At 47.7% G+C, this 121,986-nt stretch overlaps 2 protein-coding genes across 4 annotated transcripts; one reads left to right on the top strand and one right to left on the bottom strand.

The window, feature by feature from the left end:
• The first annotated feature begins 28,028 nt into the window (after nt 1-28,028).
• Nucleotides 28,029-98,921, top strand: FLNB (filamin B). 3 transcript variants are annotated; one of them, XM_057417579.1, is made up of 46 exons: nt 28,030-28,424; nt 51,667-51,915; nt 52,889-52,986; nt 53,901-54,048; nt 57,020-57,138; nt 57,876-57,953; nt 58,698-58,860; nt 60,159-60,356; nt 62,049-62,186; nt 63,340-63,466; nt 64,017-64,153; nt 64,528-64,721; nt 65,081-65,194; nt 65,731-65,874; nt 66,211-66,334; nt 66,592-66,752; nt 67,314-67,404; nt 67,649-67,818; nt 69,976-70,093; nt 70,766-71,028; nt 71,627-72,224; nt 72,442-72,615; nt 72,996-73,158; nt 73,521-73,681; nt 74,262-74,429; nt 75,952-76,075; nt 76,362-76,518; nt 77,902-78,091; nt 79,691-79,938; nt 81,673-81,747; nt 82,469-82,571; nt 83,466-83,606; nt 85,214-85,342; nt 85,809-85,982; nt 86,136-86,294; nt 86,671-86,874; nt 87,403-87,555; nt 87,868-87,990; nt 88,543-88,809; nt 89,247-89,384; nt 89,475-89,590; nt 91,441-91,573; nt 92,572-92,748; nt 95,163-95,381; nt 96,327-96,530; nt 97,224-98,921. In XM_057417579.1, exons 1-46 carry the CDS (start codon nt 28,076-28,078, stop codon nt 97,409-97,411), a joined length of 7,869 nt encoding a protein of 2,622 aa, XP_057273562.1. In that variant the 5' UTR covers nt 28,030-28,075; the 3' UTR covers nt 97,412-98,921. The 3 variants fall into 3 exon arrangements, with proteins under 3 accessions (XP_057273564.1, XP_057273562.1, XP_057273563.1); XM_057417581.1 differs by lacking the exon at nt 95,163-95,381 and having other exon boundaries at nt 28,029-28,424; XM_057417580.1 differs by lacking the exon at nt 81,673-81,747.
• An 8,083-nt stretch (nt 98,922-107,004) lies between these two features.
• Nucleotides 107,005-112,696, bottom strand: DNASE1L3 (deoxyribonuclease 1 like 3). The gene is made up of 8 exons (XM_057417631.1): nt 112,403-112,696; nt 110,682-110,770; nt 110,010-110,102; nt 109,618-109,730; nt 108,973-109,085; nt 108,003-108,160; nt 107,398-107,494; nt 107,005-107,167 (listed from the first exon to the last, which is right to left on the bottom strand). The coding sequence occupies exons 1-8, from the start codon at nt 112,532-112,534 to the stop codon at nt 107,042-107,044; spliced, it is 921 nt and encodes a 306-aa protein (XP_057273614.1). The 5' UTR covers nt 112,535-112,696; the 3' UTR covers nt 107,005-107,041.
• Nucleotides 112,697-121,986: the final 9,290 nt, after the last annotated feature.

Genomic DNA, 121,986 nt, shown 5'->3' with positions numbered 1-121,986 from the left:
AAAGCCCTGCTTAGGCCTTGAATGGTTTTTAAATCATAGTCATAGCCTCCACTGGAGGAGAAGCTTTGTATGGACTAACCAATACTTATTTAATAAAGCCTTTGCTATTGCAATTCCCATCTTCAGCAGTTGTGCATCATGGCCAGGCTTTAAGGAGAGATAAGAGCTCATTCCCCTCCATTGATTAAAAGCAAAATTAGACAGGCAGGACCTGTTCCTATTCCCCAGGTCTCAGTCTGCTCTTGAAAACGTTTTACACTGTAGTTTAAAACCTACCTCTGCCACTGTGGCCACACGTAACCTGGCAATGTGGTTATTTTGCTCACGAGGCCATTGTGTAGCTTTATTAGTGTGTACTCAATGAGCCATGGCTGGTCTGCTCCAGGGGTTATAACTATACAATACACATACACTGTAAAACATGGGGTTATTTTGCTCAGGTTGTTCTGGGGCTCTCTCAGTGCAGTTGTGGGCAGGGCCTGAGATTTTTATATTCCCTGCTGGAATAACCTCACAGTAGCACTTGACCTTACAGTGAAGCCAGGACAGGTTTGTCCTGTGTCTGCTGGGCCCAGAAGAGCTGCAGCAGATGCTCCGGGTCCTGGTCAGGAGGAATTCCTGAAACACGGAACAGCGGCCATGAGGGTCAGCAGAGACCTGTTGTACTTGAAGTGGTTTCGAGGACGACAGGAAGTGTGGTCAGAAATGAAGAGATCATTCAAGAATCATTTAGATGTAAAGAATTGCTCCTGGTTAAGCAAATATCCTGCTGAGTTTCTCCTGGAAAAGAATTCGATGTGTAAGGCTGTCTCTTTTCCAGATTATGAGGGATGGGATGCAAGAGAGAGAAACTTCTCTTTACACAGACTTAGAAAGCGTGTGGGCCTCAGACTGTTTTCCCAGTTGGAAAGTTTGCTGTTACGAAAAGGAAATAGATTTTTATAAGCAATATTTAATTCAAGCATTTGGCTAGTTCTCCCGCTGCAAAGGTTTTAGGTCAAAGTCTGATTCATTGATGTAAAACTGGAATGAAAGGGATTAGGAAAGGAAGTGAACTCTGAAGTTAGGAAAACTCTCTGGTTTCTTGTCCACTAACCATTTTTTCCTACGCATCAAATGTATATTTGACCTATGTTTCTAATTTAAGCACTGTAGGGAAACTTATTCCTACACGCCTTCCTTTGCTCTTTTTCTGCCCATTGTCATCAGTTCTGCCATGGGTGTGTTCAGTTTTGCTCTTTCAGGAAGGGATCCCGATCCTTCCATATTTGGGGAGGTTTCTGGACACAACGTCGTTGTACAGATGCTGCGAATTTATACATTTATTCCATTGGGTTAGAGAATGGAAAATGGGTGGTTTATTATTCTTATTACTCATTAAAAATGTTTGTTAAAATAGCGCCCTGTCCACAATGGGATGTTCTGCAGTAACACAGGCGTTGGGGAAGCCGCAGCTGATACCTTCCTCTTGTTGCTATGTGTCTGTGTATTTGCACAGGTGTGTTTTGTCCAGGATTCCTACAGGGATCTCTTTGGGGATCCACCTGAAAGCTTTCCTTCTGGCAGTAAGGTCTGTTTCCCTCTGTCTGTCCTTGCAATCTCCCCACTGTATGTGTGACCCCCAACTCGTGGCAGCTCCTTCTGTCCACCGCCCTGCTCTCTCCCAGCCTCCAAAACCTTCCCTTTTCCCCTTGTTGGTGTTCTCGTTGCTAGGACTTGGAGACTTTGCAGTCATCAACCTAATGTCACTTAGAATATCCCATAATATCACGAATGGTGGTTATGAGTGCTTTTCCTAGTTGTGTTCAGAAAGCAGATACAAGAAGAGGCTATCAGAGGAGGCAGGTCCTCATCCTGCCCGGCTCTGTTACTGTGGAGCCTGATGGATTTACTGCTTTCATAAACGCAGCAAACAGCTCTGCCAAACCCAGTGGTTTATCTGGGGCCACCCATGTGCTCTGTGTAAAAGATAGCTCATCCTCAGAGAAAAGAATGATGTGGGGTTTTTCCATGAGTTTGCAGTGATTACTTTGGGAATACTTATGTTGCTAAGAAGAAAGGGAGCTGCTTTTTGTTGTGTGAACAAACAGAGATAAGAACGAGGGGAGGTTAAATGCGACAAGTCCCCAGGCTGGCTGCAGGGCAGCAGTGGGGCCTCAGCCCTGCCTGTACTCTGGAAAGGGGGGAGTGCATTGGTGATGGGCCAGGAACTGGATGGGAATTCCCCAGTAGACTGAGGGTGTCCTGGGGGGTCACTGAATAGGGAGAAAACAGGGGCTTGGCAGTGCAGAGGACATCATTGTTTTTCTCCCAGTTTTTACCATGTAATTCATGCTTTGCTCTGTAAAGCATTGTGATATAGTTTGTACACATGATGTAAAATAAGTTGTATTCTATTATATTGAAGAAATACAAATATAAAATAAAGTCAAAGGATGGAGTAAAGTAGCTGTGTGGTAACTGGACCCCCAGTCCCTGGTTGCACTGGTTGTCCCACTCCCTGGTGCTGCAAAGCCTCTGGGGCAAAGGCTGCGGTTGCAGGGCTCTGCTCTCCATGGAATGACTGGGGAGTTTTCCACATGAAGATGTTAAATACAGTCTGTCCTGGGTGAAAAGGGAAGCACAGATCACATTGGCACACACTGTCTCCAAGATCCCGGGTTTTCCTGCTGTTTGTGGTGCTGTGCAGCTCGTGTGTCTCAGGAATTTGAGGAAAATTAAGTGTGCTTCAGATTTTTGAGGCTGAAAAAGCTCCGTTATTGCCCCAGGCACAACAGATACGTGGGCCCTGTCGGGGTAGTACATGTTGGTAATGGGACAGCATGTGGCAATTTGTAATGTAGGGAAAGCAAAACCCCAGATCTCCAGGGTTTGCATGGGGGAGGCTGGGAGGGCAGTGAGTGAGGATGGCATCGAGCTCTTCAGAGAGGCTACTGCAGAAGATGAATCTTTTCTGGGAATAAAGACATCGCCATGAGCTGCCTGACACCAGGGCGAGCCCCTGCTTCTGAGCTTCATCCCCCAGACACGAAGGCAGCCCGAAGCCCCATCACCCGGCATGCGTTGTAGGAGACCCAGCCTCCGAGGGCAGTGGAGCTGGGAGGAAGAGCCGCAAGTCCCAGCGGCCCCCAAGCGCTGCTGCCGGGTCGGAGGAGTCGGACGTTTGTCTCTGCGAGGGCTGCCAAGGAGGTCGGTGCAGGGGAGCTGCCGGCGCAGATCCCTGTGCTCTGTGGGAATTTCCCCCTTGAGCAACCGCTGTGCTTTTAAACCAGAAGATTAATGGAAGGGGCCGTGGAAAGGGCCGGAGTGCCGGGTATGAGTTCATTAGTCTCCAAGCAAGCATGCAGCCGGTGAGTCACCAGCGCTGCTTCCTGCGCGCTGATGCTGTGCTTGGAGCTCTCCCAGCGCCGGGTGAGCCGGCCCAGCCCTGCAAAGGCTGGGAACTCGCAAGACCAGATCACCACATGCTGTGACTGAGGGCTGCTAATGCTATAAAATAAAAACTAATCTAGATTAATTACACTGCACATGTTGTTCATCTATAATCCTGCTCCCTGGCCTCTTTCCCTCCCAGCACAGCTCTCCATTGGTTTCTGTTCCTCTCTTAAGGTATCCTTGATTCCCTTTGAGTTTCTCCGTTTCTTCAAGGGGTGGGAAGAAGGTGCCTGCTGCTAATAGCATTGTGCCTCCTCTGCCCGTTCTGCTGGGGCAAACCCCTCTCTGTGTACGTGCAGGCGCAAATAGCTGGTCAGAGCTGTCAGTTGGTGATGAGGGGTTACCAGCCACAGCTCGTGATGCCAGTGAGATGCACAACCCAGCAGGGCAGGTGGCTGGAAGCGCGCCCGGTGTCTGACACCAGAAGTGATGGTCCTGCGAGGGGATGCGCACGGGATGTGTCTGCTCCCGGGGTTTTACAGAAATTCATTGCTGCATCCTGCAGAAACCTGCTGAAAATTGAATTGAATGTGGAGGCAGCCAGCCTGTAGCTGCCACCGCTTCTTACTTGGAAACAGCGTTGTGTCAGACCGCTCCTCTTCCTTGCATAGAAGTGGTGCTGTGGATCCTAGAACCATAGAATCACAGAACTGTTTGGGTTGAAGGGACCTTAAAGCTCATACAGTTCCAACCCCCTTCCACTAGAGCAGCTTGCTCCAAGCCCCTGTGTCCAACCTGGCCTTGAACACTGCCAGGGATGGGGCAGCCACAGCTTCTCTGGGCATCCTGTGCCAGCGCCTCAGCACCCTCACAGTACATTCACATGCTGTCACAAGCCTAGTCAGTCCTAGCCACAGCACTTTGGTATGAGCCATCCCTTCCCTGCACTGCAGGGGCCAGGAGGAGCAAAATGCCAGCATTTCTCATTCCTACAACACACATCGTGCCTGTGGTGCTGCCCCATGGCCAGGGAAGAGAAACCCCAACCACAGAGCGAGAGCTGAAGGGCTGGGGCATCTCAGATGGCCCCTTCGGCTCAGCCTCCACCACTGGGGCTCCCAGCACAGGGTTTGATTTGCAGTGACTGTGGGGTTTGGACCCACAGCAATCAAGACCAAGCACCCATCACCTGCCTGTGCTGCAGCAGAAAGCTGCTGCCTGTCCCACTCTACTTGTAGCAATGCCCAGCTCTGGAATATTTGTTGTTATGACAGGCACTGGGAAATGAAAAGGTGTCAGCTGGACAGATAAGGGTGTAGGATAAGGTCTGGCTGCCGTCTGGAGCCTGTGGCAACATTCCTGATGACTCGAGTGGGAGAAGCACCAAGATCCCAGTCTCCTGAGATGATGAAGAGCCAAGGCTTGCTAAATCTGGATAAAATAAGCCGTACTTTTGTTTAGCTGTGAGTTGTTTCAGGCAAGAACAGACTTTGAAAGGAACTTTGTGCCTCACTGAGGATTGCTGCACTTTCATGTGATGCCAGTGGGATGAGCGGATGCTCCGGTGGGGTCCTGGGGTGAAGTGTCCCAAGGTCTCCAGCCCCATCAGGAGCAGTGGTGGGTTATGGGCATCATCCATGTATTTTCCAAGATGCTCTGAACTGTTTTCTGCTGCGGTCACTTCCCACAGGTGTTCCTAAATGTGGTGACCATTCGCTCCTTCTCCAGCCCTTGTTTTTCTCTTCACCTGTTTGAATGCTGTTGTCACAGGGGACTGGACCAGCAGGGCCAGACCACTGGGCTGGAATCCTTTTTTCTTCTATTTTTCTAATTTATTTTTTTAACCAACTGCATTTCTAAATGACACTTTTATAAGTGTGGACCTTATTTTCAAAACAAAGCACACTACTAACCTCATAAACAGCTGTTACAAACGAGAGCCCAAACTGGAGACCTTTTACATCCATAACTCTGATGTTGTCCCTGCAACAGCAGTGGTCAGCGGAGAGGACTTTGTTCTCAGGGTATGTACAGGAGAGGCCCATGACCACTGCAGGGCCATGAACAGCAGTGTTTGGACCCCTTGTTTTAGCCTGGTGTCCCCAAGGAAGCTGGGCCATCACTTGAGCAGTCGAAAGAATTGATGAAAATGCTGAACCCCTGGGCAGGGAAGGACCTCCTCAAGAGAAGCCTCCAGGACCCCATAGGCAGGGAAGGGGATCCATGAGAGAGGAGGTGGCAGTGCAGTGCCGGTGGTAGTTGGGCTCACAAGGGCTAACCTAGGGCCGCCACATGGTGCTGGGTATCTTGGCATAACCAAGTGCTGGGGATGTTCCCTGGTACCAGTCACAGAAGAGGTCTCTGCTCCTGGTCCCTGCATGGGATCCAGCTCTTCCACCAACGCAGTCACCCCCAGCACCACTCTTCCTCAAGAGAACATGCAATTTCTTACGTGGTGTAAGCACTGTAATGTGGGGAGTCTGCACGTTGTCGTGGGGAAAGAGACCCTGCCGGCACCCTTCACCCTGCCCAAACGTGTGTGCCAGGAGGTTGTGCATGCGCCTGGTGTTTGCCACCAAACATAACAACACGTTCGCAGGTACGTTTGCAGTGGCCCTTTGTGCGTCTGCTTTAAATTACTTCATATTATAGCAGGGGGTCAGCCCCGTTTAAATGGACTCAGAGGTGAGACCGAAGAAATGAGGCTTAAAATTCAGAGCAGCCCAACCTGCCCCGCCATGGTGTAACTGTCTGAGTAAGTCACTGGCATCGAGCCATCCCCATGACTCCTGGGAGAGATGCTTTAAAAGCTCCTCACATGGGCAGTTCAAATGATGTGCACATGGGGGGAAAGAAAATAGCTTTTAATTGCAGTGCTGCCCATGTATGTATGTTTTTAGGGTAAACAAAACAGATCGGGCAAATATTTATTTCTGCCCCTCTTGCTACAAAGCAAACTTTCCCACAGCTTTTGACAGAGATAATCTGGTTTTTAGCCACCGTGGTGAATTTGTAATGACAAGTTTTCATTTTGAATGTTTCAGGATTTCCTGATCGGTTCTCATGCAATTATTTCGATTAACAATGAGGTTTTCAGGCCAACTTGAAAGGCTGTCGGAGGCTCTGGAAGAACCTGGCTCTCTGTTACTCCTTTCTCACTGGGATTATTTTCCATAGCTTTCTAGCGCCAAATCAAATTCTTTGGAAATCAAAGAAAACTGCACCTTAGAAATGTTTCGTATCTGCGCCCCTTCTGAGAAGGGTTTCTTTAAGATTAGGAAAATGCTTGTTCCCATATATAAAAAGAGAAAAACATACGGCTGTAATAAGAATAAAACCCCAGGGTGTCTATCTTTGCAAAGGTGTGCATTAGCAAAAGGATGAATGCTTGAGATGGTCATTTCTGTGAGAAGGCAACATCTGAAAACAGACTGAGAAGTATTCAGGGTGTTTCTCATTAACAAGGAAATGGGATCTCAAGCTAGGAACCTCTGATGTTTCTCTTTCATTTATAAACATAGGAGGTGGTTTAAGAGGTTACGAAAAACCCCATTAGTGTTGTTTGCTCAGATTTCTTTTTCCTGCTCTCATAATTCGAAATTTTTACTCCTTTTTTAAGATTATGTGGAAACCTCAGGCTAGCTTTAGCGTGTGCATGCCAGCACATCCTCATCGCACTGCCTGTCTCTGTACCCCAGCTGATGGCACCTTTTGCTCATGGGAACAGCCCTCTGGAGTTCCCGTTCCCTGAAGAAAATGCCATCAAGGGCAGGTAACTGTAAGCAAAAGCAACGTATAATGTATAATGTGCTTGGACCTAGCGTACTCCAGGCAGGGTTGGAATCAGCTGCACCTCCTTGAACTGAATGCCCACAGCCCACCTCCTCGTGGTGGAGTGAAACAGAGGAGAGCCCTCTTCTGCTCACAGGAGATGCATGTGGAGATAACCCAACCTCTCCATTTTCAGCTGAGAAGTCACTGGCAGTGTTCAAGACCAGGTTGGACGAGGCCTTGGGTGATATGGTTTAGCGTGAGGTGTCCCTGCCCGTGGCAGGGGGGTTGGAACTGGATGATCTTAAGGTCCTTTCCAACCCTAACTATTCTATGATTCTATGATCTAATGCAACTTCTCCCTTGACATCAGCAGGTACTGAGGCCAGGGTGGTCTGGGCACTGGTGCTGCCAGGCAGAGGGCAGGGTCCTGCAGGATGTCTGATGTGGCTCCAGGCTGCCCACCCCAGCACCTGGCCACTGGCACCTCCATCCCTCACCAAACCACAGGGGGAGATGGAAGGTTGATGTCAACCAGGTGAACCTAAACACATTCTATGTAATGCTGCGAGACAGCCGCTGGCACAGGTCCTGTGTTCACTATTCATTTCCTAGACTAATTTGTCACCTCATAATAACTTAAATATAGCAGCAGATTTAAGCGTCAAGAGTGGCAGAACCCAGTAAGGACTGAGGAGGGTGGGTTTGATACAAGCCGAGAAACCTTTAAATGAAAGAAAACCCTGGTTTTAGCTTTCTGTGAAAATGAAGTTTTCTGAGCTCTAGCAATTACACACCCAAACTATCCGAGTTCAGCAAACTTATTAGCTAAAGGTAAGTGCATTTAGCAGTGTATTTTCTTTCACACCGTGGAAAGTGGAAACATAAACCGTGTGTCTGATGTCATCTCTGTACAGACGGGTTTGAAACGCTGGCTCCGTTCTGAAACGTCGTTACTTTTACAGCGGGCTGTTAAAAAGTGTCTTATTGCTGCTAATATGATGTGTATGTGTTTTAGAAGTAATTTCCCTGGACTCCAATAAAGCGTTCTGACAGAGGTTTGTTCTCTAAACAATTTTAACCCGTGTTTCGCCTTCTGGCCCCCAGGCAACGCAGAAGAAAACTTGCTGGCTAAGTAACACCAGATGCAGGAGGGACTGCTGGCCGCTAGAGAGCTCCCAGATGAGGCGGCCTTTCGGGCTGAAATATAAATAAGTTTTGTAATGAAAGCAGAAATTCTCTTTCATTTCAGCACACGGGGACCAGCCATGAAACGCAGACAGGTTTCTTGCTTGCGCTGCAGCAAGAGGCGTCATTACCTGCAATTCCATTTTTCATACTTGAAATCAAAAGCCCCAGAGCTGCCCTCCCTCCAGAGCGAGGCTTGAAGAATTATCTTCAATACTGCTCTTTAAGTTAAGTCACAGAGGGGGGCTGATCTCGGGGATGAATGAAAAGCTGCTGCAGCCCTTAAGGGCTTAAGACACCTTAAGATAAGGGAGTCTGCACAGGGATTATGTGTTGGCCCTCATCTCATGTGCCATTGATGGTGAAGCCCTGGGGATGCTGTGTTTCACCTGGAATTGTGGTGCTGCACTCAGAGCCTCCTGCACTGGTGAAAAGGGCAGGGGGTGCCTCTGTCCTCCCTCTGCCTTGCTCAGGCTCCTCTTTCATCAAGGTTCCTATTACTGGGACAACAGTCACTTTTTGTGTAACTCAGGGTGCATGGGTGCTGCAGGGGGCTGGCCATGGCATGCAGCAATGGTCTCATGGAATCACCTGGGCAGGAAAAGGTGCCGATGGGCACATCCACCCCAGAGGGGCTGGCTGAGATTTGTGTTAATTATGTGGGGGTAAAAGGTACTGGATTCACTCAAGGGTCTAGGCAAAGCCCTGGGGAGCTCACAAGTGAAGGCCAGATGCAGGGTGCAGTGCCAGAGTTGAAGGAGCCTCTGTCATTTGCTCTGAGCACTTCATTGCCAGCAATGAGGACCCATATGGATTCCTGTGGATGCACGGGCTGAGGCACTGTCAAGGATGCAGAGATTAAGCAGGGGTGGGCAGCAGCTGGGCTCAGCACAGTGAGTGCTGGTGTGCCCAGGCCAGCCTGCATTGTGGCCATGGGCACTGCAACACCCTGGGTCTGTGACAGAACCTCCACCACAGCTGCTGCCTTCCTGCCATGTGAAATGATAAAATGCCTGGTGAGATGCTTCTGTCCCTGCATCCTGCTCACCGGGCACATCCTCCTGTGCAGGAGACTGGTAAGTGTTTGTGCTGTCCCTTTCCTCTTGCTGCCACCAGAGCTGGGAGAGAGGGCAGCCCATGTGTAACACCAGCTCTGAGAGCAAGGTTTCATGTGGAGCCATGATTTCATGCCTAACAAGTGGTGTTTGACAAAGCCTTCACCATGACCAGACTGTTAGGTTCCCTGGGGGCAGGAGCCTAAAAATTCCCATCTGCCAAATCTGAGCAGTGTACATGGGGCACATGTGGTGGTCAAAGGTAAAAACACGCCTACAGCAGGGATGGGAAACAGAAAGCAGTGCCTCAAAACGCAGAAAGCGTTTCCATCCCTCAACAGTTGTACAGCAGGGAAGTACACGGAGGTCAGGGCTGACATCATCACGTAACCATTTTATGCATCTTGCTGGAAACAGCAGTAGTTTTTGTTCCTGGTGGCTGGACCTACCCCATCCTATGCATTACGGTAGTGCCAAGTTCAGGAGCTGGTGCTGGAGCACAGGAAGCTGGAAACTCAGTGGGCTGCAAGGGCCAAGCAGAGGCATCTTCTTCCCTCTGCTCTTGCATGAGCAAACATCCTTTCATCTTGAGCTGGACCACCAATCCCTATCCCTGTCCCCAGGAACCTCGCTCTGATCAAAGCAAGGAGGCCAGGGTAGGTCTGGCTGGGGGTTCCTGGCAGCAAGTCTGGGGCTGGGATGTTTTAGGGCCACGTCCCAGCATGCCCTTGCAGATCTGGGTTTCTCCTCTGCCAGAAGCGATTTCCAACCCCTGCAATTTCCCAGGGGCTTGATGAGAAAGGGATAAAAGTGCTGTCAAAGGTTTTCCCCTTCCCTTCCCAAGTGTAAACCTCCGGGGTCTCCAGCAGGGATTTGGTAGCCACAGGAATGCATGGGAATATGGGAGGCTTCAGGACAGGGCTCAAGGGGTGTAAGTTGTTAAGAGGAAGAGCTCATTGTGGGCTTCTCTGCAGCAAACTCACCCCCAAGTCGCAGAGCAAGCCCCCCTATGTCACCCCCCCCCATGTCCTGGTTTCACTCAGGAGGGTGGGCTTGCTTGGGCAGCCTGGTGCAAGGGTGTGCTCAGCGTCCCCAGGAAGGGACGAGTGCGGCGGCACAGACAGCGCGGTCGGTATTTCTCCTTCCAGGGAGTGAAGGAGTTAAACTGTTCGGGTGGAAAGCGAACTGAAGATCAAACCAGCAGCCTGGTGACCTCCCGCGGCAGTCTCCTCCATCCATCGGCGTGGCGGGGCCGCGGGGAGAAGCAGCCGGTAGGTGCGAGGGGTGGCGCGGTTGGGCATCCTGCGGGGACCTGCTCTCGGCTCCGGCGGGACCCCCGGGCTGGGGATGGAGGCAACGGCAGGGTGCGATGGGATGGAGGGGGCGCCGGGAGGGTTGTCCCTGATCCGCTTTCAGAAAAGGGATTGCTTAAAGCCAGTTTGTCCTAACAGCGCCTGGGAAGAGCAGTTTCTTGCCTTTTGGGATGCCCAGTCAGTGTCCTGAGGCTTTGGGAACAATATGGTTTTGTAATAGAACTCCTTGCATGTGGCAAGGGAGGCTGTTGGGTTGCTGTGGGTTTATTTCTTCCTGACAAGGAAGGAATAATGTCCATATTCTATAGTCCTGTTCTCTGATGATGGGCAGCTACTTACCAATAAATGCAGAAAGCATGGGGTGTTGGTTGACGCTTTCTCAACACTGAAAGATCTTCTCAGTATAAATAGAAATAGGGGTGTATTTTTGCCTTGAGCTGAAATCATTGTGGTCTGATTCTAAGTAATATTAGGCATAGCCTGTTGTGTTAAGTCTGTGTTGTCTCCCTGCTCTTCAGTTTATTAAATGATAGCAAACACTCGCTGGTTCAAAGATGCTGTGTCCGTAACTTGGATGTTTATTTTGCAGTTATAAAGTGGTATATTCTTACCTAAGGACATCCTGTCATTTACATTGTAAAATGCTACCATTTTACATTCTAGTAATAATTCCTCTTATTCAGAAACCAAGGCTGAATCAAAAGTCATGATCATTTCTGGTGAAGAAACAAGAATTGCACTTAGTGCACTTAGTTTTCTAAGTCTGCACTTAGCAAACCACGTAGAACCACATCCCTACAAAATGAAAACTAAAGGAGTATATCATTCCTGTCACCCCAAGATACCCTCAACCTTGTTACATGGTTTTCCTTAGAAAGAAACCAGAAAATGTATTTCCCTGAAATCTGAGGCTGTTTTCTTTTTAATTGAAATGATCAATTAAAAATCTGGTGTCTGACGGAGGTTGCTGGGCAGATGTCTGCTGAGAGGTAGTTTCTGACCAGGGGAATGGAATTGCAATCACTGTGTTTCAGAGTCAGAAAAGCTCAAATTGCTCTTCACTGGCCTCCTAGTCACTACAACCTAACTCCCAGAAAGTACTTTCTGGCCAGAGATGAGGCTCTTGATTACAGAAATGCAGATCCCCTGGTAACTGCGCTTGATTTATTCTTCCATATCACAGAGAGCAAGTCAGTGTTACTCTTTGGAAGCATGAACTCCTCCAAATACTAACGTGTGAGGAGAAAGAAAACAGCAAGTTTTATTATCTTCTTCACAACAGCCTGCAGCAGTGTGCTCTGCAGCACATGCGAGTCCTCCTGTCTCGGCCCCAGCACCTTTCCTGGGGCTGCTGGCACTGCCAGGACCCCTCTGCCACCGGCCAAGTAAGGGAAGCAATAGTCTGAGTTGGGGAAAAGCAGGTGGTGGGATTCAGGAAGAGAGGAGTTCCGAAAAGTCATTAGTAGAAATGCCTTGAGGAGCCCTACAGTGGCTCAGCGAGTCTGATGGGGGCTTGGGGGCATCTCCTGGTGCCAGGCAGCATCTGATGTAGGTGACATCAAGATGGGTCCCTGGTGATTTGTCCCTTAGGACAGCCAGGAAGGGATGCTGGATGCTACAGCTTTTACTGTGTGGCTTATTATCTTGATGCCTTCCCACAGCAGTGGGCTTTGCCCTGCAGACATCTCCATCTGCTCTTCCTTGTCTGGAGTTGCAGGGGAAAATGCCTGTAGGCAGATGGTAACATGTCCAAGGGGAGCAGAACCTGCCTGGGCTTCTGTGGTTTATTCAGCAGGGACTTGCTGCTCCCATCCAAGTGGACTGTAAAACTCCCATTGATGTTTTTCATTTGCTTATGAATTTCTATAGACTCCTGATTACTACTGTAGCCGTGCCCGGAGTGTGTGAGGGTGCAGGGGGGGTGCACAGTGCCGCACTGCAGAGGAGTCTGCTGTATCCTGTTTTTGTAAAGGGCTTTTCCTCTTGGTAGTTGTAGTGAAAACAAACATGTGGGAGAACAATGGGATTCTTTTTTTCTGTTTTCCTCCACATTTTAAAATACAATAAAAAAGCCTGTTAAGGTGAAATAAAGCATGTTAACAAAAAAAGCAATACCTATATGGTAATGAGGAGAATAAACGTAGCTATGTGGACACGCAACCAGAAGCACAAAGGTCATTTGCCTTCCTGATCTCAGCCTGTACTTTTGCAGTTGAAAGCCCATTCATTAAATACCTTGTGAAAACAGGGCACTGGTAAAGCTGAACAATGCCTGTGCCACAGAGCTGTTATCTGTATTGAAGGAGGGTCAGCTTCACACCCCAGAGAAACACCCTTGCGTGCTGCAGCGGGACTTTGCCGTCTTCTGAGTTGTCATCTCAGCAGGGAGCAAGGGGAATCTGCAGAAGGATTTCATTTCTTTGGGAAAAAAACTGAAGGTATTTTATTTGTTGTGTCTAAAATATTTTGTAATAAGCAAATAGGAATAATTCTACTTGCTGTGAAAATTGAAGTAAGATATTAGTTCTTTCTAGGAGTAAAACATGGGATGACTATTCATAGGACAAATTCCCCCCCATGAAATCAGTGCTGAGGTACAATACAAGGGCTGGAACAACCACCTTAAATTGTTCCTACTGAAATTATGTGTGTTTTAGAGAAACATCTGACATTAATTTTTCTATATGAGAGGAAAAGAATCTACCATAATATGTGGATAAGAGCACGGTTACTTGTTGACATGGTCAAGTTGCTCCTGTTTGGAAATATATATCCCTTGTGCATGGCTGCAGCTTTCTGCCACGGAGTCCTTTTGCCTCTGGAGAGGGAGGATCCCTCTCTGACATTGCTCATCCCCGTGCAGGTGCTGCAGCCTGTGACCACGTCTGACCTGAGCCTCCAGCAGCAGATCAGGCTCACGAAGCCCTTCACTACAAGGTGGGTTTCCCGTGCCGTAGCCACCCTCCTCCCCGCTCTTCCTTTTCTCGTTGTCTTTTCTGAGCAGCAAATACCACACCAGGTTGCAGCGTTCCAGCATGTTTGTATGGGATAAGAGTATTCATATCGCTAACAAAGTCCAGTATTCTCCTGACAGAAAAACTTGCACTGGACCCATTAAAATAAGAGATGAGTTTTGCTTTTCAAAGAGACCACATCCAGGCCCTCTGGACGGTACAGACCTAGGTTTGCTTTGTGTTTGGGAGTCACCAGTTTATTAAATAATGGTTGCTTGTCACTGCTCCCTCGAGTCCCTGCCCATTGCAGGGGGGTGGACGAGATGACCTTTAGAGGTCCCTTCCAGCCCACACTCTCCCGTGATTCTGTGAGCGTGGCTGTGTGTGGATACCAAGGTGGGGACAGCTTCCTGGCCCCATCCATCCACGAGCAGCTGAGAAAGCCTGAGGCCCTATCGGTGAGGTCAGATTCTACCCCAGTATGTTTCATTTCTGCTGAGATTCAAGTGCTGTGTGAAATCAGTATGAGTTTGAAGGGATTGTTTTAAGGGTGAGAGAAAGGAGCAAGGTGCAATAACGTTGAAGTACTGGTATTTGGGGCGTAACATTTCAGATTTATTTTTAAATACTGTATCCTGTCAAGAATTGGTTTGTTTTCATTCTGTTCCAACACATAACACAAAGTCTAAGGGAATGATTGTGCCTGAAGTGCCTGAAACTGAGAGGAGCAGCTTTTTACCATCCTCCTCCTGAGAACCGCACACATCAGGGGTTTGGCTCTGCCTCATAGCGATGCTGATTTTAAAAACCCTTTCAAAACAGGGCTCAACCTCTCTCACAGCTCTCTTCATAAAGAGCTGAATGTTGAAGTGATAATGTTCAGAAAAAAAGAACACTTAGTATAAACATTTAGTTTGTACCAAATAAATTACGTTTGGTCTTACAGTCACGTTGTTGGTGACAGCTCATACAGCCTGCACCCTTCCCCTGTAACACATCACAACTAAGCAAATATACATTGTTGGGAAAAATGCCTTGTCTCTTGTCAAAGAGCCCAACTGCTGTCAGCAAACATATTGTGGGAATATGAACCTGGAAACAAACAGATCATTAGAGGGTGAGTTAAGGTTTTGCGATTTAATTCTAAACATGTTGACTGAGGGACCAGAGATGTGCAATGCCAGGAAAACTGCGCACCAGAATGGTTTTTTTTCTCTAATGAAAGCTGGTATTTTCATTGAATGCAAAGTGCTCTGGGTGACAAAGATGGTTACATATGGAAAATATGAAGTTCTGTTTGTTCTAGAGAATTATGAAGATCGCTTGATAAGGAGGAAGGTTGTACCGATGCAGGTTTTACGTTCTTTTCTTTGTGGAAATCTTTCATCTATTTGCAGAACTTTATTAGCAAGGTACAATCATTTTCTGATGTTAAAAAGAGAGTGTATACAGAGGGTGCCTGCTTGCACAGAAAATAGCGACTAGGGCTTGTGCAGGCACATCCCTGGTTAGATTACATCTGTAATATAACGGGCTTGAGACAACAAAACAGCTTCCCTGTTTGGAGCATCCTTGGTGTGAAGAGCCTGCACTGTGGGCTTGGTGCTGCCCAGCCTGCTCTGACTGCTGGAGCCACTGGGGCTGAGGACCGTCGGGAAGCCAGGGAACCAAAGGAGATCTTTGGAGAGGATTGGAAATCATCTGTGGAGTCCCAAGAGGGCCCTGCTGTTCCCAGCGCTCTAGAGAAATGCAGTCAGAGGTGGCGGGAGTGCCCCAGGGGGAGGGAGGGAGGGAGGGAGGGCAGGATCCAGGCTCCACCTCTGGCACAAGATGCTGCATCCCCTGGGGTGGAAGGAGCGCCTGTGACCAGGCTTGTGCCTCTTCTGGGCTTCCATTCTTCTGCCGCATCCCAAAGGTCCCCGCCTCGTGTCTGGACACGTCACTGTAGAACAGATAACCCGACCTGCCCCAACCCCTGCTCTGCAGGGACAGTCACAAGGCAGTCTGTGTCCTTGTGTATTTTGGCAGAGCTTTGCTCTCTCAGGGGAAAGCTGCTTTGGTCTCTCCCCTTCCTATAGCCAGACAGCTACTGTCTTGGCCCTATAGCTGTTCTAATGGCAGCCTGAGCTGCTCTGTTGTACTGAAGAGGAGAAGGTTAGGGTGAGGGAGCAGCAGGACATCTCCACCTCAGTGTGCATCACCAAGACCTGGGAGTCTTCAAAGGCTGCTCCTCTAGCCAGCTCTTATCCCCAGAATGCTTCCTTCAGACCATAGATGCTCAGCCTTGTCTACCTGCTGCTTCCCCTCCAGTACTGCCCAAGGACATCCTGGTTTTCCCTAAAATCCAAGGATCTGCTTCCTGCAATGCGCTGAGAATGAGTATCCCACTTGCACCATGAACCCGAACCCAAACCCAAACCCAAGCAGGGTTTGAGAAGAGGGGGGAGAAAAACGTTAGTTTCCCAAAGTCTTTGACAAGATAGCAAACCACTTCTCCTCCTCAGGAGCAGAAGGATACATTCATTGGAGTAAATGCCCCCACAAAACTGGCCACAGCCTCACAAGCTGCTTGTGGCCAAGGGAGACCCTCCCTGCAGGGATGATGGAGCTTGAACTTGGAGGTGGCTTCAGCTGCTGCCACTGCTCATGGTCCCTTCAGAGCCACGTGACAGAGTCTTTCCCCGTGGCAAGAGCACATCATCTCTCACCCATCTGTGGTGCGGTCAGGCTCCCAGTTATTTCAAATACTAAGTTTTATATAGTGTTAATTTTATAGCGAGGCAGAGGTTGATCAATACTTTCTGCTATTTCCTGCCCTTTCTCACAGTGTTGGCTCAAACTGTTATTAACAAACCACTCCCCCTCCAAAAAACCCCAGCCAGCTTTGTGAGCCCAGTCCAGCTCTCAGGGTAGCGGTTATGGGGGATGCGCTGATGCTCATCTTGGGGTGAAGGAGCAGCTTTTTGCTGCCCTTTTCCACCTAGGAAAGAGCACCAAAGCAGGAGCGGGCTGTGCAAGCGTGCGAGCACTGCCTGGAGATGCTGGGCTGTAATGAGAAGATACCAGATGGTAGTTACAGAAAATCTGCCCGTTGGGATCTGAGGCTGCGTTCGGAAGTGGTAATGGCCAGGATAATGTGTTGTTTATTGCAAACAGGTATCTGCAGTGGCCCCGAAGGTCTGGAGGTCTGACTGCCCTGCTGCATGCATTAAACCCCCTGAAACTGTTAAGAGTTTCAGCCCCACATTCAGCCTCCCAAGCCAAATGGTGATGGTATCACATTCGCTTTTCATTTCTGTGTAGGCACCATGCCCATGCAGTTATAACACAGCTGATTCTGATTTTCATATAGTTCATTGTTTACTTATGACTTACTATAAAGTTGAGCTTGTCTTATTTATGAGCAGCCATGAAGATATGGGATTTCATCCACTGGGTGATGACTCATTCATTGGGTTGGACTTTTTAGCTCCTAATACGTGACATACTTTGGACTATTGGATGAACAGCATTTCTGCATGAGCCCAAATTAAGTGTGGTGAATGGAAATAATTAGTTATTTGTTTTTAAAATCATGTTTGTAGCTGGGCTTGTGCTGGTTCAGCTCCCGGCTCGTTCCGCCAGTGTGCACAAGGGCAGGTTGAGTGCCTGTATGGCTACATGGAGAAGTGATGAACCGTGTTTCGGGGTCAGACATCCAAACATGTCAGGGGCGACTTTGCTTTGTTTCTGTTGCACAAGGAAAAGCTTTGCAGTGCTGGAGCCTTTGATACTTTCTATGAACTTTAATGACTGCAACATTTCTTGTGCTGCTGCAAACAATTTGAGGAACTAATTTGTGAAATCACTCATTAAAAAAGAAAAAAAATCTCGTGCTCGTTCTGTAATAATAGAGCTCCTTGGCTGGAGAAAGGAACACAAAACTGCAGCAAGAGCAGCTCAGCGGGACAGTACTTTAGCTGCTCTTGTCTCGGGCATGCTTTCCCCTCCCGTGGGTGTGTCATGCCCAGTGAGTTCAGCAGGAAGGATTCATGCACCGCCAGAAATATTGCCCCCAGTAACGCTCCACTACATCAGGAAAAGGAAAAGGGTTTTCAGACCTTCCCCCCCTCCTCCTGCCTCACCGATGGGACAGGTACCATGGGAAACATCAGAGTAGCGTTGTTGCACTGAGCGGCTGTTACGGCTTGCAAGTTCTCGCAGCCAGGAGCCCTGCCAGCAGAGATTTATGCCTCCATTTCAGCAGTAACGATGCTTCCCAGAGCTTTCGGCTGGCGGATGGCTGGGAGGCAGTGGCAGGGCGTGTGGGGGACTCGCCATGACATAACCGCATTCCTGCGGCATTAGGAGATATTCCCAGGCCTCGGCAGGGGCTGCAATCCCTTTCCCTGCTCCCACCCGGCCGCTGCGGGTCTCCAGGCTCAGGCAGAGCGAGAGAGCCCTTCGTCTGTGCTGGGTTTGGTGATTTCCTCACTGTGGGTTTGCGGGTTTTTATCGGATTTAACTAGTACAGCGTTTCACTGGGGTTTGTCCTGTGCAGGGCCCCGAGGGAGCATCCCAATGTGCCAGCATGGCGACAGCATTGTGAAATGTATGTGTGGAGGGTTCATCCTCTCCCGGTGTGAGACACAGGGAGCCCATGGGCTGTCCCTTCCCTCTGCTGGCCTTGCTTGGGGGCATCCACTGAGCACCGGCAACCTGCCAGCCCCCTGCACAGCTCTGCACCCTCAGGCTGGGTCCTGCATGAGGCACCCACTCCGGGAAGCTGTTGCCTCGCTGTATCGGTGTGTCCTGTCTGGCTGTGGAATCACAGCAGAACTGCGGCATTTTGAGCCCTCAGAACCCTCAGACACCTGCCCTTTGCAGAGCCCTCTGGGGCAACAACTGCCTTTACCCCATCTTTTCATCCTCCAAGGCCAGAAGCTCAATGGACTTTGTGCTAATTAGCGTTTCTAAGCTGCCAGAGGGGCTGGGATTTGCTGGGAAGAGAAACTGAACTGCACCAGTCGCTGCTCTCCTGCCTTGAGCTTTCCAGGCTGGAAAAGCCTGGAAGCAACCGCTGAAGCCATTTTCCAGTTGCACTTCACCAGTTTGCAACCACGCCGTCACGCACCCCTCTTTGCTACTGGAAACTTGCTGCTGTCAAGCAGCCAGGGAGAGGATTTTTGCTTTGCAGAAGGAAAACTGGCTGCTGTGTGGGGACTACAGGAAGCACAGTGGGCCAGTGCCAACCCAGGTTGGCGTGTGGCTGAGAGCACCACTGCTGGGGCTGGTGAAGGAGCAGGAGGAAGGCTCCTGTGGTGCTGAACCAGTCTGTCATGGGGTAGCACAGCTCATCTGCCTGCACAGAACTTCTGGGCTCAGGGATGCAGCTGTACCACCATACCCACCAGAGTGTTAAGAGCCAGGGCTGTGCTTTCCTTACAGGAGCAGAGGCTCTCCCTGCGGAATCTTCCCAGCTCCTGCTCCCACAGCAAGGAGATAACGCAGGTGTGCTGGTATGCACCCTGCTCTGCCCAACACTGTCATCCAGGAGCCTGCCAGCCAGTGATGGTGGTGCGGGTGCCAAAAGGACCAAAGTCCATGCAGAACAGAGGAAGAGTTACGTACAAATACAGCAGGAAGGAGGTACATCCTGAAGACTATTGCCATGCGGAAAGCAGGACGAGGGGGCTTCTTGTGGGTGTGCCTGGCCCTGCCAGTGTGTGTTGCAACCTGAAGGCAGGGAGGGTCTGGTCCACAGAAAGGCTGCTGTCACCTCCCCTCCAGGCTCAAGCCTCAAAGAGGCCAAAAGCAAACAAGGGCTGTCAGAGGTGCTGGGTGGCCACTGTACTGTGCCCATGCCAGCAGCCAGTGCCTCTGAGAGAGCAGTGGTGGTAACCCAGAGCTGTGCAAGCCCCTGCAGCCCTGCCCGGGCACTGGAGAGGTCTTGCTGCAGGACCCCATGGGGCTCCCACGTGGCACGACCGGCCCCCGCTGGATCGCTTCCATCCTGCTGCAACCCCTCTTATCCCCATGTCTGTAAGGATAAACCCACCTCCCTGGGGCTGCTGTATCTATATCTCATTCTCCCTCTCTCTCCCGGATGCCATCCTGGCAGCAATGGGGTAACTGGGACTAGGGTTCACTCACTGACCACCCTCAAAAAAGGGTCTCAGGCCATTCTCCAACTCTGTTCCCTGTTAGATTTTGCTCTTGCTCACTCTGATTAGCAGGACTGGGCTTGGTAGGGCTCCCTTTTTCCCCTCTGTGCCATACCAGCCTATCTGTTGGTGTTTTAACCTTTAGGGAAGCCCCAGTGTGTACAGCTTACAAAGACAAGGTTCCTTGCTGGGAGCACTATAGCAGATGGCAAATGTGAAGCGCAGTGCCAACACTGTGGTGTGGCCCAACTGCCCTTTGAAATACACTGTTCTTTGACTGAAAAGGATCTATTTTTACTCTTTGGTCCTTTTTCAATCAGGCAGCATGTGACTTGGTATTATCTCCTGTTCCAGGCCTCTGTCAGGCACACAAGAAGCAAGAGGTGCCAGCTGCCCAGCTAGCTCCACCAGTAACACCTTTCCATGCCGGTTATCCCAGTAGCATACCTTTTATTGCCGGGTTTGTGTTTATTTTAGGTGGTGATTTTGGAGCTGCTTCACAAAATCCAGGAATCACAGTTAGGAGACAAGCAGGAATATGGGTATCACAGGTTTTGCCCCACAAGACCAGGGCAGAGCCAGAGCAGAGAGAGGGTCCCCAGAGGGGAATCTCACAGCTCTTAGGAAAAGCTTACACCTAGGAAAGCTCCCAGGGACGAGGGATGTGCTCGGCTCTCTTCCTGCCCTGTTCTCTCCTGTTTGGGAGCCCCCTTTCTTCTGTGTGAACCCTGAGGAGCCGTCCCGGGACACCCAGCCCCACAGCTCCTGCTGGGCTGTGCCAGGCCTGGGCTCCCCGCACTGCCGCCTTCCTCCCACCCATCCCTGTGGTGGCGTCTCCCACTATTTTCTGGGACAGCAGCAACACCCTGCCCTTTCCCCCCGGCTGGTGCTTCTCGCACCCGCCTTTCCTCCTCGCAGGGTGTTGCTGGGCAGAGCTCAGCCGCGGGACATCGTTGGGCTGCAATATACTAACAGCAGGACTGACGAAGAGCTATGCGGGGGGAACGGTGGCTTGGGACTGCTGGCTGCTGGCAGGGACCAAGTGCTTTTCTTCCATCCTTTATTCTTCCTGATTCTCACCCAAATCAATGTGATGCTGTCCTCGGAGGCCTCTGTCATTCCTCCTGGTTCTGCAACATGTTTAAAAGGTTAGCTCTCTTTCGAGCAGAGAAATATCCCAAATATATGGCCTCACGCATACAAGCATTTAGGAAGGAAGTTAAATTCTCTAATTGCTTGGCTGGATCAAGACCAGGCTGCCAGCACTGCGCTGGGCTGAGCAGCAGAACAATGCACAGCCCTTGTGTCCTTGTGCTCCAGTCAAAGCTTATCAGCCCATGTAGGGGCTAATAAAACAGCTCTCAAAATGAGTCAGTAGATTTAAGGCTTCTTAGGCAGGATTTGTGTCTGGGAGTACATTTGTGAGCAATGTTTAAAGGAAAGGAGAGTGACTTCAGTCCTTGTTTGTGTCACGTGGAAGGGCTTTGGTTTGCTTAAAAAAATATATACTGTTCCCCTAGAAAGCATTCCTTCCTGCACTTCGTCCAGCTGTCCCGGGGAGGAGCTTGGCTGTTCCTCTGCAGTCAAACACAACTGTACCCCAGGTTAAAACAGCTCCTGAAGAGTAGCCAGGGACACCTGGAATTAAATGTGATCCACAAGCTCTGCCCAATGTAAGATGTTTTACTCTGAGTCCGCACCATCACTCCAGCAAACTCCAACTCATGCAGTAAAAGCACAAGGAAAGAAGCTCAAACCCTGAGAGAAATGGGCGTACCATTTTAGGAAGAGAGCCCCGGCTGCTCTGGATGCAAACACAAGTAGGTAAAGCTGGAAGTAAGCACAGAAAATGTCTGATGAGGACCGTGCCTGCGGTATCAGATACGGGCAGGAAGCTGTGATTAGCTGCACACTGGAGCATTGTGTGGTTTTGTATAGGCTCTGACTTCCCAGGTCATGAAATCAGATCCTGAGTTATTTTAAAAATGAGTTGCTATTTCAAATTACTTTTCAGCTTCGTGTTTGATATGTCAGGTCACATTTATTTGGGTAAGCATGTTTCACTCGGACACCCACAGCGCGCCATTGCTGCATTCCTGGGGCTCAGTGGGGGTTCTGGCTGAGAGCAGGCGCTGCCTTGGGGATGTTCACACTGCCAGGCATTGTCCTCAGGTACTAACACAACTGGTATTTGGAGTTTGCAAACAGGGAGATGCTTATCCCTGGCTGTGAGTACACATTTTTTCACTCAAAACCATCTTCACAAATTAGAAGTAAAATAAAACACCCTGCAGCAGTTTATCAATAAGAAAAAGAAATGAACCTAGAAAAATAGATGAACTTTGGAGCATTCCTAGGAACAAAGAGGGAGGGTATTTTGGACAAAGAAGGGAGGTGAATTCCTGCATGAGACACAATCCCAGGGAATGCCCTGTCCCTGCTCTTCCAGTATGTGCTAAATGTATTCCAGTTTCCTTGTCTCCCCTGATTTCAGCTGCCATGGAATAGCACAAAGCATGAGCAGCCTTGCTCTTGGGCCATTTACAGCCTGTGTCAAACCCAGGGCTTTAAATTCCAGCTGTGAGTCTCCCTGGGATCCAAAGCAAGAACAGCACTGTAAGTTCTGGCAAAGCACTGTGTTTGCCAGATGGATGGCTGCTTTTGGCACCAGTTTCAGCTTCTGGATACATATATAATGCAGCAAGACATATATATATACACATATATAATGCAGCAAGACCCTCTATAAACAGAAGAAAAATCGTATTCTTCCGGGCACAGAGAGATGAAAAAAGTGCCCCAGACACAACTGCTACTACAAGCAACTGTTGCCTAAATATACTTTCGAATGATAAATTTCAATACAAATTCCAGGACAAGTCTTGTATTTTTCAGCATATTTCTAGAGATTTCTCTGCCTAAAGACATTTCTCTGTCTAACTTGGACTGAACTGCTGCTGCATGCTCTCGTATTGCTGTCTTCCCTGAATAACAGAAGTAGGAGGAAAACCAAGATGGAAAAACTCAGAACAAGTTGTATCAAATGTCCTAGCCAATATTTAGATAATGCAGAATTTCTGTGCCTTCCATAGAGCTGCTGAATAAGGAAAACACAATCCATGACGCAATCCATTTGATTCATGCTTTGACTTGAACGACTTGTCTCGGTTTTGCTTCGCTTGGTAGAGATCATGGTAATGAAAGGAGAGGCTTAATGACTACTTCATCAATGGAGAAGAAACACTTCTATTGTCTTTTAAAGCCCAGTGAATAGTGTAGGGTGAGAAGAAGATGTGCGGTGTGTTTGAAATTGTTCTCTGGGTGCTGCTCCAGGGAGCTGTGATTGCTGAGCCAGGATCAGGGCTGCCAGCTCCGTGGCAGTGCCATTAATGGTCCCTGAGTCATGACATCCCATCAAGTTACAGTTTCTGTGGCTGCTTGAAAAACCAACCCTCTAACTGGTTTGAGCCTCAGCTTCTCTATCTTTACCGTTACTGGATTAGCAGATGAGTCCTCCCATGGTGCTGTGAGGATTAGCAGCTGCACAGTTTTGAATGTGCTATAATGTATTTTATGGCATTTGTAGTGCATGGCTTTTGTTGCAATGCACAATGCTGTCCTATGTTTGGATAAGGCTATTATGGGCCAAGAGTTATAAATATTTTAAATCTCATGATAAATTTTTAAAGCTACCCGGGTGCTATAGCCCATGGCCCAGTTACTCTTTTTCCAAGCCATTGCCCTGACAACTTCCAAGCTTACGAACCATCAGGGTGCTGTGGCTTTGACAGAAAGCTTTAGAAAGGATGGAAGCATCATGCAGGCTTTTCACCACACATTTCTGTTGAGGTGGTTTGCATCTTCAAAGTTATTTGTGTGGGGTTAGCTGTGTTAGTGTGGGAAGAATCAGTGCTCCTTGTGTTTGAGCAGCACCACTGAAATCTTTAAAAGGTGACATTTCTACTTGCACAGATCTTCAGAAAGGCAGCAACTGAACCATGATTTGCCAGTGGTAGAGAAAAGCTGTTTCACCTGTGAAGGCTCAGCCCTGAATCCTCAGCCATGGCTGATTCCCGCTTTAAGCAAACTCGGCAGATATTGGATTACCATTTGATATTAATTCTGATTCTTGCCCTCTTACGATCAAAGCAAGCTGTTGCAGAAGAATGCGTCAAGCAGAGAGCATGTAGTGTCCCAAATGGCCAGGATCTCTCATCAATAGCCCATGATCTGGAGGAATCCAAGAACATATCATCACATGAGACTGTGATAAAGTTGATTACCCTGGAGCAGACCTCAGACTTCATTAGTCACCATATCATGCGCTGCCTGTCCACTGATGTCAGCGAGGGCCGCACCACTGCTCCCCCCACCCTTCTGCTTTTGCAAGCCAGGCTGATACAGACCTTTCCCGGAAGAAACAGTCTGTGGTCAGAGCAGCTATTTCCCCTGCTATTTAGGATACTCCAAAAATGGCAAATGTCCACTGTGCAGTCCCACAGTATGCTTCCAGGGTCCCCACAGATGTGATAAATAGTCTTTGCTGAGATTAGATTTCCATTAAGGATTATCACTGATCCCAGCAAGAGCAGCAGCAGACCTATAAAGGCCAACCAACTTTTACTTACCTTTACAGTTTAAACTCTGCTCCTGATTCTGTTATTCCTGCCTACAAAGCAACTCTCTATAAATTCATGGAGCCTAATGCCATATTCTGGTTTGAGGGACATTCTTTAATGTCTTTTTGCTAAAAATAGAGAAACCAAATGCCATTACAATTCATTCCATTTGCCAAGGCTGCATTTTCAGACACAAAAGATTCTGAGCAGTTCTATGATAAAACAGTAAGTACATGGCAGTGGACGATCTCCACCACTGACTGGATGAACAGGATCTTTTTGAAGTCCAGCCTTGCGGTGAATTACCATTAAGAGGGAGGAAGAGTTCTTTTAGTGGAAAAAAATCAATACTGTGTTCCTGCAGCTGCTTAAAGGGAACCAAAAGAAGCAATGACGATGTTCTTCCTTCCTCATATCTGCATCTAGTGAGCAAAGCAAGAGGTGGGATGGAAAGATCCTTGTCATACAGGACAAATGAAAAGGAAAAAGTATTTGCCCCAGAGCACAGTGTTGAAATCTCCCTCCCTCTCTGCGTATACACATATGTCCACACAAATATCTACCCATATAAATACACACATAAGGTATCTCTGCAAGGCATACATTAGTTTATTTGTAATAACACACAGTACCAAGACAGTATTCTGTCAAGTACAAATTCTTGGGTTAGCCTGTTTTTACTTCTCTGCCTCCTGATGAAACTTGAAACACGTGTTCGCTTGTGTTAAAGTGCCCTCCAACTTCATTTCAAATGGATTCCAGTTTTTCAGGCCAAACATGACCCCAAGAAGAATCCAGTCACGGAGCAGCACAGGGGAACTCTCTCATTTGTAGAGGAGGACAAAGCATTGATGCCAGAGGATCTGCCTGGCGCAGTGGTTACTGCTACAGCCAGGTGCTATACTTGTGGCCAGGCAACTCCCAGGCATGGTGCCTCTCCTGGTCTCAACACCCATGCAAGCAAAGGGGTGCATGAAGGAGCTGCCCCCTCCGCTGCCCATCCATCAGAAGCATTGCTCAGATTGCAGCTGGGAGGGTCATCTGTGAATGGGGAGGAAGGAAAGAAGGGAGGAAGGAAGAAAATAAGATCTGTTCCTCTGAGCAGAAATTATTTTTTTCAATGTATTCTTTTCCCATAAAGCAGTCTTTGTTTCCCAATAATCAGGATGCCTTTTGCATCCTGATTGCTTTCATGATTATTGGGAAACAATAATTCTGTTCAAAAGCCCTGTGTTCAAATTCTGTTCAAAAGCCCTGGGATGTGCAGGGAAGGGCAGCTGTGACACGGGCTGCTACATCCAGACCATCATCATCCCAAGGTCCCCGTGTGGTCCCAAGCAGCAGCAGCCCCAGCTGTGCTGCTGCCCTTCTCCTGAGGCTGATGGGGTGAGCTGGGCTTACATCTCCTCACCAGCTGAGGAAAACATCTGTTTTCATGCCTCAGTGCTTCTGGTGGAATGGGTGAGGGAAGGGAAAGAGGAAGGGATGGATGTGGATGGATGGATGGATGGATGGATGGATGGATGGATGGATGGATGAAGTGGTGCAAAACCACTAGAAGAAATCCCTGTCCTGATGTGTGCAGAGCATATTGTTGAACAGTAAGTTGCTAGGATGAAAATTTTCTTTGCTAGGCCTATGGAAAAAATGACCTTTACTGAAAATTTTAGCTAAATATTTAAGTTAAAAATGAAGGTTCTGGTGCTGATTCTGCCTTTTTCCTGTTTAAATTTTATTCATTAATTTTGTTGCAGAAAAAAAAAAGAAAGAAAAGGCTGAGGCTTCAACTTTCAGTGTGGTGTGGGTGCTAAAGAATATTTAAGAGAGTGTGCATTACTAGGTGCAGGAGTGGAAAGGAACTGAAATTAAAGTGTTATAAGCAATCACCTAATCCGGATGTGGAATGGTTGCTAAGGCGTTCCAACACAGGCCAAAGTCAATAAGCAATTAGGATCCATTAAAGATGAAGTATGGGGTGATGGGAGAAAAGCCCTTGAGAAAAGGCTCAGCTTCACGTTTCCAGCCTGCTTTCCCCTGGGGAGCTGCTCGTGGTGGCATGAGCTGGGGCACCTCTGCGGCCTCTCACTGGTTTTGCTCTGTAAATATAATCCCTCAATTAAAGACATTTTTCATTTGAATCCTTCTTGCTGCTTGGCTCAGTGACTGAGGAAAGGATTTTGGCTGCTGTGCCATGAGATACACCTCATCTTTTCAGTAAATTAAATCTGATTTCTTTGATAGTTTTAAAACAGGAGGCAATGCTGCTTGGGGACCAATGGAAGTTTAGGCAAAACTCCCACCTTACCTCACCTCTTTGCTTCTTTCTTATTGTCTTCTGAACAAATGTATCTAATATAGCTTGGTCTGGGGGAAGGAACTGTTGGGTCACTGGAGAGAAACCACACTGCCACCCTTCAGCAAAGGTGTAAGAATAAAACCCTTGAAAGAAAATAATTGGAAAACTGCATTCTAATTTTAGTGGAGAGTGGCTATGGACATTTAATTCAATTAGACCTTATTGATTGTCTTTTAATGGATTTGTTTTCTCTGACAGACTCCCGCATCTTCCAGCGTGACAGCCTTGCTGTGAACCAATCCACACGCATACACCTCGCTTGAAATCGGCGGAGCAGCTCCCGGTAGCAAAGCCAGCACTGTAAGTGTGCGGGATCAGCGAGGTGGGCGAGGGCGAGCGGGTGGGCACCGGCTCCCCGGGCAGGGACACCCCCGCAACTCTCACTGCCCCAGTGTCAGGAGGCATCTAGCAACCTGCGCAGATCAGCTTGTAGCCACGGGAGATGGGACAGTTCAGTTGACTGTTTGCTGTCATCAAATGAGCCAGCGGCAAGTCACAGCCTTGGATGTCAGCAGGAGTGGCACACCAGGAAATCAATCACAAAAGAGGGGGGGGAGAGACCTTCCCCCCCCTCACCGTCCCGAGAATTTAAGCCTTGCTTGAGTGCTTTTTGAAGTTTATGTTTTCTATATATGTCCGGTAAAAGGGTGCGTGCCAGCACCGCGGGGGCTATCCCTGAGCAGCATGCTGTGGCCGGTGCGAACACCACCTCCGACGGCCGCACTGTTCCACCGCCCTGCGCCGGGAGCCCCCCGGCATTCCCTCGCCTCGCTGCAGGGCTCCCCTCCTTCCGTGCGGGGCGCAGCGCAGCGCGGCCCGGCCGTACAAGAGGGGAACGGGGCTGGCCCCGCGGCCCCTTGCCAGAGCCAGGTGAGCTGCACTGGTGCCGCGCTGCCAGTGCACAGGGCTGTGCTTCGGCCCTGCAGCCGTGACACGGCGGCAGCTCCCCTGCCACGGCCACAGTCCCGGCCAGGTGAGGGTCAGTTCAGAGGGGTCCCGTTCCCGCAGGGGCAGGCGGGCGCGCTCCCGGCCCGGCCCCGCGCAGCGCCCCCAGCGGGGCGCGGGAGGTTGATGCGGCCGAGGGCGTGCCGCTCCCGGCGGATAAAGGCCGGGCGGCGGCGCGGGGCTCGCACAGAGCCGGGGAGCGGCGGAGCAGCCCGGAGCGGGCGGGCTGAGGCAGAGCGGGACCAGGCGCAGGAGCTGGGTGGCAGCTGAGCACTGCACTCCCTCACTGCAGGCGGCGGGCGGGGCGCGGGCGGAGCGGAGCGGATCGAATCGAGGAGGCGGAGCGGGGCTGCGCCATGAGCACGCAGGCGCGGGGCCAGGGCGGGCGCAGAGCGGCTGATCCCGACGGCGAGATGCCGGCCACCGAGAAGGACCTGGCGGAGGACGCGCCGTGGAAGCGGATCCAGCAGAACACCTTCACCCGCTGGTGCAACGAGCACCTGCGCTGCGTCAACAAGCGCATCGGTAACCTGCAGCACGACCTGAGCGATGGGCTGCGCCTCATCGCCCTCCTGGAGGTGCTCAGCCAGAAGCGCATGTACCGCAAGTACCACCAGCGGCCCACCTTCCGACAGATGCAGCTGGAGAACGTCTCGGTGGCCCTCGAGTTCCTGGAGCGGGAGAGCATCAAGCTGGTCTCCATCGGTGAGTGCATCTCCAGCGGGTCGGGTTTAGGTTTTTCTCATTGTGTGTTTTTTCCTGCGCTGGATCTTTGCCTCACAGAGCATGGACGGGATCGGGGCATGGGGCAGCCGTGGTATGCTGCTGGTCGGCCCCTCGGGGCTGTGTGGTCGGCAACTGACGGGTTGCTGCTTTTTGTTTCTACAAAGAGCAAGTTCTGGGGGTGAAGCATAGTGTTGGTCTAAAGCTGAGTGTGCGGTGTGTGCTGTGAGACTGTCCCACAGCCCGGCTGCTGGGGCTGGCAATGCTCTCCTCTCTGCCTCGGCTTCTCTCTTAGTCACTAGCTCATAGGTGAGGCTTTCCTTTCAGGTCTCTTTCTGAAAAAGCCCAGTACCAGAGCACGTTCTCTCCCTGTGCAGGCAGTTTCCCTGTGTCTGGCCTGATGTCTCTGGGCCCTGGCAGGGTGCTGGAGCCTGTGTCTCTTGGGGTGGGTGACCTGTGTGTAGGTAGGTGTTACCATACGTGGTATAGGAGAGCAAGATTTACTCGCCAGAGCCCAGTAGATGATGCCAGTGTTCAGATTAGCGTGGACAGTTGCAGTTTTTTAGCAGGCTTGCGCTTTCTCCTGAATCTTTCTGCTGTGGTAGGTCGTGTAGGCAGAAAATGTATAAGGACCTCTGCTCACTCCAGGAGATGGGTGGTTTGAGCTAATGCCCACCCTGGCTGGCACTAGGCTTGGCTATCACTTGGAGGGTGCAATTGCTAGGTAACTGATGCTTTGCTCAGAAAATTAAAGCTGTTGGCATACATGTCAAATTGTAGATGATCCCTCAGGAATGCATGTGGTGACCGTTGGGGGAATAGCTCAGGTGTGGCTGCAGTGCAGTCTGTAAAGCAGTAATTTGAATGCCTGAGAGATCTCTGGGAAGGAATGTGAATGCCTTTTCTAGCTCTTTGCCAGATAACTGTAATTACTGCCTCCTGATGACTCTGGCCTGGATGAACTGCACAGCTGAATTTGGGTGAGTGCAGCGCTGCTCAGTTCTCCAAAACTCTTGGCCAAGGTGATAGCTTTTTCCCTTCAGAGGCTTTAGCTACAGTAACAAGGGAATATAAGCTATTCCAGTCTGGGGGAGACCTGGCTCTCTCTGAAAACCTGTGGCTGGGTGGAGTAAGTCTAGGTCCCTGTTGTTCCTCTCTACTAACTTGTAAGATCAGCTTTGGACAAATAGAGACTGTTGGGTCCCGAAAGGCTGATTATCCTCCTAGGGCAAAACAGCTAGTGTCCTTGCAGCTGGGAATGGAGCTGGTGCTAATTATTTACTTAGCAATGCGTTCCCTTTGCACACAGTAGGGTTCGAGTTGCAGCTGCGGACTCCTGGGCTGAGCTTACTTTTCCTAACATCAGAGCTCACCTTTCTTCTTCAGCTGCTGGAATAGCTCCTTTGCAGCCACAGTGCTAACAACAGCCCAGTGTTCCCTCCTATTGTATTGTTTGCCCTATTAAAATGTAGCTGTTCCAGCTGCCTTCCTATTTGTCTGTGGGACTTCCCGAGGGCTGTGGGCTTGGAAGATCAAGGTTAGTCCGGTCAGGCCTGGCTTCCAGCGACTTCCTTTATAAGAAATGTTGCTGCAGCAGCACAGCTTCCTTGCTGGATTAGACTGAGCTGTAGGGTGGCCATAATCTTTTAAGACATGCCTAACTGTTTTGCAGCTTGCTCGTGTTGTGTTGGCTGTTAAAAAAACAAATTAAACTCCAAGCTCCGAAAAAATCCTTGTAGCTGAAGCTTTGGGAGAATGGAATGGCTGTGGCTGCAAGTGCCTTTGCCATATCCCAGCCTCTGCACGAAAGTGGTACACAGCTCCATCTGTGCTGTGCCACCAGAGCTGGAGCCAAATGGTAGCACAGGAGCTCTACTGTACAGCCCTGGATAAACTGAGCCAATCCTGAAAAAATATCCTCAGTTTGCTTTCCAAAAAAGAGGTTCAAAGCAAGCCTTGTGGTGCTCTTCTTGGTTGAAGGGGCTGAAGCCTGTGCACCTCTCCTGCAGGCGCAGCATCTGCTGGGCTGACTACCTGTCTGTGCTGTGTTTCTCCCTGCAGGTTCTGAAGAACTTGGGGCTTTCTCTTAGTTTTCAGTCTCTTATGTGTTACTGAACAAAACCAAGGCTGTTACAGGGCCTGGAACTGTGTACCAGTAAGGGCTTTTAGGTGGACAACTTTTACGTCCAGGTTGGTCTTTAGGGCCTGGGGTGTTTAGGGCCAGCTCTGAGCTAAATCAGCTGGGAAAACCTGACAGCTGCAGCTGCTGAATTTCTGGCATTAATAATGCCATCAGACCTCTGCTAAGTAGATGTGGTGCCTCTTCCAGTTATTATTTAACTTCCAGGAATTTTTTGGAAGCCATGTATTATGGCTCAGCTAATGCTGCTATACTACAACCACACTTTTAAACTTTTTCAGTAGCAAGCTTTTGGCATTCAGGTTTTGTCCATTTAAAATAATTCTGCCTATACACAGAAATCAGTTAAATTTGTAGTGTTCAACTGTGAGCTTTTCTGATGCACAGTCAGAAGTCCAACCTCTCCTGCTGCTCTTACCCCTTCTTCCCTTCTTTAGCTTCTGCTCAGAGTCTTCTGGTTGTTTTGGATGCTTTCCTTTTAGGCATGAAGTGCCTTCACTTCAGTGCAGATTCAACTGTGTATGTGGTCTACTGAAAAACAGCCATCCCACAAAGATGGGATTGGAAGCTCTGAAAAAACTACTGTGTGGGCAGGTGACTACTACTACATTGAGTTTTCTGCCTGACACAAGGTGGCTGCTGTGCTACTCAAGTGTTAAAGTGTCAAGTCTTGCTTTTTATTTGTCTGCTAGACTGAGATAATTGCAGATTCCTGGGTGCTGAGTGGCATATGCAAGGCACTGGGGAGTAGGATGCCAGGAATGCAGAGCACAAGGGCTTAGCTCTTGGCTGAAGGAGCTGATCAACTTCACAGATTACTTTGTATGAGACCCACATTGTGCCTTGGTAAAAGCCATAGCAAGTGGCAGAGAAAGGGGGATTGAAGCTAATTTGGCTTTGAGCTTGCCCCTGGAAACCCTGATACCAGGCAATAGGAGTTAACTGATTTAACTTGGAAACAGAAGCATTTGGTGTTTGAAGCCTGGCAGGTGGTTTCAGGCTGTGACCTGCCAAGTTGCACCGAAGCTTGCAGCTGGCAGGTCCTAGGTGCATGCTCCTGGGCTGTTCAGTACCTGTTGGCAGTGTCCTCATGGCTGCTTCTCACCCAGCAGCCCTGTATTGCTGGCAAAGGCAGGATGGGTGCTGAGCAGCTGGCTGGCTTGGTTTGTAAAACTGCAGTTTTGGATTGCCAAAGTCAGATTGATTAAACTGAAAAACATGTGGTTTCTCTTTGCTGGGTTGCACTTTCACCAGGTAAGTGCCTTGCAACTGCAGGATGTCAAGTGGTGATGCAGGTAAATGGATGGGCAGGGGCCATCCATTTATCAGGTGGGCTTGGAGTTAATGACCAAGTACTTTATGCATGCACTGTGCTCTGTAGTGCAGACCTCCAGCGTGCTCATAAAGATGAAAGTATCTTGACCTGAGCTGGAGTATCTCATGGAAATCTTATTTTAGAAAAATAATGGAATACCAGCTTTCTTCCCTAGGCTACACTAAAGGGTGACAAAGCAAATCTAGAGGAAAACTTGGCTCTTTTATGACTTGGTGTGTTGTCCTGTGATGCCTAGAGCTAGGTGCTTGAAAACTGGGAAAAGAAAAATGTGTTTTCAGCCTGTGTATACTTTGGGTCTCACTCTGTCCCACTCCAGGTGCTATTAACACATCATAAGGACGTAGTCAAAATACTCTTTGATTTTTTTTTTTTTCTGCTGTTTACCTGTGACTTCCCTGGAGGCTGTTTCCTGGAAAATATCCAGTGTGTCTTGGAAGCAGGTTTCTGCTACTTGGAAATGTGACACTTAATTCTTCCCCTCAAAACCTATTTTTGATAGACTGGCAGTGGGCCTCACAGCTGGAGACTAGAGGTGGCTTCAGTTTCTGAGGGTGTTTGGTCTGCTCAGGATCTTTTGTTTCAATAGTTGGACTGCTGGTCAAAAGTGAAAGGGGCTTTGCATGAGTTACTTGCTCCAAGTGACAGGAAACTTTAAGGTAGCTCACACACACACTGTTCTTGTGTTCTTTTACATATGAGTGGAAACTTGTAAAGTGATCAAACTTAGGTAAAATTACTTGGGACCAGCGAGACTAATGCGCTAAACAGCTTTTTCATTTAAGGCATTGAACACTTTGCCAGCTATTCAAGAAGGACTGAAGTCTTAACTGCTCTATATTCCAATGCCATGTCCTGTATTGATTTACATGGGGATGTTTAAATCTAAATGGGTCAGCATAATTCTTTTTCTAGCCTACAACTGTAATCTAAGAACATGGTTAGCCTTGTGTGTGGCCATGCTCTTGCACTGCCAGTATTGTTCGGTGTCTGCTCCAAGCAATGGGGAATAAAACAATGGTCTCTGAGTCCCCCAGGCTGCAGAGGAATTCTGTTTTCTCTGAACCTCAGAAACAGACTTTGATGTGCAGCTGGTTTAGGACCTGGACAAACCCCTGCCAAGTTTAGCACATATGCTGAGCAAGCACACCAGAGTGAAACAGTGTGTTGCAGGTGGTGCTGGTGTGAATAGATCTACTGTGATATTTGCCATTTCTTCTCTGCCAGCATCAGGTGGACCTGCCTGTGGACCTATCCTCTGCTGCCTGGTGTGCTGCACAGTTAATGAATATAGCACCTGACTTGTAAGCTATTACAATAATGAAGATGCAAAGCTCAGCAACCCAGGTTTGGCTCTGTTAGTGCTTGGTACTGGTGTGCCTGAAGAGCCTGTCCTAGTGGCTGTTGCTTACGAAGTGTCAAGCCTGAGTTTGGCTCTTGGTGAGGTAGCCAGGCTTTTTGTGGAGAAACCTGTAGGTTCCTGTGAGATTTCTTGGTTTGTGTGTATGTACTGTGATAGTACTGTGGGTCCTGTTCCAGAGAACCCACCCATGGGGAAGGGGAATCATCTTCATGCAGGTGCACCAAGGTAGTGATGGGCATGTGTGGTAGATGCTGGTAGGTGAGGATGTGTTGCTGCAGTCTGCTTGGACTCTGCAAGAAAAACAGCATCAGATGTTCCAAGCCTGTCTAAGGAAGGAAATACCGTGTAGCTGTGTGTTAACTGCTGAGGGAAGAAGCCAAAACAAAAGATATATGGAAAAAGGTTAAGGGAAGGCACTGCCCATCCTTGTAGGAATTTCTGAGCAGTCTTTGCTACAGCCTTCATTGGATGCCAGTGCTCATAAACCTGTTTGTTGCAGGCCGACTTCATGCTAATGGTGTGGAGGAAGAGGTATGTGCCTTTACATTGTGTTTGGAGAAGTAAATGTAGCGGTTCTCCTGAAAACACTGTGTCTGTGAAGCCTGTGCTGGATGCTTGGGTATCTTTGCTGGGTTGCTCTAGCAGTATGTGTGGTAGAGGTGAATACTCACCCATCCATCTTGCAACTGCTGCTTGGGTGGGGTGAGCAGAGCAACACTTGCTCTTCCTGAGAGCTTGGCCTTGGGTTCAGAGTTGAGTCAACAGAGATCTGAGGTTCTCAGCTTCTGGGCTCAGCAAGCTCTGCCTGTTGATGTGGATTAATGCAGTGATGGTCAAGCGAGGTCTTTTTCCCCTAGGTCTTGCTTCTGGGGACTTGGTGCAGGCTTTTTCCCCCAAGGCAGAAGTTTCTGTAGCTTGCACTCTTGCCTGTTCGTGTGTCTCCTGAGGAAGGACCCATGCTCTGTAATCTAATTGGGAAGACGCTTTCTTCCAGGTCATCATTAGGAGATAAATCCTAGTTCCTGTACTTGAAAGCCTCATACTGGGTGTGTGTTGCATCATAACCAAATGGTTGTTTGGGGTCTGATGTGGTCACCTGTCTGCGAGCCTCCCTAAGCTTTCTAACCCTCCTGCAACTAGCCTTGAGTGTTGGAGGTGATTACATAGTACCTGGTATATCATCACAGTGAGGACTGACTGCTGTGATGGGCATGGGTTTAGCTAATGAATTGCAATTCTTTGTGTGAACACTATTCTGCTGTAAGCAGTTGAAGTCTAACATCCGTAGTGAGATGTATGCAGTGTCTAGTTCCTACTGTGCTACTGCATGGCAACTCTAATACTCACAACCACTACAAGAATAAACTGGATTTTCTGTTTTTGTTAGTGAAAACAAGCTAGGCCACTTCAAACAATACCCAAATGAAGCCTTGCCCAAGTCCCTGGGGAACCAAGGGTTGCCTTGCATATTCTCCCTTGCGCTGAGTAACACAGCAGACGCTGCCCTGGAGCTGCCTGGGGTGGGCAGAGGATGGAGCAGCTGAATCCTGTCTCTCCTGGTGTGATGGTCTAGGATTGTTTGGACCTCCTGCTGATACTGCCCTTGGAAGAAAGCAGCTGTGGCTCTCTAAGCTGTGTTTCTGTCTGGGAAGAGTGGCCACATGTACAATTGTACTGTCTGACTGCTAATGGGATGCTTCCTCTGAGTCTGTATGTCATGGTCCTCTGCTTGCAACTTGTAGAAGTAGACAGCCAATCTAATGGAAAGTAAGCCAATGTCTAAAGCATAAATTCAGCAGGTATTTCTGAGTTTTCTCAGGGTCACTGAATTATAGCAAGTTTCACTGACCAGTCTGATAAGCTGGAAGTGGTTGAGCTTTGAACATGCAGGCTGGGATCTTTCCTGTGGAAGGGACAAACTGTCCAAACACCTAACAGCAGCAGTAGGTTGCATGAGGGGAGTCCCTGCCAATCTTACCCATAGCACAAAAATGGATGTGGGCTGCAATGACATCATGGACTGCAGCTCTTTCTCCCCGGCTTCAGGGCATGCCGTAAATCATGACGCGTTTGTCGGAGCATTGGATTACTCCAGCATGAGCTGGCCGTGCTGCGTGTCCTCTGAGGGTGAGGTGGGCACAGACAGACTGCCATGCTGACACCCAGCCTGCCTGCTGTGAGGAAGAACTTGGTCAAGGGCTGTCTCGGCAGCATGTCCTGGCATGGCCCAAGCACATGCTAGCAGGCTGTGCATCGCTGCAGATGGGACTAGCATGGCTGGGTGCTGTGCTGAGCACCCAGGCAGAGGCTGTGAGCAGCCCTGTGCTCTGCCCATGCTGTTAGGGAGGTTGTTGCTGTCTTCTGCAATCCTGGGTGGGGTTCAAGTGTTTTCACTACTGGCCGCAGGCTCTGTGCACTGCGGCTCTGCTGCAGAGCAGTAACTGAAAGCTGTGGAGCCACCCTTCCTGCCAGCCCATGCATTTCCACCCTCTTCTTGTGCTGAAATCTGGGGTGTGCTACAAACTGCCTGCCTGTGAGATGGGCTCTGGGTTGAGCTGTTAAATGCTGCTCTGAAATGCCATTGCTGTGTCCTGCATAGGTGCTGTGAGCACATCTGGACCTGGGGGCTGCCCCAGCCTGACCTGGGGTGGGATGCTGGCGGCAGGCTCTCCTCCACCACTCGCAGCTCACAGTGATGTCAGGCTGTGCCGGGCGCCTCTGGCTGCCTACTGGTTTTGATTAGTCTGTGTCTGCTCTTGTGAGGACACAATGTATGTGTCTGTATTTCTGAGCTTATATTAAAGGGCACTGTTGGGATTGGTGGGCCCAAAGTGCGCTGTAGGTGGCAACTGGTGAGTTATGTTGAGTAAACAAGCTTTGAAAGTCTCCTCTGGAGCCCTGCAGCAGAAGACACAGTGTTCAGAGCTGCTCTGAGCAAACACCCATGGTACGTGCATCTGAAGGTTATTCAAACACACAAGAGGAAATACTGTTCCCCTCAGCTAGATACTAACATGCTCTATCTATGCTTCCTTTAATTGATATAATTAACTGTTTTACATTCCCTTTGCTCACAGCAACCTTAGAGCAGTAGGTGCAGCAGGTTTAGTGGCCTTCCCATAGGCAAATACTGGCAAGCAAAGTCTTGGAGCTATTTTAGATTTCAGTGCTAACACATGGATGAGTAGTCTTGGAGGTCTCCTTTACCTTCGTGCAGATTATCCCTTTATTGTAAGGTGGATGGTAGCAGCAGGTTCCTCTGGGCTTGGACTACAGGAGTGAAGAGCCTGAGCTGGTGGGTATGTGCAAGGTCCTGCATTTGTTTGGCACATCTCCCTGGCTGGGAAGTGGCCATATGACAGATGCACCTTGTATTGATCGTGGTGTGAGACACAAATCTTGGATTAATCTGTCTGCTTGTGATCCTTACTACAGAATAGAGAACAATGGCTTGCTAAACAAAGTGCGTGTCTAACTGTCATCTTGATGGCGCAAGATACCAAATGTTACTTCAGCATCATGTCTAGACAGTGAATTTCTTAGGGTTTCCTTTTCTTTGCAAGGCTTGGAGTAATTCTGCTGCTTGTTCTCCCAAACAATCCAAAGCCCAGGCACCTTTGAGCCTGCTCCAGCACTGGAATGCCACTGTGGAGCTGCTGTTTTCTGTGTCAGTGCTTGTTGTGGTGGTTCTCTGAGCAGTTGTCACTTGCTCGGCTTGTTATCAAATTCCGCTGTGGGGGAAGAGTTGGTGTCTGAGCAGACTGGCTGTGGGAAGACTCGGGATGCTAATGGTGTTGTTACAGCTTTGTTCTGGCTGTTGATTAACAGTGTGGCTGCATGTAAATATTTGATACCTTATGTAACTGCTTGAACAAAATCAATGATCTAATTAAAAGTTGAATCAAAACAGCTTTAGTTGTCTCTGAAGATTATTTCTTTTGGTAACTCTTTTAGGCTTGTGGTGAAACTGTAGCTAAGAAGAACTAGAAGAAATAGGCTGGTGACTGCAAGGAAACTTTGTGGTGACTCTTGAAAGGGTAGTGACTTCCAGTGCCACAGTCCAAGCTCAGTTGTGCTGGACCCTGTGGCTGTCAGATGTCAGGACAGACATATGGAGGCTTTTAAACTGGGACCACAGGACCCTCTATAGTGGTGCCATCCTAATGCTCTCTCAGAGCTTTGTGGTTGTATAGCCTCACACTGCGTAGTGCTGGCTGAAGTGAATCTGACCCTGAAGAGAGGATGCATCATGTGTGCTGGGCAGCTGAACAGCTACGTCAGATGTGGGTGGCTAAAGGGAAGAGGGTCACTCTTGTCACAACCCAGTACAGCTGCTGTCAGGGAAGACCCCAGCTGGCAGAGGTTGGCTGCATGTTGATAAATCAGCTCCAACACTATTTCCCTGACCTAGCCTGAGTAGTAATAAGCAAGAGTGAGGATTGTCAGCTCAATCAAGTCATAAACGACCAAGTGAGATGTCTACTTGAGGGGCCACAAATCAGAGACCAAATAGTGCCTTCAGATCCTGATGGCCCTGACCTACAGCATGCCCTGGGGCTTCCCAGACCATTGCCAAAGCAGGCATGGCTCACAGGTAGCCATTATATGTTTTGCATCCCAAAAAACTTAGAAAAGCCTGAGACAGTCTTCCAGTGGTTCAGGTTCTCCTCAAAAATATAAGAGTGAAGAAGCACTTGTTGGATTCAGCTCGCTACTATTGTAAAGTGGGGCAGCCCAGCCCTGCTCTTGGTACTGTCACACCGGATGATTAGCGGGTGCTGAGTGCGCATTAGTGAGGATTCTAATGACTTGCAGACATCTGCAGTTATAGAGATAGGAGCATGTGGGACTCCTGGACAAGGATACTGTGAAGATCTTGTCCCGGAGAATTAACCACATTACTGCCGGGATCCTCACTTGAGTAGATCCCAGTATACTGCTTTCTAGCAGGAAATGGTTTGGAGCTACTCTGCTAGGGTCAGCTGTCAGGATGGTTTGCTCTGCCAGGAAAGCACCAGAACAGCAGACTCGAGTGAGAAGCTTCTAGTTCAGACCCCAGAAATAGTGGAAATGTTTGGTGTTTCCTGGATGGAAAGCCCTGATTCTTGCAGGGAAGCCTCCTGATGTTAGAGTCATAAAGCCCTACTTCAGAGCTTGCTGTGGTTTTGTAACCTAGCTCAGAGTTCCCTGTTTAAAGAAACACCTCTTCTGATATAGATAAATAATTGAAAACTGTAACTTCAACAGTTTTTAAGTGCAAGGAGGAGAATTGCATTGCTTCATCTGAACTGCTGCAACTGTTGGTTGAAAAATCTGCCTAAGGCAGAGGAAGCTTTAATATTTTAATTAACCAGCTTTATTACTTTTAAGCATAGGCTTTAACAAGCTGCAGAATATTCCATGCTCTGTATGTAAAAGAAGTAGCTCAGGCTTCTGAAGCAGTACCTGGACAACAACAGTATTCAAGCTCAAGTGCAGAAGCTGAAAGGAGCAGCCTAGTTTTTGTCTAGGAGTAGCATAAACACCTATGGGGCTCTTGTTCTGCCTGGACTGAGGTAATAGCATGTTACTAACATTAAGTGTTGATAACAAATGAGGTAGCCTAATGCTGTGCGTAGCTGGAAGGGGTATGGGAGGTCAGCAGAGAAGAGTAGCTTACAGTGTTGCTGCAGTTGTTCCAGCTCTAGCAAAACTGCCTCTAGAGCTAATTTTTTTGTGTTGTGCTAAAAATGTGAAATACAATAGGCTTGCAAATGTGAACAATGTGAGACTGCAGATTAAAAATGAGGTCTTGCATCTGGTGAGGATTTGGGTAATTGCCTGTACCCTGCTCAGTCAGCATGTGTGTGGTGGAGGGCTGTCCCTGGAGACTAGGGATAGAGCTGTGAGCTTGTGAAGTCTGGAAAGACTTGTGCGAAGTCTTGAAGTTGGAAGATTTGAAGTTGGAAGATTTGAAGTCCAGGCTCCGGGGAGGAAAGGTGGTATCCTTCTGAGCACTGGATAGCTCAGGAGTTGCTGTTAGCAGCCAGAGCCTGTTATGGCTGAGCAGCTCCTGACAAAGTTGGATTAGACTGAGCAGAGCTGCTCCTGCCCCTTCGGAGGAGGACCCAAGCAGAGCCCATGGCACAGGACACGCATGCTGGAAAGCAGCCCTGGGGGCTGGTGCTGGCCAGCTTGTAGCATCTGGTGTGAGCCATGGGGGTGCCTTGGGCTGCTTGGAGCAATGCAGCACTTGCACATCTGAAGCAAAGCTTTGCTGTGTGGTGAGTTTGGGTGGGAGGAGTGGGTACATGGTCTGCGCAAGCATTGCACAGCTGTGGCTAATATGTGCTCAAGCTGTACCACTAATCCCATATGGTCCTCTTTAAGGTGTTCAGAGACCACCCATGCAGGCTGTGCCTCTGCAGATTCACCACTGCTCTCCTGCTTATGAAAGCTCCACTCAAAAGAGGTCTGTCTGATAGCGGCTGCCATCATTGGATGAATTACCAGGGCCTCAAGCCAAGTGTCTATTCCTTATGTTAGCAGCTTGTAGCTGGAACCGTATAAACGCCGAGCTATCCTGTGTGGGATGCTAAACACACAGGACTTCAGTCTGGACCGTGCAGGGCGAGCCTTGTTCTGTGTGCAGATGGAAGTGTGTTTACTGCTGGGTTGCACAAGTATACAAAAATATGTTCAAATGACTCCACTGCTTTCATCACAAAGAGGGGAAAGCTTCCCCTTTCAAAAAGCAGCTGCCTCTTGAGGTGTTCTTCACTGAATATTTTTTTTTAGTTAAAAATTGAAGGAAAGTGGCCTTCTTCCTTCTTGGACTGGCATAGTCATGGTTTCCAGGAGGGGAGGGTAGGTGTCTGTATGTGAAAGCTCATGAAGAATTTACATCTAGCTGGCTTACACACAAAAGCATTAAGACCTCTTCATAGTGGCCATGGAAAAGCAACAGTGTCTGCCAAGACCGCAGGGGTGCACAGTGGATGCATGTTTATAGTGACTGTGCAACTGCCCTGAGCATCCTCACATCTGTGCAGTGTGTGGTGTGGGGCTGCTTTCCGTGCTGGATACTTATGTCTGGATGTCAAAATGAAGTGTTGAAATGGCTCAAATGTTGGATTTCCAAAGTGACCGTTTCTGTCTGCAGAAGGGTACAGTTGCACGTGTCATGGTTTAACCCCAGCTGGCAACTCAGCCCCACACAGCCCCTCACTCACTTCACTGGTGGGGTGGGGAGAGCTTCAGAAGAGAAAAAGTGAGAAAATTCATGGGTTGAGATAAGGATACTTTAAGTAAAGCAAGGAATTAATTCACCACTTCCCATGGTCAGGTGGGTGTTCAGCCACCTCCAGGAAAGCAGGGCTCTGTCATGTGTAGCAGTGACTAGGGAAGACAACTGCCATCACTCCAATGTCCTCCCCTTCCTTCTTTTTTCCCGAGCTTTATATGGTGAGCATGATGTCCTATGGTGTGGATTATTCCTTGGGTCAGTTGGTGTCAGCTCCCAACTCCTGTGCACCCCCAGCCTCCTCTCTGGTAGGGTGAGGCTCAAGAAGGACCTTGACTGTATAAGTACTGCTCAGCAATCACTGAAACATCCCTGTGTTATTTATCAACACTGTTCTCAGCACGGATCCAAAACAGAGCCCGTACAAGCTACAATGGGAGAAATTAACTCTGTTGCAGCCAAAACTAGCGTAGCATGTTAGAGACTGATTACCTTTCCTATTGCTTCTCAGTGACATGGTAGGGCAGATGGCTTACGTGCTGATAAATTCTGGAATAACTTTGTCTCTAAGCTACTGAGCATCTCTAACAGGCTATTTTGCTTAAATACTTCAAAACAAACCTGCATGAAGCAGTGCTATTAAGTGCTCAGAATCGGAGACTATCAAAACCAAGACAAACCACAAATCTCCTGTGCAGCTGAAGTAACTGGCAGGGTGTTTTCTGATGTCTCACCAATCCCAGACCACACAGGGTGCTCCAATCCCGAGCACTTTGGTGCTGCAGTGTGGAGTGGAGATGGGTTGAGCAGTACAGGGCTGCATGAATGGGGATTTCCTTCAGACAGCCCTTTGCACAGTGAATCACAGTCAGTACAGCAATTCTGGTTGCAGATGGAAAAACTGAATCTTGGTGTCTGTTGTGGCCAGGGATTTCCCCAAACAGTAATCACTTCTGATAATTTCGAATGTGTTGGTTTTGGCCTCAGAAACTCCATCCATTGCAGCTTTCGTGCCTGGTGTCTTACTACACAGAAGATGTTAGACAGCCCTATCTGAATGGGCTCATTTATCTCGGCAGGATTTTACATGCCATTTCTTATAACTATCTTGACCTACACCCAGTGTGAGTAAACATGCTCTTCAGTAACGCAGAGGTCACTCTGGCGTCTGGAAACCTCGGAATTACTCACTGCTCTTCAGCCTCGCCGAGGCGGGGTTTTCTTTGCAGCTTCATCTCTTGCACCTTTTCCATCTCCAATGTATGCTGGTGCCTGAGGGTGGATGTTCTTGTTGGTCCCCTGCCCTGAAGCTCAGTAGCCTTCCTTCAGTAGTATAAAAGACCACACAGTGCCAAGGACTTGTCCCCTAATGCCTCTGCCAGCCCCTCGGAGGTCTTTGTAAGAACTACCCAGGTCTTTAACCTTGAAGCAACCTGAATTGACCTGGTGAGATTTAGGATTACCTTAATCCTGCAGAGGTGGTTACAGCACTCGCATGCTTCAGACACAATTCTTAGTTCTGTTGTCCTACACTTGTAGGGTTCTGCCCCTACAGCTGCTTATATCAGTGCAGCCTTGTTGATCGAGGCTTGGCTTTGCACTTGTGGAAGCACACCATGTGTTGTGAGGCGGTGCCGCTTTCTTTGTGTGTGTGGAGTAGCAACCTCATGACTCCCACACGAGTATTTTGTGCTAAGCTTGGACAGCTTTGCATTTGACTAAAATGTTAATGTCTCTCTTAAAGTGAGACTTGTTTCCTGTGAATTGGGTGGTGGTGGTGGTGTTGCTGACTTGGGTGTAGCTGCCTGCTCCAGTGTGCCGTGGGAATAAATGTACCGACCTCTGGGGAGCAGTGCCAGTCCTGGCACGGTCATTCCCCTTTCACTCCCATGCCCTGCCCAGAGGAAGGAGGTGTAGTTTGTCTCCTGCCCCTTGGTTTCAAACTCCAAGCCAAGTGTTTCTCGGCAGTGTGGCAAAGGCAGGACGCCTCCTTCCCCTGCCCGCCTGCCCTCCCTCCTTTAACAGAAATCCACTTTCCCGCATGTTGACTTCCCTTGACAAGTCATTCCTGAATGATTAATCAGCATGGGGGCAGCTTACGTTGCCCTGTCCCCATTGCTTCGTGGTGTTTCCCTCCTCCGGTGCTTGACCCTGGGGCAGCAGGGTGAGTGGTAGTGCGGGTCCGGGCCTGCAGCCCTTCCCACGGTCTAATCCCACGCTGCCTGGCCCTTTCTGGGAACATTCCCAAGCTGCCTGTTGCCCGTGGGGTCAGTGCACCCACTCTGCGGGGTGCTGCTGTGCACCCCGAGCCATTGGGAAGCAGGAATGTCCTTTGCCTGGTGAGGCATGAAAGGGCTGCAGCCCTGTTCTTGCCTGGCTGCCACTTATTCCTGCCCTGAAGTGCAGAGCTCTGCAGTTGAAGGGGCTTAACATTAGCCAGCACAGCGTGGGGCGCATCCGCCATCCATGGCAGAGGGGAGCAGGAGCCACAGTGTCCCGACTGCTACCGGGGCCAGGACCGGCACCGGCGGGGCGTTGGGATGAGCTCAGCCATAGGGAATGCGCGTTGCTGGGTGCGAGGGGCTGTGCTCACAGAGCCCATTGTCGGGGCGGTTTTGGCAATGAAGTCATGGACGGTGGCGTGCCGTGGCAGGCCCTGCATGCTCGGGACAGCCAGAGCTGCTTTTCCATGGGCATGGGGGTTCCCATAATGGGGAGTGTTTCGGTGCCCCATGGCTGTGCCGGTTAACAGGCCAGGGTTTCGGGGTCGGTGCCGTGGTGGTGGCCGCTGGTGGGCTGCCCTGTGGAGCTGGAGAGGGGCTCGCTCGCTGTGAACAAAGCAGCACTCATGGAAACTTGCTGCGGTACAAAGGCTGAACATTCACACTCCCTTCTGTTTTTCCCTCCCCTGAAAAGGATCTGGAATAATTAACGCAGCATTCCTGTATGTGGCTCAGCTGGGTATCAGCTCCATGGTCCCACAGCTGCGAGCGCGGACCTGCTTGGCAGTGAGCAACCGAGTCTGAAATAGCCAGTGTGAATGCCAGCTCTTATTATCCTGTGTTGCATCCTTACTCGCTGCTAATCCTGTCACAGCAGTGTGCAGGCATCATGGAGCCCTCCTGGTGCTCATGGTGAAGATGCTCCCTAGGGGCACTTGTGGCAAGAGGCGGATGTGCCCTGACACTCCTGCCTCAGGCTGTTCCTGAACACCGTATCAACACTTTTACCCTCTCATATCCATAACTTGGTATATGGCTCTTAAGGCAACAGAAGCCCTAGGTATATTCAGACTGAAAGTATTAAGGAATTTGATCATAAGCCACCCGCAGTTTGACTTTTTTTCCCCTCCCACCCTAACGATTCCTCATTTTGAAATTCTTGACTTCTTCCAGCCCCCCTGGGTGTTTTCAGTTTCTCTTGGAGAAGCTGTGTCGGTTGCTGTCGCTGTTACACTGTGGGCTTTAACTTGCTTTATGTTATGCCTTTCTCTTCTGGATGTGAGATGTAAGTGGTCTCTGGATGCCCATTAAGAAGTCGGGCAGAGCTATTTTAATCTGTGCTTCACTTCTTTGAGCTTCGCTGGCTAGATTCTTTTTATTCTTTTCTGTATTAAAAGTCTATATGTTTTTGTTTTTTCTTGCCAAACCTGCACTGAAAGGACTGGATTTGAACTTAATTTTATGGTTGCCTGATCCACCTCCTAAGAGGTCCTTTCCAGAAGCCCAGCATGCACCAGTAGACAATACAAGGTGGTAGATGCATTAATAGCCTGAAGCTCTCTGGTCTGAATGGCTTCAAATCCAGTTAAAGTAAAAACTGTTGAAAAAGCTCTGAATTGTGATGTTTAATCTTTTGATTCATGAGTCTCACAAAGGAATCTTACTTTATTTTGTTAATAACCAGACACATTGGTAAGCATCGAGGAAAATGGTTGTTGTCCCCTTGCACCAAAATAAAAACCTATCACTTTTTTCCATTCTCCTGCCCGTGCTCAGCACTCAGTTACAGTTCTTACAGCTCTCCTCTGAAATGGCATTCTTCCTTTGAAAAATTCACCTTGGAAGAAGCTTAGTGGATCTGTTATGTACATGGTGTATCACTTACACTTCCTGAAGGTTCGCTTCCTCAGGTGATGAATGCCCTGAGGCTCATTGGTGGAGCTGGCCACTGGCTGAGCCTTGGTGGTGCAGGAGCTAAGCTGGGAGCGGATGAGCTGAAAGCCTGCTGCTATGCAGGTAGGCTGGATGCTGAGAAACAGTTCTCCTGTGGGTCACTGCACCAACTGCAAACAGTGCTGAGAAGCAGGGAAGCAATGGGGCTAGAGCATGTTGCTGTTAGAGGCTGGCAGGTCACAGCCAGGAATCTACGAAACTGGCCTGAGTTCAGCTGCCCTGGTGCCAACTGTGTGCAATAAGCACAGCCTTGTGCTTTTCACAGCCCAAGCTGGCTGCATGGGGCCAGGCAACAGCTATGGGCTGAGCCCCAAGAAGCTGTGAGGTGGACCTGGGCTTAAGGGTCTCTGGAGAAAATGGTTGCCGTATGTTCTTAAAGCACAGAGGAACCCATGTAATTGATTTTAAGACATATTATCCCTACAGAGGATGCCGCTAATGTCTTTAGCAGGCGTGGTAAGCTTGTGAACACATACTGTATGCTTCAGCAAAGGATTTCCTTAGGCAGCTTGCTCAGCTCCATCTCATCTGCATACTTCTGTTTGGCATGCATGAGTGTGGAGCAGGGCTTTCGAAGAGCTCTGTTCAATGTGGAGTTCTCACTGTTGCAGAAGATTAAGCCCTAGTGAGAGCTTATTTTTTCTGTCCTTCAACTGCTATAGCTGATTAACAGTAGACAAGAATAATTAGAGGTGGGGAAATGCTTGGAAACTTCAAGGTACAGGGATTTAAAATTCCTACAGTGTCTACATAAATGATCCACAACTGCGATGAACTTTGTGCTATACCAAGTTCCTTCCATGTCTGGAAATAAGGAGTAAGGGCTGCTGGTGAGACAGCTCCTTTGTGTAGTATTAAAGGAGCATCCATCTCGGGGGGCTCTTCTGTCTAGTGCATAAACCAGAATTTTAAGTAGGGAAGACATCAAGATTGGAGTGAGTGGGCACTTCTTAAAGAAGCTGGATGCAGATGTCACGTGTGAAGAGCAGCAGACTTTGCCCAGACTGTGAATAAGACAGCGTTGACTGCAGCCTCAACCAAGAAACTGCTTTAAAAAAGAAGTTTGCCACTCAGAAGTTGCTTTTTCAGTCCTTCATTTGTTCCACAGCACTTTGAGCAGTCTGTATTACTAGCTCAGTTTAGTAAGGAAGCTGTCTGCTTTGGTAGCTTATCTTGTTTCCCTTAATTGTCCAACAGAAAATGACTTGCAGCTCTGCTCTAGGGCAGGGTTCAAGAAGCATTGCCGCAGTTCTTGTGCTTAATCTGATGCAAAGCAGGCCTGCACATGAGCAAAAGACACTGCTCACAAACTTGTTTGTAACACTGGGGCTTTTTTTGAATTGTAGAATAGTTTTGAAGAGACCTAGGGAAGGTCATGTAATTCAGGCTATGTACTGCAGGTAAAGTTCAAGGTTCTCTACTGGAGTAGATGAACTTGCAACCTTCAAATCAATGCCGGGTTGTAGTTCTGACATTTGCTCCTGGGGCAGCTGCAAGCACAGATACAGAGGACCCGGCTCTGCAGTGCTGGCGGTTTTCCACTTGGGAGGTTAGGTTGGGAAGTATTTTGTGGCCCAGGTCATAAAAATGACACACGTTTGTCTTGATGGTCGTATTGCTGGCTCAGGCTAGTCACGCTGCTGGCTGAAGCCTAGGCACTTTAACATCTTCCTTTGCGCTTTAAGGAGCGTGATATTAACAGTCCAAGTATAACATATCATATTAATTTTTAGTATAGAGCAACAATTATAAATCAGCTTGAGCAGTTACAACTTGGTTCCTTTTCAAGACTGAGACTGGTGGTTTATAATGCTGGCCTATGGAATTGCCATAATCCATTTTTTTGGGGCCAGTTGCCACTTAGTTAATAGGATAATAAAATGGTAAGAATTACAATCTAGACTCAGAGGTGTGATGGGGGAAGCAAACGAGCTCTGGTTCAGTCTGTTTTCCTCTTTACCCTACCAGGCAGGCACTTAAATTCTAATAGCTGACTAAGAAGCAGGATACTCCTACATAAAATTTAATGTTGGAGGCTATATATAGGCTTTTTTTTTTCACAGAAGAGTGAATGCTTGATTGTTCAGTGCTGGTGTTGATTCTGCAGAACAGCTTATGTCTGGTTGGCAGGTTTTCCCTGCAGTCAGCCTTCAGGTCGCGTCGAGCTGCATCCCGACGCCAGGACCTCTCAGCAGCAGGCGGACTGCAGCCTGACCCTGCGGACAGCTTCTGCCTGCGTGCAGCTGGACGAGGGCTGCATCTTGTTTGATGGCAGTTGCTGTTTTGTTGACATTGGATTGCCATCACGTACTGTTAGAGGAGGAAAGCAAGTTGGAGTAACTGAAGCTAAAATGCATGTTGAACAGTGTAGGTGGAAATGCAGATTTGTGTTAAATCCAAATCTGAGTGTTTCTGCTTTTTCTGCTTCTTGCTGGTTTAGGACTGTGTGTCTAGCTGTGATAACTTGCAGACCGTCTGAAAGTGGTCACTAAAAGCATTAAAGAATTTGGAGTCAGCAGCAGAATGTCAGTAGGACTTGCATGTAACAGCCCAGAAAGTCTTTGTTCTAATTAAAAAAACCAAACCAAGCCCTCCAAACCCCTCACCCTTTCCCTGTTCTAGATGGCACCTCTAAAGTTGGTTGGTTGTGTCTCCAATTGAGCCGAAGTCCTCTCAGATACTGGTCTGAGGCAGGTGAGAGATCCTGTGGCATGGATGGATTCCTGCTTTGTGCCTGGGCTCCCCATAAATGCATCCTTTGAAAGTGTAAGTGAGATGGCTGTCAGCAGGTATCCTGCTCTGGTGCATTGATGTGACTCACCTGTGCAGGAGCTTTGATCTTCAAAGCACTCATCTCCTCCTGGGTACAGTGAAACAGTGATCAAGTGCGCTCTGACATGCATGCAAGTGCATCTCGGAGATGTCAATGTAAGCATTGTAACGTGAATAAAGCAAATGATGCAGATTACCACCATTTCTCCAGGAGAAATTACATTAAAGCTGTCTACAGTGGTGCTGTGAAGAGTTTGCTCAGCCCCACTAAATTATCTTGGCGGCTGAGATGCGACAGCTCACTTCCTCCAAGCCACGGGAAGGCAGGGGTCCGGTGGCTGTTGCCTGCCTGGAGAGGATCCTTTAATCTGCGGAAACTCGCCTGGTGCCATGGAGTAAACACACACTCTTCACTTCAGCTGAAAGCAGACAATCTGTTCCCGTCTACCTAATTCATTGATGCTGAAAGCCAAACACTGCTGATGGTGGAGGTGCACCCTCCTCGACTGTGGTTCTGAAGCACTCACCACAAGTGTGCCGTCTCTATATTGTAACTTTACAGTAAACTCCAGAGAAGCAATTGAGAAACATGGCTTGAAAAAGGCACTGTAAAGCTGCACAGTATAGATGGTGTGAGTAAGAAGTATGCCTAAAAGTAACTGTAGTAGGAAAGCAGTGTTTCAAGATCTGCTGTTGATGTAATCCGTTTTCCACCCTGTGATGGCCAGAAAGTGTCTTGAAGCAGACCAGGAAATAGGGAGAATCCAGTGGAAAGCCAGCTGAGCTGGGGTACACAGCAGTGCCTGCAGTAATGGTTGTTGGTGCTTAGTTGTCATTGGAAACACGTTTTTTTTCCACTGCTCTAAAACCTTGGCAGTGCTGCACTGTCAGTGTGCACTCGGAGCCAGTGGGGGATGCTGCAAATCTGGTTGTACTGCAAGGGTTTCAGGGTTCTCTGGGACAGTGCTGTGCTCCCTGTGCAGGACCTGTTCATGGATGCTTCTCTTCCTGGGTGCCACTTGCATCTTAATGCCTGAGAGACCTTGAGGAGAATGCACTGAATGTTTTCAGTCAGTTAAAAAGGCAGCACTAGAGTAGAGAGGCTGAATGCTCCGGTGGAGCTGAGCTTTACACCAGCACTTGGAAGCTATGCCTGCTTTGGAGAGTCCTTTTATATATGGTGGTAGAGATAGTGAGCCAGGGTTGAGCTGCTGGTGGGATCCCCTGTAGCTGGGAGCAGGGTACCTGTGGGAAGGGAGTGCAGGCTGTTCTGCTGAGTGCTGATAAGGTCTCCTGTCCTGCCCAGGAGTTCTTCTCCCACCATCTTCCCCACCCCAATTGAAAGCAGACAAGCCCTCCTACAAGCAGGCTTGGAAAAAATTACATCATGAGATCCCTATGCCTGTCAGGAAGCTGGGAGGCTGCAAGAGCTTGCTAACTGTGCTAACAGAGTGCAGTTGTGGGATGGCACCAGCCCTGCAGAGGAAGAGCTGTCCCATTCCTGTGGTGACCTTTTCCTGTCACTGGGACAGCAGTCTGGGGCTGGCCTCTCTGGACCAGGCTAATGAGATGGGATATTCTTGCTCTCGATCTGAAGCTGTCTTGTGTACAGGCTCTGTTTGACAGGTCAAGAACCACTGCCCAGCCGTGCCTTCAGAGATGATGATGGGGTGCCAGAGGAAGCTCTGAGCACGCGGCTGAGTGCTGCAGTAACCGCAGTGCATCCCCTTATAGACATTATTTATGTGCTGTAAATGTGAAATGAGCCATTCTTTATCTCGATAACGTGCGGGTAGCAGTGTGCTCGAGGTGATTCTGTCCGGTTGGCTTTCCTCCCTGGGAGTGCTGGATGGCTTTCTGAAGCCAGGTTACTTGTAGCATACTAAATCATACTGTGTCCACTCCGGTAAAAATGCCTATGTCAGTGTGAATTCGAAACCAAAACTCAGAGGTGTTCCTGGCGCAGGGATGCGGTGGCTGGCTGTATGCTGCAGTGCTGTGGTGTGAGCGGGTGGTCCTGCCGCGGGGGTGCAGGATGGAGGTGCTGCAGGCACGGGGGCTCACGCTGACAGTCTGGGTTTTACACTCTGCAGCCATTAATTCCAGCTTGCAGATCTCAGGCACTGTGGTGAGCTTGCCAGCATGGCACTGGGTCTCTATCGTTTAAAATGTAGCTCTTCCTCCTGCTCCAGCATGAGTTCTTCCAAGAAAGCTTTCCTTAATAGATTGCAAGGGAGCACCTTCTCTCCACTGACCAGTTTGCAGCTCTACTGGAAAGAGGGGGGAGATGGGTTACAGCAGGAATGTTTAGTTGTTGCTAAGAGACAAACTATTGCATGATGCAGGCTTTTACCTTGAAACCTGTAATTAAAACCCAACGGGGCTTAATCACCTCACAGATATCTATTGTGTATCTCAGACTGGATATGAAATCATCAGTGAGCAGTCAAGTGGCAGACACTTATCATAATCCTGTAAGATTAGTCAAAACTGGGGTGATTTATATTAAAAAGCCCTAGTGCAAATAAAATCTGACTATAAACCAGACTTTAACTATACAGAGAGGCCAAATGCACATCAGGGTCTGAAATTACAGTATTATCTGTTCAGGACATACCTGCCCTATTGTGAAACCATGTAAATATTAACTACTTCACCTTAGCATTGGGTTAAAGGGAACACACCCTGGTGCTTACTGTTCTTGGTGGCTATTCTGTATAATCACTTGTTTTGAAAGTCAGGAGATCTGTCTGTATTGATAAGATGTTACTGGGTTGCTACTGTGGTTTCTGTAGCTGAAGAGGCACAACTAAGGCATGAGTATGGATGCTGGGCATGTTGAGGCTCAGCTTGGAGGACTCTCTACGTGTTAACACTCTGAATTTGAGCTGGAATAGGCAATTGAAATACAAAACGCTTTTCTTTTGCTATCTAGGACTCAGTCAGATCCTTGTGCATTCTGGTGGCATGAAAGTGAATTTATACCACTGAACTTGTCTTTACTCCAGCATCTGCTCCAGGCACTGGAGAGCAGACAAAAGCTCCCAGGTCACTTGTAGCTTCTGTGACTAAAAAGGAGTCTCTGCAGCAGTTTTCACTGAAATGGAGGAAAGAATAGAAAAAAGCTCTACTGTAACCTGCTGCTGTGACTGAAAGAATCAGTCAGTCTGAGGGCATCCCAAAACACTGCAGAAGAACCCTGGTTTGGGTGCGCTTGGACAAACTGGAGCTTTTACGAGTGTAATACAACCTGAGTAGCAGCTACAGTCTCAAAGGCAGTGCATTCAATTTGTGACTCATTAAAACCGAAGTAAATTGCAAGAGTATTCACAAAACTGTAGAGGTCACTTCATAAGGCCAAAGTGATGCCAAGAAATATCCTGCCCGTTCAGACAGCTTCTTACAACAGTCTGATCTTGATACCTTAGTCTTAGCTGCATGGTGTGTCTTAAAGTAGAGCTGCTGTGGTGGTAAACCTTTGCTAGGCTAGAGCATAACATAGAAAAGCCAGAGCTGGCTTTTCCTTCTCTTCTAACTCTGCATTTGTAGCTTGAAGGGATGACTTTTTGTGCAGGCACGACAGTGATGGTGCAAAGGATGCTTAATGGGCCTCCACTCTCCACTTTGCCATTTGTGCACAGGTCATGGTATATCTGGATTTTGTTCTAATTCCAAAGTGTGGCTTTCCTGGACTTCATTATATAGCACTTTTTTCTTGCTATCATTTTTAATGCAAATTATTGCTGTGTGTGAGGAGGCATGTTGCTCTATAAAATTGTGGTTTCCTAAACGGTGCTTTTAGCAGCCCCTGTTGGGATGCTGTTCTTGTGACCTCCATCACATGCTGTTTGGCCTCTTTCATAATATACAAATGCCATTAAATACAACAGGTGGCACTTATCATCCAAATGCAAAATACCAGAGAACTTAAACTGCCAATTCTTCTAAGCTTAATGCTGTAAAGCTTCAAGGGCAAGTCACACGACCCTTGGAGAGCACAGAGCTCTCAAGACAGCTGGAGAGCACTGAGTGCTTGGACTCCTTTCTTCCCTGCTGTCTAATGCAGGGCATGAAGATGTCTTTGCTTAAGAAAGTGTATGCAGTGAGCTGGGCTGCTTTTCTTGTCCTTGATTGCCTGAGCATAAGTGCAGGCACAGTATTTTAAAAACATGTCTCTTTAGGGTGGGAAGTAAACAGTTATGTGTCTTTTGTCTTCCAGATAGTAAAGCCATAGTCGATGGAAACTTGAAGTTGATCCTTGGCCTGATATGGACCCTTATCCTCCACTACTCCATTTCCATGCCAGTGTGGGAGGATGAAGGTGATGATGATGCAAAGAAGCAGACCCCTAAGCAGAGGCTGCTGGGCTGGATCCAGAACAAAATCCCTTACTTGCCAATCACGAACTTCAATCAAAACTGGCAGGATGGCAAAGCACTGGGGGCTCTTGTTGATAGCTGTGCTCCAGGTAAGTCCTTTGCTATGATGGTCAGTGTTTCCTTGCTTAGTGTCCTTGTGGCTGCTCTGCTGTTCTCCTGGAGGAGGTTTTCACTGCTGAGCTGGAGACAGAGTGAGGCTTTCAAGAGACCCAAGTCCAAAGAAGCCGGCTGTGGGAAGCAGCAAGTTGTAAATAAGTTGGCCAAGAGAAATACTGGCCTAAAGCAGAATGTGATTGCATTATTGGAGGCGCCAGGTCTAAGCTTTGTATTGGGTGCAAGGGACAAAGGCGCGAATGCTGGCTTCTAAATGCAAGAAAGACTTGTTCTCACAGTGAGTGCCAACAACCTTTCAACTTCAGGGCGCAGCAGGAGGCTTCATGTGTTCTGCTGAAATAGGATTGCAGAGGGAGCACAGAGCAGCCAGAAGCTGTACACTACCTGATACTTCAGTGTTTAGCAAGCTGAGGCTGTGCTACTTAAGGCGAGTAACGTGATGAAGTGTGAAAAAGGCACAGTTTCCTCACCTTCTTGTAAAACAGCCTTACTAGTGCTCTTGCTGGTGTTCATCTAATACAATCTGGGGTGCTATAGCAAGCACTTGAAATGTTCTTTTCCAAATTTGCTGCAGGAGAGCCAGAGAAACATAAAGAATGGGTGGATGTAGTCATCCTAAATTTAGAGTGGTGTCTTGCACCACTTGCACTTTAAATCAGTGCAGTTGCGTGACAAGCTATATATTATTATTTAGTTGATAGGCAGGGTGGGTCTTTCTGATTTTGCTGTTACGGTCTGTGCTGTAAGGGCCTATGGAGATGCTGGCTGTTGTCTCAGAATCATTTCGGTGAGCAGCACACACTCATCTTGTTTTGGCTACTTCTGCAAAGTTCTGAATGTCTTTCTGTATAGCAGTGTAATACAAGTGGCGGTGGAGCTTGCACTTGGTTTCTTCAGCAAGGGAAGCTCCTTTGCAGATAACACCTAATAACTGAAATGTGCTTGCAGGCCTGTGTCCTGACTGGGAGACCTGGGACCCAAAGAAGCCCGTTGACAATGCCCGTGAAGCCATGCAGCAGGCAGACGACTGGCTGGGTGTGCCGCAGGTGAGGCTGTATGGGCACTGGGATGCAGGCTGCCTGCGGGAGCACAGCGCATAGCTCTGTGCTTGTGACTACCTTCATTTTCAATTGAGCCAAGCAGCTGAAGTTGTTGGATGCTTCCAAAGGTTACAGTTTACTCCTGTGAAGTTGCCTGAGAAAGGGCAAATTGTAATGAAACACACTATTACATTTCAGAGCTCTGGTTGTAAGGTTTTGTGCAGGTGTCTCCACTGAAGGCAGCTGGTGTTGTAGCATGTGGGGTGGGGGAAAAGTGCATGTGGAGTGGTGCCTGCTCTGTTAGCCCTTGGAGTGAGTTTGTTTTGCTGCACTGAATGCCACAGTTAAAAAACCCAGCCCTTACCTGGTTTAGGAAATCACCTGCAAAGATGACTTTCAAGCACAGAGCAGTGTATTTGCAAACAGGGTTGTTTTCATGCTGATAAAGTTGGTTGGAATTGCTGAAGTCTCTGAAACTGTTGGAGCAGCTTATGTCGTGGGAGCAGGAGAGAAGAGCCTGGTCACAAGTTCTACTTTGCAAGCACTGCAGTTCAGAGCTCTAGCACACAGGATTAGGAATTACTTATTCTTTCAGTTTTAATGATCCCCATTTTGCTTTTTGAGGGGAACATAGCTACCACTGTCTTGCCTTGCTGTCATTTAATTTGACACAGTCACCTGAAAACCCCTAATAATCAACACGCAAAAAAGCCCCCAAACCACATTGGGGCCATAATGAGCTTTATTTTCTTGCCATGAGATAATAAACCATGCTGTGTGTATCAAAGGGAAAATAAATGTAAGAAACTGCAATAGCATGTGGGAGTTTTGAAATGTAAGACTGTGTCATAGCTGTGTTTCTGTGTTGACATGCGGTAACTAAGCACTGGTACAATATACTTAATTGTGCTGTCTTTCAGGTTATTACCCCTGAAGAAATTATCCACCCTGATGTGGATGAACACTCTGTAATGACTTACCTGTCCCAGTTCCCCAAAGCCAAGCTGAAACCAGGAGCTCCTTTAAAGCCCAAACTGAATCCAAAGAAAGCAAGGGCTTATGGCAGAGGTAAGGACTTGGTGAGCTTAAGCTGCACAGAGTATTTAACTCTTCAGAAAGCTGGGTGGGGTTTTTTGCTTATGTTGAACTCCAGACCTACAGTAACTGACTTCAAAGTTTCACTTGTATACTCTTGGTGTGGTGCCTAGTTTCAGAAATACGTGGATATAGTCCAAAAGACACTCCTAGTTCTAACATGTAAATTCCCCAAAGTCTCTGAACCTGTTCTGCAAGCTGCCAGCCTTGCAGTCCACAGCTGGAAGAAGTAGCATGATACGGGGCTAAAACAGCCTTGGTGTGAAATTTAAGCTGTAAACAGTATTGCTGCTGACAGTTGTTGATCTAGCAGCGAATGCTTCTTGTGATAAAGTGCTCCTTTAAAGAGGAAAAACCTCTTTACATCTGTGTGTGTCTCTGAGCAGGCTCTCTCTAGAGGCAGAGTCTCCAGTTTCCCAGCCTTGATGGCAGATGTGTATTAGGGTAGACTAATTCTAAATAAGTTATTTGTATCTATCTGGAGGTGTGAGTGTGCAACGGTGGGTTGCAACGCTTCAAACATTAAATAGTGCAGAGCCTTTGTTGTAAAGGCTGTGTTTGCTAATTGGAAGGACTTGTCCATAGATGTTTATGCAACTGTAGATCTACACAGGCATTCTTATTTCTAACTTAGCTTTTAAATGGATAATTTCCTGTAACTTCTGATGTGGTCTACTCCAGATTGGAATACAATCACAGTGAATGAATAACACATTTTTACCTTTAATATGCTAGGTCTGCAGCAAAACATCACTGAAACATTGCTCTTTGCTCTCCATTCCATCTCTTTTTTCTTCTTTAAATTTGATTTTCCACTGAGACTTAACTAATGGAATGAATGGACATGGTCACTATCTGTGCCCTGAAGAGCAGTCATTATAGTCAGAAGTGGGTTTTAGCGCGTACCCTACTTGGGGTTTATGTCCTTCATTGGTGCCTTCCTCAAACCACAATACACAGACACATTTGTCAGACCCTGAATTATAGACCGCCTGTACTCCACTTACTGTGTAAATGACTGATCAACCTGCCTCAGCTGTAAAATATGGCTTTAGTAATTTTCTTATTCTTTCAAAAACTGCAATTACTTTGTCATCTGCTTCCATGCATACAGTCCTCTGGAGCCATTGTAATGTAAATTATGAAGGGGGAACTGCTCTTCTTGAAAAATGGCTGCTTTCTCAATGTTAATTGCCAAAACAGGGTCACTAAATATAATTGACAGTTCTGACAGCTAGCATACGTCAGAACTGAAAGGTGACTCCAGCAGCAAGGGCTCACTACCAAACTGGGCAGGGTCTTTTGGACAAATGAGTAACAGGTCTTCATGCTTCCAGAGAAAGGTGACTGTCAAGTGGGAAGTGGGTCAGTCTTAGCATTGGTTATTGTTGTTTTCCATGTAAGTTGCTCGTAACTTCCTGTCATGAGTCTTAGTGGTAGCACAAGACCATGGACACTGTGGTGGTTTACTCTGAGGGCTGCTGTGTGTAGACCTGATGTGAAGTGAGCTTGCAGAATTCTGCTGTACAGAATCGTGCAGATCCTCTCTGATGCACTATGAGTTTTCATTTAACCACCAAAGCAGATCTCTGATAAAAGAGTAAAACCCAGAAGTTGCAATGTGGGATAAGAAAGTGCTGTGACTAATGCTGTCCTGGCTGAATGTGTCTACTGAGGATAAGCTATTCTTGTTGTGCTTGCAAAAAGAGGGATACTTAACTCAAATATCATATCCTAATGCTTGTGTGGTGGACTGAAGATACACAAAGTGAATTTATAGCTGTTTAAACTAGATGATAATCTAGGGCTTAGTTTGAAAGAATGAATATGCCAATTGTTAACACCTTATCAAAATGCTCAGATTTCCTAGTAAAAACATGATCTTCCTTGCATTGCTCTCAAGTTATTGTTTTCTGAAGATAAACAAGTTCAGGAATTCTGTTGTTCACAACCACTTCCTTTATAATCTATCAGACGTTGTACTTTCCACTAATTGTGTGATGGAGCAGCAGTGCCCACGGTTTTATGAATAAACCAGCAAGAAATTCCCTTGGAAGGAAGGGTATATGTGTTTGGGCTAGTCTGGAACCAGCAACTTTGGGAAGTTCTTCCACCCACTCAGTCTGACACCATCATGACAGGTGTCATAACCTGGGGCTACGTGTAGGGAGATGATGAAATCCTGCTGCTAAATGTTTGCTGTAGCAGGCCCTGTGCTGAGGAATAAGGAAACACTGATTAAAAGTGAAGTGGAAGTGGCACTGAATTGCAGGATTTTCGTGGTTTAAAGAGGTTCCTGTGTGCCATTTGTACAGTGTTCACTCTGGCAAGGTTGTTTGAGCAGCTTTCAAAGAACAATAAATCTGACTAGTGTCTGTACAGCTGAGTTCTGAAAGTGAAGTAAAATGGGACAGTATAGGTAAGAACAGTTTTGCTTTGAAAAATCTTTCACCCTTGACTCTAGGGTAGGACCTTTACCAAAAGGCTTCCCAAAATTTATCTCCTGCCCTCCTTACCTGCCCTTCCAGCAGTGCAGGACCATTGCAGCTTTTAGCTGTGTGAAAGAGAGCAACTCCTACTGTTGTAGGTGTCTCAGTGTCAGTTGGGCACTGACAAGCTGTGGAGTGGACCCTCCATACATTGCTCAGGCAAATGCAGTAACTTGCTTTCACCTGAAACCAGATGCCAGCTGAGTTCTTGACTCATCCAGAGATCCCGAGATGGGTTGAGCCACTGGGATTCAACCAATTTTTACAAATGCTGATACTGTAAGAGTAGGGATGATTGTGAATGTGATGCTCCGGGCAGCTGGTGAAGAGGCCTGGGGAACCTGGTGCTGGGGGCTTGTGTGAGAGAATGGATTGGACGGCTTGCAGGTAGCCTCCAAACTAACTTCTGGGTTTTGTAGCAGCAGCTAATGTACAGCTCTGTGTCTGTCTCACAGGGATTGAGCCTCATGGGAACATGGTGAAGCAGCCTGCCATCTTCACAGTTGACACCATCAGTGCTGGGCAGGGAGACCTGATGGTCTTCATAGAGGATCCAGAAGGAAACAGAGAAGAGGTATGTATGGTAAATATTTTGTGTGGAAAAGTAAAGCTGGTCTGAATGCTGAAGTTTTTTCGGTAACATTCATCTTTCACAATGAGGTCTTAGCAGATAAGTAATCTAAAAGGAAATTGCAAAATGCTATCTATCAAAAGTGCAAGCCTGAAGATTTTACTCGTAATTGCCTTACTGGATGAACTTGAAGAAAATGTCACTATCTGCAATTAAGCAACACAACTCCAATGTCCGGTAGTTGTAGTGCTTTAGCTTGACTAGCCAAGTGTCTATGTTTTTAGATAACATACATCACTAAATCACTCTCTGCCCTTACTCATTCTGCAAGAACGGCTAAAGCAGCTATTTAGATGCCATGAATCATTTTGAGTTAAAATGCTGGTTTTAATGTTTATAGAAACTTCTCATCCAAGTGCTCCACTTGATCATGTTACAGCATTCCAGAAAAATACAGCTGTATGTTGGACTTCACGTCTCCTCAGTTTTGGCTTGCCTTAGTAAAGCAATTAACAGCAAGGAAAAGGGCTGGGGGTGGGGAGAAGGTAGCTTGCTTCATCTCATGAAATAATAAAACCAGTGGGGTTTTTCCATATGAGAAGAGGAGGTAGGAAGGATCCCTGCTCTCACAGCAACAAGTCTGACGCTGGAAATAGTTCACAATATCAAGCGCTACCCAGAGAAGTCTTAGGTTGGTGTGTGTAGGCACAGCTCAATGGTGCATGTGTTTTCTCTCCTAGGCAAAGATAACACCGGCCAGTGACAAAAACAAAACCTATTCAGTTCAGTATGTGCCAAGGGTTACTGGACCTCACAAGGTGGGTTGTGCGTCAATAGCCAGTAATCTTTTGCTAAATGTGCTCCTCTTCTGTTTGTTAACATGAGCCCCTGAGGGCTGCCTGCATGCTGGCAGCATAAGTCACTTGGGGCATCCTGAAGAAACGTAACCTGGTGTGGCCTTAATTCTCCATCTAGGCTATCAGTCTGCCCCCTTCTCAAGGGGAAATGGGGAGTGTTTGGGTATCAGGTGCTGCAGCTGACTCTCCACTCACATGGGGCCACTTCCTGCAGCTCATTAAGCCAGTTCTATGAGTTGTCACAGACACACAGAGGAAAATACCAGGTTGTTTCTGTAAGACATTTCTTTATTCATGATACTGTACTTCACAGGGGCTGTGCAGAGGAGGTTCCCCGCACAGCACTGTCCCAGGATGCCTGCAGAAGCAGGTTTATGGGTGATCCCATTGCTTGGCACTGGCCCAAGTGGCTGGTCCCACAGCCAGCTTGAAAAGATAAATGCAACTTCTGCTGCCACTTCCTCTCTGGATGGTGATCTGCCTCTTACTGGCACATCCAGATTCAAGCATCACCACTTCAAGGAGGTGGCCATCAGTTCTGCTGCATGGACAGGATGAAGGCTGTGGGATGGATGGTCTCCCTTCCCTCGGAGGCATAGACTCTGTGCTAGGAATGCAGATGTTTGAGCCCCTGCTTGGCTATGTGGCAGTGACACAGATTCTGCCTCTGCCCAATGGGTCAGAGCTGACACTGTCTGTCTTTAGGTTTCAGTCCTGTTTGCTGGGCAGCACATCTCCAAGAGCCCGTTTGAAGTGAACGTTGACAAAGCCCAGGGAGATGCGAGCAAAGTAACAGCAAAGGGGCCAGGACTGGAGGCAACAGGGAACATTGCCAACAAGCCTACCTACTTTGACCTCTACACAGCAGGTAAGCAGGATGAACGAATGCTGAAATTGTGCAGCTTCCTCAAATGTGAGGAGAACCTAAGCCTGGGAGGAATAAACAAACTGAAAAATGGATGAGTATTTGCAGCCTCATCAAGTTCAGAGGTGAAATAACAGCCAGGCTGCTCTGGAGACTTCAGCTTTGTCTGAAACATTTGAAGTATTCTATAAGTATGGAGCTGAGCTGGGGCAAGAAGGTGCTAAGCATTACCCAGAAATTTGCCATGCACTTGCTGAACGGCAGCAGGCAAGTTCCTGGCTGGTTTCTTCCCCAAACTCATTTTAAACAGGAATGTGAAATGCCCACCTCAGAAGCATGAACTGTGAGTAAACTGTAAATGCCTCATGCATTCTGTATTTAGCTTTACGAAAGAACCTGCCACAGTGCTACCTCGAGTTCATAGTGCAATGACAAACTGGTATCAACCTCTATTGTAATTATTAGAGGGCTACTATCTTCATTAGGGCATCTCCATCATGTGACTTGATGCCTGTTATTAGGCCAATGCTGTAGCCTAGAGGAACGAGTCAATAAGATGCTACAAATGCTAACTCATTTCGAACAATGTGAAACTATTTAGGGCAGTTACTTGAAGTATTTAAACACCAAAATATGCTGAGTAGCTTATTTTAAATTGCCTTCTGCCTAAGGGTGCTTGGAAATAAAATGAAATGTGGTTACAGTGAGGGGAAGTGTAATGTTCAGCCTCTAATTGGGAGAGGGAGTGGTCTGAATCATGTAAAGACATGTCTGGCCTCTGGAAGTGTCTGGAAAACTGTTTTTGCTGCATGATGGGTTGAATAAGATGTGAGAGAAGCAGGTGCCACAAAAGTGAATATGTATAGTCCAGCAGAGAAGGATCCTTGTCCAGACCATCATGCACATTGCCCAAGCTCTTCACCTAAACCGCTTTAAAGCTTGAAAAGTTGAATTGACTGGTAAAGTTGTGGGCTAGCGTGTGACAGAGGTGCTGCAGGGTGGTAGCGATAGGATAAACCAGGCTGTGTGTGTATTCAGTATTGTAATACTGTTGTGAAACCCTGTGGCTGGAGCAGCAGAGCCCTGTCAGTTTGATGGCTTCATGGAGATGCCTCTATCCTGTCTTTCCCCCTCCCCACTTGAATGTCTGGTTGCTGTCAGCAGAAGCTGAACATTTAGGCTGTGCCTGGAAATGGTAGCAGAGGATGGCTGGCGGAGCACAGAGAGCTGGCTGTGATCCTAGAGGCAGTATGTGTTGCTGTGGGGAAGCCAAGGCTCATCTGGGCTTATTTCCTTTGCAGGTGCTGGTGTGGGTGACGTGAACGTGGAAGTGGAGGATCCTCAGGGGAGAAGCCTTGCTGAAGTTGCAATAGAAGACAAAGGCAACCAAGTCTACCGTTGCACCTACAAACCTGTTCAAGCTGGTCCTCACATTGTCAAAGTGACTTTTGCTGGAGAGGCAATTCCCAAAACTCCTTGCACTGTTCTTGTTGGAGAGGGTATGCTTTTTAAAAATACACCTAAATGTAGATGGTCACTTTTCTCCTAGAGTGTGATCACAGAATATGCTTGGTTTTGCCTGGGGCATTCTCTGTGCTTTTCAACATCTTTGACCTGATTCAGTGGGTCGCCTAGATATTCACAGGGCAAAACAGTGCTAACAGTAATACAGCTTTTGTTGCTAGAGTTTCCTTTCTGCCTAGACCTCCGATTAAGCTGCCCTTATTTTTTTTGAAGTGTTTTATGCAGCTATGCAGTGTCTTGCTATTTTCCACCTTTGTTCCTCAAATGACTGTATTTACTGTTTTCCTCCTTAACTGACACTTAACTTGCTTTCTGTTCCATCCTTGCGTGCTCCTATGCTTTTAGATCTCTGCTCATCTCTCCTGAGCTACCCTCCATTTGTGGAATTTTGGACTTCACTGCTAATGGCTTCATAGTTGGTAAGAGGTGTGCAGGATGCTTTGTCATGTGTGCTTTCTGTAAGCTTCTAGCCTGCAGCTTGTCCTGGCAAAAGGGGCTTTTGTTTTTGTTGGGGTTGGGGAAGAAAGTTGCAAGTGGTGTATGTCCCAGTCAGAGAAACTGGCTTAACCACAAGCTGCTTGATACAGTTGTGCAAGGGCTCTGTGAGCTGTTCACACCCCACATTGGGCACGCTCATGTATGTCCCACTGAGTTTTCAGAGCTAGCAGATAGCATGTGATCTTTGCTTACACCATCCAGTGTAGGATGTGGAGTGATGCTGGTTGCTGCTGCAGGGGTGAGGATGAAACTTGTAAGCTATTGAAATGAGTGAAAACCTAACGAGCAGCTTCGCAGACTTGTGCTCCTGCTGTAAGCACAGCGTATTGTGGGGAAATGCATGTTGGGTTTACACTGCTGGGAAGCTGTCAGTATTTGTAAGTCTCTTCAAACCTTTCAGGTTTCTGGAGTTGAAGACCCCATGATAGCTGGGATTGTGTAACAAAAACTGTTCATAAGTGCACGTTCTTATTTATGTAGCCACTCTGCAAGCCTAGGGAAGCATGTGGAGTAAAGAGGTCAAGCATAAGCTTCAGTTCAGCCATATGTAACCTACTGCCCCTGCCCGAGGCTGCTTTGGTCTGCAGAAGGCTTGATGGCTTTGCTTCTGAAAGTGTGAACTGCAACAAGGAGCGGTTTTGATGTGACGTCACTTGACAAAACACATGTAGAACTCTGCTGTACTGATAGCAGTTATTCCAGGCACGTGCTTCTGAAAGAACAGCACAATAATATGGCTCACGGGGGCTTACCTGCAAAGAGAAGCTTCACCCCATTCTGCAGTGTGCCTCCCAATGCAAAAGGTGTCAAGAAGATTGTGCCTAGTATGGTGAATATCTGTATGTGATAGCCATGTAAGTTTTATATTGATAACTGGCATCAAATTGGAAAACAACAGTGCTTCAGAATTTGTTTTAATTCTAAAAGATGGCCCTCCTAGGGGGTCAGTATTGCCTGGCTGCACTTACTGCCCAAAAGCCATGGGACATAGACAATGGTTGTGCAGACTCCTGACTGTCTGCCTTAAGTATTATAACATTAAAACTTGTGCTGAATGCTAAGCTGTGGTTGGCCTGAATCAACACTAATCTAAAGGTTGTTCCAGGCTGGCTACGCTACGTGTGTGTTGAGAGTGAAAGACAGTATTGATGTCTGAAATTCCCTTGCAGCCTGCAATCCAAACGCATGTCGTGCCACTGGCAGAGGTCTGCAGCCCAAGGGTGTCCGCATGAGGGAAACTGCTGACTTCAAGGTTGATACTAGAGCAGCAGGGAGTGGAGATCTTGCGGTGACTATAAAGGGACCGAGTAAGTGTTGGGGTGAATGTGTGCTGTGGATGTGTTTTGGAGAAGGGGGGGAAGTGGAGATTGCAAAAAGGAAGAGTGGCAAGGCTATAATTACCTGATGGAACTGATGGGATTTGTGTCACCATGAAAAGCCAAATTTCTGATACTTTCTGCTTAATGTGATCTGCAGGGCTGGGTAAGGTTACACCTGGGTTTAGGTCTTAGTGCACATTGGTTAGCAAAACTGAGAAAATCCACACCTTTGCCTGCCGTGGCCTCCAAGCTTTATGCATTCACATTGTTTCTTCATCTGATCCATAGGAGTAAGTCATGTTCCAGGTTTTTGGCAGGGTAAAAATCCTGCTCTCATAAAGCTGGGAGTGTCTCAGGGAAGCACTTCTGGCTGCACTGGATGCCTGGGCTCAGGAGCAGGGTAGGCTGACATTAAGACCTTCTACCAGGCTCCGTCCCCAAGTCCTTTGCTGTGTCAAGAGCTCTGGATGTGGCTCTCTACCTGGCTTAGGCAGGCTGGGGTGATGGGAGCACTGGTGGGTCTGGCTCCTGAGGCAGCCAGCAGTGGTGGCCGTGCTGCTGCTCTTGGAGAGCTGCTGTGCTGGTGTTGTACTTGTGAGCCAGTCACCTCCCCCCGGCTGAGACAGCATTAAAAGGTGCATTGTATTGCCTTCACCTCCTCCACACGCACAGTGCTCTGACTGTGTGGCTTAATGCCGTTAAGGGGGGAAAAAAGCAACAGACGTATCAATGTAAATTTTAGTGTATTAAGCTTTTCTCCGTAAATTCTTCATCTTGAAGAAAATGAAAAGTAGGCATTCCCTGCATACTTGTGGTTGCAAAGTCTGACAAATGTTAAGCTTTTTTGTTTTAACATATGACATGCATCATACTGCAGACTAAGAAAATAAAACACAAGGGAATCTATTAAGTCTGGTAAGTTAAAATACTTTCTGCTGTATTTCTTCTGGAAGTGTTTGCTGTCTTTGTCCTAGAGGGCAACTAGAACTAACTTCCCATATAACCTGACCTTTTCTTTTTTTTTGGTGGAAGAAATTTAGTCTTGCAAGCTAAAATAAATACTAGAAAACATGAGCTTGTCTCAGTAATTGAAAGCAGGATGGAAGCTGTTAAGTTTAATGCTGAACTAATCTTTCAACAGAGGGCTTGGAGGAGCTGGTGAAACAAAAAGGCTTTATGGACGGTGTATATGCGTTTGAGTATTATCCATCTACCCCAGGGAAGTACGTTGTCATGATTACATGGGGTGGGCACAACATCCCCAAAAGGTGAGTTGGAAGAAGCCTTTTTGAGTTCTGTGCCCTTTGATGGGGTGTGTAGTTGGTGTGTTTTTAAAACAATGCTGACCTTTGAAGAAACTCTGGGGGACAAGTTAGTGGCAAGCAGTTGCTGTGAAAGTTTATCTACAGCCTGTTCAAGAGCTGCAGCAGCTTATATTGAGAAGGCTTTGAAGGGTGATTTGCATCAGTCTCGCAAAACCCAAATGATGAATACAAAACCCAATAAAACTTGGTGGATTATGCAGCTTGGACTTTGCTGTGAGTTTTTGAAGGGATCTGTTATTTCAGTGTCTAGGGCTGCAGCAAGCAGTGCAGACCAAGTATTTGACACTCAGGATTTGTGGTGCAAGATGGAAGTACGTGATGGGTTGGATGACCTCTCTGCTAGAGAAAGAGTCTGCTGGGCACTGTGCCACTACACGATAGCATCTATTAATTTGGAAAATCCAATGTAAAGCCTCATTAAAATGCCTGGGGAAAAGCCTGGATGCTGTATTTGTCCTTATTTCTAATCCCATGCTTTGCTTTTCTCTTGTAGCCCCTTTGAAGTTCAAGTGGGTCATGAAGCAGGTCCTCAGAAAGTGCGAGCCTGGGGACCAGGATTGCATGAAGGTGTTGTGGGCAAATCAGCTGATTTTGTGGTAGAGTCCATTGGCACAGAAGTTGGCTCTCTTGGTATGTTTCTTTACTTAGCTTGCCTGAAATATTTATCAATTGCAATGCTAGCAATGAACTCATGAGAAACAATAGATTTCCCAGCAGTAAAAAACCCCAAACATGTCTGTAAGACTTTTGGTCTAGACACAAACTTATATCAGAGTATCAAAGGCAAGTCCTAGAGACAGGAACGTGTGTGATGGGGAGTGTAAAGCTATGGTTTTGTGGGATGATATCCAAAAGGGAATGATGGATTATCTCCTATACTGCTGAAGAAGGGTGACAGAGAGAATCAGTTGTCATTAATGCTAATAAAAATCAGTTTGGGGAAGTGGTGTTAAATTAACAGCCACACAAACCTAACATGAGGATCCTACTTGTTACTTTTTCAGGCTTTGCTATAGAAGGCCCTTCTCAGGCTAAAATTGAGTGTGATGACAAGAACGATGGCTCATGTGATGTGAAGTATTGGCCCAAAGAGCCTGGTGAATATGCTGTGCACATCATGTGTGATGACGAGGACATAAAAGACAGCCCTTACATGGCCTTCATCCGACCGGCTTCAGGAGACTTCAACCCAGATAAGGTGGTGTATAAGAAAGAGTTCACCCCTGCGTAACACATCTTTGATATAACTACAGTAGAGATATTTCTGAAGGCTTCTGGTAATAGGCTTGATTCTTAAGCTACCTCTGCTTAAAGCTCTGAGTTTGCCATGCTCCAGCCAGATATTACTCAGCTTTTTCTAATAACACTGTTGTGGTTTTGATTTAATGTAACGAAGACTTGCTGAATTAGTCCAAATTCTCAGCTTTCACACTAGCCTCTAATTGTATCCCATGCTTCCTGGGTCTTGTGGGAAGGGGAAGGTATTTAGAAGTAAATTGCTTAGTTTTACTTTTCTTTCTGAACTGCAAGCTAAGACTCTTGGGGTATTTTTTTTAGGTGAAGGCTTATGGGCCGGGCTTGGAGAGGACTGGCTGTATAGTGAACAATCCTGCTGAGTTCACAGTTGAAACCAAGGATGCTGGGAAAGCACCTCTGAAGATGTATGCACAGGTAAGAAGCCAAAGGCAGCCATGTGAAACTTCAGCAAGAGGGCTTTAATACTGTTGAGAAAAATGCCTTAAGTATTTCTGCTCACTTACACACCACTTAATTCTGGGCATGTGTAATTCTCTCAAAGCTCTGTGCTTTGATCTGTGTAATGTAGTCAGGCAACAAACCTAACTCAAGACAAGGTGACTTCTCTGTGGCATGTGAAATACATGGCTTTGCTTCCTTACTTGGAATCTTCTCAGCAAAACAAGGTGTAATTTCCTGGAGTTGTCATTTGGAAGCACCCAAAATGTCTTTGAGCCTGTGAATTTCAGGCAAGCTTGTTAAAATAGGTGTTGTAGGATGGTGTTAGAAATGAGCAAGTGTAAGTCTTCCTCATCTAACAGGAGTGTGATTTGCATGTTCCTTCAGCTCCTTTCTGAGCTGCAGTTCTGGGGAAAAAAAATCCCAGCACCACATTTTGGAACAGTCTTGGGCTGTTCAAATATTACAAACATTTTTAAAGTACCCAAACCCTCTGTATTACTGCTTTTTAGGATGGAGAAGGAAACCCTATCGATATCCAGATAAAGGGCAAGCCTGATGGTGTGTTTGCCTGTTCCTATGTGCCAGTTAAACCAATCAAACATACAATTTCTGTTGTCTGGGGAGGAGCCAATGTTCCCAATAGCCCCTTCAGGGTAAGTACAGAGATGGCTATTACTAGTTCTTGCTAAGTAGGACATTCATGCTCACAACTACTTCTCATTACAAGCAGGATGATAAAACCCTTCAGTGAACTTCAAGGAGGTGTGTCCTTCTGCTCCTATTTTTTAGGAATTTGCCCACTTGAAAAAAGCTTTCTGTTTTCACAAGCTCACATTTCAGAGGTCAAGCTGCAGCCTGGGGGAATCGGGGCAATTTACTCTTACCTTGGCACAGTTTTCTATAGCCTCTGTCCAAGCAATGCTCTGACTTGACTGTGATCTCAAAAGACGACACAGATGTGTGATTCTCACCCTTGTGAATCCATGTAGGTCCTTATAGGTCAAGGGAGTCATCCTCAGAAAGTGAAAGTGTTTGGACCTGGCGTGGAGAGAACTGGCCTGAAAGCAAATGAGCCAACCCACTTCACTGTTGACTGCACAGATGCAGGAGAAGGTAAAGGCAGGCTGGGCTGTTGCTGTGGTATCTGAACCACAGGTCATACAAGGAGGGGGTTATATACTGTTTCATGCTAGTTTTCCTTGTTTCATGGAAAAACCTTGGGAAGCAAAACATTGCAGTGAATTGTGATGTGATCTGTTACATCAGTTAACATGGGCGCTTGAACAACTACTGGAAATGGGAATGTGCTGGCTGTTTGGCTAGCAATGTCTGTACTGTCCTGTAGCATAGCCTCCATTTACTTTCCCTAGGTGATGTCAGTGTTGGAATTAAGTGTGATGCTCGTGTGGTCAGTGATGAAGAGGAAGACATAGATTTTGACATCATCCACAATGCTAATGATACGTTCACAGTGAAGTATGCACCACCTGCCGCTGGGCGCTACACTATTAAAGTGCTTTTCGCAGGAGAGGTTTGTCATCTTCCTTTTACAGCCTGATGGTTTTAGAGTGTTTATCTGCTCTTTGATCAACAAGCATGTGCCAGTTAACAGCTGGCTGTGGCAATTTGCAGCTGGCTCCTTCCATTTCAGCTCACGTGCACTTTGGTCACTGCTTCCAAAAACACATTTGTAATACTTGAAGGTACACAAGTGAGAGGGCTTGGATGGAGAAACTGGAGTTCAAGCATGTGATATGTTGGGCTGGCATAATGAGTGTGGTCTCAGTGATGGGGCAAAGCTGCTTTCTAAAGGATAGAAAACCTAAGTGACTCTCGAAGGAACATGGCAGTAAAAATAAGTTTTCTTTATTAAAAAAAAGGGAGGGAGGAAGAGGCCCTTGCAAACTATCCAGCTGTTAACTTTGCCCTAGACTTTGAGTGATACTACTCAGGCAAAGCAGAGTGCTTAAATGGGGTGAAAGTTTACTCAAATTGGTGCTGGAGTTATAGCAACAGTGTCTTAAAATGATTTATCTGTCTGGTTTTTGGCTAGTAAAGAGTTGTTATGTTTATAGATGTGTATTTGTTGCAGGAAATTCCTGCCAGCCCATTCAGAGTTAAAGTGGACCCCTCGCATGATGCCAGCAAAGTGAAAGCTGAGGGACCTGGGCTGAGCAAAACTGGTGAGAGCTGGTTTGGGATAGTGCGGCCAGTGCTGGACCTATTGTGGGATAGTCACTGCCTGGATGAGCATTGCTGGGATGCAGTGATGCAGTCCTGAATGCAACAGGGTGGGGTGCCAGGTGATTGGAAGCAACTCCATTCTCTTGGCATTTTGCTTGACTGGGCTTTATAGGTACCAAATGTTCTTGGGAAGAGTTTCCGTGTGTGAATTCTGCATAAATTACAATTAACATTTTTTCTCAGGCGTGGAAAATGGCAAGCCAACACACTTCACTGTGTTCACCAAAGGAGCTGGAAAAGCGCCGCTGGATGTGCAGTTCAGCAGCCCGGTGCCAGGAGAGGCAGTGGCAGATGTGGACATCATTGATAACTATGACTATTCCCACACTGTTAGGTACACTCCGATCCAGCAGGTAGGTTTGACTTCTGTAGGAATGCAAGAGTGAATGGCTCATATTGCCATAGTGCTGTGACCTTCCTCCCTGGTATTTATGCACAGAGGAATGAGCAGATAAACCTTGCCAGGGTGTCCCGTCCCCTAAAGTCTGCGGGACAATTGGGATTGGAAAGCAGTAAAGCAGTTTTCTAATGTAGTTATTGATAGCTTGTTGCTGTTTTATTTTCTGGGACAAGTGAGGTATTGAAGCAGTAGCAAACAGCTCATGTTGTGATTCCACACCTTATCAGTTGAAGAGGAGAGGTGGTGAACCTTCCCAGGGTCCAAAATGGAGCTGGCTGCTGTACCAGCTGCTCTGGGCTGCTGTGGTCCTGCAAAGTCTGAGCTGTGGTGTGCTGCCCCTCAGCAAGCTGCTGTTGTCAAAGGAGCTGTGGTGTAAACCTGAGCAGGGACAAAAAGTTTGGGTGATGGTACAGCAGCTCCCCAGAAGGAAGACAAAAGAGTTGGTGCTGAGGAAGGAAGCTGGGCTGCAGATTAACTGCATCAAAGTATTTGCCTGTATTTTAGGTTTGCCCTTGGGTTGGAAATTAATTCAGTCTAACTTTTTTTGTTCAAAGATGCTTCCTAGCAACACCATTTAAGATCTGAAAGAAGAAGCTGCTAATGACTAGAAGCGTTTTTCCTTATGCTGTGCTTGCGTGTTTGTAAAGGGCCCTTAAATGCCAGAATGCACAAATCTCATGTATTTCTAAAGACGTAGGTGCTGCAGTGCCAAGATGAAAGCATTTTGCTGCTCTTACTCTGCTGAACAAACACATGAGCTAGTCAATCATCTGCGGCAGCTTCCTTGATTGTAGCTGTATAAAAGTGGACTGATATGGAGGACTGCAGCATTATTTAACTGATAATGCTGGATTAGCATTCTTGGAAGCACCATAGAGCTAGCATTTGGTTTTGGATAAAGCAGTTGCATGATCTCAGGAAATGGCTGGCATGCCTGTTTGGAGAAGCTTTTGCTTTTTCAGTCAGAGTTGGTACGCAGAAGGGCTCGAAGTCATCTGAACTCCATGCTTGTGTGTGTAAGCAGTAATAGATTGCTATGTTTCATGTGAAAAACAGTGTTGAGACAAGCCAGGATGCCTAAACCAGGCTTTCCCCTTGGTCCTCCCATCTGGAGGAGTACCTTGGGTCATGGAGGAGCTGTGAGCTTACAGGAGATGCTCGCAGATAGCAGTGGCAGGAAGACAATGGTTAAAAAGAGGAGATGGAAATAGACTGCACAGTAATTAGAGTAGCCTTGTCGTCCCTCCAGGCTGTGAGCATGTAGGTCATTCCTGGACCCTTTCTTGGGTTTGTAAGCAGTAGCTTGTGAATAAGACTCTCGACTCTTAAGAGTAGGGGGAGGACAGACTAGGTAGTTAAATTCCTGAGGGGCTGTGTCAGCAGCAGAGGAGCCTTGGTTTAGTGCTGTTTACTCAGCCTTATCTATCTCATGGTGTTGCTACAGATACCCGTGTGTGTGTTTTCTAAAAACAACCAAGAGTAATCATGGAAGCTATTCACTAGCTTGCGTGAACCATCCATGATTAGTTCACTTGGGAGCTGAACCGGCCAAGAACGAAAAGTAAGCAAACAGTGAATATAGCTAAAATATGGACTGCGGTAGGAGAGAATAAAAGGAGCACACATCATGGGGCTGGAGCTTGCCATGGCTGTGTGGTATTCCAGCCAAAATACACAAGAGCATTAATCTTTCTGACTTGTATAGCTTAAACCCCTGGTATTTCAGATGCTGTAATAATATGGCCTCTTTGTGGGCTTGGCTTTGGCCTGGCTTCTCTGTGTGGTGGAAGGGGATACCTGGTCTGGAGCACTGGGACATTCATTCAGCTGATGGGTCTGAGCGTCAGGAGGGTGGGAGCCAGCCTGAGCCGGAGGTTTTGCCAAGCAGCTTGAATATAGTCTAATTAGCTGTTGGAAAGGACTGTCTGTTTCTCTCTTCCTGCATTAAAAAACATTTAGTACTTTGAAGGGCTGAGAGCTTGGGAGTCCATAAACCAGTAAGTTTGGCTGTGGTCAGCTACAATGGATTACGTGAAGTGGTTATGTACTGCTGTACGTACTATCTGCATGAAGTGAGGAACTGAGCTAAACTTGTAAATTCTCCAACTAGGGTCCGATGAAGGTTTTGGTAACTTACGGTGGTGATCCTATCCCTAAAAGCCCTTTCACTGTGGGCGTTGCTGCTCCACTAGACCTGAGCAAAATTAAAGTCAATGGACTGGAAAACAGTAAGTATCTCTGGGCTACAAGCCCCATAGCCTCCTCCTGAAGTGTCTCCTGAATGTGTGCTATAGCCAGCATGTCCTGCTGGAATAAAAGTGGGCAAAACAATCTTTAACTTGCTACAGTTGGGATCATCCATGTCCAATTTTGTAGCTTGGCCACTCTGACTTATCTGTTCCTCTTGAGGACTGAATCCAATTAAGTTTTTTGGGGGGGTTGGTTGGGGTTTTTTTGTTTGGGTATTTTTGATGGGAAAGGAGCAACGATTACAGAGCAGTGTGGATAAAGCATGTGTCGAGGTTTAGTCTCTTGTGAATAGAGCTGAATTCTTCACCAGGCTGAGCACCTGCTGCTGAAACCTGGTTTTCTAGAAGTGAAAGAGCTTAGGGCTGTGAAATATTGTTGTGCTCCTGAAATGAGCCTCTGATACTGTCAGGCCATGTCTTACAGGCTTGTTTAGCACTGTAGCTTTGTAGCTCCAACTAAGCAAAGCAATCGCTGTTTCTGTTTTGTTTGTTCCCCCCCCCCCCCTCAGTTTGGAGGGTTTTTGCATGCAGGGGGGTGCAGACTGAGCAGGGCTTTGCCAGTGCTTGCTCCCTCAGTGGTATGAGAGATTTCTTGAAGCACTGTCTGATATTGAGTACTTAACATAGTAATACACATTTTGTCTTTTTCAGGAGTGGAAGTAGGGAAAGATCAGGAATTTGTAATTGACACCAGAGGAGCTGGTGGGCAGGGTAAACTGGAAGTTAATATTTCCAGTCCCATGAGGAAGGCTGTGCCATGTTTGGTGGAACCAGTTCTGGGTAAGGAGTGCAGCACAGCAAAATACATCCCAAGGGAAGAAGGACTGTATGTGGTCGATGTGAGTTATGATGGCAATCCAATCCCAGGGAGTCCCTATACTGTGGAGGCCACGCTACCTCCAGACCCCTCCAAGGTAAGTGAATGGTTTAGGGCTCTAACAGCAACTGATACATAAAAACTGAATGTGGGCTACTGCATGAGATTTGGCTTGGTTTTGGCCAAACCAGACCCAGGGATGTCCTTACTGAGAGCACTGAGGTTCCATAACTCATGGAAGTAATTCCTGTAACACTGTATTTGAAAAAGCATTGAACTAATTAAGAATACTACAAGCATCCTGCATAGTGTGGCAAATACAAGTATTGCCCCTAATTTGATAGAAGTAGGCCTCCTGAGCATCTCGACTGTATTTGAGATGCTTCTTTCTAAGGAAATAGAAATCAAGAAAAACATGCATACAGCCATCCAGTATTTGAATGTTTCTACCTTTTATAGCCCGTGGCTATATAAAAACAGTTATGGTGAGAGTATGAATATCCTTGCCTAGAAACCTCTTTGGACAAGAGGTACTAACTTTATAGTAGAACTGGGAGGAGTGGCAAAAGAGTTTTACAAGAGCATTTATAAGAGCTTGTTAGTTGAGTCCTACATACAAACAAGCCTGACTAGGCAGCGTGTGCTGGCAATAACATGAAAAAACAAGTTTAGCTCAACTGCATATTCTCTTCTAGGTAAAAGCTCACGGTCCAGGTCTTCGAGGGGGCCTTGTTGGAAAACCAGCCCAGTTCACCATAGATACCAAAGGGGCAGGAACTGGAGGCTTGGGTTTGACAGTAGAAGGCCCATGTGAAGCTAAAATTGAATGCTCAGACAATGGTGATGGAACCTGCTCTGTCTCATACCTGCCCACGAAGCCTGGAGAGTATTTTGTAAACATCCTCTTTGAAGAAGTTCACATTCCTGGTTCACCGTTTAAGGCAGACATAGAAATGCCATTTGATGTCTCCAAAGTCATTGCCACGGGCCCGGGTCTGGACCGTGGTAAAGTAGGTGAGGCAGGGCTGCTGAATGTTGACTGTACGGAAGCAGGTCCCGGGGACCTGCGGGTGGACATGGTGTCGGATACTGGTTCCAAAGCCGAGGTCCAGATCGATGATAACAAAGATGGGACCTATGTCGTAACGTACGTGCCACTCTCGGCTGGCATGTACACGATCAAGATGAGATACGGAGGAGAGCAAGTGCCTAAATTCCCAGCCCGGGTCAAGGTGGAGCCAGCTGTGGATACAAGCAGAGTTAAAGTGTTTGGTCCAGGAGTGGAAGGGAAAGGTGAGAATAACTGTTGTTATCAGAGTTTGTAGCACTTGTGGTCCTTTGTCCTGCACAGAGTATTCTGAGCAATAAAAGCTGTAATAGCCTTGCGTGTTCCCATGGTGACCCTCAGATGGGGGTGTCTTGTTATGTTCCCAAACAAGTTGTTTATCATGCTGGTAAATGTTTTGTCATTGGAAGTTCTTGAAGTGACTCTTCAAAATGTATCCTGCAGATGTCTTCCGAGAAGCCACAACCGAGTTCACTGTGGATGCTCGACCTCTAACCAAGGCTGGTGGTGATCACATCAGGACACAGATCACAAGCCCATCTGGCTCCCCCGCGGACTGTCTCATCCAGGACAATGCTGATGGCACATATTCAGTAGAGTACACGCCGTTTGAAAAGGGTAACCTCTGGGGTTTTGGTTTGTTTTCTTGAGAGGGGAAAACCGAGAACTAGCAGCTCTTCTGACACTTGCATTTGGCAAACTGCTGAGGTTTGCCGGTAACTTGTTGGCGTCTTGGCAAGATTTTTGCCAATGGAGGAGCTGGTTCTGCAGAAAGTAGCTCTATTTTAACTTGAAGAATTGACTTGTACAGTAACTTGGCTTCAGAAGAACATTGCATATATGGCATCTTAGTTATGAAGCACTAGTGAAGTATTGTGAAATGCAGGAGGAAGTTCTTACCCATATAATGACATTTAAGTCGGTAGCATCTTGTAGAAGTGATGTTAAGTGATGAGAATATTTACAGAATTCAGAATGAGTTTTCCTCCTCTTAACAGGACCACACACAGTCAGTGTAACATATGATGGTGTACCTGTGCCAAACAGTCCTTTCAGAGTGAATGTGTCAGAGGGCTGCCATCCATCACGTGTAAAAGCACAAGGACCTGGACTTAAAGAAGCCTTCACAAATCAGCCAAATGCCTTTTCAGTTGTCACCAGGTAACTGGGCCTATTTGATCCTTAAGGGATATCTGAGGGAATGAGCATTGCAGGATGCTAAACCCAGTACAAATATTAATACCAAGACCAAGCTGTATCCTGATTCCTGTGTGCAATACCTCATCGTGTACTGAGCACTCTGCAGAGATTAGGGATCAATAGTGCTTGAGAATGAAATTGTAGGAAAATGTGAGTGAGGTTCTGCTGAATGGCTTTGCATGGCAGAGCACACTGAAGGCTGGACATCAGAAGTCAGGTTATTGCTTTTCCAGTAAGGGTAAAAACGCAGCCAGAGCGTGCGAAGGCTACGAAGCTGCTGTTAGAAGCAGGTAATACTAACAGTGTGTGTTTCTGTCTTGCAGAGGGGCAGGAATTGGTGGCCTTGGAATAACTGTTGAAGGACCTTCAGAGTCTAAAATTAGCTGTAAAGATAACAAGGATGGGAGCTGCAGTGCCGAATATGTTCCTTATGTTCCAGGAGACTACGATGTTAACATCACATATGGGGGAGAGCACATTCCTGGTAAGAGCTATTGCTCATTGGCTTTCAGAAGAGGGAAGGCATTGAGCTAAGGACTTAGGTTCCTTGGCTGCATCTCAATTGTGTTGGGGGATGTTGAGGTTTTCCTTTCTGCTTTTCCTGGGAATTTCAGCAGAAACAGAGGTGGCACTTGTTCCTCAGACCTGGGGGGGAAGTGTTGGAGCCCTTTGTGCTGTGGTGTGGTAGTTTTGAGGAAGGGCTGCAGTCTCTTCTTGTTTCTGAAACAGCCTTTGTGGGGATGTGGAAGAGCCTTGTTGAGACTGTAGCACTTGCAGGGGAGGAATAAAAGAGCGGGTACAGATGGTAAGACAGGGAAAGCAAGGCTGTCCCTTGGCAAATAACTGAACTGTTGAGTCTCGACAGTGAATATATGAAAGCACCATCGTTACACTTCTGGCTTTTGCAGGAGCAGAGATGTAGCATGGAGACTGTGGGGTTGTCATTACTACCTGAGAGTGAGAGATAGTAATAAGGAAGCCCAGGGAAAAGTAGGGAAAAAGACCTTTGGTTTCCTGTAACTGTTAGCTCTGTGGTGTTTAACACTTGTTGCATTAACTTCCAGGCAGCCCTTTCAAGGTTCCTGTGAAGGATGTTGTGGATCCCAGCAAGGTGAAGATAGCAGGACCAGGTCTGGGAACAGCTGTTCGAGCCAAAATCCCACAGTCCTTCACTGTAGATGCCAGCAAGGCAGGAGTAGCACCCCTTGAGGTGGTGGTGGCAGGGCCCAGAGGTAAGAACCAAAGTCCTCCATCCAGCTGTGCTGCCATCTCTGTGTTTGGGTGGGTAACATGGTCCTGGCCCTTCTTGCAGAGGTGGTGATACCACTTGAATGAGCATTTCCCTCCTGTTCATCTGGCTTATGTACCTTGACAGCTGACTCACATGTCATGCTGTAAAAGGAGAACTGTGTCGTAGGTAGTGCTGCTTTTAGCAGTATCTTTGATGGCTGTTTCCTAATCCTCATAGCTGGGAGATGTGACATGAGTAGCCGCCACTGGTGAACAATTTTGACTTAGACATCAAAAAGTAAATCCAAAGTCTCACACGTGAATGGTGACTTGGAAGAAACACGTGGCTGAGTTGCAGGAGTCTCTGAAACATTGTGGAACCCCTCAGTGGTCCCCAGAGAGTGCCAAGGCTCTCGAGCAGTAGTGTTAATGATGCTTCCATTAACCTAGAAAGCTGTGTCTCAGTGGCACAGGATATTAAGCTGAAGAGGTTGGCAGTGAGTACGTATTGGCTGCAAGTCTTGCCTTGCTAGGACGTGAGAGCTGCTTCCCCACTTGATGTGTCAGGTCTCACTGCTGCAGGTGCCCCTCAGGTAACCCTTCTGTAATTGCAGCGGATGAGATGGATTCCCAGGGATAGCGCTCCCCATTGAAAGTGATTTCGGATTTCTTTAAAGGTGATCCAAAGGGTGACACTGAGACAGGTTTGAGCTCTCCCTAACTACTGGCAATTTTGTTTCTTGGAAATCCAATTGGCAACAGCAGGAATCATCTGGAGGAGGGAGTAGGAACCAGCGGAACTGCTTTTAGGCTTTGCACAGCAACTATACGTTTCTTTTGTGCTTGCTTTACTGCTAATCCTTCCTGTGTTTTAAAGCCAACTCATAATTGTAGACTGCTTTGTGTGTTGATCTGAACTGGTATGACATGTAATCTGCTATAGATTTAGCTTAATGCAAATTGAAATAATTGATCCTGCTTTCTTAGGACTTTGGCAGCTTGCAGGGCTCTCTTGCCTAGGCAGCAAGCTTCCCTTTCCAAATACCTGGTTGTGAAAGACTCGGTGAATGCTACACATCAACTGGCTTTAGGGCTCAGTTCTGTGCAATGAATCCCAGTAACAGTATATAATCTTGTAAATGACAGTTCAGGCAGTTATAACCATTACTCATTTTCTTTCTCAAAAGATCTTCAGTGTATTCTGAGCAATTGTTTGTGACCTGGGCTGCACAGAAAGCAGGTTTTTCTCCAGTATTTTCATGCTAGTTTTTGTTTACAGTCAGAAGATGAGAGCCCAGAGAGTGGATAACAAATCTATCTCAAGTCAGTGGATATTGAATACAAAATAAGGGAAATCGATCACTGGTCTATGTCCATTGCCTTCATTCAAATACAAAATAAAGGAAATTTAGCCTGTTGCAAGCTGTAAATGAGCAGTGCATCTTGGAGCTTTGTGCAGCAAATGGCTGGTGAGGAACTGAGTTTTAATAGCACAGCTGAGAAAACTGTCTGTTGCTTTTTTAGGAGTTGTGGGGCCTGTTAATGTAGTAGACAATGGAGATGGCACCCACACGGTGGTGTACACCCCTACGCAAGAGGGACCCTATATGATCTCTGTCAAATACGCTGATGAAGAGATTCCTCGCAGGTAAGGTGATGAAGATGAAATTTATCTTCATTTAAATCATCTAAGTTTAATGAACTGAAGATTCAGTGACCTGATTGTGCTCCCCCAGCACATGAGCACCATTTAAGGGCTAGCTGTGGTCCTTTCTACTAATCAGTGCAGATCTTTGCACAACTTCAAGGTTCAGCAGTTCTTTGAACCTGCTGCACCTGTCGTAGAGATGCCGCAGGAGAGGTGTATCCACACCTCAGTGTGTACTGCAGCAACTGGCTTAGGAGGAGGGGGCAGTAACAGGTTTTCCTTTAAGTCCCTTCAAGGTGAAGGTGCTTCCTACGTATGATGCCAGTAAAGTGACAGCGAGTGGACCAGGTCTCAGTTCCTATGGCATACCAGCCAGCCTGCCTGTGGAATTCGCTGTGGATGCTAAGGATGCTGGGCAGGGACTCCTGGCTGTACAAATCACTGTAAGTAGCTACAGAACGAAGCAGGGGTGGAAACATCCTGTTCCAGGTGGGTGCGAGTGGCTCCTATCAAAAGGGTCCACAGCTCTTGGCTCTTGGTTAACCTTACACTCTGCAAATGCCCAAAATGAGAGAAATAGTGTCTTGTAAGATTATGAAAATGCTGGAATTTGAAATGGAGACAGCCTTCTAGCAAGGCTGGCTCGTCAACAAGGCCATGAGATAACATCCACACAGCATTACATGAGGATAAATTAACAAACAAGTCTCCCTCAAGGTTGCCAAAAGTCGTAAGTTGCTTAAAGAGATACTACAGGAATGTTTTTATTTGACCTTGTTACTGCTCTCCCTGAAATTTCTGGTGCCTGGACTCTGTGTCCTCAGCAGAGAGGTCCCTGGCTAGTGGGCCATAAAGCATATTTCTTAGCTCTGGCATGCCAAGGTCATGGCATGGCCGGTTGTACTTGCCCTTCTGCATTCTTGTTCCTGTGCTCTCCTGCTGGCTGCTCAGGGGCAGCGAAGCAGTTGCCTTTATTCTGGCATGCAAGTGGGCTCTTAAAAGATCCAAAATACTTATCAGAGCTCCTAGTCTGGCCATGGCTTTGAAGTTCCACAATTCCTGCACGGTGGGAGTGCATAGGTGATCCTCCTCACAGCATTTGTTTGCTTCTTGTTCTGATCTGTTGAATGTCAGATGTTTCACAAGCCTTGCTAAAAGAAGTAAGCTCTTTCATGCTGTACCTAAAATATCAAATCCTGTGCAGCTTACACTAGTAGTGTGTTAAGGGATAAAATACAGAGTGGGGTCAACATGTGGTTCCCTGTATGCAGACCTGGAAGACTTTCTAAAATGCTTCATGATTTGCAGCTGACGAGTTGTGCTGAAAGCTGAGGCTTGAAGTATCTCTCAGAAACATGCACAGTGATGATCTTGGTTGTAGATACAAAAGCTTAATGCTGAAGCTCAGATCTCTGTTGTTTATGTATCTCTTTAATTCTTGTATTCAGTCTGGCTTTTGATCTGTGCCTCAGGACCCAGGAAATGTTCTTCGTTTCCAGCAGTGATATGACAATGAGGCCCAAAACTTCTTCCAGTTAATATAGAGTTCGTTAAAACTGCTTGCTGCATCTTATAAACGTTCTTTTATCAAACAAGGGGTAGTTAATGATAGCACTGATTGTTTTATAGTGGTCTGATACCTTTTTGCTCCTAATAGTCTATTCCTTGTACTAGTCCTTGAGTGAAATATATTTAGCCCTCAAAAAGCTGCAGTTCTGTATTTGTTTCAGGCTATCTAAACATGGTTGTGAACAGATTTTCTGCCCTGCTAAAGGAATTCATAACTAACTTCATAGTGGCTAAATCTTCTGTTTTGCACTCCTCAGGACCAAGAGGGCAAACCCAAGAGAGTGGACATTCATGACAACAAGGATGGCACTTACACAGTCACCTATGTCCCTGACAAAACAGGACGCTATACGATTGGTGTTAAGTACGGTGGAGATGATATCCCATCCTCTCCCTATCGGATCCGGGCTTCTCCAGCTGGGGATGCCAGCAAGTGTTTGGCCACAGGTGAGTGCTGGCTTTTTTCTGTTGCTGTTGGTTATGCTTGGTAAAGCTGCCTTCTGAGCATGGTACAGTTGATGTAATGGGGGTAGAAGATGCTAGAGAGTTGTGTAATCCAGCTGCTCTTACAAGAGTGTTTTCCCAGTGATAAAGAAGTATCCACCCGGTCGGTGAGCAGGAATCTCTTGCAGTCTCTAGCAAAATCTTTCAATCTGCCTGGGTGGTTATAAACAGCCAGATGCAACTGAAGTCTGATGCTTGTTTTGGCCTAGATAAATCCTGCTGAGAAATGCAGTGAGGTTGATTTAAAAAGAACACATCTGCACACGTTCACTACATGATGCTCCTCGCACCGTGAGTGTTGCAAGAAGTTTTTGTTCCCAGCAAACCCAGAATTCATTCCAAGGATGTAAATACAACTTGGGCTGGCCACTGCGGCGCGTTGCCACCTCCCAGCCACCTAAAGGCTGCTCCCAGGGGGCAGAAGTGACAGGAACTAGTTACAAGAATGGCACTGAATGTTAAATCCTCTGATTTTAAAATAAACAAGGTGAGACCAAATTGAACAGGGAAACTTAATCTCTGGTGGCAGACATTTGAAAGAGCCCCGACACAGTGTTCACCTGCATCGTTCAGTTGGAGCATACCTGGTGCCTGTCCAGCAGCTGACTGCTTTCAGGCCTGCTTAAACAGAAATGTATTCCTGGCACAATGGAAAAAAGAGAGCAGGTATCCCCTTTGCTTCAAAATTTGTTTAAAAGAGGCCTTAATGGCTGAATGTGATACTCTTCCAAGCAAATTAAATTGCTAATAGTTCAAAATAACTGTAATGGAGGTTACTCTCAGACGCCAGCTTAAATTTCCTCTTTCCAAGAGGTGCCTCTGACTCTCTGCTGTAAAGCTGAAATACAATCACTGTAGGAGTAGATGCTGGAATACTGTCAAGGCAGGTTCATTGCCACTTGAAAATGAACCATTTACCTGGTAACAAGTGCTGGTCTGGCAGGTTCATTGCCACTTGAAAATGAACCATTTACCTGGTAACAAGTGCTGGTCAAAAGCAGGAGTATTAAGTACGTACTGCAAATAAGACTTAATAGTCGTCATTTAAACACAGCTTTCTTTAGGCTGGATCGGATTGCTACAATTTGAGCATTGTTTCATGATATTCTGTTCTTTTTGGATGTGTCTCAGAACAGTGGAAAATCATTTGTGGGTAATGTAGGAGGAAGCATGGCCATGGCTACTACTGTGCCCTTTTATAGCTGCTTACAGAGTGAGGTTTATGTTAAAGCGGTGACAGCTGAGTCGCTGGCCAGGAAGATGGTGCCTTTGGCCCTGCATAAAGGAGTATGATGATAAGAGCACGGGTTAAGGCACTGCTTTCTTCAAACTTAGCTTTTTTCCCCTCTGTTCTCATTCAGCCTCTCTGACTGCAGAGGAGAAGGAAAGCTGGTGCCTGGCTCTTCATGCCCCTGTGCTGATCAACACTATTAACCTCCCTTGTTACATGGTGTTTTGGGGCCATGCTTCCTAGGTGCTTGTGGGTGTCCTGCCTAGAAAAAATATTCCCTGAGCACTTTCTGTAACTAAATTGCCTTGTAGGTCCTGGAATTGCACCCACTGTGAAGACTGGTGAAGAGGTTGGTTTTGTGGTAGATGCTAAATCAGCAGGGAAGGGAAAAGTGACGTGCACCGTCCTGACACCAGATGGGACAGAAGCTGAAGCAGATGTTGTTGAAAATGAGGATGGGACTTACGATATCTTTTACACCGCTGCCAAACCAGGAACCTATGTGATTTATGTCCGCTTTGGTGGGGTGGACATTCCCAACAGCCCATTCACCGTCATGGTAAGCCAGCTCTGCTCCGGAAATACCTCCCACTTGGATTCCTGCTGCCACATTTTATTTAGTGATAGGTTAACTCTGTGTGTAAATGTTTCTTTAGGCATTCATTAGACTACTAGGAGCTAATGAATCCTTGTTACATGCAGAGCTTATTTTGAGCAGGCACTACAGTTAAGTGAAGAGGGATAGAAGCCACCACAAGATGAAGACATGGCTTCTTTGAACAAACGAATTTTTCATTTCCTGACCATGTAGTTCCTGTTCTAAATGATGTAAGGGTGGTTGTAATCAGCTTCTACAACTAATTACTTCAGCTCTCGTCAGATACAGTGCTCTGACTTGTCTGCGTCTCTTTATAATGTTGACCGAAAAATAAGGAATGGTCTGCTGGCAGATCCCAGGGAAGCAGGCTGTTAGCTCACACTTAAAAATGATTTGCAAGTGCTAGTTAAACTGTTATAGACAAATCACTCTCCTTCTCACCATGTTCCTTACAGTGTGCAGTACTTCAGCATGTTTAGATTTAAAAAGCAAACAAAACTATAGCCCTCCCGAGGAGCAGATTAGGTGCCTCTCAGGGCTCACAGAAGCCCTTCATGTGAAGAACAGCTCTCTGTGTTGGGAAAACAAGTCTTAGACTTGTAATCTCAGCTGAGGGGGCTTCCAGCACATCTCAGTCCATGAAGCCAGATGGCTGTATTTGTGCTGGGTCCGGCTGGAGCTTGCAGGCAAGTCCCTGGTGCCAGGCACAGTGGCTCTTCCTACCTGCCACTCTGGAGGATTGTTGCTGGTGTCTCTGAAGGTTTCTGCAAGAAAAATGACTCCCTTGGTCACTGCTCAAAGCTCACCACAGGAAATGCCTCTTGAGGTCAGGGAGCCCGCTCCCAGCCAGCCAAAATTCCCACTTCCTAGCTGACTGATACAGTACGTGTTTGACTTGGGTGTCTCAGCTGGGAACACAGAACAGCAAAGCAGCAGTATTTCTGTTTTGCGTTGGTTTTCCAGTGGAGTCTTTCCACGTATATGTTTCCAGTGGATTATTTTGTGTGGATGGTTTGCAGTGGTGTGAACGGGCAGTAGTGAGCCCAGCAGAGCTGTGTTGCATGAGTGTAAGCTCCAGCCTCTCTCATTGGGTGAAGTGGGGGAGATGGGGAATTTACAAGTCATCCTCTTGGCATGCCTGGTGGGAAGGGAGGCTGCGCCACGGGAAAACACATTTGATGCCTTGACAACGCTATCCCAGCAGTGAATCAGAAGAATAGCTTTGCAGCTATGACTTGATGTGGGCTGGGTCAGTCACCCAAGTGCATGAACTGGGAGCAGCCTTCCCGTGGCAACAGCCCCCCTGCCTCCTGGCTCGCTCACTGTGCTGTGCTTGGAGACTTGCGTCTTAGGTGTAAACCTTTCAGTTCCCTCCCTGCACCAGACCCATAGAAAAGCAACTCTGAAATTCAATTCCACCAGTGTTTAGGCACTGCTTCCAGCTTCCCTTCCAAGCTCCCAGCAACAGCACATACTGGCTGGTGTCTTCCCCCCATGCCCAATGCTTGTGGATACAGGCAATGTCCCAGCTCCCTGGCTGAATTTAGGATCCTTGCAACGGTGAGAGGACTGGGAGGGCTTCATGGTGGGAGGAAGGTGTTGAGCAGCTTGGAAGGAGCTGCAAGTTCTGTACTGTGAAAGGCAGGACTGCCTCCATGCCGGAATAACAGCTAACCTGCCTTTACCCCTGCCCAGGCTGTAGATGCAGATGATGCTGCCGTGCGGTCGCAGGAGCCAGTGGGCACCTCCCCCCCCGGATTCCGCCCTTGGGTACACAATTTTTACATTTTTCAGCTATTTTTCCCCATCTGTGTTCCATTCCAGATGACAGCCCGCTTCTTGGGACTGCTTGAATTGCTCTGGTCATTGTGTTCATTCTTTCTGTTTGATGAATTGTTCTTGGGATCCACACCTTGTTTTTTCTTTGCTGCTTGAAGGGAGTCTTCAAATAAACTCTCATTTAAACACGAAGAGGATCATTACACCTACAGCAGCTTCTACTTCTGCAATGTCTACTGTTGGCAAAAGCAACCCAAATGCATCGCTTTGTTTTCACAGTCAAATAGCACAGTGTCTTGAGTCCAGAGTTGCATTGTGAAACTTGTTTCTTTTGTCCATTTTGTGTTGCAATCACTCTGCCCATTCAAAAATCACTTTCTCTTCCAGGCCTTAAGCAACTAAATCCTTTCAGATGGAGCCACTTTGGGTCTTGTGTGCGCTACATTGTGTTCCATCCCTTTGTGTTCCATTTTATCTCTCACTTTATTCCAGCATGTCTTCCATTGATTCCGTGTTTGATTCGCTCTGCTCTGTGGTGTGGTGGTGTTGCGAAGGAGAGCTTGGCCAGACGCTGCTCTGGTTGAGCCCAGTCCTGTTGCTGCTGCGATAATCACCGCACGCTCTCTTCTGCTTGTGCTCACGGTGGAGTTGCTCAGTGTTCGTTTGAGTCTACCCTCCTTTCTGAAATGACCCATCCTTTTGCTTCCTTTAGGTCACAGAAGAAGCGTATGTCCCGGTTGGAGACATGAACGGCATGGGATTCAGGCCCTTTGATATGGTTATCCCTTTTGCTGTAAGGAAGGGAGAAATAACAGGTACCTGGAGTATGCGTAGCCTCTGGGGGCAGTTTTGCTTTTTATGAGCATGTTTATCCATTTGCAGCTAACAGTCTGGGTGGTCTAGACTGCATGTGGGGAATGATTGTATCCTGCCAGCAATTTGGTTGTTTAATTTCACGTCAAGTGGCACCCACTGAGGGATGAGTAGGATACGCCCTGCTGATGGTGTGAGTTAAATGAGGGGATTCTTGGTGCTGCCGTGGTCCTCAGTGCTAGGCTATGAGCTACTGCACCGTAGGACCTATTGCTGCTTTTTCCCCTCTGAAGCAGCTACCTGCATCCTTGATAAGCTCCATTATTTATTTTGTGCAGATGCTGCAAAACAGTCTAATCCTGCATTCCTGTCATATACCTCCTCCAAAACAGGTGACCCCTCTTCCACAGGTCTGGCAGCTGAGAGCATCACCCCAGTAATGCCTCAGGTGTACTAACCTTCACACACGGGCTGTGTCACCTCCTGCCCTCTAGCTCAGCAGTCCCATCCCAAGCCCTGGCATGTCCCTGCTGAAGGGACAGTTGATCTTTCCTTTATAAAGGAGCTGCTGGAGAGGGAACGCCTTGTGACGAGGTAGATCAGAGCTTCCCTGGGACTGGCTGTGGAATTTTCAGTGGCTGAAGCAAATAGCTCTGCCTGTAGAGTTTGTCAGGTCACAGGACTGTTTGCCAGATGTCTACCACTGTGTTGCATTCATGTAGCTTAAGTAGAAAACATGTCTGGTTAGTGTTCCCATTCGTCTCCTATTTGTGCCTGTGGGTAAGGAATTTAACAATTTAAAATGCTTGTTTTAAATGGCCAGACAATTCTCTGTGGGTGGGAGAGGGGAAGTAGGCAGCTTCTCCTTCTGTAACTCCCATGGTGGCTTTTTGTAGGTGAAGTACACATGCCCTCTGGAAAGACAGATACTCCAGATATTGTGGATAACAAAGATGGCACAGTAACAGTGAGATATGCTCCTATGGAGGTCGGGCTGCATGAAATGCACATAAAGTATATGGGAAAGCACATCCCAGGTGAGTCTGACAAAGCAGGTGAGGAAAATCCAAGTGCAGTGTCCTGGGGATGTATCTGCTCCCTGGTGAGGTTTCTGTAGCTTACTTGTATACACTGCAGTAAGAACTGCCTGAGATGTCTTACTATTCAGCAGCAGTTCATCTGCAAGCAGTCTAGAGAGCAACTAAAGCAAAGGAGTAAGTGCTGGCACATGTGAGCCTCCATTGTGGTTTAATAGTACCAGCCAGGCTTAAAATGGAGCTTAGTTTTGGAAACCAGCTTTTGTGGCATTTTTATTATGAAGAAGAAACGTACAATTTTCTAACCACCATTTTTTTCAGGTTGAAATTTACTGCCATGCTGCTCAACAAAACTAGTGGGTACAGTGTATGTTTATCCTTAAAACTGCATTGGCATAAAATCTCCAATCTGTGGGGAGGACTCAGTGGCTAAAACACTATAGTTACTCTTTCCATCTCATTGCAATAAAATAAAACACACATGCACACTAAGCTGTAATCTTCCTTTCTTCCTGACTGCTTCTTAACAAGCAGAAACCACTGCCTTTCATTCCTTTTCTCTTCTCTTCTTTTGTCCTTACTTCACCAGCTCCCCAGCTGAAGCTGTGCCTTGCCTGGAGGCTGGCGCTGCCCCACAGTTCTCTAGGCATGCTGCTGCATGGGGCCAGGACAAAAAGGGGCAGATCTGTAGAAGAATGTGTAGACATGAGATAAAATACCTTCAGCACTGCCTGAACTGGGCTGCTGGTTCTGTTTCAGAAACAAAGGTTAACTTTGATTGAAGCAGGAGGCTCAATAACTTTGATGCATGGTGCTACTTCAGTATCTTCAGCACTTTGTATGTATATAGCACCTCCATAGGTGCCAAGCTGTTGGATGTATTGGTTCAGTAAGACCATCACCCTGCACCTGGACAGGATGATGTGCTGTAATGTTTCCTTCTTGAAGGCTGTCATGAATCAAACTTGCTACTTTCACAGCTGCAAAATCTAGCTTTGGCCTTAAGAGCTATCTGTGCCTTTTTTTGAAACCACTGTTGGCTATTGGTGACTGTACTTTTTGTTCTTGTGCATCAGCTTAGCTAATCGGAGGCTGACAAATACGGTTTTGGATACCCTTCAAATTTGCTAGTTCAGGTTCATTGAGTCTGACAATGTGCTGTGCTATTTTCTAATTCTGAGCTACTAAAATTCAGGATCTGTGCCTGAACTGAAAGCCTGCTTCTGAGTCATGTTCTGATTTAATGTGCTAAAAATAAACTTGTAATGAATAGGACCCTTTACAGCATCATTGAAGCTTATCTCTGGTAATTTGAGTAGCACTTACTTTGTCATGACTGAATGTGGAACAAATTGTGGCGAAGTATCTTTTGGAAATTAAAAGGGGAGGCTTATCCATTTTTTTTGAGTACATTATAGTCACATAAAGGTTCTTCAAATATTAAGTAGTGGGAATGGTACTGAAGAGCATGGGTGTCAGTAAGCATAAGAATAAGATCCTGTTGGGTTAGAGCAGTTCAATGTCTGTTTTGTTCTTGCAGTCCAGGCCACTCATCCTTCTTCTTTTGTTTGTTCCCCCCACCTCCCCTTTTTTTCTTTTTCCTGTAGAGAGCCCTCTGCAGTTCTATGTGAATTATCCAAACAGTGGCAGTGTGTCTGCTTATGGGCCTGGCCTCATTTATGGGGTTGCAAATAAACCAGCAACTTTCACCATTGTCACAGAAGATGCAGGAGAGGGTAAGTCTGTTCTTTAAAGTCATCCTACCCTAAACTAGGAGCTTCTTGGAAGTTAGGTGCATCAGTGTTGACTTGTGTTAGTCTGTCCAACTGTAAATCTTTGGTGTGATGCAGATGACTTGTGCAAATATCAGGTTGTAACTTGCAGTAAAAACTGTTCTCCTACCTCTTCCTGATAGTAGTCGATGTACCCTGTGGTACAGGGTGCAAATGGTATGTTAAATTAAAAATAAACTGAAGGCAGCTTAGATACAGTGGATGTTGACTCACTGTTAGGTAAATCTAGCAGACTAAATAGAGCTTTGGTCTTAGTGGATTGGCTTGAGCTCCTTTTACTGCCTTTCTTTGAAAACATGCATCTAAGCTGCATTTTCAGTACCAAGCACTGGATCTTCCCCTTTGGACCAGGTCTTTGGACTTGGTATACACAAAGATGTACGTAAGTGCTGTTCTCCTTGTTTCCTAGGTGGGCTGGACTTGGCTATTGAAGGACCTTCAAAAGCAGAGATCAGCTGCATTGATAACAAAGACGGGACATGCACAGTCACGTACCTGCCTACTCTACCTGGGAACTACAGCATCCTGGTCAAGTACAACGACAAACACATCCCAGGCAGTCCATTCACGGCCAAGATCACAGGTATGAAGTTTAGACTTCTGGAAGCACTTCATAATGAAAATTAACCTCTGATAGCATGAAGGACCTGGTTTGTGGCTGAAACGTGAAGTCCCTTGACTTGTTCTGCACTTAACTTTGTGATAATTTCTGACTCATTTCTCTTTATGTATTCAGATGATAACAGAAGACGGTCCCAGGTTAAGCTTGGTTCTGCTGCTGACTTTTTGTTGGACATCAATGAGACTGATCTCAGTCTCCTGACAGCCACCATTAAAGCCCCGTCAGGTCGTGATGAGCCTTGTCTTCTGAAGAGGCTACCCAATAACCACATTGGTAAGCTCTGACAGTCATGAGCTGAGAAGGTAGTATAGTAGAGTCTACTCCAGTTTGCTTTGCTACATAAAATGACTCACTTCCCTGTGCCTTCCTAGAAGAGTATTGTCAAACTAAGTAGCTGAAGTTGTTTGGTACCATTGGCCAAAGACAGAAGAGTATGAAAAATGACCTCTTGTGTTAGCTTGCAGGTTGTGATTGAAGTACTTCTTGTCAGCATATGTGAATGGCTTTGTGGCCCAACTGAGAGCAGTATGTCAACATGTATAAAGAGGGTGCTCTTTCAGTATTTCACTTCTTGGTGTGATTAAGGCATTTGAATCAAGTATAAATGCATAAAAAGTGAGTAAGTTTGTCACATTTCTCTGCTTCGTAGGAATCTCATTCATTCCACGAGAAGTGGGAGAACATCTGGTTAGCATCAAGAAAAACGGGAGTCATGTACCAAACAGCCCTGTAACAATCATGGTGGTCCAGTCTGAGATAGGAGACGCCAGACGAGCAAGAGTTTTTGGACGTGGCTTGGTAGAAGGACGAACCTTTGAAATGTGTGATTTCATTGTAGATACAAGAGATGCAGGTTAGTTGCATCACAAAGGGACTGTGAGATGCTATGGGAGATGTGTTAAGCATGCACAGTCATTATTGCTTGTTATTAACTGCAGGCATTGCTGTTAACTTCTAAAATGCTTTGTGTTGTCTTGGCGGATGTCTTCTGTTATAGCCAAAGCACTGTCACTGAGACACTGATGAAGCTTTTCTTTCATTTGATTGTGCTTGTTCTGGTGGTGGTGTGTACAGCAACAAGGAAATGAGGAAGATATTTCCCTTTTGGTTTAATGTGGAGCCTTGGCCACAGTCTTTCAAGCTAACTTCACAACATTAATTAAATTAAAGACATATGGTCAGAGCATTTTAGATGCTGAATGCATTCTTTACTTTGAATATGCACTAAGGACTATGAAAATGTTGTTATGGTATCATGCAACTCCCATATGTCTGCTGTGATGCAAACCTACTGGCTAGCTACTGCTATGGTTTTGGACTATTTTATGTCAAATTTATAATAGGACTATGGAAATCTGAGGCTAACTTAGCTGTATTGTAGGTTATGGCGGGATCTCACTGGCAGTTGAAGGACCCAGCAAGGTAGATATCCAAACTGAAGACCTAGAGGATGGAACTTGCAAAGTGTCCTATTTTCCAACTGTACCTGGCGTGTACATTGTGTCCACTAAATTTGCAGATGAACATATTCCAGGTAAGCAGAAGCATTGGGAACTTTGTGGTTAGTAGACAAAAGCCTTACTGGCCAGTGCACTGGAGCTGCAGGTGGGCCGTGTCATCTGGCTTGGACCGTAAGTCTCAAAGATTCAAGAAGGTCCTACCAGTACCCTCCACAAGCAGCAGCAATCCAAGTTCTGGTAACATGGATGTATTTCACTTGGACCTGACTGCTAGCTGACTCTAAAACTTCCCCTATGATCCACTACAATTCAGAGAAAGCTTTCATGCCTCCCCTTATGCAGTGTGTAATGAGCAGAGGACGAATGACTTGCTGTGGTACTTACAGGCAGCCCATTTACTGTGAAGATAAGTGGTGAAGGAAGAGTTAAGGAGAGCATCACACGAACAAGACGGGCTCCGTCTGTTGCAACAGTAGGAAGCATATGTGATCTGAACCTAAAAATTCCAGGTAACCAATGTTGTCATCCTCATAACCATAACTTACACTTGTATAGCTTGGGTCTACCTGAAGCAATAGAAGTAGGAACTTCAGTGTTGTTAAGACATCCTCATATAAAGATAGTTGAGGAAAGAGACCCTGGTAGTGTGGTCTCTCTGAAGGGTTAAAAATAAACATAAACTTGATTAGCATATAGGGAAATAAGTATCCGGGAGGCCTTAATCTATTCTGTGTCCAGGAGGCTGGAGAATGGGTTGCACAGCTCACCCTGTCTCCAGGGTTTTAAGATCATCTTGTTGGCTGATAAGTGTTTGTACTGCTGTGTGTCAAATGTAAATGATACAGGCCAGTCTTAGCTGGCTTAGGCGGTCTCTTCACCTGCCTCCATAACACCTGCTGTAACTGGACAGGCTTGCTGCTCAGCCACACACAGCATACAATCTGGCACCTACGTGCCTCTTCTGTCATTTGTACTGTGTGAGCTCAGGTCCTCCTTCCAAAAACAAAATACCGAAAACATTTGTCACTTTCTAATCTGCATTTATTTTATTCTCTTGTTAGAAATTGATTGTGGGGATATGGCAGCCCAGGTAACTAGTCCCTCTGGGAGAAACTTTGATGCTGAAATTGTAGAAGCTGACAAAAACACCTATTGCGTCCGCTTTGTGCCACAAGAAATGGGAGTCCACACTGTGGATGTCAAATACAGAGGGCAGCCGGTGCCGGGCAGCCCTTTCCAGTTCACGGTGGGACCGCTGGGCGAGGGAGGAGCCCATAAAGTGAGAGCTGGAGGCCCAGGGCTGGAGCGCGGAGAGACAGGTGTCCCAGGTGAGTCCTCTGCTTGCACTAGGGTCCAGTGCCGACCATGTGCAGGTCTGCAGCACAGTGCCTTGGTTTCTACTGACCTGTCCTCTGAAAGCTTAAGCAGAGGTTAGTGTAACACTGTAGGTTCACCCCAAGACAGGGAGAAATAATAACTGCTGCGTCCTGCAGATACAGTCTGGAACAGAAAGCAGTTTCTGTTTTGGAAACTGCTCTCACAGGATGAGCTTGAGCCTGTAAGGTGTGTTATATGGGCAGACAGGCTAATTCAAGGCTAATAGGAGCCTCTTGGAGAAACTGCAAAGTGTTATCACCCAGGGTGATGGGATGAGGTACCTTTCCTCATACACATAAGTATGGGATGCTGCATGGTCTGTTAGGAAGGAGCTGCAGCCCAGAAGCAGCAAATTGACTCTTATATGTGCTTTTTTGTGTTTCAACAGCCGAGTTCAGTATATGGACACGGGAAGCTGGAGCTGGAGGACTGTCTATTGCTGTGGAAGGCCCAAGTAAAGCAGAAATTGCGTTTGAGGACCATAAAGATGGATCTTGTGGTGTATCATACATAGTTCAAGAGCCAGGTACATACCAAGACCAAGTCATGCTGAAATAACACTGAATGCTACTTTCAAAGAAACTAAGGACACTCCCTGTTTCTTTTCTCCCTTCAGGCAACTATGAAGTGTCCATAAAGTTCAATGATGAACACATTCCTGAAAGCCCCTACTTGGTTCCTGTCATCGCCCCCTCCGATGATGCTCGTAGGCTCACTGTCACTAGCCTTCAGGTGAGACATAAGGAAACATCTCCAAAACTTACCACACAGACCGATTTCGTCCTTGTTCTCCAAGACCAAAATGGTTGTCCCTTCTTCTTAATAATAGCCTTGCCTGGGCTGGTGCTTGTTTTAAAACTTAGCCTGCAGCCAGAGAGAGATTTTTGGCAGCTGGCCCTTTGGTAACAGGCTGGTAGAGTTGGCCCAGCTCTAGCTAGCCAAAATATGAAGGCAGAAGGCTCACCTGAGTGTAATACTTGGGAATTAGGAATAAGAGGCTCTAGAAGGAGCACTGGAGGACGTAAAACTTGTCTTCCACCCACATTAGCCAGGGGAGAACTGAAACATGAATGTGATTGTGCTGATACTGAGTTACTTGATTGGCACATTGACTGAGGAGCAGGGTTTCCACAGGCGAATCAGTGCAGGGCTGCGTGGCTGGGATGTAGCTGCAGCCTTGCTGGAGCATTTGAGTGGGCAGATGGAGGGGGCCCCACCGTTAGCTCAGAGCACAGATTTGTGCTGGCTGAGGTCATGCAACCACAGTTGCAGCTCTGATGATTCATGAACAGTAGTGAATCTCAGAGTGAATCACAGCTTTGTAGTTGGTCTGGGCTCATCTGTTAACCTCACCTTAACCTCACCATATCATTTTGGTATGTGTGTGGCTGCGTACATTAAAATACAAGTGACATTAAAGGCCTGACTTAAATCTTCGAAGCCAGAACCTTGGATGTGAGCCTGAGAATCTGTGTCTAAATATATGGTACCTCAGTTCTCATCAAGGAGGATAACCAATTAGTACTTCAGTTGTGGTGATTTTTTGGATATATCCCAGCTGTGGCCCCCAGGAGTTTGTCTGGGCTGCAGGACTCCTCCACCATGGCAGTGTAAATGAATCACGGCAGTCTGATCTGATAATATCTCTTCTAACCAGGAGTTACAAGGGCGTTAATTAGTCACTGTGGTACTGATGTTTCTCTTGTGTTTCATTTAAAGACTCTTTGACAGGAATACTCACTTCAATTGAGTCTTGGAGAGGCAGATAAAGCTGAGTATTCAGTAACAGAGCGCAGTGGGCAGCATCAGTTTTTGCTAAACCCACATCAGGGACTTGCTTTATATATTGTACCTCAGTTCTACTCAGTTGCATTTATTTCCCTCTTCAGGATTTAGTTGAAAACGAAATCAGGTAAAGTATGTTAAGTGTAAAATATTACTGCTGGATAGCTGCAAGGGCTGCTCCGGTTGAGGACCGTTGCAGCACGGATGCTGAGCTGCCTTGCCTTCTGCCGATGGCCTGACACACAGCAACATCTGGTTTCATGATTTAAATTGCTTTCTTATGTTAAGAAGTCTTGTGGTGGCGTTCTAAATGCAGCCTCTTGCGGCAAATATAAACATGCATATTACTCTTTCAGACAACTGAATTATCAGAGGTTTTCCCCTGAATGAATCTGGAATGAATGAACAGGCTGAAAAATGGAGCTATAGCTTAAGCATCCTTTAAATCAAGTGCCTGAATACCGCAGGCTGACTTCAGTGATAACGGGTGATTAGCATCCTAAACCTGCCTCTGCCTGATTTGGCAGAGTTGTTGGCTTCCCATACTAGTGTGTTACCATGGGAAAAATCAGCCTAGCCAACGTGGGTGACTACTGAGTCAGCCACCCCCTGAGGGAGAGAGAGCTTCTGATCTGAGAGTAAAGACAAGTCACAGCTTTATGCCTTTTGTTGAAACTGAAAAAAAAAAAAAAAAAGAAAAAGAAAAACTGTGCAAAAGTGGTTATTTCCCTGCCACAAATCTTGTGCTGTCTGAAACGAGAAGTTTAGATTTGATAATCTGACTGTTGCATTCTCAGGAGTCTGGATTAAAAGTTAATCAGCCAGCATCCTTTGCTATAAGGCTGAACGGGGCAAAGGGCAAGATCGATGCCAAAGTCCACAGCCCCTCCGGAGCTGTAGAAGAGTGCCATGTGTCCGAGCTGGAGCCAGGTGAGCACGGCTTTACGTTGGTTGAAGCAAACTGGGTGACCTCCAAAACGCGCTCATGCCCCATAGCAAGGGAGTTCAGTCCCTTTGGCTTGCAAACAGTGTACCCAAGGGACAAGCACGTGGCTTGGAGAGTGACCTCATACTGTCAAGAGTTGTTTGGTCATATCTATGCTTTGCTAGATAGCTCCTGAAATGACTGAGGCCTAACTTGTGTAAGATACAGATATTTAAGTCTTGGCTTGCATCTATGATATTAATCATAGATGGAATAAGATGCGGTTGTTGAATTTAGCCAGGGAAGAAGTTTATTTTTCAAAGCTATGCTTCCATCTTTGAGTAATAGTTTATTTTTAACTTGCACTCCTTCATACGAAAGGCCAAGGAAGCTAAATATAAGCAAACACTACAGAAAGCTCAGCACTGATTTCAGCAACGAGCTTTTCTTTTTCTCTTGAAGCCTGAATGATTTATGGTCTTTACTACAGACAGCAGCTGTCTGGCTGGGGAAGATCAGTCCCTTCTCTGGGTTAACGAGCAATCAAAAATGTTAAATATCAGCAAATTGCTGGCTGACTTTATTAAATAAAGGTGTGGTGTCTGTGGAGTCAGAGAAGCCACTGGTAAGATTTGGCCTTTTCTTACCAGCTGCTTTACTTCTCTGTGCTGCTCCCTTGCCTGCTGACAGGTTGGGCTGTGATTAAGTTGTCATGTTTAGTGCACATGTGAGGCAAATAACACTAAAACTCACCCTGCAGACTAGATGACAGCTGAGATCAGGTCCTGGTAGACAAGGTGAAAGTGCAACTCATGACACCTCTTGTGATAAATACAGTGTTTTCCTACTTAAGTATGAGCTTAGCAGCTTGTGTTGCTGAGTTGTCTTAAGGTGAGACCAAAATATGTCAAAGCACTACAGAAGCCTTGCTAGGGTTGCTACCCAGCCCTGCAGTGGTTTAATTGCTGTTTTATTGTTCTCTCTGCTGTATCCTCTCTTGCAGATAAGTATGCTGTTCGGTTCATCCCCCATGAGAACGGCATCCACTCGATCGATGTGAAGTTCAATGGGAGCCACGTTGTGGGCAGCCCTTTCAAAGTGCGCGTCGGGGAGCCTGGGCAGGCGGGCAACCCTGCTCTCGTCACGGCATATGGGGCCGGCCTGGAGAGTGGTACCACAGGTAATCCTGCTTTTACAGCTCTGCTGCAGACCTGTTGGCTCTTGGATGTTGAGAGAGGCAGAACCTGTTCCTAGGCATGTACATGACTTTCCCTGCTAAGGCAGCTGAACTAACACATTCTCTGCTGACCTGGGCATAGGCTAATTCTGCTTTTCCGCATGCTCCTCAAGTCTTACAACCATCGATTGGTGAGTCTGCAGGTTATACTGAGACATAACAAACTTAAAGCCTCTGTAAACCAGCAACTGCAGCATGAGTTCACTTGAACTGGTTAGCAGCTGGGCTACGACTCTGCTGGCTAGCGTAGCTCCGTGTAAGTGCTCCCAAGGTGCTCTGGCTCCCTTCCACGCATGAACATGAACAGTAAAGGCTGGAGGCTTTTGTGGATGCAGATACTGAGTTGGCTGTCTAGCTGAAGGAGTCTTGTTTAACTTGCATACCCCTGTTACTTAAATGAGTGCAAGGCTGTACCCAGTTAGCTTTTCTTCAGTGCTTGCATCTCTAAGGAATGTCAAGGTAAATTTAATTTGATGTGTAAACTCCAGGGAGTATGGTGTATTGTTCTGTTTGTAGTGTGCTACACGTGCTTCAAATGCAGTGTGAATGCTGACTCTTCTTGGAAGTCTGACACTTATCTGCTGTGGCTGCCCCATCTGATAGTTCTCAACTCAAGAATGTAGGGTTTAGGGTTTGGTGGGTTTTTTTCTTATTGATATGATTTACTGCCTTAGTAAGAAAGTATGAAAACATTCCAGGATGTGCACTTTGGTTTATTTAATTGTGTGCTCTATTAGGCCACACACAGGTGAACAGCAGTGTAAAACTGATAGTTTTTTACCTTTTGATAGGCAAGGTGATAGCTCATTCCTTTCACCCTATCTATTGATGTCTTTTGTGGACCCCATTTCATACCTTTTTGCTTCCCTGGGGGGAAAAAAATATAACTACTGCAGTTCTTTAGTCAAAGCTTCTGCTGTTCTGGAGAAACCCAGCAGTTGGTTTTGGAAACAGGCAGCCATACTGTCTAAAAATAAAGATACTATAGCCTGTGCTGCTTTAATAGGTGGAAACAAAAGCACTCATTAATACTAGCCACTGATGCATCAGGGACAGGGCGATTTTTCTTCATCTATAAAAGCGCTCGGGGTTGTTTGTTTTTAATCTAAATAGACTTTAACTTCAGCAAAGTTACTCTGTGCCCCCTTGTTGAGTCCTGCCGGCTGCCAAAAGCTCAGTGCCCTGGGAGCTGCTGCGCAGCAGTTTCTGAACAATGATCTAGTGTAGAGGTTTCAATAGCCGGTGGCTGAGCACCTGAAACGTCCCCGCAGGAGGGATGCATGTCTGCAGCCTCCAACAAAGCAGGCTTTCATCTGGGGCACAGGGAAAGAGCAGTGACATGGGAGCAAGAAGTCTTCAGTGAGAAGCTGCGTGTAGCTTGCTGGCTTTGGAAATTAATCTTCCTCTAGTTGAGCAGCGCATGTTGCCTCACAGGCAGCACCAGTGAGATTTACTGCTAAAGCCCTGGAAGATGGTACAATCATCTGTGGGAGCTGGGTTCTTTCAGCGTTGTGACACAGCAGCCTCTTGTGTGGAGGAGAGGCTAGGAACTTCTCCCTAGTTCACCACCACGCCTGCATGCTTCAGTTGCATGCATGAACTTTCCCATAACCATCCTGGTTTTGACTGAGCTCAAGCACTTATTCCTCCTTAGCAGTGTCTCATAAAACAGCCTAAAGATCATAAATATTTGAAGCCAGAGTTCGACAGTAAATTATTTGGGGGCTGAAAGTCTGGCTTAATTTTTTCTTGTGTTCCTGGCATTGTGTCATTGGCTTAGTATTAGCAGCAATAATTCAGCTGTGTTAACCAGATGCTGTAATTAAACAAGCTTTTGTTTCCACAAACTGCTTGGAGTGCTGCTGCCAAGCAGTTCAAACACCCATCTCCTCCAGGAGATCTCCTGTCCCTTGTCTCTCTTGCTTTCTTGTGGGCTCTTCACTGCTGATTTATAGTCCAGGCAGTGAGATGGCTCTGAGTTTTCCCAAGCTTAGCCTTGCAGGAGGCTGGCTGTGTTGGCGCAGGCTCCAACACCCAGCAGAAAGGCTCTTGTTCTTAGAGTTTTCTCTGCAATCCAGTCTTTTGATTCCAAATTACTTCCATTTTGTCCCTGAAGGGCTCTCATGACCCATTCTCCCACACAGTCGCATAACTGGAGCAGAGGAGGGAGCTGAGTGCTGGTGGGGAGGCTGCTGGGGTGCAGAGCCCCATGTGAAGATGCTAGGGGTGTGTGTGTGCTGTCCCTCCCTATGTGCAGCCTTGTCTTGTACTGAACTACCCATCCCTGTGTAATAACTGAGGCTGTTTGTGTAACCTTGGGTGTGAGGAGTGTTTCTTACTGTGCTACATCTTTCTAGGATTGCAGTCGGAGTTTTTCATTAACACGACCAAGGCTGGTCCAGGTACCCTGTCTGTTACAATTGAAGGGCCATCAAAGGTGAAAATGGACTGCCAGGAAACTCCAGAAGGTTACAAAGTCATGTACACACCCATGGCTCCAGGAAACTATTTAATTGGAGTTAAATATGGTGGACCTAACCACATAGTGGGCAGCCCCTTCAAGGCAAAGGTTACAGGTAAAAAGCTAACCGGTGTTTACTGTGTGCCTGAAGTAGTTTGTGTCATTGAGCAAACACGTCCCTCTGAGATAGTGAGGCATTCAGGTCTAGATGCCCAAAAGCATGAGAAGAGAAACATTTCTCCCCATCACCTCCAAAGCCTAGATGAGGGATCTCAGGAGAGGCGACAGGAGCATTAGCCACAGTGTTTGCAGCTTGACTTAGTGGAGTGCTGTAAATGTTGCATGGGGGAATATGAAATCCTGACCTAGCGCTAGGATGTTGCATTGGTAGAAGGAAAATATGATGTATTTACCCCCCCCCCCCCAAAGCCTGAACCCTGGTCACCTGCAGCATAAGTGATGTCCCTCTTGGTCTCATTTTGGTGGTGCAGGTGTCACCTAAGCAAAGGTCAGTAATGTCTGGGAGGCTTTTAGATGATGTGAGGAAGGCTATTTAGGAAGCTCTTTCTCTCTCCAGTGCTGTGTTTAAGTGCAGACTGCAATTCACCTCTACTGCTGCCCCTGAGCTGGGGAGCCCTCTCCTGGTGCCTGTGGTGCAGTGATGTTCTTGGGAGCGGATGGCAGGGCCTGCACCTCCCTGAGCTGGGACATGCTCTGCCTTCAAAATGGGTTGTTGCAAAATTGCACCTGCTTTTCTGCCAACTCAAGTCATTTTTGGCATTTGGTGATTGGAGCACAATTAACTCTTCTTCAGCAGCCAGCTTTGCTTAATACATCTTGAAGATCCTGTGGTCCTTTAACCACTCGAGGGCTCTGGGATGGGGTTGTTGCCAGTGTTGCTCAAAGATGTTGGCTTAAAGTCCCAAGAGGGAAATTGCTCCTCTCCAAAAATGCATTTTGGATGCAGAATGTGCTAGTCATTAGGAGGGTTTTGAAACCTCCTTGTAAACGCCTTTCAGATGGGGTGAATCTGATTATCTGAAACCTTTTCTGTTTCCAGGACAGCGACTGGTTAGCCCAGGCAGTGCTAACGAAACTTCTTCCATCCTGGTAGAGTCAGTTACAAGGTCATCAACTGAAACTTGCTATAGCGCCATTCCCAAATCCACCTCGGATGCTAGCAAAGTGGTTTCTCGGGGAGCAGGACTCTCAAAGGCTTTTGTGGGTCAGAAAAGCTCCTTCTCTGTGGACTGCAGCAAAGCAGGTATGAGTATAGGAACCAGATGGGACTTTCTGTTTGCCTAAATCAATTTGAAGAGTTAAAATTCAGAGATTGAGAGGATGATTTAGTTCTAAAGAAAAACTCTAAATGCTACATGGTGCTCACCAAATCAGTCCTGATATAGAGGCTGTAAAGATGCCAGTTCGTTTCCACATGGCTTTATCTGAGCCAGGTGCACCTGAAAGAAACCACAGGGTTATGGCATGAGAACAAACAGGTTGCTGAACTTGAGCAGCCCTCCTGGTGGATTGTAGCATGTGATGCAAAGTGTTCCCGTCAGCCTTGAGAGCTGATCATTATCCTCTGGGAGCATTGCGGTGGTAGGATTACAGACCAGCCATGTTCACTGGTCTCTGCTATTAACTTCTAACCAAGTACTTGACCAACAGTGCCTGCTCGTTTTCACAAGCACTGTTAATGTCTCCTGTGCTCTAGTTAGTTAGTGGTAGCCTCTCAGGTCTTGCAAAATACACAAATGAGCCCTTGCCTCTATGAGGTTGAAGGCTTTTATAAATGAAATTCCTTCTTATACCAAATTACTTTAACCATACCTTAGACTGCCACTCTGTGAATTAAAACAACAAAATCCTTGTGTTATGGGGCTAATAAATTATGGTATAACCATGCTTGTTTATTTAGGCTTAGCAATTCTAACAGTCTGTTATTTTGCTGTAGGTTCAAATATGTTGTTAGTTGGCGTCCACGGGCCTACAATACCATGTGAAGAGGTATCCATCAAGCATTTGGGCAGCCATCAGTACAACGTAACGTACGTCGTCAAGGAAAGGGGTGACTATGTTCTGGCAGTGAAGTGGGGTGACGAGCACATCCCTGGGAGTCCCTTCCATGTCACTGTTCCTTAAACTCGCTGGGCATCGGAATCGATCTTTGTTTGCAATTCAGATGTAGGGTTATACTGGGTGCAGTCCTGTTGCGAAATGCGGTATCTAGATACACACGGCTCACATTTCAATGCAGTCAGACATAAACTCTGTAACTTCATTTTTTTACAAGCATTTCACTTCTATCCTACTTACCAACCTAATGCCAATCTATTTAATGTCCTCCTCAAATTGTACTTTGGCAGTACTGTCTGGGTCACTGTTAATGTTTGGAGAATCATGTGGATAACTAGACACTAATTTCCCTTGCGGATGTTAAAGACTTTAGATGTTAATCAAAAACTGGAATTTGTCTCTGTAATTGGATATCTTAACTACTGATTTTATTTGACTGGAGACTTTACATTTTAGTTATGGAATATGACATGGGCTGTCCCCAGTTCAAATTCTTTTCTGTAAAGAAATGAGGTAAAACTGGTACTATAATGGGTGCCTTTGTATACTTGATCAATTTTAACGCTTAACATGATAAAAAGCTACTAAAAGTGGCTTTACCACTCGAAATGTTTCTGAAAATGCTTTGCTAATGGTTTACATTTAGGAAAAGTTTATCTTTTATAGCAAACCAAAAGCAGACTGAAAAAGACTTCCTGGAAGCTTTCAGCCTTTCTAAACTTTGTACGCTTTGTAAATCTAGACAGGTAGCTTGTTGGCCATGATGCGGTTTTTAATTAGCTTGGGATTCTGCTGAGATTTCTGTGACTTTACAGCTAACTCCCCACACTCTTTTTCATTCATTTTAAGAACAACTCCTGGGTTGGCTGGGTTAAATAAAGGCCCTGGAGGCTGCGGGCCAGGCAAGTAGCTGAGATGGTGCAAAGAAGCCAGCCTGGGGATGGGACCCCAAATCTGTAATTGGGTATCGGGCAGGAGGGAGGGTGGGTGTATGAATTTACCAATCACAGCAATACCAGTCAACAAACTTGCCTTTGGTGCAAGTCATTTTATTGTAGCTCAGTCCAAGGACATGCCTGAAGCACGCTCATCTCTCTTAAAATTCCCCTTGCACCACAAAAGGCTGAGGGATGGGGAAAGAAAACTTCCTTATTAATTTGTCTGTCTGTCCTGGATTACTCCATGCTACTTCCCGAGTCCATATCTGAGTTGCTGTCAGCTGCTGGGGCTTTAGTAAACCCTTCAACTGAGCTTTAACTCTGCAATTAGGAGAAGGTAGGATTTGTTGAGAACCCGTTGAAACGTCACTGTCTGACCCTAGGGAGAAGTTCATGCTTACTGTTCTGTAGTTATGTGTGGATGCACTACTCTCCAGCACAGTCATTGGGAAAATAAAGGAAGGTTGGGTTTTTTTTTACTGTGCTTTTTTTGTGCCTTAATGTGAAATGCTCACTACATTGTAAACTAGGAAGTAAAAACAAAATAAACTGGAATAAAATGCAGGATTGTAAAATTGTATCTTATAACTTATTAAATAGAAATGTTTGCTTCATTAAAATGTGCATGTTAAAACCAACATTGGATTCTTTTCATATGTAGTCAGTAAAGCTCAAACTACAGCAAGCAGCAGCTTCAGGCAGCCCAAATAACCCCATGCCTGTGAGCTGTGCAGGTAGGTGGGCATAACCTGTTATCGGTCTGATCCTGAGGCACTGCTGGCACTCACTGGCTCCTCAGGCTCCCTGTGGTTGTTTGCAGAAGGTGTTTCCCAGCAGGATGCTGTACCTGGAGCTGGCTGGCTCCGGCACAGGGCCATGGAAACCAGCAGATGTTTTCCCAAACATGGTCCCGCTGGAAGCCCTGCTGAAACCTGAGACACAGCGGTTACCAAAGGCTCCCCTGCCTTGGGTTTATCAGATTATTTCCTTTTTATAGTTAGCTGTGTTTCATTAGCTGTGTGCTATGTCAGCCTGAGCCTCCCGTTTCATGTTGCTAAACAAAACAAACCCCAAAAAACTGGATGCAGCTGTTGGGTTGAGTAAACCTCGAGAGCCTCGTGCCTCTGTAATTCCTAGTTCCCAATAAGCCTGGGCTTGTCTGGCCGCCTCTTGCCTGTTACCACTTGGCACCTTGGTCTAATCATGATCTGAAGTTAATGGGAGTTGCCTGTGAAGCTGATGGACCCTGATTGTTACCTTGTCTGAGGTTGCCGCCAGCAAAAGCAAGCAATTCTGCGTTGCCTGGGCACTGACAACTGAGGGTGGCCACAAAAATGGACTTGCTAAGGGGCAGCAAGCATGGGGTGGTGGTGATGACACGAGGTTTTGGTGCAGCATGGCTGTATTGATCTTCTTTGGCAACAAGGTCCGGCCAACTCCACCAGCTCTGGCAGCTGAAGACTGACTTTCTGTTGGGCACGAAGTGGTGTTTGGGGGGGGAAACTGTGCTGTGCATTTGGTCTTTGGCACCTTGGCAAGGGTTTTCATTTGCAGTTCCCACCTTAGCAGGCAGCTCTAGGGCTGGGGTATCGCAGTACTTGGTTACTGGTGTGCCAGTGCTTCTTGCTCAGTAGACTTGCAATGGTATGAGGTGCACTTCATTATTCATGGAGGACTGGCATGGGTTTTTTGCCGTTAGCTGTGGAAGTGTTCTTTTCTGCCGGTTTGATTAAAATTAAGTTCTTGCTTCCATCTGTTTCTGATGGCTGTCACTGGCCAGCAGTATCTTGTATACTTGGGTGTTGCTCAGAACTGAGAATAGCATTTTGTGTTGTGCAGCTCTATTACAGAGATGCAATCAGGAACATCCACCACTTCTAATCAGTGCTTGGCGGCTCCTGGGGAGAAGTGAGGTGGTTAACAGCCCACAGTGCACTTAAACCTGCTGACAGCACAGCCCTTGCTTTCTGCACCACGCACAAATGTGAATGGATGCCTTTTGTTTTACTGTGCCTCATGCAGAAAATGCAAGAGGTCTCGTGTTAGCTGGGGGAGGCAGCTTGTTACAGGCCCAGCTCTGTCAGGCACTAACAGTGGTAAAGGTCCCAGTTTGCTGTAGGTGTCCATGCTGGACACAAAGCTGCCTTCTGCAGGGCTGCAGTGCCCAGCTGTGCGTCATTCTGGGGGGAAAACCCTGGGCATGGGCACATCAGCTGGTCCCAGGCTGCAGCACATGCTTTTAACATTGCCAGCTCTATCCTTTGCCCCAGCATTACCCTGGCAGCACAGGGTTCACTTTTCGAAGCAGTCTCAGCCTTTCTGAAATACGGTATTATTAAGTGCAGCTCCTTGAATAGGCACCAGGTGCTGTTTCTGCTCAGCTGCTTGCCTCAGGCAAGGGCAAAGGTGATCCATCCAGGGCCTGCCAGGAGCTTGTCATCTACTTCAACGTCTGCACGCCAGTAAATGGCTCTCATGCCATTTGACACCTGGTATATTATTCTTCTTGCACTATAATAAAACCTTGGATAGTATCGTTTGGGGTGCAGCACCAAGTGCCTTGCTTTATTAATGGGCTAAATCACGTCCTCTGTGACACATGTGCTGGTGGACTCATTGCAGCTTGGGCATATGGTGACCAGTGGGGCTGCCCATGGGGTGCATGGGCAGATGGGAGCTGATGGAACCTCCTTGTCCTTTCTAGTATTAGTATAAGGGATTATCTTAATAAACTAAAGATATGTATCTTAATCAATTATTAGAACATAATTTCAGATTAATTATTTAATTATAATAATTATATATAGAGAGTGATAAAAGGTAAACCAGTATACTTAATTTTTCTTGTGATGTTACTGCAGCAGGTAAGTCTCCAATCCATGCCAGGCCTGGGGCTTTGCAGAGTACTTTTTGTGTCCAGAATGGATCTCCCTTCAACCACCAAAAAGCACTGAGCTGCTCTGATGTTTATCTGGTGTATTAGCAATGTGGGTTGTGGGGCTGTTGCTTAGCAGGACTCTGGGTTTGGTCAGATTATGCAAACCCTATAATTAGTTTTCCCTCTAATTGTCTGCGGAAAGTGAGAATGTGAAGTTTCCAATCCAGAACCTGCTTTTCTCTCTACTCAGTTTTAGCTTCTAGATGTATCGGTTTAAACTGGTTTGATTGTATTTTCAGCATTTTTTCACCCCACCCTGAGATGTATTTGCAGTCCAGACAATGCACCTTTCTTACTTAAAAATAATAAAAAGGAAACAGGCTATGTATTAATCACATTTAAAAGCCTGTCCAAAGCAGTTACATATAAACAAACATCATTTGACAGAAACTGGGATGGAGCCGCTTGAAACTGATAATTCAGGGAATGGCACAATGCGTTTTACACAGTGATTTTTATTCATTTGGAGAAAGACTCTTTCCAAAGCATTTGTTGCTATGACAGTTGGCTGTGCTGCTCTCTCCCATGGGCCAAACCAAACTGGTTGCTCAGTTTGGCCTCTGCCAGGTCAGGCACAGCTCTGCACCCGTTGGCATGCAGGGGATGGGGTCTTGCAAAGCTGCTGTCAGCATCCCCAGGTTTTTGTTCTGTCCTCGGTGCCAGCTGGCCTCGAGGGTCTTATTTTTCTTTTCCTTTATTCTATATATCTCCTGTCTCCATCTGCAGTAGCACAAAGGAGTGTGTGAAGTTTTACTGCCAGCAGCAGTGGTGCAGGACATGCCACTGAAGCACCCATCTATATTGCTGTGGGCTAGGAGCAAACCCTCCTGGTACCCGCACTTTCAGCATCAAACTTCCCAACTCCTGAAAGCAAATGTCTATTTTAAACTATATGCTTTCTCTCTCTTATAGTAACTTAGAGAAATTACCATCCCACAGTGACGTGCCACGTCTTCATGGCTCCATCTGAGCTGGAGAGGAAGCAGCAGGATGGGCTGCAGCACTCTGCAGCCTGCAGCAATCGTTCATATTCAGCAGGTCCCTCTTGCAGAAGGTTATCAAAACAGCCCTGCTGCCAGCTGTCCCTCCGGTGTGGGGCTGGTTCTCCAAGGCCTCCTGGGAAATGGTTTTAAATGGCTTGTTGGAATTTCTCAGACTTCCAGAGTTAATTTTCATGGTTGTGAGTTTATATTGCACACTTATTAAAAACAGTGTCCCTAGATCAGGCTGGATTTATAGCTCGTGTCGCTATTAATTTGACCGTGATTTAAAGCAAATTCTTTATATAACATAAAAGGAAGGGTAATATATGTGATTTAAAAGAAAGTAATAGGCAAAATCTGGTTTAGCAAGACCCAGAGGTGTGTTTGACAGCTCTTTCCTGTGATGAACTGCTTTCTGCAGGACCTTGGTACTGCAAATATTTACATCCACGCTTAGCTGGAAGCCTGTGAATCCTTCGAGCCCTGTGGAAGAGCTGCCCTTGGTGTGAGGGTATTTCTTTCTGACAGTGATGTCCTGCTAAGGTATGTTTTTTGGGGGTGGGATTTTGCATCTGGATTCATTGAAAATGGCTGGGGTCAGGCCCTCCTCCCAGCTGAGATGCACAGAAAGCAGCCACGTCTCAAAGGCCAGCATTTGCAGAGCTTTCCAGGGAAGGTTTCTGGCTCCTTAGCCAATATGGAAATTAATTTATATAAATCTGTCTCCCAGCTAGCAGCAAATACCCTGCAAATGCTGGCAGCTGAGGCACTGTATTGAAAATGGCTCATGAAGTATTTAACCTTGGTTTTCACACCAGCTAGAAAACTGGGCTGCATAGAAAGTGTGTTCATAGTGCTGTACCAGGTGATAGTGGAGAGAGAGGTGGTGGTGCTTAACCGTCGGGATGGCAGAGAGCAACATGGGCTAAACCTGGCTCCAGGGATTGCAGAAAGAACCCCTGATCCACACTGCTGTTTCCCCCAGCACCAGAAAAGGGGGCCTGTGGCATTGGGACAGAACCAGCCACCCTGTTGCAGGAGTATCAAAGGACACCAAGGAGTCCCCTTGAGTGGATGTGTCCCATAACCTGCAGGTCCTGGGAGCTGCTGCCCGCAAGCAGGGCAGTCTTGTAAAGGTCATTGCAACGTGTTTCCTAGTTAAATAACTGTGGGCAATGAATAAACAGGCTTGGAGCCAAAAAAAGGTGCTGGTTTTTGTTGTAGAACTCATTTACAGGCACAGTGAGACTAGGGACACTTTGGGGTCAGCTGCGGGCCAGCTCTCAACAGTGAATAGAAAAGGTCTGTACAGAGGCATGCACAGGAAGGCAGGTCTATGAGCTCCCACCTATGAAGGAATCATGTTTCTTTGCCACAGCTGGGTTTGCTGGCTTTGGCATCTGGGCTAAATGCCGTGGGGACCCCCCTGGATACAGGGATTTATAGCGATGCCACCAGAGGGTGCCCTAATAATATTTAATGCACGCATGGCTCCGCAGGGGGGTAGCCTGGGGGAAAAACCTTCCTTATCCTGGGCAAGGGGCTGCCAGAGGGTGGGGAAATGCTTTTAATGGCTCTAAGGTGGAGAAAAAATACTGTGACTTTTCAAACTGTTTTCCTTCTGAATCAGGGCAGGAAGAAGATGACTGCTGCCTTCACCTTCTGCTCCCCATCTCCTTGGATTGCTTGGCAGAGACCACGTACCACTGTGCTACATGGAAACTGGGAACAAGCTCCATGGGTGCCATGTAAGTGCTGCCCATGAAGCCCTTGCTCCATTCTTGGTCCTTCTCTGCAGTGAATGCTCTGTCAGTGAGTGCCCAAGTCCAGCCTTGGGCACAGAGCTGCTCACCACCATCCCTCCAGATGCAAGGGAGGCATCAAACAGCCAGGCTTGGACCAACTGCTGGTTTCAGTAGCCCCACGCTGGTAGGCTCCTTGATTTTCCTTCTTTTGATATTGCTATTGGTGCTATTGGCCCTGCTGTGTGATAGTGCAGCCTGGTGTTTCTCGGGGATGCAGCTCAATTGCTGGCTGCACATCTGTACACATGTACATCTGTATGTTCAGACACAGGGTGCGTACATGTCCCAGCCCAAACCCCATCAGTGGTGGCTCTGGTACCTACTGCTGTTGGCTCATCACCCTCATTGCAGGGAAGCAGTGGGAGCTTTGGAGCATGTTGAGGCTTGAATCGCTTATGCCTGTGTGTATTCATACAGTTAGACTTTCAGGAAAGCAAAACAAACATGGATGCAAACCCAAATAAGAGAGGTTGTGCTGCACAGAGACAGATCTGTTCCAAAGGGCTTAAAAGCCAGGGGCACTTGCTGTGATGCTGAGAGGGGACAGTCCCTGGTCCTAATGACCCCTGTCCCTTTGTGAGTTCATTAAACAGCACACCCCAGCATGTTTGATGATTGTTTATGTGCAATTTATTTAATGTTCCCCTAATGTTGCATATTTAATCACAGTGCGTGCTCCATTGGTCTGTATTTTGGATATACGGGCCCCAAATGAACAAGCCAGGTGGGGCCCTGTGGGGTTTTACATCAGCTCTCCTGTGTCCTCATTGCTGCCAGTACCTAAAAGGAGGCAAAGGGAGGTATGTAGAGCCTTGCCCAGGGCCAAAGGCTCTCTCATTCTGTGACACAGGCAGAGAGGTGTCAAAGCCCACCAAGGTCAGTGGGGAGCAGTGTCAAGGCCAGGAGGAAGACATGAGCCCTGTTCAGATGAGTCCTAGGTGCAGATGGACAAACCTATCCAGTGAGGTGATGGAGGCTATGAGGAAACGGCAGTCTTGCTGCAGGCTGCTGCTCTGGGTTCCTGGGGGCTTCTCTGCCAAGCGACTCACTCCCCCAAGGACAGCAAAACCCATATTGTGTGGGTTTCTGCAGGGTGAGGGCAGCCCTGGCTCTGTCCCAGTGCAGGGCAGCAGGGACCCCCCGTGGGGCTAGGAGGTGGTCTTGTGGGATGGGAATTGAGGATGCCTCTGGCATCATGCATTGGAGAAGGGCTTCCCAAGGACCCAAACCTGATGGACTGGGGGATCTTAGCACTTTTTGTTCAGCTGAACGCTATCTGCTCTGTGTTCTCACCTGGCCAGGCCTGCTGTGGAGGAAACTGAGTTTTCACTTCTGAAGAGCCTCTTTGTTTCTCTCCCAGCCATGATCTGAGACCTGGCTTGCGTGAGACAAAGTTTCTCCAGGCCATTTCCGATTCCCAGTGTAAAACTTCTGTTTGACAATAAATAAAGCTCAAGAAACCTCATTCATTGAAAGACAAACTTTGATCTGGCTGCAGAATACATCGAGGCTCCTGCAACTTAGAAACCCCTTTGCAGTTGGGACAGCCGGGTAATGATCCCTGGGTGGGGAAATTCTAGAGACAACATGGACTGTTGAACATTTTGGGATGTAATTACACTATTGTCTAGTGAATGTATGGAGTAAACAGAGAAATATCAATAGAGTGTGATTTATTCCTTTGTGCACTGCTCCTTTCTGCAAGCCAAGAAAAAGTAGGGATTTATGTGCGACTAAGACATGAGGCCAGAGACTTAGGCTGATTTCAGCCTTCACATGAACTGTTGCTGCAGTCAGCCAGACAATGGCATTCCTATAAAAATCCCAATGCAAATATTTGTTCTAAATCGGACTCTTTCCTTTTGCTTTGACTAGAGTGTAACTGAGGGAGCTTATGCAATGCTGTATTGTTTCAAGATTAATTGCTGCTGAAAGTTGAAGGATTTCTTGTCTGCCTTGCACACACACTCCCCAGCCCCCTCGGGATAATCTTCTCTCTATTTAACTCTTCCCTAAATTCTTTCTCCCCAGACAGTGAGTTTCGTAAAGGCCAAGCTGCTTTCCTCCCCTAAAAGCCCAGCTCATTTGCTAGCCCTTCCTGCCCCATCAGCAGGCAAACTGCGGGGTGCTGATGAAGAGTGAGTATCTGCCTCTACTAACAGTTGGATTATTCTCACTTTTCACATGCCATCTGCATGGCAGGGTTTGCTTTGCACTGACTCCAGCCTGTGGGCTGAGCTGAGAAAACAGATTGCTGCACCACTCTGTTAAATAATCATCATTAGAGGCTGGTTCATCAGACAACTTCAGGCTGCCATGGAGGTTTGGGGGGGTTGGGAAGGGGAAATGCAATTCACGTGCACACGATGATGCTGAAATCAGGTTTTAATGTAAGTTTTATGATGTTCTGTTGCAGTGCTGTCAGCTGGGATCCTCAGTCAGGTGGGACTTCTCACCTGAGGTTTGCAGGCAGGCAGGGGTGATACCAGCAGCACTCTCTTCCTGCTGCTCCTGGCTGGGTTAGTGCAGAAGCCTCGATGCTGTGAGCAGCTTCAAACCCACACCAAGCAAATACTCCAAGATCAGCAACATTTTACATTGCAAACCACCAGGCACAGACCTGTGTCCCACTGGTGGCAGCTCTGAAGCAGATACACACACATGCACAATGCAGAAAGGTCCTTTTAATCCTTCTGCCCCTGGAGAGGAATGGCAGAGCTCCAGAGCCCACATGAACACATGGAGATCCCTGCCTTTCAGGTGTTACAGTCACAGCACACCGAAGTATTTTCCCTTTGTTCCTTACATTTGAGATCAGTACAGTACATGCAGTATGCTGCTTCTAGCTGATCTATCTTTGCATACAATTAGGAAAATAACCTGAAGGTTTAATTTCCCTTCTAACCCAAAATACTTGAACTTTAACAAAATATTTGCTTCCTGTCCACTAACTATTGCACTTGCTGTGGGTATATCTACATTAGTCTTCAGCATCTGTGTATTTCCACATCACTGGAGAGGACTCAGCACGCTCACGAGCTCGAGCGGCGTCTGTTTCTTGGTCTCCTCTTTGTAAATTTTGATTTCAGCCAGTTGAAGAAGCCACCTTTTGCTTTCAACTCAAACTCTACTGGGAAGTGGTCGCTCACCCCCAGTGCCTGCAAGACAAGAGCACAGAGGGGTTTGGGAGCCAGATACTCACACTCTTTCCAAACACTGCCCCAGCGGGTTTCACCATGCAGTGGGGAGGTGCAGTATGGCCACTGCATCACTTTGGGAGGATGCAATGGCTTTGTGGCCAGGGCCATGTTCAAAACTGCCTGGATACTATTGGCTTTGTACTGTGTTAGTCCTTGTCCCAGTGCTGCAGAGGCCATGCTGTGCCTACCTGCTCCTCGGTCATCTGGAAGTCCTTCTGGAAATCAAAGATATTGACAGACTGTGGCACGATGGCATGGACAAGCTTCTGCCCGCTGACCACGATCCTGCAAGGAACAAGGGAATGGCGTGCTGTTATGGGGTGCCCAACCAGCGGCATGCAGCACTGAGCTGGTGGCCAGAGGGGTGGCCTTGATGCAATCACAGGTATCTATGGTTTGTCCTTACCGACGGGCCAGGTACTAAGAGATGCCATCACCGGCTTTCGGCTCAGTTTGGCTCATTGCTGTCCTTGCCAGTGAGGCACCTGAATGTCTTGGTGTGTATTGGCCTTGGAAGCCAGCATTACCTCACTTCTATCTAAACCATCCCTAACAGTCCTGCAGAGCTCAAAGCCATACTTTCTGCAAAACTGCATGACAAGAAGCCTGGAAAGTGCTTTGTGCTCCTGACTAGAAGTATCCAGACCTTGTTTCAGTCCTCATTTCTCCCTGGACACTGTTTTATCTTTGAAGTCCTCATGCGCATCTGCTTTATCTGACAGTCATTGATACCTTTTGATATATTTTTTTCCTCAGGGAGTCACAGTGAGTGACTTGGTGGTGAACACTTCACCTGTCATATGGGCAGCTTGTGCTTCTCTTCACTGTTGTGTCATTTTTGTCGCCGATTAGCCAGATGAATTCGGAGTAAGTCCTCAGCCGAATGTTCTTCCAGTGCTTTTGGGGAACGTAGCTACACCCAGCATTAAAGTCGCCCATGAAGATGAAGTTCTGGAAGGTAGGAGGGGTTTAAAAGGTAATCGTGAGGACAGCTTTTCAAAAGAAGACAGCAAGGACTTTTAGGGTCAGTGGGTGCTCCCAGTAGCCATTGCAGCTTGAATAGCAAGCACTCATTGGGTGTACTGGGGCAAGTCTAAATGAGGCAACAAAGATGCTCGGGGGCTGGAGCACCTCTCCTGTGAAGACAGACTGAGGGAGCTAGGGCTGTTCAGCCTGGGGAAGAGAAGGCTCTGGAGAGACCTTAGAGCAGCTCCAATGCCTAAAGGGGCTGACAAGAAATCTGGAGAGGGACTTTGGACAAGGGCCTGTAGGGACAGGACACAGGTGAATGAAAAGGGTAGATTTAGATTAGGTATTAGAAAGAACAACTTCCCTGTGAGGGTGCTGAGGCGCTGGCACAGGGTGCCCAGAGAAGCTGTGGCTGCCCCATCCCTGGCAGTGTTCAAGGCCAGGTTGGACACAGAGGCTTGGAGCAACCTGGTCCAGTGGAAGGTGTCCCTGCCCATGGCAGGGGGTTGGAACTGGGTGAGCTTTAAGGTCCTTTCCAACCCAAACCATTCTGTGATTCTATGATCCTTCTTTCTGCTGGGCGCACCACCAAACATACTGATGAAACAACAGTTTTATTGTGAGATCAAGTTTACTTATTAAAATGTGGTGAACCCAATGAAAATACATTAGAGAGACTCAAATGTGGGGCTTGTTGTCAACAGTTTTAAGGTTACCAGGCTGTGAGTAAGGAATAGCATGCCAGGTGAGTCAGTACCAAAGCTGCTGTTAGTAATGTGGATGTGGCAACTAACCTCAATTTTCCAGCGCTGTTTTACATCTAAATACACATCATAGAGCTCATCAATCTCCCGTACTGCTGTCTCTGGTGTGGTGTGTAGAGGGATTATAGCAAATTCTTTGACAGCTTAAAAACAAAGCAAAAGAACAGGAAAAAGTGCACTGGTTAAACACACAATGAATCACAAAGAAACAGAGACTGACTTGGAAGCAAGAAGGTTTGTCTGAAGAAGAAAAAGCTGCTGTTCTGGCTGTGGATCAGAGGCCATTGCTGTGTGATTGCACAGTGCTCCCCACCAGCTGCCCAGTGAGGCTGAGCTGTGATGCGGTGAGGTGCTGTGTCAGGGCAAGACAAACCCTGCTCTGATACCCATGGCAATAGCTGCTCCCTTGGCTGTGCCAGTGGCATGGAGCACATCCACCAAACCACTGCCCATGGCAGCAGAAGAGGCTTTTCTGGGGCTGCAGCATGCACTGAGCTGTGGATGATGCTGGAGGCAGCAGCCCCAAAGGCAAAATGCTGCTTGTTTAAGGAAAAGCAGTGTGGGGTCAGGATGTGGCCCCTCTCGCAGCCACCACCACATGCTTGGTTCCAGCAGGGCTATTTTGCTCCGTAAGACCTGCCAGTGGGAGGATGATTTGTTTCTCAAAGGTCTCACCAGTTTTTGGAGAGTGGAACCAGACGGTGAAGGGCTCTCTGGAGAAGGCATCCTCATCCCCAGGCTGGGTGTCCGGGTACTGGTAGGTTTGTTTCACCGATACCAGGTGTTGCCTGCAGCAGAATAAACAGGACAGGGGATGTCACGCTCATAGCTTGCTGGGACATGTCTAACTCTGACTCCGTGCTCTAGGCCATGGTCTGCAATGGATACAGCCACACTGGTGGCTCTGCCTGGGACAATCCCATAGCCAGGCACAGCCCATCTCATCCGCACAGCCTGCTTCTCTCTGGGTCCCTTGGAGCAAAGCCACCACTGTGTCCAGCCCATTCCTACAGGGCAGGGCAGGGTAGGGTAAGGGTCTGGCTTGTTGGCAAGGGGAGCTTGCTCACCGGTAGATGAAGGCGTACTGCTCCTTGTAGCTCTTCCTTCCCAGCCTCTCGCTGACCACGCAGCGGTATTCCTCCTTCGGCCCCTTCAGCTCTCTGGAAGGAAAGTGGTGTTCCTGAGTTTATGTCTGCATTCATGGGGGGATGAGGAGGAGATAGTTTTGCCCAAGGGTACGGGATGCTGCCTGCCTGACCTCAGAGGGGGGTTATAAAGACAATAAACCCTTCTCAGGACCTGCGGTCTGGATCTGTGCTCCACCGCTGGCTCTTTACGTCCTTCCTGCTTGTTGCTGCTCTACCTCTCTTTCAGCTGGGTCTCACATCCAGCCAGACATATGCTGCTCGTTCCTCTAGGCTGCCAGTCCAGGCAGGCAATCCCTGCTACAGCAATTCCCAACGCTGCAGACAGGCAGCTGCCCTGGTGCAGCGCAGTGGAAAACTCTGGTTTTCCCTTGAGCATTATCTTTAACAGACTGAGATTTAAAAATACATGTCCTATGGTGGTTTGGAGCTGACTTTGCTCCTGGTCTTCTGCCAGAGCCTTGTCCTTTCCTTGACAGCTGGGACAAAGCCCAGACCCTGAGCTTTCACCCTGATAACGCAGCACTGAGCAGAGCACAGGCTCTTGCCAAGCTTCTTTCCCAACATCTGCCTACTTGCCCATGGCCACCGTACCTGGTGAGCTTCTCCACCAGGAGAGGACAAACCCGGTTCTTGTTCTCCTTTATTTCCATCAGCAACATGATGTCACAGCGAGAAATGATCTGCAAGGGGAAGGAGCAGAAGCAGTTTTGCACGTGGTGGGTTTTGGAGGATTAGGAAAAAGTTGGACAGAAGTGGTTACTGGTGCGGGGAAGTCCTTTGTGGAAGAAGCAGCTCCAAGCCTGGGGTCGTGGGAGGGGGGCAGTAGCCTGAGCAGAGTCCTTCTGCTTTCAGAGCTGCCTCACATCCCCACTGGAGCTGGGAGAGGGAACTCGGGAGCAGAGCGGTTTTGGGTTTGTTGAAGAACTTCTGTCCCTGCCCTTGAGGAGGAAGTGTGGAGGGGAAGGGGCAGTGAGAGCTGCTGCTGCGAGCCTGCTTTAACCCCAGCACTGCTGGGGTGCTGCCCTGCCACCCCTGCCCTCACCTGTGGCTGTTTTCTCTCCTCCTTGCCCCTTGCCACACTGGTTTCCTTCTCCGCTTCAGACCTGTCCTGCGCACCCCAAATCCCTTGGTACCCAGATGGATGTGGCAGGAGCTTTTGAGGGGCTTTGACGGGAGCCAGATAGAGTCCGTTACCAACCCACTGCAATGGTTTCCATCCTTTTTCTGGTGTAAGCACCCCGAGGGTCCTACAACTACATGTGCCATCCTAAAGCTGCGTGTGCTGTCAGCATTCACCTGTCCCTGCTCCTGCTGCAGCCCCTCTGAAACAGCCCATACAGCCCAAAGCAACCCCAGGTTTGAAATGAGGTCCCAGCACCTGTGGGCTGCAGCAGAGAAGCTCCAGGGTGCTGGGGGGGCTGCCTCATCCCCATGGCCAGCACCAGGATCCCCATGGGAAAGGCCAGCTCACCCTGCAGCACAGCGCACCCCAGGGCTTCCTTCTGCCCATGGCTTTGTTGTGAGTGATTTCATGGGAAAAAGCACCCCTTTTTGCCCCCTGAAACATGCAGAAATCAGTATGTTGCCCATAGTGCTGATGCTATAAAAACAGTCCAGATATGTAAACACCTCTTCTCCAGCAGTTTGCAACGAAGGATTAAAACCTAAATGGTGTCGTTCCTCATTACTGCCTTTTGACATTTGCAGCCATCCCTCTAACACTGAGCACCACCTTCTCTTACTGCGGCATCTCGGAGGGCACCTGCAAAAGCTGTAAGTCCAAAAGAAGGTTCTTTAAAAAAGCTGAGTTTATCTTCAGCTTCTCCAGAGGGAGCCTGATGGTGAGGGTTTGCTCACATGAATTAGCAGTCAGGCTTTTCACTCTAATACGATTCTCTCTGCTGTCCTGAGAATATGTGTTTAATTAGACAAGAATACTGTAGCATAACCAGCACATAAGCACGGTCAGTAAAGTATTGCAAACCAAGGTCAATAACGTATCGCAAACCAAAGCTCTATGCATTCAAAGTCAAAATTACTTTTCCTGCACACAGAGGTTTTGCTTCCTTTCTAACTCCATTTCCAAAGCAAACAGCAGATGTTTTTTCTGTTCTATTCCCATGCAAGCTATAATAGCAGTAAACATCCTACTCAAACACAGGCTGATTTTTACTTTAAGAGAATGAAGTTATTTAAATTATTCACTGAATTTTAACCTGAAATTCAACTGTGAAAAGGTAAAGTGCAAGATTACGCAGCTAGGAAATCCCCCAAAAACTCAATGTCTGTCTCATCCAGGCAAATGAACGTACCTTTACCACGGCATCCACAACTTCAGGTCTGCCTATTTTAGTTTCTCCAAAAGATCTCACATTGAAGGAGCAGATTCTTAGGCTCAGAGATGGGTTGAAATTGAAGAGCCAAAGTAAGACGAAGAGCAACATCTTCGGGGACTTGGACAAAACGAGCTGCCGTGAGTGTGCCTATAAATATCTATGCGTGTGTTTGTGCATCCGTCCCTTTGTGGCCAGTTGGGAGATCAAACTGAGCAGTCAGCTGTGTCAATCACAAACAAGAACAGGAATTACCATTTCCTCCTTTCCCTCACCTCCATCTGCCTGCACAAAGCAGCATGGAGGCTTTGAACATCTGCCAGGGGGAAAACCAGCTCTCCCAAGCCAATGTCCCCATCCTGGAGAAGCAACTGCTCCAACAGACTCCAGCATCCATCCCCATAGGGAAGCCTGCTATGCCTGGACACCAGCCAGAAACACTTTGGGCAGTGTTGGGCCAGGACCAGGCTCCCTGGGCCACCCAGGAGAGAGGTCAAGACCAGGAAATGAATAGGGTGGATAGTGAAAGGGTCTGGGAAGCAGCAGTGGGAAGAGGGAAGTTTCTGGAGGGCACCAGTTGTGGGCACCAGAAGCCCCAGTGAGAGGTGGTGGTGGTGGGACACCCTGAACGCAGTGGTTTTGACCATCACAGTATCACAGTGTTTTGCTCTGCTTGTGTTGTGGTTGGAAAGTCACACTGTGAGAAAGCGATGAACCATCCATCACCCCAGGCCACTCGCTTTTACCACCTTCATCCAGAGCCACGGTGTACCCTGCTGTGGGCCACCCACAGCTGATGGGGCCCTATGGCTCAATGCAGTGCAGCCATGGGGAGGTACGTGACATCTCCAGTGCTGTCCCCAAACTCCAGCCAAGTGTCCCCAGCACAGCAGTCTTGGGGTGGTGACCCAGGGTGTGTGTATGTGGGTCTGGCTTGAGCTGCGTGGTGGTGGGGGGCACATGAGTTTGGCCAAGGTGACACTCAAGTGAGGATGCTGCAGCTGGGATGGCTTTGTCACATTGGGTGGCTTTTGCAGGGAAACCATTCCCCTGACCTCCCTTACTCCTCCACTGTGTGCCTGGAGATGCATTTATCATCAGGAGGTCTATAATGACAGGAGGTATAACAAGAAGTCAGGCTAAATGGCATCTTCAAGTATCTTGGATTTTATTCCCTGTGCTTACAGGTTCGTTCACATCCTCTTTTCCCTGAGACCAGCCCTGCAGCTGAGTTGGACCCCACTGCCCTGCCTGCGCCGGGAGCTGCCCTGCTGCCCTCCTGCTTCCTGATGAGCACAGCAGCCTGGGAGCAGGCTTGTGGCCCTCCCAAATCACAGGGGTTGTGCCGTGCCTTCTCGCCACTGGGTCTCTAATGAGCCAGCCTTGAGCAGGACAGGCTCTAGAGGAAACTAATAATGCAGAAGGGAAAGCAACAGCTTTAAGGGTTGTAAATCTCCTGCTTGACCTCGCTAAAAGCACAGCGTGAGCCAACGGTTTGCAACAGCGGCTGCAGCCTTGGGGTCAGAGCCATCAAAACCTAGAGCTCTCCCCAAGCCCAGACTTGCTTGGGTTACCCAGGCACCAAGAAGCAATTTTTGTGGTGCCTATGAGGACTTTGACCCTGAACTGTGCCTTGACGCTGCCTTGTTTGTCCCCAGGACTCACTTAACAGCCCTCCCCTACACCCCGGGTGTTATCAGCAGACAGGCAGAGCCACCCTGTGCAGTGACGTGCGGAGCTCACGCTCCTTTCTGCACCATTTTATCTCTTTGCTTATTGCATTTTCCCTGCATATGCTCTTTGTTCCATATCGCACCATAAAACCCACTCGATGCCAGCTTATGAACCCTGCCCATTCAGGGCTATCCTGGTCTTGCACAAGACAAATGAAGCTGCTGGTGCAATCAGCCTGGGTTGGGTTTTCACCCCTACTCTGAACGATGCTGGGTGAGGAACATCACCTTCAGCTGAGCAGCACCTGTGGGAAGTTCCCTAATAAAGCTCCTTCTCAGCCTCTCCCTGCTCCCAGGAAAGAAGGGACAAGTGATGAGGCTGCAGGCAATGCCAAAGCCAGGTTGGGCAAGAGCTTAGAGCTGTGAGTAGGTGCTGCTCAAGCCTTGCCTGCTCCTCTTCAGGGTGTTTCAGTCAAGCTTTGCTGACAGCCTGTGCTGGGGCTGGGACTGGAGCAGTGATTCAGCCTTCTGTCTCCTTCCTGCTCCCAAGCAGGTGCTGAGGGATGGTTGGGGTGGGATGTGTCCCCATATCATCTGCCTGCTCGGGGTCCCCGTGCGATAGCAGGGTGCTACAGTCTGGCAGCCATGGGGGGTTCCTCCTCTCCCCTTTGGTGCAGTCGCTTCCTTTTGGCCGCAGCCCTGGCTGCCTCATGGAGCACCCGCAGCTTTGTTTGTGCTGGCAGCGATGGACTGAGGATTTCTGACGCTTCCTGCGCCTCTGTGGCAGCCACCGAGTGAGCCCACATCCCCTCGTGCTCTGCGCAGGAAGCCTGGCCTGGGCTTGCAGGGCACTGCGACTCATGGGGCACTCCGTGGGGCGAGACCTGCGGGGCGCGAGGTGACCTAGGGCTCTGCTCAGAGCCTGGAAGTAACACTGAGGCTTTATTTTATCTCATCTCCTGCGTGCCAAGCGTGGTGTCTGTGCGCTGGAGGGGGTTCAGCGCTGCTGGGGACACCGGTGCTGCTGTGCTCCTTCTGCGAAGGGCACAGAGGCTGCTCCTGCCTGCCCGAGCCACAGCTTGTCAGCATCCCCCTGCTGCCCCGGTCAGCATCCCCATACACCTGTCCCTCCAGAGGAGACACCACTGGGTGGTGTTGGGGTGTGGGGACCAGCACCCCCAGGCTGGTGCTCCCCAGCTCCCCCCACAGCTCTGTTTACTGGAGGAGGGACTCATGTGCTTCCCTTCTCATGTGCCGGGCTTTGTGTTGGGTGTTCCTTAATTTTTATTGTTTCTACCTAAATTGCAGCTCTGTCAACACCTGTTGTGGTGAGGGGAGGTCTGTGGGAGAAGCCAGCCCCAAAGTCACAAACATCACCATAAAAGTAGGTTCCTTTGGGCAAATTAAATGACCTTTGGGCTCTCGGTGACCTTATCACAGCCATCGGGCTGAGCACTTTATGGCAGTCTCCTGGAATTTCAAGTTAATGAGTAGCAAAGCACTAGGACCATGTTGTCATGCTAAAGTTCACCATTGGGCTGCAGACCGAATCTGGTCATTTGGGAAGTGGCTTTGGTGTCAGCCCGATGGTGATAAGTGGCCTGCGTCCCTGGAAATTCAGTATAATTGAGGGTTAAATTATGTGGTGTGCAAGATCTATGGTATGTTCTGAATCAATAGCAGCATCTTTGATACTTAATCCTCTGTTTATAATTCTGGAATACTAAGTTACTGTCAGAGCATAACTCCTTTGCTGATACAGGGCTCTGATAGGGCTATCTTATTCAACTTAATACGTCAGGATTGCTCAAGCAGTGGATGTCAGGGGTGAAAGCCTGCCAGCTAAAGCAGTTCATGGAAAAACGCCTCATTGTGTTTCCAGTTTCTTGAAGCAGGCCACTTAGCTGAAGTGTAGGAGAGCTCACAGCAACCTGGAATAAAGGCTGTGACGCATGGCAATTAGAGCGGGCTTTGAAGTCATCCCTCCATAAAGATATTGCAGCCACCGATGAAGGAGGGGTTTCTAACAGTAAGTGCACCCTTATTGTCAGCAGCTAAAGATGTAATTAGACTGTGTGTAACACGCATTAACTTTGAGTTAAGAAGGTATTGTTTAAAGCTGTTAGCAGGCAGGTAGGGCTGCTTCATAATGTTTTGAAACCCAGGAGCATTTGTATATGCGTGGGACCCAGGCTGTGCAATGGAGCTGCTCAAGAGTGACGGGGGCAGCTGCCTGGAGCCCTGCCTGCAGGGGTTATCTACCCCTGTGCTCACCCAGAGCTGGTTTGCAAACCAGGGTGAGCTGAGAGCTTCTCTCTGCCCTGAGGGGTGGATTTTGGCAGCTGTATGTCAGCAAAGCTTTCCTCTGCTCAGGGCACAGTGAGGTGTTCCTCAGCAGCAGGTCCCATGGGTGAGCTGTGGGGCCATGCTGGGTTTGTGGGGCACCCACTGCCGCAGTGCTTTCCCATGGGAAATTGTTCATGGGATTGTACCACCGTGCCACCCCTGCATGAGAGGGGACGAGTCACCCTAGAAAGCTGATTCACTTTGCCAAAGCAGCTTGCTGTCACTTGTTAAGGTTGCAAACAATCCCTCTGTGCTCCCCAGGGATTCATCACCTAGCAGTGGAAAATAACGTGGAAGCCTTTCATCTGGTGGAGCAATGCTGCTCCTCAGTTTCATGAGGAGCTTCGCGTTCTCCAGAGCTACCCTGGCCTGAATCCAAGCAGAGCTTCCACCTTCCCATGGAAAACAAGGCAGTTTATGTGCCTCATTTCTGGGGTCAATAGGACAGCTCATCCTGGTTATTTTTCATATCTTCCCCCCTGGCTACTCTGATTCAGAAAGGCATTTTGTTTCTAACTGGATCATAAGTCATCCTCTAGCCTGCTCACAGCATCAAAGCTGTGCTCCCGTGCCGGGGTGAAGCCTGGCTCCTGACACTGGCATTAGGAATGAGGAATCCTGGCATTAGGACTGAGGGTCAGGCTAGCTGGTGCTGGCTCCAGAAGGCTGGCAGCCTCAGGGGGTGACATGGGGTGACTCAGTCCTTGCCAGGGCTGCAGCTGTGATGAGTTGTGTCTGTGGGCTGAGAGGAGAAACAAAAGCACAGAGCAGGTCACTGCAGGGGCTGGCTTTTAATTTGAGCTTGCCATGCTGCAGCCACCCCAAACACGGCTTTGCAGAGTCCTCAAGGGAGTGCCCAGAGAGCTGCTGGGGCTTCCCCTCCAGCCCAGGGCTCATCTGCTCTCAATGGGAACAAGGAGCCCAGCCGTACCCTGCGCTCCGACACGGCCCCTGTACCACCGATAAAACCCAAGGTCCCCTCTGCTGTGCTGGGATGGAGGAGCAGCCTTGGTCCCTGAACAGTAATGTCATCATGGTGCTGCCAACAGCCTCACTGCAGCCATGACCTGCTGAATCTGTGTCGTTGCCCTTGCGGTAGCTGACACAGGAGAGCCTTGAAGATCCCTCCTTTCCCTATCACCATCAAAGGAGACACTTGATGACTCTTCCCTATGGCTGAGATTACAAGAGTGGGTTCCCCAGTAAGCTCATGCCATGTTTCGACATAAAACCACAGCAGGCCCCTGCTTTAGCTTCGCTGTTCTAAGAGCTATAATTTGCTGTGACTGTTTCCAGGGGTTTTCCCACCAGGTGGCCTGGAATAACCATGCAGTGGGTAATCCATCCCTGGCGTGAGTCAGCACTGCCCTGCATGTGTCCTGCGGGAGCCTCGGGTCGCGCTTGAGAAAGTTGAACAAATAACCTGTGTTTAAAGGCTTGTGAAATACCTCCTGTGTCTGCTTAGGTCATCTTAGTGGAAGCTCATTTTTGCTTAGCCTAGCTTGACTGGGAAGCTCTTCAAACAAAACCCTAAAAAAGCTGCATGAATCTGTGCCTTGCCTTCCTAAAAACCTAAAAACCAGGCCACCTAAACCCCTCAGTTCTGATTATACATTTCTTCTGACAGCTCATGTTATCAAAAGCTTTAGGTTATTGTAGTAAACTCTGACCTGGAAAGCCCTTTATGCCAGTTCTTTTCTTGGCTTTCCCAGCCTGCCAGTCCAAAGGGACATCCTTTGTCAAAGTACACATCAGTGAGGTTTGACCTAATTTGCTTGCATTTAGTCAGGAGCCGATCTCATTTCCAATTTAATTAAGTTTTCTTATATTTCTGGGCATATCTTAGAGGTGCATACCAACCTGATATGCAACCCAAGGGAGACGGAAGTAAATTAGTTCATAGCAGAAGGATTTGGACAGCAGTTGTAAGAAAAACCAAAGCAGATTTTAAATGCAGGTTGAAATACAGCTCTTGAGAGCGAACAGTGTTATCTGTTCGGAAGAGAGGGCAGGTAACAGGCTTGCAACCTAAGTGGCAGGCTTAAACATCCTGTTTCAGGTGTTAAAGTATCAGTGGGATGCTCTGATTTAAACTTTCAGCCTTTGTGTCCTTTCCATAGGAAATGTGACAGAGCTCTGTGCTCCCTGATTGCAATCCTGTGCCAGGACCTGGGGAAGGGGGAGATGTCCCCTGCCCCCCAGGCTTGTTCACAGGCCTCCTGCAAAGGGGCTGTGCACTCTCTGTGTGGGGTGTAGCTCTCCATTCCCCTTTGTATCTCTGTGGCACTTGTACCACATTCCCCTTAACATCCTTGTAAACCCTGTTGTATCTACCCTTGCATCTCCTTGTTGTAACCCTTTGCAGCCTTACTGTATTCCCTTTTTTATCCCTGTTGCATCCCCATGGCAACCCCACTGTGCAAATTCCATAGCCTCATTGCATCGTCCTTGTATCCCTGCTGTGTCTCCTTTGCATACCCCCTTGCATCAGTTGTTGTATCCCTGTTTCAGCTGCACTGCATTCCCCACTGTAACCCCTTGCACCCCTGTCATGTCCCCCTTGCACTCCTTGTTGCATTGCCTCTTGGACTGCTGCACTGCATCCCTGTTGCAGCCATGTTGCATTTCCTCTTGCACCCCCAATTAGAGTGATAGTGCATCCCCTAAGCATCTCACTGCATCCCTATACATCTGCCTTGCATTTCCTCTTGCACCCTCGTTGTATCCTGCTTGTACTCATGTCGCAGCATTATTGCAGCCCCCTCCCATTCTGTTGTATCCCCTTCATGTTCCCTTTGCACTCTATTAAAGCCCTCTTGCAGCCTCTTTGCATCCCCTTTGTACACCCTATTTCAAGTGCCACTTGTAACCCCGTGGAAACCCTACTAAGTCCCATAATCACACCCCTGTTACATCTGTCTTCCACTCCTGCTGCAGCCCAATTGCACCCTCCATTGCCCCCCCACTGAAGTCCCATCACATCTCCCTGTTGCTGCTCTGCTGTATCCCCCCTTCCATCTGTTGTACCCCCTTCTTGTACCCCTATGGAAGCTCCATTATATCATCCCTACTGCAGCTCCATCGCATCCCTCCTTGCACCTCCACTGAAGTCCCATTATATCTCCCCATTGTAGCCACCTTTGCAATGCATCCCCACTTTGCATCCCATTGCAGCTCCCCTTCCAGCCTTCTGGTACCCCCTTCTATCCTCACAGAAGCCCCATTATGTCCTCCCACCGTTCTATCCCCCTCAGCCCCCCACTGCGACTCTATTGCATCCCCACCTTGCACCCCCGTTGAACTCCCATCACATCTCCTGTTACAGCTCCACTGCATCCCCACTTCCATCCCTCTTATACCCCTACTTATTTCCTTCTGGAAGCCACATTACGCCCTCCCTTGCCCCCTCACTGCAGCCATATTGCATCTCCCCCTTACACCCCTATTTCCCCCCCCTTGCACCTCGTTGTATCCCCTCCACATCCCCCCTCGCACCCCCCCGCAGCCGCGCCACATCCCCGCCTCGCAGCGCTGCGCTGCGCCCCCGCGGAGCCGCACCGGCGCGGAGGGACGGAGGGAGGGCGCAGCGGAGCCGCCGCGTTTCACCGCTCCGCGCTGCCATTGCGGCCCGGCCCGGCTCGGATCGGCACGGTGAGAGGCGGGGAGGGGGTGGGGGGCTGACGGTAGCGATGCTGAGACCGGGGGAGACCGGGGGGAGGATGCCGGGACGCCCTTCGGGCCACCCCGCTCTGGGTCCCAACCCTGGCATCACTGGGGGAGGGGAGGAAGAGTGGGCAGGTCAGGAGAGAAGCCGAAATACAAGAAATAAATTAATATATATAAATATTTAATCCATTTTCGTTAAAATTTCTGTTCTCCCCCCCCCCCCCCAGGAAATGGGGCATGAAGGGCAGCAGACCTCGGCTGCTGCTCTTTGGAGGATGCCATCATTTTGCTGGAGGAGGTTACTTTGGGGCAGAGGGGATGCTGTGTGCTGGGAGAGGGGACCTGGAGGTAGTCCCTGATATCTCTACTCCATCCCTCCCCCCCGGAGAGGGCTGAGTCCGGGTACACTCGTGACATGAGCTGTGCTGTGCATCCTCTGCTGTGTGCATGTGCGGCAGGATGGGGATGGTGTCAGGGTCCGGAAGCAGGACGGGCATGGGATGAGTTTGTAACCCGGTAGCTAGCTGGTGGCACAGCCTGCTCCGGGTGTGCTTCTTAGCCGCCTTGTCCCCAGGCTGGCTAGCAGTGACACTGACAGCTTGTCCCGGCTTGTCCCGTTTTTGGGGTGCAGCAGCAGCGATGGGGACCAGCCCAGCTCACATTAGAGCACAGGTACACTCAGGTTAGAGATGCACGTCTTGTGAAACGGCGCTGCAGAAATAATGATCTCATTTCTGCCATCTATAAATAAATGAAGGTGAAAGGGCATGTTTCCTACTCCCAGCCCTCTGGAGGCTGGATTAAGATTGAGAGCTGGCTGGCTGATGGACAGAGATCTTTCAAATATTAACAGATCTTAAATTATAACTTCACTCTGACTCTCATCTAAAAGGTCATGGTACAAAATATACCACTGAGGACATAAGCAATATTAGTTATGTTGTTTTTTATAGTCAATATTATTTTTCTGCCTGTTGAGGATGTCAAGGGGGAAGTGGATTCCAAGGGAAATGGCTCACTTGCAGGTTTTGGGTTTTTCTTACACAGCTAGCGTGTGAGCTGGAGTTCTTGGGGACCCCATCTCAGACACTGAAGCCTCCTGTTAGCACGTGTCCTGGGTCCATCCCATTACCTGGGGTGGTTTGTTTGGGGGCTTCTCCATTCAGGTGGGACACAGGGGCTGTGGCTCACATGCTGGTGTGAGAACTGCTGCTCCTGATTTGGCATCTGTCCTGTCAGGTGCTCATCCCATTTGGCCTTATCACCACAGGGATCACAGCAATTATCAGACTTGCCTAACTGATGTTTGTGAGTTAATTTATGAGGTACTCAGAGATCCTTCCAAGAAGCAGTAGCAATGCTTGGGGCCATCTGCTGTGACTCTTGGTCACAAGGCACCTCCGAGTGATGGATGAGCTGTAGTTTGAAGACTTACAGTTGTTACCACGGGGTCACTTTTAAGCCCATGATGTCTGTCTAGCTGGTAGCAAAGGATCGTCCTTGGGGCAGTGTTGCCCACTCCTGTCCCTGATACCTGGTGCAGCAGGGAGGGTGATCAGTGCCAGTGCAAAGCACCGTCGCAGGGGGTTGATACTGCATGGCTTTGTGGAGCTGATGTTCTCGCAGCGCTGCTGGGGGCACAGGTGGCTTTATGTGGCTGGAGGTGCCGAGGATTGCGGTGATGGTGGCAGCCTCTGACCACGGAGCTGGGCTTGCTGGCATTTTTCTTCCGAGCACCTCCATCGCCATGGAGATTGGTGGTGATGCTCTGCCCACGCAGGAGGAGGCTTGGCCACAGCATGGGGCTCCCTGGGTACCCATGGCCAGCGGGGGCCCTGAACAGGGCTGGCTGGGTACGCGTGGCCGGCATTGGGTGCC

The sequence above is a fragment of the Pezoporus wallicus genome, unplaced genomic scaffold (assembly GCF_028554395.1).
Source record: "Pezoporus wallicus isolate ANWC-B61680 ecotype Strahan unplaced genomic scaffold, APGP_CSIRO_Pwel_v1 contig_8542, whole genome shotgun sequence".
Taxonomy (NCBI): Eukaryota; Metazoa; Chordata; class Aves; order Psittaciformes; family Psittacidae; genus Pezoporus; species Pezoporus wallicus.
Note: the sequence above shows the minus strand (reverse complement) of the source record. Positions and strands in the feature narration are given on the sequence as shown.

Excerpts from the sequence above, each read along its gene's own strand:
- FLNB (XM_057417579.1), top strand. The coding sequence starts at position 28,076 with ATGAGCACGCAGGCGCGGGGCCAGGGCGGGCGCAGAGCGGCTGATCCC. Across the intron at positions 63,467-64,016 it reads GGGCACAACATCCCCAAAAG|CCCCTTTGAAGTTCAAGTGG; the intron begins GTGAGTTGGAAG and ends TTTCTCTTGTAG. Across the intron at positions 72,616-72,995 it reads GTACACGCCGTTTGAAAAGG|GACCACACACAGTCAGTGTA; the intron begins GTAACCTCTGGG and ends TCCTCTTAACAG.
- DNASE1L3 (XM_057417631.1), bottom strand. The coding sequence starts at position 112,534 with ATGTTGCTCTTCGTCTTACTTTGGCTCTTCAATTTCAACCCATCTCTG. Across the intron at positions 109,086-109,617 it reads GTTCCACTCTCCAAAAACTG|CTGTCAAAGAATTTGCTATA; the intron begins GTGAGACCTTTG and ends TTTGTTTTTAAG. Across the intron at positions 107,168-107,397 it reads TCCAGATGACCGAGGAGCAG|GCACTGGGGGTGAGCGACCA; the intron begins GTAGGCACAGCA and ends CTTGTCTTGCAG.